Source organism: Melanotaenia boesemani, chromosome 3 (assembly GCF_017639745.1).
Source record: "Melanotaenia boesemani isolate fMelBoe1 chromosome 3, fMelBoe1.pri, whole genome shotgun sequence".
Classification (NCBI taxonomy): domain Eukaryota; kingdom Metazoa; phylum Chordata; class Actinopteri; order Atheriniformes; family Melanotaeniidae; genus Melanotaenia; species Melanotaenia boesemani.
This window is the reverse complement of record NC_055684.1, coordinates 22729696-22873874: the sequence shown is the minus strand read 5'-3', so window position 1 is coordinate 22873874 and position 144179 is coordinate 22729696. Positions and strand designations below refer to the sequence as shown.

The following is a 144179-nucleotide window of genomic DNA, read 5'->3' as shown; positions in this document are numbered from 1 at the left end:
AATTCTTGACTAAGATTTATAAACATGACTTTTCTCCGCCAGCGAACAAGTGTGTTCGGTGTTTGGAGAGGTTGTGATAGAATAAATCACCTGACCTTTTGCCCTGGAGACCTTTGAAATGACCTCTGTTTTTATTTTTACTTAGCAAGCTGCCTGGCTTGGTTGAGGCAACAAAACGAAATGTTTTGAGTTGGAAAAAGATAATAGAATCATACATGTAATTATAATTTTCTTATTAAAACTCACTGTTTAATGGTGTGGGAGCATTACTGGGCTCATTTGATTTCAAAACCTTCACATAGCCACTGTTGCAAATGCTTTTCATGGTTGTGGTGGATTTAATCTTTATGGAATGAAAATCTCATGAATATGTGATGTAAAGAAAATAGCCTATTAATTGCAGCTGTACTTGGGCAATAAATAATTACACGACTATTGAATGTTTTCAGAAAACAAAAAATGGGCCCTACAATGATCTGCATTGGAGTGCTGATTTATTGACAGCATTTTATACTTTGGCTCCATCATGTTAAGCTGAATCTGATGCTGTTCATGGAGGAAAATGGATGTAGGTCTTTGGTTATGCTCATCAATTCATCATGAATTTTTTTTTAGCTCTTGAGCAGAGATGGGAAAGTCGGGTTGTAAATACTTCCTTTGGAGTCTTTTGTTTTTGACCTTGCTGATTTTTGTTTCTTTTCAGGGGGAAAATTTGCCAAGTGACTTCTCAGGTCATATGAGTTGCTACGTAGGTCGCCACGGTTTGCCAGTGTCTGCATGTAGTTTTTTGTTTCTTACATACTTTCCTCTCTCATTTGGATTCACAGGGAAACTGAAATGCTTCTACATTTTAGATTTGTAAAACATTTTGAGCATTTGCTGTTTTAAATTTCTTTCTCTTACCTACATCGGTGCCATGTCCATTGTTACTAGCATCCACCATATTTACTGTGCCACTTGTTAAAGGAATCAGTTAAATATTCGACAATCTCTGAGTTTGAGCAAAACCCAGAAATACAATTAGTTACCTAAAACAAAGTAAAAGAGAACACTAGAAGTTATTTATCAAACAAGTAGTTTCACCAGTTGACCCACATTTTATGTAAACAAGCTCCTCCTGTGATTTTATGGTTTGTAAAAACTGAAATTTTATATATATAAAAAATGAACTGTATGGGACTTTGCAGGTATTTCTACAAATCCTAATCCTAAAAATATTGTTTTTAAATAAGACTTTTTAATTGCTGTAATCTAAACAATATGTCATAGCTTTGTCTCCATACTGAATGTAATTTGCTGACAACACACACACACACACACACACACACACACACATATATATAAATAATGTTAGCCTTAAAAATCTGCAATCAATAGTTATCTTTTTTTTTTTTAAGTAACATCATTTTTTTGTGACAGCAACTTTAAAATGCATGTCTGGAATACAGTTAATCTCAGCTGTACATTCGGCAGCAAGCTGTCAGTGTTTCTGATTACACCCCCCATCTAGACAACATGTGCAGGACACAGCAGGAGTCAGAGAGCTGAGAGGCCTGACACAACAGCCCGACAGCACTTCTGCCAGTCTGTGGTAGAGATGGAGTAGCATCAGACTGCATTTGTACGAGTGCACTTGAATTCTTTGCATTCACAGCAGACTGGCACTTTGTAAGGAGATCAAAGCTTGAAAGCATTCCTCTCTGCTGGGTTCACCTGCCAGAGCACCTAAAGAGATCAATCATGCCTTCAGAGGAGGGTGGTCTGCGGGGAGCTTCATGTCGCACTCTTACCTCCTCAAAAATGGTGCTTTAGTGTGTCAGTTTAAAATATTTAACACGATCAGTCGACCAAGTTCAGGACCTTTTACTACTTGTGGAGCTAATTAGAGGACAGTGTATGTACAGAAAACGGTATTTGAAGTTCAACATGTACATTTTCCTTACAAACTGCAACCCAGCAAGGAAGTCTGTATGTAAACCCAATACCCATTTACTTTAAATATAACAAAGAAAAGCATCAAAGTGTCACACTGGAGATCCTGGAACCAGTAAATGTTTGATATTCTGGTTGACTAAAGATATTTAATTGCCATCAAGATGTTGAAGGAACAGATCTTGACTTTCCTCATCTAAACTACACCTCATATCCTGCTTTCTCATAAATATTCTACAGAGATACATGAACTGTCTGTGTGGAGAAAATAAATATATATATAAAATATGCTCAGAAGCACATGATGAATATAGAGAATGCTAGACTTTATGTCTGTAATGCAGCTCCCTTGTCACCTTTGTTGCGAGCCCTGCTTAATCGTGTTTAATGCAGCATCATTTCGTGTCTGTGAAGTTCCACTTTTCATGCATTAGCAATTGAGTGTGAGCCTTTTGCTGAACTGTGTTGCGCTGCAAAGCAGCCAGATGTTAAATCCAAAATAATTCGCCCTGGATTTAACTTTTGCATTTATCTCTGACAAATCTGGCTTCGCTTTGTGGCTTTAAGATGTAGTCTTTAATTTCCAAAGGTGGGGGTGTTTATGTACTACTACAAATGACCTAAGGTTTTGCTAGCTTTAGCATGTGTGAGAGTGCATATGAAGTAGTCTCATGTTTCTTGTGAGAACCTGCAGAAAACTGCACTGAGTGACGATTTTGGACTTTTAGTTGCTGACGATTATAAGAAGTGAAATGTGAGCGCATTCCTGAGGGCCAAGGTAGAGCTGTGTGGCTGCTCAGCTGAGGGTTTATTGAAAGACGAGCGCTGAGAAGGAAATTAGCCTACAGTAGGATCCAGAGGAGTCAAAGAAACATGCGTGCACGCACACACTAATGCATGCTCATGTTGTGTACACCATAGTCAGCTCCACTTATTATAATAGGATCCTTCATCATTAGTCAGTCTTTAGGTCACAGCTGACAGCTGAACTTGTAACATGTCTTTGTCTTTGACTCTTTCCTTGTGTTTTTCTAAGCTCTGCAGACTTTTTAACTTGTAAAAGTGTGCAACTCTGCATTCAGGCATTACATGCCCCAGATTTGTGCTTGGAGTAGTCTTGTGAGGCTATGGGAGCGTGACAGCTGACTATCTGGAACCAGAGGGAGGGGGGAGGAAGGGAGCAGGAGGAGGATGTGGTCAGACAGTCAGCGTCCATTGCTGGGATCCCTGGGGAAACTGAACCACAAGAGAAGGGACTACTTTTGCAGCTGTTGTTACATGCACGCACACATGTGCACAGAAGCACACACAGATTATTCTTATCCTATTTCACATGAACCCAACATTATTTTTTCTTTTTTTAGTCACACATGCTCACGGACCTGTTTGTATAAAGTTGCTAAATGTTCCTGGAAACTGTGACAGTTGAGCCATTGTTTATTATAACATAATAACATAACTGGCAGCAGATGAACTTTATTTCTTAAAAGGTTGGGAAAATGTTAGCTTTCATTCTTAAAAATGTAAAAATGTATGTTCAACATTAATGTATTTGTGTTTATGTGTGGTATACATATATACCCAATATTATGAGTTGCTTTTTTCCACTGATTTTCTTTTTAAAAATATAGTTTTACATTAAGATAAACAAAAAGCATTTTAGAGTTTAGACTTCTGACTGTAATATACCGTAGTTATCACATTTCTGTACCTCTTTAATGTAGATACAGAACTTAAATAACTTTATATATGGCGTAAATATGTCAGCATGCATTCAAAAAGGGTTTCTTTTTTACAACCATATCAACTATTATTTTAACAGCCAAAACAAAACACAAATAGTATGGAGTTAGCATTATCAGCTAACTCCATTTTGTTAACTAATTGATTTTATTCTCACATTAAAAAGAAGCACAAAATCTCATAAGCATAAAATTTTAGCTGCTAACAAACCAAAAATTTTAGTTTGTAGGGATTAACTTATAACTGGGTTCAAGAACCAGTTTTTCTTTTCTTCCTTTTTGCAAAAAACAACAAAAACAAAATGATTATTAAAACTTGGTGATGATTTACGTTCAAATGATTGTCTCAGCCACTGATGTTTTATAAAAGAAGCCCTGGACCTTTGCAGCAGGTCTGTCTTGTCCTGGACAAAGTGCTCTGGGACAAAAAGATGAACTGATTGATGTGGTGTGATGCATATCTCATAAAAAGCATCTTCAGGATTGAATGTCATAAACTGTCTGTGATGAACTGGAGGGCTGCAGAGTTCATGTTGGTTTTGTTATTTATGAAAGACAGCGATGGAGTTGTGTTACAGATCCAGAACCAGTCTGGTGCACAGTTGATGCTCAGGCTGTGATATGCTGACTTTAACCCTCCGTGAACCTGATAGTCACACATTATGTTACATTTATTATTATGAACCAAGACCAAAAGAGTAAAAAACTACAAGCAGTTTCTGTTAAAAACATTGCTACCAGCGGTTAAACTGATGGTTATTAGATGTGAGGTTTTTGTGATGTCATTTACTTTGAAGATGATCATTTCACTAACAGAAAGGAGGGTATTAAGAGGACATGTGGGAGTGCATTCTTCACAAAGGTAAGCAGCTTATTTTGCCATTTTAATTTAAATTGTAATAAAAATAAAACTTTAATTGGTTCTCTCTTCAACCACGCTCTCTCTCTATACCCAAACTATTTTCTCTCCCAACTCGTCATATAATTATGCTGAAATATTTCCCATGTGATGACCTTCAGTAACTGTTGCAGGACAAGTCACCATGGCAACATTGAAAGTGTAAAGACACTTCCAGTAATGAAATGTTTTTTATTGCCTAAAAATATATTTTCTGAACTCAAAGCCTGCAGTTTTGTTGCTTAACCTTTTGATGCCCACAGCTAATAAAGCAAAGATTCCAAGTGAAACTAATGAGGGGATAAATGAAGACAAAAATAATCGAAGAAAGAAAGAAAGAAGGAAAGAAAGAAAGAAAGAAAGAAAGAAAGAAAGGGGTTAACTTTCCATATGTTGTATGCATTTTTACTAAATGTGTTGTCAGTGCAACCTTTGCAGTGCACACTGATGCATAAAACGGAAGACAAATCACAGGGTCATATTTCTTACTGTAAACAGATTTAATTTACAAAGAGTCAGTGACAGTTGTACAGTGCACGTGAGACAAAATCACTACTGAAGGTTTGCAGAACCCTGATGAAAAAGTATCAACAACAGTGCAGAAAAATTACACTTAAGACAGCTTTAATAAGAAGAAATAAATTTTTCATTTACAAACATGTATTGTGTGACATCTCAGGCTGTGCCTAACTGTGTCAGCAAAATCAGTGTGTTTGTGTGTGTGTTGGACTCTCTGAATGTGCAGAATGTATTGACCTGAATACTGAGACACCATATGGATCAACTGGCCAAGAAACTCACAAGGCCTCTGAGGCCTAATCCCTGCTGGCTGAGTTGGGTCGCCTGGAAATACGTTTAGTAAAGTGAAATCTTTTTTTTTCCCAAGAGTATCAGATTGTCTTTGCATAACTGGTCCTCCATTAAAAGCAAATGTTTTTAGTGAAAGTGGGTGGTGTCATACATAATCCTGAGGGATCTTGTGAAAGAATCTGTGGCTTGATTTCAACTGTTACTGTGCTGCATGTAATAAAAAAGAAAACACTGAACCAGCTGTTTATGATATAGGGGAGAAAAAAAAACACCTGTACAAGTGTAGCATAATTGTTTACATGTATTATTAAAAAATGTTGTTCTGACATATTTATCTGCACAGAATAATGAAAATCATGCAATGGGACATTACAGTAAATGCTTCTTATTGCTGCAGTTTGGTTGATGACAAATATGTACAAAACTCTGTTTTATTGAATGAATTAAATTCATGCAGTTTGACATATTGCTGGTCATCTCAGCGACTTTCAATTAGTTAAACTTTTAAACCTGTAATGTATTAACCTGTGTATATACAGTATGTAACACCATTAACATCATCCAGTTCAGTTACACAACCTTGGGAATAAACAAGCTCTTTCTGTATCTTCCTCAAGAATCAAACATACTTTACATAATGACAGGGTACCAGATGGCTGTCAGTTAGTCAGTACTCAGTCGGTTATGCCATGTTTACCCCCTCCCCTATTTGTGTAGCAACCCAAGGGGACTTTCAACATTAGCCATATCTAAAAGAAGTTTTTCAACCAGCAAGCACAAGATCACTGATTATAAAGGAGACATATTGACATATTGCTGTTATGTCTTTCTGAGCACGATAAGATCAGGCATGACTCTATGAAACTATGTTTTGAATCTTAAATGTGGCAGTGGCTAATTGCTTTATCTGGTGTACATTTCCTGAGCAAAGTCAATGAGTTGAGTCAAGTTATACCTGAATTTCCAAGCCTTTTGAAAACAAAAGGGAGCTTAGGACTGTTTAGCGGCAGTGCCTTCAGTAACAGCTGTTGGTAGCCTCAGTTATAAAAAGTGTAACCATGCAACTTATCGCTTGGTGTTGCTATTCTTAGATGCAAAGAAGTGAGATATACGAGAGTCATGTTCTTTAGCAAAGGAGTGAAAAAGTCTGTAGATGTTTTCCTAAAGATCTGCATTGTTGATGACATTCTGAGAAAGATGTACCGCCTTTTAAGTCAACCAGACAATCCAGTCATACAAGCACATATAGGACGTAATTTGAATAATACAAAACTTGCAGTATAAACCCTGAAAAAACTCTGTCTCAAACATGCTGCAGCACACTCTCATAGACTTATAGCAAACAAGGTTTAGGTTTTCAGATTGTCAGACAGAAAAAGTTGCACTGATAATCTCTCAGTTGCAGGAAGAACATGGTAAGTGTGAAGCTTTAAGTTATTTTTTGGAAGATAATTGTACCCAAACCTCTCATTCATTCATCCATCCATTTGCTCACTTCCATCACAGCCAAAACCCTCCAGCACCTGTCACACACTCCATCTGGCATCACTAGTAGTTTTTTTTGGCTCGAATCTCACTGTTAGACCCACACAGCTGTGTTGTAATCAAACAGGGGCTGCATTTTCTGCAGGCCTGTCACTGGCTGCCTCCTGTCTAAATAAATCCCTGCGAATGGTTGCTGGTGGAACTGGGGGAAGGGCTGATGGTGGTGGCTCCTTTCTGCCTCAGCTAGTTGCAGACATGGCCTGCCTTTTCCCTGCTGTCCATTTGCCCAGAAGGGTAGGTAAAAACTGCCTTTTGAGCATTTAGGAACCGCTTTCTTCGGCCTTTTAAAGAGGTCGTCCTCTGGCAGCTCGGGAGCCATCCAGCCAGGCCTCTCCTTGAGCAATTTGTCCCTGTCTGGACGGACACTGCGCAAGAACTTCTTGAAGATGTTTGTGGTAAGTGAGAACTTCCTGCAGATCTCCTGTGAGCGGCTGAGACGCAGAGGGTGTGCTGGGGTTTCTGGTCTATCCACACCACCCTCAACTGTCCTCTCCTCTCTCCTCTTCCTCATTTGCTCTTCTCCTCCTTCCTCCTTCTCTACATCAGGCAGGTCCAGCCAATTGCCCACAAGGTCTGCAAATACATTGTCGCCCAGAACTAATGGCTGACGGTTGCGGCAATGGCTCATAAGTGAAGATGTCCAATCGCTGGTATCATCTGTGCTGTCTTGGGAGTACTCACTGTCCAAGGAAGGACCTTCTCTGGAGAGGCTATACAGTATCCCAGGCAGGTCTAAAACCTGTGCACAAAGAGGAGCCTGTGACTTAGGGTAAGGCTCTGGTGGAGGGTTTCCCACCATTGGTCCATAGAAGTCTACCTGAGGAGCAGTATATCCTGACCACCGCTTAGGTATTGATTCCAGGTCGTTCTCACTTCTTGCATTTCGTCCACCTCTTCCACTTCTTTCACTTGTTCCACTTGTTTCACTCTCACTCTCACTTTCAGTCTCTAGACTGGATGATGCTGAGGATGATGAAGTTCCAATGCTGCTTCTGTTTCTGGAAGAAGTATGATCACCTCTACTGGAAGAATTTCTGCTGTCCATGGACGACCTCAGACTTGGCAATGGACTTGGACTAAGCTCCTCTGGCATGGCTTGTCTTAAGCAGGAGTCTTGATCCTTTCTCGATGCTGACGCTGGTACAGCTAGTGATTGAGGGGGAGCTGTTGGAACAGGATGTGGGATTCCTCTGTTTATGGGTCTTCCTGAAATATCAAGGTTTTCTAGTGCTGTCTGGACCTGAAGGAGCTTGAGTTCTTGGAGGGCTCCCATCATTGAATTCATCTGAGCGTGGAGGCCATCTCCAGCTTCTTTCATAGACTGCTGCAGGGAGACAGAGAAAAATATGATAAAGATGAGAGAAAAAAACAAAACAACAACAACACCTTGTACATCAATCATTTAACTCTTTAACCCCCTACAGGGTCAATCTCATTCAATAAACACAGATTTTCCTCTCTACCCCCTTTTATGTCCACCATTTATCACCGGTAAAAATCTAACAGCAAACCAGCAATAGACAATATCAGACAAATTATCATAGTTATAGGCCTCCGTCTCTGTTGGCTAGTCACATCGCTCATGCGTTTCAGGCTGTGCACTTTGTATAATTGTGTGGTCATGTGACCTAGTTTTGGATGTGAGGCCAATGTCCCATATGGCCAGCGTATGAGAAGATTCAACCAGTGACAGCTGTAAAACAGATCATTTTTTTTGTTCCTCTCTCTTCCAGCAATTCTACCTCCATTTTTCTTTTTCCCTCCTGCCATTTCTGTTGTCTTATCTTTGCTTTCTTCCATGTGCTCTTGCATAGCAGTAATCATACGCTCTGCATATATCCTCCCCTCATTTTCTGTTCCCATCTCAAGAGCCAAGGTCATGTGACTTAAACTAACTGTCTTCTCCTAAAGGCACACAGAAAACCCAAAGGCAGCACCTGTGTTTTGACTTGAAGGCGTGAGTCACTGAGTCACTGAATCGTTCTTTAACTGTGTCTACTACAGGTTTATCTTCTATTTATGAACACGCGCACACACTGGCAAAGGTAGAAACTCAATGCTGGAGTAGACTGTTGGATGCTCTCCACTTTTTTTTTAAAATGATAAAACATCTGTGGGAAGATGGAAGAAAGCATGCAAGGAATGATGAAGCAGTGCCAAGGTTAGTAGAAAAGCTGCAGAGCACGCCTACATTTTCTTTCCCATATAAACTAAACTGTTGGTCGGTGCAAATGAGTTTATTCACACCAAATAACTGGAAACTTTCAACTAAACAGAGTATTTCTTTTACTAAAATAAAACAAGTTGCTAGTTGATATTCATTCTTTAGCATTAAATAAGAAAACCCACACCTTACCTAACAAAGCAGCAGGTATAGTTATTCCTGTCTGTGCCTCTGTTGTTGTCACTTTACACCTCTACAAGTCTAGCATTGTCACTCACCTTTCAAACAGATCAGCCTGATTGCCCTTATATGTATGGAGGGCCAACGCTAGGCATCACAACCAATCAGCACCGCTCGTCTAGACTATAATCCCTATTCAGAGGATTGGGGGTAGCGGTGGTGTGGGGGCTTCTCAGGCAGAAACAGACTGTCAGTGTGAGGGGGCAGAAGAGAAACAAAGGGGCAGAAGAGAAACGGTGAGTGAGAGTCAGCCGGATGAGCAGGGACACAGAGAGAGGGATAGGGAGGGGTACCTCACCATATGTTTGGATGCCGAAGAGAAAACTGTTGATGGATTCAATTATAGATGACACCATAAGAACACAGGAGGAGGGGTGGGGGGTACAACAACACCAGGCTGGGATGCTTAGTCTTAGGGGAACAGTGATTGTGTAACTTTGACCATGGATGGGAAAAGTTGTTGCGTAGGATAACTGACAGTCTGACATAAACAGCGCTACAGCGTTAGAGTGAATGTGGATTTATTGGGACAACAGATAAAACTAAAGTGGCAACAAATATTCTTGGACCACATTGAATTCGAAATAAAAAACTAGCCATGAAAAGAAACAAAAGGTAATCCTAAATAAATAATCAATCACTATCACAGGCACCAAAATATATGTAACTACTAATAACATGCTAAGTTAGAGGTCGATTTTCTTAAAGTCACTACTTTAGGAATGGCAACATGCCAGCTGCTTCTCCACTTTTCACTTACTATTAGATGTGGTGAAATGTTGTATGAACATCCAGAGTGACCATTTACTAAAGATGTTTTCATACTTGAGAGTCAGAATGAGGGATTTGTTACACTCTATGCATTAGATCTGTTAGGTTTAATGACAAAGCAAGATGCAGAAAAAAACTTTGATTTAACAAGTACACAAACCAGTAAAATATCACTTAGTTTTTACCTAAAATGTTTTAATGGCTGAGATATATACTCATAGGCCATTGTGGATAAACCTCATCTTGACACTTATACAGTGTAAAGAGGTTTTAAACACTTTCCCTGCCACAGACATATGGCTGAGTGGGTGCTAGAACAACCTCTAAGATCAGATAATAAGCCTATCAATGCACATGCTGGGAACAAAAGCATCAGAGCTTCCCGCTGGCTCTCTAAATTAGCCAGTGAAGGTACATGTAATTAGTGCAATCAGGTTGTCTCTTGTCTTCTTGCTTTCCACATATGGCTGCCTTCACTAGCTCTAATTGTCCGTGTCCTGGGAGAGGCTGCAAAAGAGCATATAATCATGGTTTACTTTCCTCCACATCAAAGGTCAAAAAGACATGATGAGATGACACAAAGAGTTCTGTATCGCTGGAACAGACATGAGGCTTCAATAAACTTTATGCAGGGATCATCTGAGTCATTACTGCACTTGGAGATGCTGGTGAAATCTGGACCACTTAAAAGTATTATATTTGTTTTGGAAATAATATCACCTAAGCAGATTACTCTGATGCACTGAACCTGTTTGCATAAGGAAACCAAAAACACTATTGTATAAAACTCACACGCAACTTTGGTGTTATCCCCAAAACACATGCATTCCCCACAGTTATTTAAAAACAAATTATTGTTTACTGGCATTTCTATTCTCAGGCAATATTAATAATTCATATTGCACTCTGGGGAACAAACACAGGAAGAGTAAACTTAACTCTATTATTCCATTTTCACTGCCAGCTAAGTCCAGGCACTCCTCTGCTGCCATTTCAAGTTTGAACTTTGTGGCCCAAATATGTCAGACTTTTCATCATGCATTCTGACATTAGAATAAAAAATAAATAAAATTAAAAAGAGGCTTTAAAATAATGTCTGGCCGCAGTTTCTAATTTAGACACGTTGTGGAAATTCTAAGAAATCTCAGGTTTACAATTTGGAAATCCACCACGGGCCTCATTAAGATAAAGATACATAAGATGCAGGCCTGGCAGGACCTACACAAACTCTTTAAGGTCCTTAAGCAGAAAATGGACATGAGGAATAATGTCTGTCTAATCTAATTAAATAGGAGAACTGTGGAGGAAGTCAGGGCTGCGGGGAATTGCTCAGAAACACTAGCATCATTAAGACTGTCTTGTGAAGTTAAGTTAAATCTTCTTTTTGAACTTAAGCCTCCAAGTATTTCAGCTGTCAAATCCATCAAGCGTGTATTTCTATTAAAAGACATTTTAAAAAGAACTGAGCCAAGTAAAAATTTTCTGAGCGCATGACAAACAAATAGGGACTGTCCAGTCTCCCCACCCCCTCCTTCACCCTTACTTTTTCTTCTGGTGGGCAGCGAAGCCAGCCAACCACATATAATTGCCAATCAGGGGTTGAATGCTTCAGAGTTTAAGAACAAAGGCTGGCAGATTCAAATTAACCCTGAATGGAAGCCTATTAAGAACTAGTGTTTATTTTTTTATTTAAAAAAACAGGCCATTGGCGGCTCTTTATTTGACACTCTTGCATGAAGACGCATCTTCTGCGTACAAGCATCCAAAGGCGATTTAATTAGACTATAAGTGAATTTATCAAAAGCCACAGTACCAAATATAAATAAGTCAATGCTCCTTCTGTGCAGGCTGTTCTCAGCTGTCATCCTGGCCTTGATATTACCTCAGTCAGCGATGGAGGAAAAAATTAAATTCACTGTGCAAAACCACTGAACTCACACACATGTCCAGTCTTGACTTGCTTGAATTAAGTCTGTTTTTATTGTGATGTATGTTGTATGTACTGAAATGCACTGACTGGATCAATAATTGAAAAAGTGAAAGAAAAACAAACACATAAACAAGCAATCAAAATATTAAGGAAAGGGTTTTAAAATACAGGCTATTCACTGTCACATTTATTTGTTGTTGGCTGGGGGGGATAAACTATGCCAAGGTTAAGGTTATCAGACCCAAAAAGTCTTGTTTGGAAGGAGGTGGCCAGCAGCAGCAGATATAGTGTGCTCCACCCATCCTCCACCTCCATCCCTAATTAAAAATGAATGGTGGGGCTGTGTGGGTCAAGGACAGGAATGGAGTCTCTGTCCAGGAGACACAGAGAAGGTCTCTGTGGCTGAACGGCTGTGGGCAGCCCCGAGGTCATGATCAAGAGAGCAGCAGAGCTGCACAACATTCACAGAAGGAAATAAATAACTGTACACCCGGCAATGAATGCCTCTTTGGTGAGGAAAGGTTATATGGTTACTCTGTTTGCTTCATTTGCCCTCAGGGTCATTCTCAGGAGTGAAACAAGTGTGAATCATGTTAACCAAAAGAATGACTGATGAACGTTTCAGCTGGCTGACTTGTGTAGACACTGCAGGTATTTTTAAAGAGATTTTTCTACTTTCAATAAAATAAATGAACGTTTATATTGACTTTTTTAATGTCATTTACAGTATGAAAGGTTATTTAATTTTCAACCATTTTTACATAGTTTTACAGCTAAGTAATTAAGTTTTTTCTCAGATTTGTGTTGTTGTAGATAAGTTACATGATCAAGGTTCCAACAACATAGGTATACTATGTCTTTAAATCTACAGTTTGTTAAACATTTTAGCAAAGGATTGCAAATGACTTATTTATCATTTTTATGTGATTTTGCACAAATGAACACACTGTTAAAGATCTGATATTATAGTGTGTTCTATCCAGAGTATCTGTGGCATTTGCAAAAGGTATAGACTTATATTTAGAGTGTAGCATTTCTCGTGTTGGTAGCACCTTTCAGAATATTTCACGCACCCTCTTGGGTAGAAGCAGAAATATTTTAAAGGATGGGTACACTAAAACTATCTCTAAGATCAAAAGGTAAATAAAACATAGGATGGAATATCCCAATAAAAGGAATCAATTTAGACCCAATCTATCATGGCATCTGGAATGTTCAGTCCAGCAGACTCCCTGATGACCTTTTCAGAGTCAGGGAGGTGGTTTAATGACTTGTTTCCTGCTAGAGCTCAATTACGCCATCACAAATGTGCTGCTGCTGTGGGAGGAAAAGGATGATTAAGTTCCATATCGTCTTTGGCAGATGATATGTGGAGACAGCCATTGACTCTGCTGTTTTCCTCACTACAAATCTCCACTAGAAAGCAACAGTCATTGCATAGATGCTGGAGAGGCTGACGTCAACTTCTTGTGTGTGGGTTGAGAAAGTGCTTGTCCAACTCTCCGGCCCCCTCTTAGATCAAAATCAGTGAAAAATCACAGTAACACTTCCTGAAGAAAACGGCTGTGACTGCTGAGGGATGTTGTGATGAACAGTTTGACTGTTCTGCAGCTTTAGTAGCAGCAGACAACTGTTTCCGAGCTTCAAAAACCGAAGCATCAAACAGTAGACAAAGCTACTGATGAACACAGACAAGAATCTTTCACCAATATTCCTTTAGGAGATGGTAAACAGAGAGTCATTTCTGGAAATAAGGCCTACTTTTACACGCATGTCAGACACACAGCTCTTCATAAGTTCTAAAATTACTCCAAATCTGTTTGGATGATTATGTTTTAAAGGTTTGTCCTGTTGCCCTAAAATTATAGTTGCTTCACTGCATTCACCGTTTACATTTTAGTAGGATAATGGTTCTATAAATTGAATTTCTCCTGACTATAGATGAAGCAGTAATGGAGGACAAAACGTAATCTGAAAGCCCCAAAGACATAACGCAAGAGAGCACAGTGAATGGCAACCATAACCTCGGTAAGAGCAAAACCCAAAGAAATAACCCCAAATATTTCCTTTCTAGTGAAAGCAAACAGAGGAGAGAAAAGATGGGATTTGATCTTACACCATGTGTGGTCAAAGCTGTAGCATAATTAACCACTCAACTACCTAAATAAATCTGACGTCTTGGATATAGTGAGTCCATTCTGTGAACTATGAAAAAAGCAGGTTATGTGTCCAGGCCCATAATGATAAACAGGCTTTGTTACAGGTTTGTGACTCCATCTGAAACACAATAATAGTCCACGCAAACCCCACAGCTGCCACTAAGAGTCAGGACAATTTTAGCTGAGGGGAAGGAAGGGCAGTTTGGAGAACAGGAGGCGCAAAACAAACGAGGTTAAAGCTAAACCACAACCCTGCTTTGTGTACAGTTTTCTGATCCAACAGCTGAAAGGTAACAAAGAAAGTGGAACTTTCCAGAAGGCTCCACAGGTTTGGCACTTGTATGCATTTCTCTTAGATTTCATGACTTCATGGTTTGTTGGCTTTGGTGTTAAATTCCAAGGTGACAGTTGGTAATGAAATTCCCCTCAGGCATGAAAGGAATAAAGGTGCACTGTGGATATGAAGTCAGCCTTAGCAGTACTGATATCAAAAGCTCTGATCTGTTTTAGTGCCTGAAATGACTTTATTGAACAGACATGAACCTCACACCTAGACAACATGAGTCAAAAGGCTTGTCAGTGTTTGTATTTTCAACTGAAAGTAGACAGGAAGGGCTTATGCTTTCTTTATCATGAGACTTTGTCTGGCACACGAACCATGACTCATGGATGAGTTTAGAAATATTTCATTGTTGCCATCACATCCTCTAAATTTCTATGAAGCCTTGTTGAAAGAGCAAACTGATGATGACAGACTGTTCTTCAGTAACTGACACAAGTAAAAATATGAAAAATATTTCCACATTGCTGTCTAACCATTCTGGAGGCTTAAAGTTTTGGGTGTATTGAATGTCATCAAATTGTCTGGTTAAAGGTCAAATGTTCAAGCATGACCTCCCTCCGGCCTCACACAGATTTAAAGCCCCGACCCTTGACAGTGTTAACACATTAATGTGACACTTGTCTTCTTTTAGAGCTAAAAGGACATCAAAACATCCAACGTTTCAGTGCATGCAGACTTCATCGCTGTAATTTACGTGACTTTAACACGGACTTTGAATGCAACACTTGCACTTTTAAACTGATACAAACTGCAAACTGAACTATGCAGACTTCTGGAGTGGTAGTAGTACCAGGTTACATAATGATAAAGTTGCAAAGAACTATATTACTGTTTTTGCAACTTTCAACTTCTGTATACATTAGCATAGTTTACAATTTTGCTAACATTTTCTGGTCTGCCTGTGGTTCTCATATGTATTGTTATGTCTGCTTTTAGCCTTTTCTATTGATTTAATCTGGTTCCTGACTAAATCAGGTGGCTTTTGGCTCATGGGTGTCCCATCTGTCAGGGAGACCTGAGAATGAGGAACATATCTTCGTCTAAAGAGAAGGAAATTATTTTTTAAAAGGCACAAACGGGGTGGACACAGCTGTGCAGAAAAATTATACTCTGCCTTAGCATCACTACAGCAGTTTCGACCAAATGTGATGTTGGTGAAATGGATACTGTGCATTACTTCCTGCTGATTACTATAATAACCCCCCTCAGCAGAAAATGACCAAGAGAGTACATAATGAGTAGAAATGCTAAATGGCTGTTTGGCCTGATTAACAGGCCACATGCTTAAATTGTGCAGTCTGCATTTATATCTCTCAAAGTCAACGTTTATGGTGCTATATGTGCATGCAAATGAAGCTGCAGGATGACAATATTACTTCGACAGTAATGTTCAAAAACTTGATGATGCGTAAGATGTAGCTACTACATAGCTGAAACAATGTGATTTCCATGCAGCACAGAATTGAATAAAAAAGAAAAACTGACATGATTCTTTAAAACTACATCACAGTGACACTGAAAAGTGGGTTGTTAGATGTTTTGTAATGTCTATACCGAAGGAGAAACAGTTTGTCACTATCCCATGAGCGCTGGCTGGAAGTCAGTCACATTGGAAAGAAAATTGACAACCTTGGCAGACACACCTCTTATTTTCTCAACAACAGATTGCATCCCACATGGTCCTGTACAGGGGGACACTGCCTTGGCTTTCTAACCGGCATCTGCTCTCTGTTCTCCTGTTTGATCCTCGGCATGGCGTGACACTTTATCTATAATGTTACCAAACTGCGACGTGGCAGCTATAACACAACATGTCCTTCTGCCATTAGTGTCAACTCCCCTGAAGTCTCAAGTGCCACTTCACAGTCGTGTGGCTAATTTGGAGCATCTGATCAAGAAGTCACTGAATAGATTTCTGCAGCAAAACAAGTAGCCATGCAAGTCTTTTCTGCAGGCCAGTGGATGGCGAGGGAGAGAGAGAGAGAGAGAGAAAAAAAGCCCTCACAAAACCAAAAACCTGTATCTGCTTTGAAGATGGTTCCAAATAAAATCTGTGCTGGTTAAGGCTCCTCTAAATCTGACTCCACAGTGTACCACTGCCAGATGATTGCGCACAGCAGGGACCAGCTTACAGATTTTGTTTTCATATTTAAAAAAAAAAAAAAAAAAAAAAAAAAAAAGTTGGCACTAAATGATATAAACACACATGCTAATCAGGGGACAGATGTTAACATATTAAGCAATGGAGTCTAACAAATTTATTTGGGGCATGAGAATTTGATAAAACTTAAGACTGCAAATTTAAGCTCGCATTAGTCTGTTGCAAGACCTGGTCACATTTACACCAACACACGAGAATAGTGTGAAGCTCATACTTGATTCTATCACGAACTTAATAATCTTTGCAGAGTAAGACGACTTCTGCAGACATGAGAAGAAGAAAAACCGCGTCGAGCTCATTACGCTTAAAACATCTGTCCCAGATGAGTGGACAGAGGAGGGATTGTGCACATGCGTCTGATGTGCTCACAGCGTCAAACCCACAGAGATTAACGCGATTTAAAAAGATATATGCACCCCCCACTCTAAAAACCTAAACCTAAAAGCAATAATGTGAGTTTGTAACGTGGCACTGTGTCAGGACAGATAGTCTTCGGTCAAGCCAGATGGTGTTGTAAATGGTGTTTGTATGACAATGATTAAAAAAAAAATCTTATATCATTAATGAGCATTGTTTTTACAATTATGTAAAAACAAACTAAATCAGCATCCTTCATTATTGCCTCCTATAACAGAATTAGCAAACTACAACCTACCAATTCTTGCTTCAGTCGTCTGAGACATGCGTCCATGTTTCTGGATTCAGGTTTGGAGAGCTGCTGGTCCATTCTTTTTCTTTCTTTTTTCTCTCTTTTTTTAATAGAAGACTTTCAAATGAAACGCTTCGCTGGTCGCGGCTCGAGCATGACCGTTGACGCTGTCTCTTGCACAAAAAAACAGAAAACACCAAGAGCAGCAAACAGTTTGCAATTAAAGATGCGCAAATCCTGCTGAGGAATGCGCGCGCGGCTCGTAATGACGCCAATCCTCCTGATGACGAAAATGTGTTTACTCCAATAAATGTTAATGAGGTCCTTCTTGTGGCTGCATTAGTCCGTGTCTCCTCAGTGGCTGCTGTCAGACTGAATGTGTGTGTGTTGCTCCTGCCTCTCCTCCGCCTCCTTTTCTGCTATTTTACAATTCAAGACAAGCGCTTACGTTACCCATCCAATTTCCTCCAATGAGCGAGCCTCTCAGGGCAGACTGAATCTCATTCAAACCAGGATAAAAAAGCAGATCCATCATTTATCACAGGAGAGCAGATTTGTCCACAGCGGCTTATAATAATTTTAGAGAGCTATCAAGAGGAAGGCTGAAACATCTGGAAATATTTAAAGCAAAGCCCAAGGATGGGTTATTTTGGACAGATAAAATGGAGTGGAAATGAAAGATTTCCATCCTATAACACATCCAGAATGATTGCAATTCTGCAGCAACTGTTGCTGAAGGAAGTTAAGGGAGGATGTGTTGAAAAGAACTGCATGTGTCATGTAAGGAGCTATAGGAACAGCTTCCTGGCCACCTTCTCTGCAGGCAGAGAGGAAACACCTGAGCCAGGGGCTTTTGTTGCATCAAATCGGATGTGACATTGTACTGGCACAGGGGAAGGAAGGACTGCCAATCTGTAAATTGTTTACCCTCCCTACATCACAAAAAGCTGCGAATGCAGCATATAAATACTCTGCATTTCAACGAATGCTAAAGAATATCTCCCTTTAAATGACTGCAGTGCTTAAAATGAAACAAAGGAAACTACTCACCTAATAAAAGCAACTACAATGTTTACAAAATGAATATTGTGTGATTTCTGTGGGTACTTAGGATTTAATAAAAATAAGGAACATAAAGACCAAGCAGGTCGCAAATTGATGCAAAGTCTCAACCCATTAAAGTTCTTGTTTAGTTTAGTTTTGGTTCTATGATTAATAGCTCCTTATTGTTTCCAGCATGTTTTTAGTTTTTTAAACCTCTTTTGCTCAACTTTGGTTGAATAACATTAGCATATATAGCACCTTTAGCTGACTCTCAGGAAACTTAGTGCTCTTCTGACCTTTTTTATCATCTGGAAGTTTTTAAATCTAGCCTGATGCTGGTGATGCTTCCCAGATGGACAGACAAGAATCATGCAATGAAACAGAGAAAATGAATAAACCATCTGAGCCCAGCTCAACTTCTAAAAGAGAAGAAAAGATTTAACTGACTTTATAAACAGTCTGGAAATGAGAATATTATTCAGTGCTCTCTGTTTCTTCTGTCCTTTTGAGAGTAATGCAAGATTGTTGTTGCTGTGCTTGGTATCATACAGATTGTTTCTGAGATCACAACCTTCTCTCCACCTTTCCTTGAGAACCTGATTGTTTTTCTTTTCTATAACCAAAAAAATTGAAATAGATTTTATTTGCAACATAACAAATCCATATATTTTTTTGTAGATGAAAGTAATATGAACAAATGTTGTGGTTACATCAAGTTACTGGACTGTATAAGCCAATCAAGGACACATGTGATAAGCTAACAGTAAGAATAAACAAACAACAGCCTACTTAAGGTTTGAGGCAAACTACTGGTTGATGGCTACAGAGATTTATTACGAAGCTTTAGTAAAGTGCAAATTTTCACAGATACAGTAAGTGATCACTTAACACTTAATTTTTACTTTGAACTTTTATCCACAGTGTGCACAATGTGAAAGGTTGACATCTTTTTGATGCAGTTTTTTTTATTTTATTCTGCTGAACAACTTGTCTTCTGGTTTTCCAGAGGACAAGTTTGACTCTCCAAAAGACAAAAACATGAAATATGTTCAGAATAACATCTTGATTAGTTTTTAGGTGCAAACTCTGAGCAAACAGGCTTGTTTAATGTCAGAAATTCAGCATAAAATGCTCGAAGACCTCAACCCCAGCCTACCAGGAGGTGAGTATGCTGCTCTTTATGTCTCTATAAGTCAAGAGTGAAGTAAAGACATGTGGCTCTGTTTTACTTTTAGCAGACTTCTCCATGATTCACATGATAATTTCATCCCAAATGTGACCCTGACCTGCAGCTGCTTCTTGTCCATACACTTCCTCCCAGCTGTCTGCATGAGCACAACACTGGATAAGGAAGCGTCTTTGATCACTCAGCACTCAAACACAGGCAGCACAAAAAAACAAGACTGTCTAACTACATTTCACTTTATAATCCTTACTGTGACTCATTGAGAGTTATGGCTTGTCAGCTTTTTGTGTCTTGGCTTTTCTAGACACCATTCTGCACTCATACACTTTAGCCTGTGTTTTGATTGTGAATAGAAACTGCTACAAATCCCTGTTGTTTAGAAATTCAATGGAGGAGATTAAAAGCTAACATGCAGCTGAAATGTGTCACAGGTCAGATTTTTCTCAACAAATAACAAATAACTTGTATTGACTGTATTTAACTTAGTCAGTATTGTTGCATAATAGACTTGGGACGGTCATACCATCTACTAGTTTTGCATTTGGTTCAAGTTTAAAGAAACAGGACGCGTTTATCATTTGTATAATTTGTAAACTATTAGGTTAACTGTGTACATTAAGTTAACAGAGATATTACATTATTGAACTTTTAGAAGTACCTGCCAAACACAGTAAAATTCTTATGATGTTGCAAATATTTTTACTGTTATGCATGAACAAACCAGTGTGATGGGTTACAATCATATATTAAGAAGACTGATTGGTTTATTGAACAGCAGAAATATTCTACTAAAAGTAATTTCTGAAGCCTAAATGCATAAATCTATTGAATCACGATTCACACGTTTTTGTTTTATTTTATTTTTATCAGCTCAGAAGTGAAATATGTATATATATTTTTCAATTTTCTGATGTTTTATAGAAGAGCTTATCAAAAAGTGAACTGGCATTGGCAGGTTTATCAATAAAATGGGTGACAGAAAATCTCAGTTTACTTTGCCCAGCAATGATTCAAAAGGAGGAAAAAGAAAATTATTCATTTTTCTACTTTCCATATTTAATTTCGTTGTTTGTCTCTCTGTGTTGGCCTGGGAATCTGTCCAGGGTGTACCCCACCTCCCACCTGATAGCAGGTGGGATGGGCTCCCATTGACCCTGCATTGGAATAAACAGGTATAGACAAATGTGCTCGAACACATAAAGAAATATTTACTTCTGTTTTCAATCTGTCCTGAACACATACTATAAGTCCACAGTTTAGGACACAAAGGAAATAATGAACACAGACTTACATCTTTTTCCTGTTTGCCCTAACTGTTCAAATATTTTTAATATTCTTATAATTTATATAATACTGTATTTGTAAAACTATTTGATTTCTACAATCGTTTCATATTTATATCTTTCCATGCACTTTCTTAATTAACTTTTAGTACAATTTACTAAAGGTAAGTAGTACTAAAGGCATGAGTGGTCGCTTCATCAGATATAGCTCTACCGAAAGATGTGAGCACACTGCCATCTACAGGTTTGGATGCCTCAAAATGATCAATGTTAAAAGAAGCTTCTCTCTGTCTGAAGTTTAATTTCTATTTAAATGCTGTCATAGAACAATAAATGTTGATTTTATCCTTTCCTTACTCAGGTGCAAATAAAATAATAAGTGTACACACAGAAAATCATTAACAGAAAAAAGGTTTACATTTTACTAATAAATGGAAAAATACTGCAAAGATTTTTAACTAGCAAAACTTTATCTGTTCTTATCTAATATGGTGCATGAGCCATCTCCCCTCAACATTAAAGCTGATTTGATTGAAGCAGTTGGACATGTGGGTGTTTATCCCAAAGCATATTACTCACATTGTGTTTGAATCATCTGGTCCTGCTGTGTGATGATGTCAGTCAGACAACCACTAATTACTGCTTTAAGCTGCAAAAGATCTCCAGCATCAGACGTGTGGAGGTGAACTGACAGCCAAACACCTGGTTTAACACATGAAAGAGGTTTCTCAGAAACATGTTTGACTCAGTCTTTGTGCATTACATATTTCCCTAATATTTGCAAGTTTTTCATCTCTGCACTTTAAAGTGCTGAGTGCGCTTCAGATAATTATTTTAATGATATGGTGTTGCAGCATATCAATATATGACTGCTCAGGTTTGGGCTTAGCATAATAGTAATCAGAGTATTAGACAGCCAGGGTTGTGCTCAAGGCCCTGAGTCATTGGGTGTTATTTGGCAGTCAAGTGTTCATCCAGTCAGCCCATGGAAATATCTAATTTATAATAGTTCTGATCTCAATTATTGCCTTGAGATAAATTGTTTGGAGCATAAAACTTTCTCTTCAAAATCTAAACAAAGTTAAGAAATTATTGATTTATATGCTATTCATTTTTCCATTGGGAAAAAAGAGGAAATGAAAGTATAAAACATGGTTTACACATAATTTAATACAAAAGAGTAACTTGTTATGTTAGAAACATAATACAGAAGTTTAGACACTTAAAATTTTGATTAAGTTTAAGAAAGACTTCTCTAGAAATTAAATTAAAAGGTGAATGAATGAGTTCAAAATCAGAGGTTTTTATAAATATAAACATCTCATTATTTCCTATCTGATCAGTCATTGATTGGTTATTAACTGAGTGGATAGGGTGGATATCTTTAAACTTTAATCCCATCTTCTCAAGGCTACATATCAAAGCATCCTTGAACAAGATACTGAACCCACACTGGCTCATGGGAAATCTTCTGTTAAATGTGGCTGAAAGCAGATGTACTATAAAATATAATGCATTTTTTTCTCTTAATATGCTCTTGGTTGAGTTTTTCCAGGTAATCTGAAAGCGAAGGTCAGTCATTATTAACATCACAATCATATGTTTTGTGTAAATTCATGTGGCTTCAGCTTCTTTTAAGTTGCACATGTTTTCAAGTATCAGTTTAAACAGGCAACCTGTAGTTGTTAAGGTCAAACTGTGAGGATGAGGAGCTAACAGATTTTTTTTTCCCTTTGTAAACACTTGAATTTTATTCTTTGTGTTTATCTTCTTGGAGAACTATGCAGTTTGATCGTTTAATCTACTAAAAGCAAAAAACATCAGTCAGTATCATGAGGCAGGTTTAGTTCAAACACTGAAAATCAGATTAAATAAGAAGAAAGATGAAACTTGATTGTTGTGGCAGATTTTAATCTTTATCTGTCACTTCATAGTTATAACAAACAAATGGACAGAAACTTGTATACACAGCAAACAGACAGAAAAGCTCAGTTCAACAGCATAAAAAGATAAGAAACAACACAAACAGCATTGCCAAGGCTTTTATAAAATGACCCGAACAATACCTTTGAAGTCAAGTCTATCATATAAGACAGGTATCATTGCACATTAGTCACACTAGTGTGAGAGGTGATGAAGGTATAAGATACAGCAAGAAATCCTACTGTTTAGATACAGTTTAAGTGGTTACCGAGATTCAGGTTTGAACACTGAAATGACAATATTTTAAGCGAAAACAGTGAGAAGAAAATATATCTAAAGAATTTGTAATGTTTTGTAAAGCAACATATTAAATTTCTTCTTACAGAGGATGGAAAAACTGGCATTTTGACACAATACTTTTATCTCAGTTTTCAAACATGACAAAGTACAGAAATGCAATAGAAAAATATAAACACAAAATATACCAATACAGCAAGAACGCACTGATGAGAATGCATGGAATTCAGTCATCAGGTTCCACTTGAGGGAAAGAAACAAACCAACACATAAAACAAAAAAACATACAGCGTGTTTGGTACAGATAACTATAGCTCACTTAGCCACAAACTAGACAAAGCAGCAATTCAAATGTGCAACAATGTGCAGCAGGTAGTTGTATAAATCAGGAGTTGGGCCAGAGACTGGGGTTATTGGACTTTTAGCTGCATTGTTTCAGGATGAGAACATGTATTTGCTGCCATCATATGAGCATCTTCGAAGTTCTTTAGATGGCCTTTCAGTAAAAATAGCCTAAATCTTAAGCACTGGTTTTCTTAGACTCTTACAGATTCAACAATACGTTCATACAGTATCTCAAGAGTCAGTTACTATCCTTTGCTGTGTTTTCAGCTCAGCAGCTGCTATAATTTAATCTCTAGCACTCTGGGAACTCCATGTTAAAATGTTAACCCCCTCCACAAAAAATAAATAAATAAATAAATAAAAAATAAAAAAACCAAAATGACCAAACTTAGTGTTTAATATATTTTAAAAAGGCAGTAAGAGGACTGTAGCCTGAGGATGGTGCATCATATAACCCCTGGCAAAAAATGTACTGAATCACTAATGTTGGAGAATGTTCATTCAGCATTTTTGAAATTAAACAAAACTATTTTGTTTAAAAGGTGAACATCATGGCATCATATAGTAAAGAAAAAAAAAAGATTATACTTCTAATTTTTTTAAGATTAAGTAGATGAAAAAAGATCAAGCAAATGTCTCCCTGTAATTTGTATTTCTCAAACAAATCCCAGCATTAGTAATATAACCTGCACAGTCCTGGCAGGACGCATGGCTTCAACCATAGACCTGTCAGTGGAAATAATTATATAACACCTTTAAGGAGGAGTGTGACAAAAGCTTGTGCTTGCTCTCAGTTAGTTTCTAAAATATAAATCAAGTGGAAGTAAATTGGGAGGTTTGTAAATGGGAAACATATAGGTCAACCAAGAAAGACTTAAAAGTGCTGGGACAGAAAACTCTAAATAATATTCTTTAAAATAGAACATGTAATACAAAAGAAATAAAAAAGTAGCCAGACACAAGAAATGAGGATTTACATACAGAGGAGACAAATGTAAACCATTACTAACAACTAACCAGAAGAAAGAGCTACAGTGGAACAAAGATCAAGAATCATGGACTATTGATGACTGGATGGATGTAATACTACTAATAAAATACCCCTATGAACTGGGCAAGAAAATGATACCAGTACTTTTTTGGTTGTATGTTTTTATGAAACATTTAAAGATGACTGCCTGAAGAAAACAAACAAATTTCCATAATCAGTGATAATTGTCGCCAAGTTTAGGGGAAATGTCAGTCATTATGTCAGCAATAAATTTATAGACATGCAATGGAAAAAAAAGGCCCATGACAAGACTCGACCCTGCAAAGCTGCTAAGCTGCTTATAAGTTTGGACTTGATTGATGAAGATAATTGTTTCTCTATATGAAAGCCCAACAGAGAATTCGAGCTATCATGAAATTGAAAGCTATTACACAAGAAGATTTTGTTTATATCTTTTTTTTGTTAGTTTTGGTTTACATCATGAAAAAGCTAAATGAACATCCTCAAAGCGTGGTGACAGCATAATTTTATGTCAGGGGTTGTACTAGTTTGCAGTTTTACAGTAATCTTTTTATTTGTTTTAATTAATGTATCTGCTCAGCTGTTAAGTTTCCAATGAAAAGCTCATATTTGCCCATCAGTGACTCTCAATTTAACTTGAGACACAGTTTCACTGTTTGTCTACCTACAGGTGCTCCTGATGATTGTCTGCTGTGTTTTCTTAAAGCGGCCTTAGGATGTTTTCTGTTAAGTATCTTTGTCTCCTTTTCTCTTCTCCTCACTCTCTCCCTTTCTGTGCCACCTGTCAGGTCCAGCATCAATATGTATTTCAACAACCAGAAAAAAAGAATAACACTTAAGTATCAAGGGGAGCCATATATCCTCAAAGCTTTATTTAATTTATAGCCATAAACCCCCTCTTGATAAAGCAAATTTGTTCAGTGTGACAGCCAAACCATCCTGCTTGCCTTAGTGCAGGACAGGACATAATAAAGATATAAATAAAGGATAAAATAAAGAAAACAACTTGAGACAGAAAGGAAGAGATCTGATGAGTTGTGCTATATCAATTTCTTTAACTTAATTCAATAACAAAAGAATGATAATATTAGAGCTTAAATTCTTTCTGCAGCTTTTCTCGTCAGCTTCCTGCATGGATGTGCCAAGCGAATTTTCATTATCAGCTGCTGTATTTTTGTTTCATTCACAATATCTTTAAATGATCAGATTTTTCCAATAGTTTCACTTAGAAGTCCAGTTTCTAGAACATACTGCTCTCTAGTGGCAGAATTTCAGTATACTGTGGTTGTGGAAAAAAGCTCCCTGACCAGTTGTGGTTTGTCTGTTTTAAGTTAAGGTAGAAAACCAAGAGACAAGTCAAGAGGGAGAAGACCTGTGCTTTCTGTATTTAAAGGTGGCTCATACTAATGTATTAAAAACAGCAACTCTTGCTCTCAATGGGAACAAAGTTAGGAATATTATATTAAATTTGTGTCAGTAGATTACATATTGTATTAGTCCATGTGACCATCTCATATCACAGTGACACTCTGTTACTCAAAAATGTTTATGATCAATACACATCATCAATCTTTATGCTTTTTCACTTCAAAACTTTTAAAATGATTGCACATGACAAAAGTTTAGTAGTGGTATTTGTGAATGTATCATATGACATGTTTGCAGTGCACTACATGGTGAATTAAAAGGTTTCAGCTGTAATTTTTAAAATCACTACAAATTAGCAGATTTGCTACACAGTGCACTGGATAGTGAAGGAGGACTGAACAATTTAATCACAGACCTGGCCTCCAGTCATGTGGTCAGGTGGAGGAGAAAATAGGAGGTGTGGAGGTAGCTGTAGAAACAAGAGGCGCTAAGTCTAAAAATAAACCTGCAACCTTCCAGGTTGTCAACCTGCCCTTTAACATGATTGATAAAGGATTGTGTTAAAGAAAAAAAAAAAAAAACTAACAAAAAAAAAAAAACAAACAAAATAATCTTCTTGTGCTGGACTGAGGGTAGACTGGATACTACAGTGACCCTCTATCCCAGGGGTGTCCATAGTTGCGCCTCAAAAGCAGCTGTACTGCAGGTTTTTAATGTTTCCTAGCATACAAATTAAGTGGAGCCAACAGCCTGTGAAGTTCTACACAATGACACATTAATTTAAGTCAGGTGTGTTGGAACAGGAACACACTGAAAACCTGCAGGATTGTGGCCCTCTCGGACCGGAGCTGGACACCTCTGCTCTATCCCATAGATGTCCAAAGTCCTTGAAGGCCACATTCCTGCAGACTATAGTGGTTCTCTGTTCAAACACATCTAAATAAAATTAATTGTATCTTCTCAATAGCCTAAGTTCTGCTCAAACCTCTTAATAACTCAGTCATTTGAGTCAGGTATGTTAAAGCTGGAAACATCTACAACAGGGATCCCCAACCCTGGTCCTCAAGGACCAATGTCTTGCAGGTTGTGCATTAATAGTCTCATGCAAGGATGATTTTACAACTCAGGATAGAAGAGTCAAGCCAAGATGTCTAGTTCAGGTCCACAAGGGCCACAATCCCGCAGGTTTTAGATGTTTGCCTGCTCCCACAAACCTGATTAAAATGAAATGGATCTGCAACAGCTTAATGTCAAACTCTGCATAGGCCTATAATGACCCGTCGTGAGGCCGTACAGTGAGTTGTACAGTGTTGAACAAGGGTACAGGCCAAAGCTAGTTGGTTAGCCCACCAACATCAGTGATAATATCTACAATGCTATATATAAGAGACTTTAACAACATTGCAGTTGGTATTTCTTTTCATAATGTTGATAATTTAAGATAATTTTGAATGCTATAAGCTTCTTTTAACTAACAATTGTCGAGAAGCCGCAGACGTGAGGACCCAAAAGCAGGTTTAAGAGACGAGAGGCAGACCAGAGCAGGTAAAAGGTTTTAATAGACTACTAACTTACAAAACAAAAGACTATGAACTAAACGTGACATGAACACATCTAACAGCAACAGAGGTAACAAACAATGGACTGGCAAGGGTGATGCTGAAACCTATGGTCTAAATACACTGAAGGATTAACGAGGCACAGGTGAGGTGAATGAACAAATCATACCAGGTGAACTAATGAGCAGGAAACAAAGCTAAAACACAGACTAACATAACCCCAAACACAAGAAACTAAGAACATAAACCATGAATATAACAAAAACCAAACACATGAAACAAAAGCATAAACCGTGAATCATGACTAACAATATTACATTTCCCCTTTAAATATGTATTACTTTGTCAAAACTGCTCCACAAAATAACACAACAAAAATGTGAGGGATGTTTGATAAAAACAGCTCCACATAAACATAAATGGGATAGAGTCAAAGCACCACAGGAAGGCAAGTGAAAAGCATGATTAGCACTGATCTTCTTAGCTGTTGTACATGATGCACAATAAAAAGCATACAAAATAAATTCAACTTCATGCTTTTATCAAAATATTACACCCCCTCCTCCATGTAATGTTGTGGTCACCGCAGGTTTTTTTTCTACTTTTTCATAATCTGGTTGGGAACCACAATGAGGCAACTAAAACACATTTTGGTTTGACAGGATCACTCTTTTCTGGCTCCAACTCATTAAACACACATTTCAGCAATGATATCAGCAACTTTGGATAATGTAACTTTTCAAATGATGCCATAAAGAAAATTATTTTTTATTTTTAACTTCATATTTGTTCCTCAAAATACTTAAGACAACACATAACACAAACAAGACCAAACAAATTCCAGTAAACACAATTAATGTCTTTATCTTTCTTCGATATTTAAATTTCACAAATATCTTTTTTACTGTGAATTCACATTGAATTTACTGTCAACTTCCGATGTGTTGTCAGACTGTGGCAATTTTTATCTTACTGCACAATTTCTTTTGTTGTTCTTCCACAGTGTGTGCTGTAAAACATCTGCACTGCTGTTAGAAACTATTAGAAATGCAACAAATCTCTCCTTATCTACAGTACAAACACAGCATGACAAGTGTTGATTCTCAGTTTAATAAATCTAAGAGTCCTCTGGTTATACCTCCATAATTCTGGAGTACAGCTGTCTTGGCATTGACCCTGTGAAAGGGGACACAGTGCGTCTATTAATGTTTTGGTACCTGCTCCCTCCTCCCCATCTTCCTCTTTCTTCCTTTCCTTCTGCTGAGCTGACTTAGATCCACCTGCATGAGTGTCACAGAGCTGAAACTTTGACGATGTTGGTGCCAGCGGAGCTCTTTGTGGTCTGGATGCTTGGGGCTGCTGGATGACCTGGAGGTGGTGGGGGCCTACGCTGCAGCTGCCCGTGGAGACCTTCACCGTCGGGGGTTAAAGCAGGAGGTGTTGGGAGACTGATGATCGCTGTGGTGATGCGGCCACTTTTGCTGTTGATCCTGCTGCTGTCTTCAGTTCTCAGGTTGAGGTTCGAACGGCTTTTAAAGGAGAGACAGAGACACCAAATATGACATATGCCTGTCTGCTGTGGACACATTAAAGCTGCAGCAACTATGGGTAAGAAGGTCCACAGAAATGTTCATCAAAGAGACTTTATCAGTCAATCACTTAAGAGATTTATAGGAAGATGCAAGATGGAATTATTTTTATTAATCACCAGGAAACTGGAAAAAAGTGAGTGTATCTGACACAACTACTTTTTAAAATCTCACTACTCCTTTAATCGTTTATGTAAAGCGCCCTCTAGTGCCTGTTTTTTTTTTTTTTTTTTTTTTTTTAACTTTTGGATACTTTGCCAGCCTTGATCTGTCCTTGCACTGAAAGACATTTTTCAGCATCACTTAAGTGATGCATTCATTACATAAGTGAATTTCCTTTCTGTTTCTTATGGCACAGAAAATCCACAGCTTTAAATCTTAATAAAAGACGCCGAAGCAGCATGTACTGAACAAAGACTGGCTTAAAAGTCTAGTATATTGTGTTATGTGGATTAGATTAATACAGATTATCTTAGCTACATTTGTTCCAGGCAGCAGTCTTGTTCAAGTTTTAAAAATGATGATGTATGCCCAGTATGCCACATTTTACCACTTTAACATGCTTTAATAAAGCTGTATGAACCTAAAATGACAAAAACATTTATTCATGTATGTATACAGTAGTATTAATGTATATAAAGCTCTGTGAGATCTGCAGATCTCATGCTGAAATGCCACCAACGACATTCAAGAAAACATCTTTTCTGTGAAGATTTATCAGATTTCTATCAGATGGCCAGCCCCTGTTGATGCTGAATTTCACCTGGTGGTGTGTGACAGTGGGTCACCACACTGTATGTGGATGGCACTGAGTTCCTGCAGCGGGCCCTGGTGTGCTGGGATGGGATGCGCAGGTGGCAGGCTGGCGTTGGGCAGAGGAGTGTTCCTCTTTCCCCTCCGGCCACAGCAGGTAACTTCAAGGCTGTCATGGCTGGCTGTAGAGGGGCTGCGTGATGGATAGGTCTGCAGTGCTGTTTCTAAGCAATTCTGCTCAAACATCTGCTCATCCACAAACTCATGAGCCTACAGAGAAGAGAATGGTTACAGAAAAGCACAGGGAGAGACACAGAGAGTAATATGTGATAACAGTCAAGGGACCTGAATACACACTTCTACTTCAGTAAACTGGCAGCCTTCATGACAGAAACTTTAAAACTTCCAAAGTTATTTTTTATTGTATGACTGGCGATGCCCCTCCTTGTACACTACATGTTTATTAAGTGAGTTACTCTGGCAAAGTGGTCAAGTTTCATTAGGACTACAGTTACAAAGGAACACTCACAAAATACCCTGTTAAAGACTCTTAGTTGGAACATAATGGTGTATCACATTCTTTTTTTCAAGTTATTTATTTATTCTCTAAACTCCCTTTATTTTCTGTTTAGAGCAAGGAAAGGGTGTGAGCCTGCCCTGGTCATCAATTGATCACAGGGACAGAAGCAAGTTAAAATGTAAAACTTTGGCTATGTGTAGCAAATGACTACCTCTTTATCTAGATAAGCAACTCACTTTATGTTTAAAGTTGAGACTAGAATTTTATACATAGAGCAGCACTTTTATCTCCTTTATTTTCCTAAAACAGACCCACAATGTCATATCAAAACTCTTAAAGTGACATGCTAACAATGTGTAGCATTTTTTTTCCCCAGTAATTTCTCTCTCTTTTGCTTTAAACTGATTTCCCATCATAAATTCAGCATAAGGGGAAATTGTGCTGTCACAGTGATAGACAGCACTGACAACATCTGACAGCAGAAAAACTTCCTCCAGTCTGTTTTTAGATCTATGCTTAAACTGAAAGTTAATGTCACGCCCAAGCTTCCAACCAGCTTATATTAAAGGAACCAAAAAATGGATTACTTGCCTTTGGGTAGAGTTATGAAATGCTACTATCATATATCACTTGGATTTATAACAGTAAATACATGCATCAAACTTAAACAGTGATGGTTTATTAAAAAATAAAAATCTGGTGAGTGTAAGAAAATAGATATTTGCAACGGGCATTTAAAGTAGAAAGACAGAAATATCTATGTACTCACAGTGGTTTTCTCCAGGCAGTGCAGTAGGTGGTGGTGTTGGCTCTCTAACAGAGAGGCAGACTTTGTCAGCTTCTGTTCATCCTCCTCTGTACCCTGAGTAACAACATACATGTATACAAAAGCACATAAATGCACACACACAAACAGGTGGTAGAAATAATTTCAGACCTTACTGGTACAGCCCTGGACACAGATCAGTCTGCACTAAGAGCCTAAAATGGTGCTTTGACTTTACCAAAGACTTAGGAAATTAACTTTGGCATGAGTAATGAAAAGTCAGTGCTTGAGTTCTGCTTCATGTCGTCCATTTCCAGAGGAAATCTTGGTTCATGCTTGTTGATTTCACTCATATTTTCATGAGCACGTAGCCAACAACTTTTGCTGTTTGCTTACAGATCTTTGCTGCCCAATTAGTTGTGTAATTGACCACATTTTTGCTGGTTCTGAACAAATCCCTCAACGTTATATCTCCCTCAGTGAGGGGTTGGTTTATAAATGAGTTTCTGTGCGGTTTTGATTTTTGTAAGAAAGCAGCAAATTAACTTCCATTTTCAGTTTATCGAAGCAGTAAATTCTGAATCTGTGTTACTGCCAGTGTCTACCTTAATGATCTAAGAAGGTAAAACTGGGTGTCATTTGATGTTCCAGGCAGCTGAATAGCTATTGATATCTAAAAGAGGAAAACAACAAAGCATGAGAGAAAAAAAAAGAAAGAAACACAAACTTGTGGAACCGCTTATTGGGAATTCTCCAAAAAGGACTTGTTTTCAAAGCTAAGCCTCCAATAAAGCTTAGTCTCAAAGTAATCAGAACTGCCAACTAACATGAAAAGTGAAAATAAATTAATTTTCTCTCCACAGCATGCATTCTTACTCTGAGGATTTGGGTGGAGGTGGTCCAAACTCAAGGACTCATGTTTAGATTTCAGTAACATGAACAACACATTAATATTGGCTGGAGAACAAAATTATTGTTGACATAGTCTTTATGTATGCATCTGCCCCTCTTAAAAGACTCCAGAAGGAATCCACAGCATCAGGTTTTTTCCTGTAAAAAAAGACAAGCAAACTTTCCTCTGTCCATCTTTAATATTTCCCAATCATGTTAATCTTTCCATCTACCACAAAATGCAGCATGGTTACATGCACAGTTAAGTCGAGCTACAGTTAGATGTCAACCTGGCCCTTTAACAGAACCATTGTCCTTGTCCTGCTACACGTGCAGGAGGCCCAACAAGTTATTTACTAAAGTATTCTATGTCTGACTGTGTTGCTGTGAACTGTGTGGGAAAACGTTCAAGACCTTCTGCTCATTGTACTGTGGGACATAATTGCACACGTAAATATTGATTAATTAACTGCACTATGTCTTTAAGCCTCGAGTTTTTTCTCTGATGTAAAAGCAATGATGAACGGTTTCTTTGTATTTGGTTCTTTTTTATTTCCTTGGGACAAAAATAAAAGGAGTAAATGTTTTGTTAAGAAATGGTGATACACTTATGTTTTTACTTCTTTTTAGTTCTACAAGAGGAAGGAAAAATGGTGGAACTTCGACAGTCCTGTGTTGAGTCTTGGTCCATTTTAATCTACAAGTAGCTGAGTTTATATGCAAGATTTATTCAACCTCGTTATCTGGGCTAGTCTGGTTAGGATTTTGGTTGGACTAACATAGTAATTTTGTAAACATGCTGATGGAGAATACCTAAATATTTTGGGGCTAACAGAGTATATTGACAATTTTAGACAGGTTGGGGTGGGTGGGTAGGAAGGGGTCTGTTTTTACCCTTAAAAAGAGAGCCATACTTCAGCTAGCAGACAGGAACAGCTGCACTTGTGTTGACTGGTTGATCATTGGTCTTTTTTGTGTGTTTACTCTGCAGTAGTAATGTTTAAAACCTTTCTTTCCTCTGTAAAAATAAAGAACCAAAGTTCATATCTTGTATGTATGGTATGCTTTGCTAGCATTTTCATTATTGGTTGAAAAATACCCTAGATCCAAGGTCTCCAGTTTATTACAGCAACCATTTCTTAAAATGTGGAATGCAAAAACATGTGATGTGTAGGAAAAAATAATTGTGTAAAAAGTGACAAGTAAAACAATTTAGGGGACTTTATAATCTACAATAATATCTGATATCATTAAACAAGCCACAAAGTGGGAGAAATGTACTGTATATGCAGGGAACACAGCTGGCTGACCGCAAGCACCAACTACAAAAGATGTTTGGGCTTCAATGACCCCTGATGAACATGTACTGATGCAGAGTGCAAATCTGTCATTTTTTCTGATGGATCGCAAGTCTAAATTCTTTTACAAACATAGATGCTGTATTTTCAGGCTTTAGGAAATAAAGGCACTCTGGATTGTTGTAAGCATACAGCTCAGAAAACCGGCTTTATTGTGGTAACTTGCACATCGCTGAGGGTATAACTAATGCTAATGCAATGAATAAGATGTTGAGATTCCATTTATGTCTTTTATCAAGAAACAAAACAATACCAAACCACCAACGGTACACAAAACAACAGCATAGCTTAGTAATGAATGAGTCTGGATACAAGACTGACTTGTCTACAGTCCAGGTCTACCACCCACTGATATCATTTAGTACATTGCAACAAAAACTTTATGCACCAAAGAAATAAAGAAAAACTGTCTCAAAACTGTTTAGCATCTAAAGCTTCATAAAAATTAATAGTGGGAAAACATTTAACTTACATAACCTCAATGCAAACATACCTATAAACATGACCCCTGTTTCTGGCAGCAAATTAATAATCTGCATTTATTTCTAATAAATACATAAATAAATATTCTTCAGTTTCACAGTGTTTGCTGCAGCATCTTTGTTGTCCACTGTGTGTGTGTGTGTGTGTGTTTTTTGTGTGTTTGTAGAGGTGGGAAAGACATGACTTGGTGTCACATCTACTAATAGTTAAAAAAAAAAAAAAGAAAAACCTGTGGGGCAGTTTGGACAGCACTGTTATTTCTGTCAGGACACATTGTCAGATTTATGTAACCTGTCACAAATCTGTATTGTGTGACTCTTCACAGGTGATGCTCTGGATCTATTTAACTAAAAATGACAAACCGTCTCTGGTATCACACACCCTCCAGTATAATCTGAGATTTTTACTTTATGTCAGCTTAGAAATACATAGAAATGAAGGTTGGATCAGAATAAACACAGTAGAAAAAGAGAGATCTGTTGGTGGTCATGCCTCATTTAACAGTGCAGATCGACCATTATTCAGAACCTTCAGGCTCTATTTTCACAATGTGCTGACACATCCTTGAGCAACATCCTGAAACTATAACCCTCCACAAATAGTGACCATTTACTAGGTAAAACTGGCTAGTTGAAACAACACACTGTTAGAGTTGCTCTATGTGTGTAAAACCAACCCAAAATTTGTATGTAAACAAACAAAATGTGTTAGACAGCAACAGCTGCCAATGAACAGCACCAGGTCTCTCACTGACACACGACACCAACATGTTCGGCTGTCATCAGATCAATAAAAATGAGAGCTTGTCTTATGGAGGCTTTAGCCAGTCCCATTAACAACAGTTTAAACAAATAGATAAATCAGCTATCTGCAAATGGGCAAATAAAACATGGAGGAACAGAGGCTTCCTGTTTCTCTCTGTGAAAACCAATTTGTTATGACCATTCAAAGGGATGAGGCTGTTATGGCCTTTTATTGGCCTTGTCACCAAGCTTGATAGCATAATCAATAAATCCCCTTCTGTGACAATGAGTGTCTGATTTGTATGAGTAATAGTTATCACGGAATAAAAATCCTAAAAGCAAACAAGCCAGTGGTGAACTTCTAATCTGACTATAAGCTGTGACAGAACCAGTCATTATGTTATAGATGCCCACTCACTTTCACCCCGGACACCAGAAGCCCCACAGACTGACTGTCAGTGGTGACACCATTGTAATTTGATGGACCAGGACTCTGGCAGCATCATCACTGACACACAGAGGGACAGGGATCTCTCAGCACTCACAGATGGCATTTATATGATAATTTTAACCACTTCCAGACGCCCATGAGTTCTCACACTGGACTCGATTAGATCCAAATGGATTTTGTTAGCCATCTGCAAGGAGCGGAGTATGTCATTGAAAGCTAGAGTGATGGACTGGATGAGAAGGATACGGGCAATTTGCTCATGCATTACCTAACACATTCCATGGTGGGAACATTTATTTATTTTTTGTAAGGGACGTGTAAAAGGACAGAACCGTGGTGGATGCTTGGGAAAAAAAAAAATGGTTAATGTTTGCAGATGAACGTACATTAGCTTTGAAAAATGTAGAATTCTAATAAAGTTTGACATTTTGAAAACTACTAGTTTTCTTCAACCTGAAGAGAGACATGGTAAAAGATCGGCACAGTTCTGTCTGATTTACGTATGGATTTAGAGCCAGCAGATGATTAGCTTAGACCAACAAAACCTTTTTTTTTAATGCTCTTACCGTTTATCACCAAGCGCTCCTCAACAAGCAAGCAAAAACAACCTCTGTTGTTTTAGCTTTCCTGTTTCACACACATGGATTAAAACTCAGAAAGACAATGGAGAAAAGAACTTTATGTGATTACAGTGATTCACCCAAACAGAGGATTATATGCATAACTCCTCTGCTATCACAACTGCAATGTGAAACAACAGGAGTGTAATGAGTCCAACTTCTGCTGCTCTTCAAGAGCCTGTAAAGTACTTTTAAATGGTCCTTTGGTTAATTGTGGCAATAATTGCTGCCATTTTGCTTGAGTGTCCTTTTGTACCTCAGATGTAAAGTTGTAGCAGTGACTAAAATAATTAGGAGCTTGTGTTTAATAAGATACTATATTAAAGTTTAAAATGGAAATTCAATCTGCTCCAATTGCTACTTTTAATGAACACATCTGAAATGACTTCACACAAATTATTATGCCTACTTTGCTGATGGTTTGTCTTAGAGGTGTGTCAGGGGTTTTTCTCACCGTCAGCTCCAGCAGTTCGCTGAGTAGTCCGTTGCGTTTGCTCTGGAGGAAGGCGTTAGCGCTGCCAGACTTGGCTATTCTTATCCTGGCCAGCCTGGCTTTCTGGAAGTGGGAAGAAGAGGCCGTGGCATGAGACAGGGCGGGTGGGAAGTCACAGAGTATGACTAATGCCTAATTTTTTGGTGAAAGTCTGCCATCACCAAATCTCTGGAAATCTACACGGCTACTCTTGTTCTGCGTTTACCTCCACATTTAGAAATTTCTGTCTTTCAGTATGCATGATGAAAATGGTTCCATAGCTTGCCTGGATTATGACCAAGAAGCACTCACAATTATGTGGGAGCCCCACAATTTCATTTTGAATCCATGGATGCATGTACACATCTGTACACAACAGCAGTAGTTAAGAAGCTTGTGTGCATAGAATTTCTATATTTGGTTTCTATTTGTAGATATTGCTATATAGGAGACAAATATTCCTAAATTGTTGACACAAATTTGGAACCACACTATTCACAAAAATGTACTTGACACAAAAATAAAAAAAATTGCATTTGGTTGACTATTTCTACCCTTTAAAAATACCATTTGGTGTTTGTTGATGCGAACTATGGACAAAATATAAAGGAAAGTCCATATGCTGATCTAAACAGTGGCTGAAATACATCACAAATTGTTTGTTTACACCTTTATTTCCTTTATTTTCTGCCTGAGAAAAGCTGAGGATTTAGGAAACTGTACTTGCTTGCTGAATACAAAATAAGTTAAATGCTTTTCCAACATTTTCTTTTCTTCCTAGAAGAACGAAGGAAGGAATGAACTTGTATTTAAATACACACGAATACAACTTCAATCTTTGGGGCCAAAAAATAAGTCTCCTTTATACTATAGATGTGATAATAGAACAAAGTAAAGGAGACAGGCAGGAAATGAGTGAGAAATTGCATTGGGCATTTGTTAAAGTGAAGCGGATATTAGGACGACTGTATACCGTTGCTCCAACGATTTGTGGATATATAAGGTGAGCGATTTCTTTAACCTTGTCCTGTTGCTCTCTCCTTCCCCCGTAAATGCATTTCGGAAACAGGAGACAGACGGAGCAATATCTGCTTTCCCAGACATGAATCAAAAGTAATGGAATTACTTTGGATGCTTCAGAGATTGTCAGTAAGACTCTAGATACCCCTGAAGGTGTGAGGAATGCTGAAAGCTGAGATTTTGTAATAGCAGCTCTGAATGTACGTGTACATTATGTGAAACAGAGAACCATTTACTCCTTCTTTGTTGCTTCTTCAGTTAGTAAGTAAATGAATTTGGAGATGTAACTGCAGTTTTATTTTTTTTTAAATATTCTTTTTATTGAGCAAAAGCACTTGATAATGACTTGCATTGATGCTGAGCATCCCACCTTTTTCTGAAGGTTTGCTGAGCTCAAATAGTTACCCAGGAAAGTTTTATCCTAAACTAATGAAAAAAACACAGTGTCAGTCTGAAGCACTAGGTCAAATATTTTTTAAAGCCAAGTTCCTAAATGGTTCATTGTCATGAAAGGCTCAATATTATCCTTGGAGTAAACAGTCTCACACAATTGAAGATTGGAATCAGTTTTCAATCTCAATACTCCTCAAATTCATGCTAAAAAAAAAGAAAAAAAAAAAAAACATGAATGAAAAACTATGTGAGGGTCTTGTGTGAAAGCAGCTCGGTTTCAAAAAGAACATATTTTCTAGTACATTTGCTATGTATAGGCCTTAACACCTGCAAGTATTTATATGCCTCACTAAATTTAATTAGAATGAAATTATTATTTTGTAAAAGCTGGGTCCACCATTAATCTGTGAAAAATGTACAAAAAGATTAAGAAAATACTGTCTTTTACCTCTCTTTTCCCAAATTTATCAATAGAATTTTTTCATCTAGTTAAAAGGAGAGGGGCATGATGGAAATATGTTAAGCACTGCAAGCAGTTTTTAGATTTATTTGCACACTCAACATCACACAAGGATCATGATGCTGTCCACCCCGCACCCCTTCCAGGTGGAAACCGTGAACTGTGGATCAAACTGGATTTACTGATCAGGAATTGAGCACAGTCATAAGATTTCTAGGTCAATTCTTATCTCCTCCAAGGTCTCCAGGAGAAAAAAAAGGATCTGCCACAAAAGAGTTTAACTTTGCTGCTGTTATATTTCCACCCCTTGGAAACTCATTATATAAGCTTACCCCTACAGGCTTCAGGCATATGCAGACAGAATTTCCCTTGAAACAGTTGTTTCTGCCCATCCAGTAAAAGTAATATTTCATTGGATAACCTCTTCAATTACAGCACACACTCGCTGTGGCGTCGCTTAAATAAGCGTCTGCAATGTTACAACACTTATCTTTGTCCAGAGTTGCATTATTTTTCGTCAAGATCTTGTAGTGATGATGGGACAGTCTGACTGCTGCACAAAATCTTCTCCACAACATAAACCAAACCTGACTAATGGCAGCAACCCCTAGCAAAGTGAAGCCCTTTTTCCAATTAACCTCAACGAAAAATGGTTTTCTTAAAGCAACACAGCTGTTTAGTCCCAGTCCATTGGGTTCCCTTCACGTTGTGCATGTGGAAGTGTTCTTACTTTCATTAAACATAGCGTTTGAGTTCTGCTGTTGTTTTTTTACGCTTAGATTCCAAATGTTTAAGTGATTGCCGATCATGATCTAGATTTTTCTCTGACCACATTTCTTCCTCAATGATTATGTTTCCCAACTTTCCCTCTGGTTTTTAATAATGCATTGGATATTTTTGTAGTTTCTGAAATCTCATTAGACGTTTTCTTTGCTTGAAGCATGCCAATGATTTGACTCTTGAAACAGATTAACATCTTTTCCACAACCAAAGGATATGTTGTCTGACATGGTTGTTTAAGAAATGAGAGGCTACTCATTGCATCAGTTAGGGTTAAATAAGCTATTGCCAGCTGAAGGATAATCATCCATGTAGTGAGTATCCAATAGAAGTCTCTTACCTATTGGATTATTTAAATCCAGGTGGTGAGTTTTATTTTGGACTGGCAGTGTAGCATCCCAATCCAACCAGACAGAAAAAATATATGGATCATGGTTGTACAGTAAATCTTACCTGTTATTCATATATTCAAAAGCTTTGCCTTACCACTCTCATTCATTTTAATTACCAAAAAGATGTATTCTGACTGAGACATATCAGATCAGTTTGGTCTTACTGTGGTGTTAAAATGGGTCCATGTAAACTATTGATCTTGCAGAACAATAATTAAAAAAATACAAACTGTGTTATTAAAAGAGAAAATCAATCAGTTATACAATTATTAATGTTAATAGATGATTTCATAAACCTGCTGGGTAATAGCACTTTCATGCAAACATTTCAAGAATGTACTGACTTTATTTTAACTATGTTTTAGCCTGGGAATCACATGACTCAAAATAAACTGCAGTGACACTGGTCACCATGATGAAACCATGTGTTATTCAGATCAGTGTGGCTCACTGATGCTTTTCAGAAACAGTGGTGGTCTGTGGCGTGCAGGATCAGTCTACTGCATGCCACACTTTGAGCTCATATGGACGAAATTTTATGAGAACGAATAAATGGTTTGCTCTTTGATAAGGCAACGTTTTCATTTTCTAACTAGCATCTGTTGGAGCAACAGTAGTGGTTGCTACTAGCAACAGTACATTGCTGCAGCACAGTTGTGTAGAGCTGCTGATTAACTGACACATTTCCATCCATCATTGTGTCAGATCTTTGTTAAAGCAGAATTTGACTTTGTCTTCTAACAAAAAAATCATATTACAGAACTATCTTTAGATACATTTTACAGCTGTTTCTGGATCAGGTTGCTGCTGTCTGAGCTCAGCTCTACTCCTGTAATGTGTTACTAATGAAAACAACAAGTTATATGTTAAAAAAGTAAACTATTTTATTCTTCTTTTGCTTCTTTTTCTTCTTAATATTAATCCTTTAGAATCTGTTTAAGTTCAGTTAGGTTTGATTTGATGTGTTTTTGTCATGATTTGATTAAAAAAATCATCTAACAGGTCTTGAAGATGAGATAAGCCTGTTTAAATAAAGGATGTTAAAATAAATAAAAATACACTAGGTGTTTTAAAGTCTAAATAGTTGATTTCCTTTAAAAAATACTGGCTGATAGCTCATATACGCTTTTCTTCAACTGATCCTGGTAATATAAAACAAGGCAGTTTTAAGATTAAAACCATGAGATACATGTCATCCACTTCATCTCAAAACTCCTAAAAGGGCGAGGAGCACATATTTCATGGCTGAAGAAGTTCTTTTTGGTACATTACTCCACAGTCTGTACAGTCTAAGCCTTTTCAGCTCGCTATAATGATGGATTCTGGCTATTTGACTTCATCTGTGGTCTTGGTTGACTGAACAAAATCAAGCCAGTAAGCTCCCACAGTCCAACAGACAGACAACTGGACTAAAGCAGGAAAAGGATTCAAAATGTTCACCTCTGACAAATGAGCCCTGAAACTACTGCAATGACTGGACCTTTCCTCTTCTTTTTTCCCCTCTCTTACGATCATGCTTTCTTCCTGGACTTTCTCTACATTTGTTGTCCTCTTTTCCTTTGCTTCGATCTACTTCTCTCTTCCCTTTCTTAGCCTCGTATTCCTGTTTTACTCTAATGTCTCCTGTGTCTTTATTTTTTTTTCAAAAACGTTTTATGTCACGGTGTGGCTCCACTTGACTTTACTGTCCCATTAGCAGTGTCACCTTAGTCCATTTAGTACTTCATCACTCACGAGTACTCTGGCTGTTGCACTGCTGATTTGAGCATGCAAAAAAATTAAACTTATCCTCTTAAAGTTTGATTTTTAACTTTGTAATGAATTAGGAATATAAGTATTATAATTTGTTGCTATGAGTTACTGAACCTGAAAAAGAGAAAATTTAACTTACACTATGGCCCACTCTGTAGTAGTTAGTATTGTAGGCAGTGACTATCATTAAATCAGGTTTGGATTCTCTACTTTTTTTGTTCTGACTCAGAAGCAACAATGGGCACATAAATAGATCTTTTTTGTAAAGTCAAATCTCCATATTACTACATAATAGTAATGTCAGCCTGGAGCAGGCTGTAGTTAAAGAAGAATGAAGACAAATGGGATCTAGAGAGCACAGGGAGACGAAGGGAGATGCAATAATAGCGCGTAGTAAAACAGATAAATAGGGTTAATATAAGACAGATCAATTTACTCATTTTCCATCTTTTTGTTTTCTTTTGGAACTAATAGCATAGCACAGAAAACACAGACCAATTAGCTATAACACGTCTGACAGCCTAGTGATCGGTCCTCCTCATGCCAGTGAACTCTGACCTGGCAGGCTGTGGACAAAAACCGTGTGAAGGTGCCCTGAAGTGTTTGGTATCACAATGTTAGCAATAAATCATTTGGGCCCTGCAGGCTGTGGGGTGGGATTTTTATGGATTGGGCTGCTTCCCACAGACGCTATCAAATTGGTATCTGCAGAGCCCAGAAAGCAGGTGAACGTCTCTGACTCTGTGCTCTTTCAGCTGCTCCAAGGTGTTGTTGCAGGGCCCCCTGCTGTCCTGTTGAGAGAGGCTCCTCCAGCAGGGAAATGCTGTTGTTATATGAGTGTGTGTTACTGGTCTGCAAAATTATTTAGGAAGGTTGGGTCAAAGTGACTCCCATGTGAAAACCAGCATGCCAGTTTTCTCAGATGACAACAAGATCCATCAATTTTGCAACAAGATGAGATGTGTTACTCAACTCATCTGTCAGCGGCTTTAATACACCTGATTATCATGAAAGAGTCATTTCTGTGCATCTGTGATTAAAAAGATCTCTGAGAAGCACAGCTTTATTGTACTACTACTACTACTACTACTACTGTCAATAATAAAATAAAATAAAAATATAAATTATTTTATTCTTTCATTCTTTTCATTCTTTTAATTGTGTTTTACAAAAAACTAATTCTTAAAACTGTTAATTCAATGGCATGTTTTTCTTTTTCTAATTTATTGTCATCTAAAACAAGTTTTATAAACACTAATGGCGTGTGAGATGTTTTTTTAGTCATAAATGACTTAACAAAATGATTTCACTGAACAGTAAATGACTTTTTTTGTGTCTTGTGATGTTTTGTTTTAGATAATGAGTAGCTTCCTGAGACCTTGTTCACACTGAGTAACATACCCAGCTTTAAAATGCTTAATGTAATAATGCAGCCACAGTTTTACTCAAATTTGCAATTGCCAATCATCACTAACTATATAAGGAAAAAAGGTTTAACCTTAGAGTAATCACTCTATAGATTGCTTTACTGAATTATGCTATAGAATAGTTAAAGAACATTGTTATTTCTAATTGAGTCTTTACTCATTAACTTTTTATGTATTTGGCAGATGGTTTTATTAATATTTACTTTATTGAAAATTAATGGAAAACTCAACATTGTTTTATCACTTAAGTATACACAGATTATTTAAACGTTTACAATTGAAAAAAAGAAAGGTTACAAAATAGTGTAACTCAGCGAGCCTCACTTCCATACACACTGTTTCAGTGTATCTGGGAAAGGGTTGATGTAGAGTAAGTATGTGTGGGCCTCTCACGAAAGACATGAATAGATGTCAGGTAAGCACCTTGACAGTTAAAAAAAAAAATAATAAAAAAAAATAAATAAATAAAAAATTGAATAATTTAGTAAACAAATAGCTGCCCCAGCATATTTGGAGGGCAGTACGAGTTCATTCTTGGTCTCACTCTCAAGCCCCCCTTTTTCCTCCACATGTTCACTCCCATTTCTACTGGTAGTTAGAACTATTTTTTGCAGCAGTAAATGGGCATATATCATGACCTGGTGGCCCCACACATAGATTGTTGTCCCATTAGTTTGTGTTAAGTGACAGGCCATTTGCTCCAGCAACAAAAAAGTTTAATACAATAAATCTAAACTGCTCAGTAGACAAAATCAGTGCTTTACTTTATTACTACTCTTTTTTCCGCTTCATTTCTCTGTGGTCAAACATATTTCACTCTGATCTGAACCTACTGGGAGCCACACTGGACCACATGCAGCTCTATGGGAACTTCCATTATATTTCAATGGATTCAGATCAGGATATTCATTAGAAAACCACCCACCTCTGTGGATTCAAATCAGACTTCTCTCTCCTCAATTAGCTATCAGCGGCTGCTCTCTAAGTTAATAGCACTCTTATCTAGCCCTGTGAAAGGTCAAGCCTGCAGGGGGACTGTGGCGAGTGGCTGGCTAACATTTGGTACTTGGAACTGAAGTGTGTGTCTGTCTGTGAGTGTGAAAAAGAGAAAGATAAGGACTGTGTGTGGAAAAGGATGTTAAATTAATGTCTATACAAGCACCAACAAATTTCCTGTGTGTGTAGTAGAACAAAAAGAATCTTTGAAAAAAAATAAATAAATGAAGCAGGTTGAAGGACAATTTACAGAATTCCTAATTGAGGTCATCTCTTTTTACTGACACTTTTTTAAAGGCTTGTTTTAGTCATCCTCTGTACTTTCCATGAAGAAAACTCACCTATCATTAACATCTTTTAACCCAAAAGTCATTTTAATGATTTGAATATAAAAAAGACCTTCAGAGGATTTTTTAGGCATAACTGTCCACCCACCAAGCCTTTTTATGCAAAATGTCACCCCATTCATTCTCATTAACTTGATAATATTTCATTATTCTGTGCCATTATGGCCTTTTGAGAATGAAGAGCACACACTCCTGTTAAAGCTATACAGTATTATACTTGTGTATGAGCAGACACCTTGATTCTCTCTGTTGAATCAGGTGTGAAAGATATAGTTTCACCTTCTGAGCACGGCGTTTATCAGCTCTCTGGTTCTGGTGGTAGATGCGGCTGAAGTTGGAGACGATAACAGGGACGGGCAGAGCGATCACCAGCACACCACTCAAGGAGCATATGGAGCCAAAGATCTTTCCAGCAATCGTCTTTGGTACCATGTCTCCGTACCTAGAGATGAGACGGATGAGAAGACTTGAAGTATTGACATATACAGGGCTTTAGATGCACCAGCTATGCCTCCGTACCAAGTTTTTGCAATATTTTCTGCAAACTGATAACTTTCCATCAGCTAGTTGTTATGCTTTTCAGTGTATGAAAAAAAATATATATAGTGAAAAAGCCTGAAAACTCTTTGTGCTTCAGTTGCGGTAAAAAAAAAAAACAGTACATTAAAAGGCAGAGGAATAGACCTTGACCCTGTGGGCTCTGCTTCTGCTAATGTAGATAGCAGTAATTCATGCTGCTTCTGTTCATCAAAAAGGTAAAATGATGAACAATGAAAGCAGCGGCAGTAACAGAGAAGGCACCCCCTAATTTCAGGTCCAGACAGACAGCCTTGTTGCACGTGATATGCATAATAGCTGATAAAACCACCACAGTGGTCCACATGGACCAGGGGACAGGAATGAATCTCCATCATGATCACAGCATTAAAACTACTGGTGCTGGAATATACAAATAATCTTCTCACATCCTTTTATATGAACGAACTTGATTACCACATTTTTTTTTCTGTTTGCAGTCAGTAAAGATAAATATACAGATTTTATGTATCCAAGCTTTAAAACATTTGCATAAAACATGGCAGCTTTAATGGCAACATAATTACATGCTCCACATTTTCCAAACAACTGAGGTTGAGGTATCCCAGCAGGTCTTACAAGAACTTCCCCCCATCCTGCCATGGCTTTTGTCTGAAAGCAAGATTCTAATTTAAATCACAGTTGTGGGACACTACGCTCTTTAGGGTGCAGGCAAAATAATAAATTTCAGGAAAGGTTTCACTAAAACTAAAATGACTCAATAACTACAGGCTCACATCTTACACAACCTTTATGACAGTCACGTTAGCAGTTTTCAAACTCTGACATTAATAATTGGTTAAAGAACCTTTAGCACTAATGGCAGCTTTATGTTTTTTTCCCCCTTTTTCTATTTTATAGGAAATATCTCAAACTTGACACATTAAAAAGGTTCACCTATTCTTTTTCTTCATTACATGCAATTTCTCCCATTCTTTCATTCTTTCATTAAAATCCATCGCTGGACAATGTCTTGTCTTGGAGGTATAAGGACAATTCTTTTTAAAGGCTTTACCCACAACAACTTAACTCCCTTATTTTCAAAGAAGGATCTTAAAGAAGGCTCAGTTGATTCTGGCTGATCTAAACCAACCTCTGTCTGATGAGTTATGACCAAAGACACAGTTTGCCTATATTTAGGACCAATGGGCTCAGAGATATTTTTGCTGTTCGTTTCCTAAATAATACCTTCTAAGACTATATGGGTCTGCCCTTTTTTATTTATTGCATCTAACAGACTACTTATTTACTGTCTTTCTATTATCCCCACAGAGATAATGTAACTCTGACCTTGACCTCTCTTGCTTTATAGTCCAACATGCACTATCTTCTGAAAGATCTTAGATATGTCTTTGCTGTAAGTCTAATTAATTCACTTAGACAAAGATGGAGTCCAATCAAGCCACAGAAGCATTTCAAAGATGACAACGAAGAAGGGTGGATCACAGCTAAATCAAGAGTCATTACAAAAGATCTGCATACTTATTCAAATTGGACACGTAGGCAGTCTCTAGATTGTTCAGACTGTATCAGATTAATTTAGTATACTGCTTTTATGAATAAATAAATATGTGTGATTTTCCTAATATTGTCCCCTATTTTCATGTCTGTTGTTCTCTGTCTACCTCCAGGCCTCAGATTATTTGACCATAACTATCTGTATATGTCACTCAGACTGAGTATAAGTAAGGTTTGCCAGTGGGGGTCTAGAGCTGGGGAGGAGGCCAAGGTTGCCTCTCTGGAGGAGGCTGTGGGTCATGTTGCTGTGCAGTGGAACAAATTGATTTAAAAACAGACTGCTGCGATGAGTTTGTAAGCTGCTGAGAAAAGACACTGAAAATGTCTCCAGGAGAAGCTACTGACATCTGGGTTAAGTAGGTTGATTTGAAGCAATGGGCAAAGATGTTTGCCTGAAACACAACAGGAACAGTGAAGACAAAACAGAGGAGTCCATTCTGCATAGGTAACTCCGACTGTAACAGGTGCTTGGCCAAACGAAACCCAAATCGAGCCCACAATAGTACTGTTAATCCTTTAGCATTTAGTAAAAAACTTACACTTGTCAGACAAAAAGGAAACTTCATTTCTGTGCCTTTCTCTTTTTCTTTTGGATCCTCTGACTTTTTTTCTACTGTGTTCTCGACATAATGAGGCTCTTGTCTCAACAGAGAAAAACCAAGGTAATGTTGAGTGCTAAGCTTCTTAAGAACCACTCTCTGCCCATACATGGGAGGACATTGGTGCATTCTACCTTTATATTTTTCCTGACTTTTTAACAAATATTATATATATTTTTTGTTTAGGCCAAAAACTCTATAAGCCCTATACCTGCCAGACTTACACACCTCGTGTTTAGTACCCCCATGGACTGAAGAGTAGAAGGATTATAACAAACCCAGCCATCTGTCTGGATCAAAGTATGTACATGTGAGAGAGAAAAATATGAGGTTGCTCAAATCCTATTTCCAAATAGGATCCACCTTTTTACCCTTTGTTTTGTTTTTTATAGAGTTGACTCGTACACAGTTTAGAATTACAACTAAAAACCAGTTGTGCCTTAATTTGACAACACCAGGAGCATGATTGTAACATTATCATCAGTACAAATGTCCAAGTACAAACCACAAGTTTTAACAACAGTGTTAACACTTTATGAGCTGACATATGTTAAATCTGACTACTAATACACTTACAAGATGAGACATGCATGAAATCTAGCTCAGTATGAGACTACTGGAATTGAGTGGAACCCCTTATGTTGCATAAATTTGGAACTTGATTGCCCTTTTACTGGCCAGGATCAATATAATATAATATAATATAATATAATATAATATAATATAATATAATATAATATAATATAATATAATATAATATAATATATAGGAAGTGATTCCCTCCGAATACTGAACATATTCTTTCATTTTTGTAGATGATTGTACAGCCACCTCTCACCAATTCTGTTTTGAAGTGAGGTTTAATTTATATGGTGTTTGTTTTTAGCTCCTGTGGTGGAAATCTGAACTAGAGATACTGCTGAGTGTCAACAAGACAGCATGAAGAAGGTTTAGTTACAAGCTTTTTTAAAGGGTTAAAACAACTGAAGTACAATGGTCATCTGCACACAGTTCTTTGATACCCTGTCTCTGTGTATAGAGAACTTGAGAACATCCATACCTTGAACTCCATCTTTAAAGTCGTCTAACTAAGAAAAATAATCCCTTATTTGGGTATCAAAGCCCTACGGCTGTTAGGTGCTTGAACTAGGTCAATGAACTTTGGCTTACATACTAGTCTAGTAACAAATATTAACAACAAACAAGTATAACAGCAAACAACACTAATAGATGTATTACTTTCAAGCCTTCTAAGAATCAGATCACTAACAGCAGTGACACTGCTGCACAGGTTAGTCTTTGCAGATGACACTCTACTATATATACAGTACTTGATGTTTTTTTTAGACCATTTAGACCAACTTTTGACAGCAGTCAAAAGTTTGAAGCTAACTCAGTGAGATAATGATAATGTTATCTTGATAAAACAAATTGTTCACGCAGGACCAACTGTTTCAGTACAGAATATGGAATACACGTCATGCTTCAACTCCAAACGCTACAATTCTGCCCCCACCATCAAATAATGGGGTAAATAGCTTGCATTTATTATGATCATTTTTAGAGAAATTGTTCATGTTCACAGTAAAAGAATAGTGTGTTCTTCTTATGCCTAACTGAACCCCATACAAATATTTCCTTTGAGTAAAAAGATGAGATGGCAGGAAAACTGCTGTGTACTGCAAGAAGAGGTGAATTGGAAAAATGAAGGCTTATAATGAAGCAATAGAGATTTGACCATAGGGCTTGTTGTTATTTTCCTTCTCTTGGCTGCCACACAATTGAACAAATGATTTCACACTTTGTTCTGCTAGCTGTCTTTCAGTTGATGACAGATGACATTCTACTGGCTGTCTCTCCACTCTTCTGTATTAATAATGCTTGACACTTCATTCACACCGTGATGCGTCAAATATCTCCAGAACTGTAATGTCAGGAATATTCTAATCTTTGCTCTTTGCTGTAGCTTATTTCTTAACAAAGAGAACAATTACAAAGGAGAGGGCAGCAAAACACTCAATGAAAAGTGAAACGTTAGTTGTGATTACTCTTGTGTGACCTCTCCGTTCTGTAGCCATCCCCTCATTGCAGGCTTGATCACCAGCTGGGTGAAATACAAACGTACTGTTAATCAAAGGTCTTGTTCAGAACATTTTTTTTCACTTTGCTGTTTATCTTGTTTCCAGATAATTGCTGTTGGCTTGATTGGATCAGTCTGATGGAGAAAAATGATCTGCCACCGCCTGAGGCTCTGGAGAGTGTAGCATAACCTCGCAAACACTCCTGCTGGGCTATGTCTCCACCAGTGTATAAAAACCCAACCCTCTCATTACCCTGACTTCAGCTGCTCTCTTGATGGGTTGCCCTTCTAGATTAGATATTCAATTTGCCAGCCAAGGACATGGACAATGTTATAAAAGTAAAGTGAATGCAGCATCTGTACTGCTCAACTGCACCACCACAATAAAATTCTACATCATGCATTACAAACTTTGTTTGGCATCTAACAAGCAAACAAATGAGACTAGCTTAACTTCATTGTCTCACAGTCCCACAAATGTAGGTTTCTTATTTTTTAATGTCCATTTCTTCCTTCCTACTTCCTACAATAATTACCCATAATTCTAAGAACACTTTTCTTCCATTGCAGGTTTTTTGGTCTGGAACAGTGCACCAGCAGACCACTCTCTTGGTGCTGCATAGAGAAGCTGTAGGATAAAAGTTTGTTAAATGTGCTAAACGGAGTTCATTTGGATAAAGTGCATGTTTTTCAAAGTTCATTAGAGGTAAAATCCACCTTTCACTGTATGATACCAGTGTAATAATAATAGTTTGCCAATCCAGGCCACTTATAACTACAATATGAATTAAATTAATTTATACAACTCAATGGTATTCTCTAGGCATTTAACTAATCCAGTGGCTGTATTTTACAATAGGAAATGTCTAAATCTGCATCAGAGGCGCACACCTGTGGTAAAATAGAGCTGGACTTGGAGGTAAAATGACAGCCGAGGTGTGAAATGTCCTGCATTAAAACCCTCCAAACACAATAGATCGGACAATCAGCTTTATAAATAGGTCTATTGTGTGTAAAGTTAACATAACAAATTTGTCTTGATGTATCTTGTTAACCTTTTCAAATCAATGCACAGAAACATCATGATAAACAGGTCAAATAAAAAGACAAACAGTTGCTCAGAGAGAGTAGTTAATTGATGCAGTAAGGAATAAAGCACAACAATAAAATTGTAGCACAAATTAATTATGGCATATAGATGTCCATTCACCAGACACCTAACAGGGTGGAAAAACAGTCAGTCATTACATTCATCTTTTGCAATCCTTTTTCCTATTCCGTTTAGCTGTTAAAATAATCCCTTCAGTTCCTTTAAACATGAGGAAGGAATAGTATGCTCCTGATAGATTTGAGATGAGAGTCAAATAAACCAGAACTGGATTTGACTTGCAACATCTGAAAGACGCTATGAAACAAAAGCAATAAATCCAGCAGAATGACATCGTCTTTTTGGAAGTAAATTAAAAGCAGACTTAAGCCAAGTCAAAGTTTGCAGCAGTCATTATGAGGAATATTTAAAATCGTCATCACAGGTGTAACTACAAGACACAGCTAGTTTCCCATCATTTGGGTTTTGTTCTATTGGCTTGACAAGTGTTTGTGGGTTTACTCTGCCATTTGTCTTTTTATGTATTTTGCAGTGATTGATCACCTATATGAGACTACCTGAGCAATACCCCCTAAACCCATATAATGACCAATGTTACTGGTTCTGTAAATCATCAATCAACACACACAAACTTGTACTTGTTTTTGAGGACCCTTATGCTCAATCATCACAACTAAATGTATCACCCTTACCCTTAGCTAAACGTAATTTTAGTCACAACCCACAGAGTCATTGACAATGAGTCATAAAGTGAAGGACAGCCAAAAAGTTCCCAATTCCACAAACAACAAAGGCCAAAAAGTCAGAGGAATGAAGGGATGAAGTGTTTTTGGACAATTACAAGTGTTTTAAAAACAAACACTTGATGCTAACTGCAGATAAAAACAGATATGTCTGTCATAGCACTCGTAAAAAAAAACAAAAGATGGATTTATAATGTTGTAATATTTACACTATGTACCTTTATGTTATTTCCTAAAATCTAGATCTTTTTTTAATGTTTCATTACATGTGCCACCACTGTTATGGGGATCTGCCTAGCCCCCCCATATAAAGTTTCTAGACCTGCCCCTGCCTATAGCTCAATATATTTTAATATAATTAAACCACTGTTTATGTCTCATGTATCTGTTACCACGTGATCATGATGGTTTAGTCCATGTAAGTGCTGAATTTAATGAGATACTATGACCATGAATTTGATTTTCTATATCTAAATCTTTTGTAACCAAAAAAAGACTAACCATTTAAGTCTTACTCTACTGTTTGGGAGAGTTAATTTTTCAGTGACTCAGCCATACTTCTTATCTTATCTAAATATTAATTAAGATGTTGAGCATGCAGCTAAGGTGCAGGATTGATTACAAAACATACATACGTGACACATTGATGATGACAGCTGAAATTTGTAGAATTACATTATTTTCAAGGGCTTTGCAAAGAGAAAAAGTTTTCAAACATTCAAAATCCTATTATAAATCATTATTTGACCCTGTTTTAATTCGGGCAGCCAGTGGCTGCAGGAGGTTAGACTTGAAAGAAAAATGTGAACAGCAGCAACTTGCTGCTCATAATGCCCTTGCACCAGATTATTATTCAACAAAGCTTTCATCTCAAAAGCCTCTGTTGTCCATCTGGTGCAATTCATTCTGAACTAACAAGGCGCAGATGACTAACAATTTATGACAGTTTTTCAGGTGTTTGTGATCAAGGAAGACAGTCAGCTTTGGTCTTGCAACACTGGCAGAATGGCGATTCATTCATACTAGAATATATTTGCCGTAATGAAATTACATTCATACATGAGAGCTAAATTACTTTAATTTTTTAGCATTTACTCTTGTTTAAACAAACATCAAAGACAAGGTAATACTGATAGTGACATAGGAATAATTAGCCCATATCATGGTTGTTTGTAGCGTGACATGTTTTGACAGAAATAATTTGCTAAATGAGGAAGGATTGTCCTTTTCTATTTTTTAAGGATTATACTAAACAAAGTTATATAAATCTTCTGCATGTTTGCTAAGCCTCTGATTACTTATTGCTTTTGGTCCCAGGCACAGGTTTGCTATGTGACACTGCAGGTTAATAGAAGATCTCTTGGCATCCTGTTTACATAATCTGCCTTGAATCTTAATGGCTTTTATAGCATGCTGCCTGAACAACCATTGAGTAATCCCATTGTGGATACATTGGAGAATGTCGATCCACTTTGTAAGGTACTCGAATAAATGCTCAAACAAAGACACAACCAGCAGGCTCTGGTTTAAATGCATAAAAAATAGGTAAAAATGAAAATGCACATTCACTAAACATAACTATTGTATGATGCCAAAGCAATTCTACTTCTACACTATTTTCCATGCTCATTGTGTCTCTTTAAGAAAGAAGCTTTCGTTTACCATTCTCCTAAATATTCTGGTGAGTAAAGAAGCATCCTGTAAAAATCTACCTAACATCTTAGTTGAGACCTCAAATCTCACCAATACTGTTTATTTATTTTTTTCCTCCAAAGAAACTTTAACTTACTGTAATTACACTAAATGGGCTTTCTGTTAAAGTTGCTATTAGCAATGTCAGAATTTTCTACTCCAAACTACTATTAAAGAGTTAAGTAATTCATTGGAAAATATGCACTAATGCACACCAATTTTTCTGTTTGTAATTTTGTCTCAACTCTGTTTCACACTAAAAACAAGGCTTTGGGATATTTAGAAAGTGGATTCAGCATCAATATTTCAGCCAAACTTGCATTGCAGTAACTCGCAGCTAGTTTCTCTGCCAGCTCTGAACCTTTGTGCACATTCCAGCTGTGGGTACTGCTCACTAAAGGTCACGTTCTGTGTGGTCCTGAACAATTGCGAGGCAGACTGCATTGGCTAAACTCAACAAAAGCAAGCCCCATTTTTTTCTGCACTGTCAAAGTCTTTTTTATAAATTAACAATCGTCATTTCTCCAACGTTTTCATCGAAAATGTTGAATTCATGAAAAAAACAAACAGGAATACTGATTCCACCTCAGCTCACGTTGTTGCTGTGACTGTTTTGTCATCTGAGGAATTAAAGTCAAAGCACAGATTTTTGATATTTTTCCTTCGTGGCACAGGAAAAACACGGAACTGCTTATATGTGCTTAAATACAGTAATTATAACAGGCCAAAAATAAGAAAGTGTATGTGTCTGTGTTTGAACACACACATACACCCACATTTTTTTTTCTTTTTTCTTTTTGTATTTTCACCTTTACTAATTTTATACCAAACATAGAGAAAAAAATCTAGGTTTTTAAATGCATATACACAAGCTGATGTGTTTAGCTGAAGGCTTATCACCAGTGATCTATGGGCGAAAACTTACTGGTCCAGTTTACCTCCACTGCCTAGAGGACAGATGTGTCACTAAATAAGATGAAGAGATGGCGTTACACCGTATTCTGCAGGGCGTGACTCTAATAATCATGACTCTGAGATAATAGGCTAGTTTACGTCTTCTGACCTGACCGGGGACATCAGCCCCATATAGTGAGATAAAGATTTTGGTTGTCTTTACTACTACTACTACTACTACTACTACTACTACTACTACTACTAATAATAATAATAATAAATCCATCTAATCACTTTTTGTTTCAAAGGTGTTGTTATTAGTCACAAGGCATCTCATGGCAGCATTTTGAATAGCAGACTTGTGTTTCTGGAAAGAAAAAGTTATGTTACCCCACCTACAGCTTCTTTCGTATAAATTTAGCATGTATATCCAAGGTCTTGTGTATGTCAAGCCAAATTAGAGAAGATTAAAACCAGCTCCTAATGCAGTTCTGCCTCCCAGTCAAAGCCAATTAAAACACATTTATGGCTACAGGATCTGGATTATTCACTTTATACCATTTAACACTTGCACTTCTAGCGTTTAACATAGCAAATAGATGAGATAGAGAAACTTTGAATATGAGTAAAATGATCTATTACTTAATACACTCCTCTATTCCTTCAATAAAACCTGTCTTCGCAGGTCCAACATTTGCTGCACTAGTGATATTCCTTGTGCTTTCTCATATTTCCGGGGACATTTTCAAATTTTTCCTCTCTTCAGTGCAGAGCTAACCCTGAAACCAACCTGATCTACTAAAGCACAAAAAGCAAACATAATGACTAACTCACTTGATTGTCTATCCTGTGGGACTGCAGGGGTACACAACCAGCTATATTGATATTCACATACAATCTCACCTTTGCGATTTCCACAGAGGGGAAACAGGACACAGGGCGATAACAACAGAAACAAGAGGGGTGGACAAAAGAAGGGGTGAGATGGGATTAAAGAGGAGGAAAAGAAACAGTAAGAAACAATCTGATGTCTGTTATTACACACACAGGCATATGAGAGATGTGGGATATTAGTTTGTGTGACCTGCTGCCACCAAAAAGAACACACCATCCATCATAACCTGTAAGCTCCTGTTTAAATTATAGGCTGGTCTATCTCAATAGGGGACAGCTAACATCAAGGGCAAACTAACCTGACACACAGGCCTGATGAAAATGACCTAAACAACAGTGAGTTTATAGAAAATCATGAATAAAGTAGGTTCAACTGAGGTTCATTGTTGGTCACAGGATGATGTATGAGAGACCAATAGCTTCATAATAGCCAAAAATGAGAACCAATTCTTTCTTTTTTAAGCCTTTATTTACTCCATGATAACATATAAAGCCTGCAGTGTCCTTTTAGCTACCAGTTTTATTTTCATGACCCCAGTCCCAAGTGTGCAGTTGCTATCCAGTAATGCTCATCCCACTCTGGGTTACTCTTTTTTTTTTTTTTTTTTAACTCTCCTCCCTCCCTGTGCACAACTGGGAATATCTTCTGCTAAGCATAACAGGTGTCCAGATACGGTGAGTTTTACAATGATCACCCCAAAATGAAAGCTTATTCATTCATCTTTTTAAAATGCAGACACATTCTTCAAAACAAGGCTAATTTCACTAAAAGGAGAACCACGCATTTAGTTGAATGATATATATTCCAATTAATTTTTCCAGAGACAACCCTGCATATTACTGCAACAAAAGAAAGAGAAAATTTGGTTGAAGGTTGAATTTTAGCTTTCGTATGACACTTACACAAATGATCTCATGTAAACAGTACTAACACGTAAAAGTGCATTTAAATGTGATTTCAATCGACGAGATCCCAAAGACTGCCTGCAAAAAAATCTGGATGTTGCCAAAAATTTAAAGCAGTTAATTTTAGTTAATTTTAGACCATATTTTCATTCAATAATTTCTGACTTATGCAGCTTATGTAAATTTGTGTATGTTTGACAGTTGTGTTCACACAATGTTCTTCTACTGAAAAGTTTCCGTAAGAGATGTTACACTTTTATATTATAGGTATTGTCAGTCAGTTTGATGAATTTGACTCTGAAGAGATTAAGGATGAGAATAATATTTCTAAAAAAGCTTGTATAAGAGCTTGTTGGTCTGTTCTACAACTCTGAACTAACTTTAAATCAGTATTGTGCTACATGTATTCCCAGTTTCCCCTTCACCCAGACAAATCTTAACTTTAAATTATCATTCTCTGTTCTTTCACTCTTTTCTATCTGAGCTACACAGGCCTCTTTGTAGAGTCTCCCTATCCTGTTAGATGAGTTTCGTTGACAATTTCAGCGACACAATCATCAGAAGTAATGAAGCATAGGGTCCTGAAGATGTGACAGGAAATTCATATTTGGCTCTTGTATTAGGATCTGCTGCTGAGCTGCAGCAGGACTTTCAGGAATGATTGGGTGTCATTGGTGTTTTTTTTATTGTGATAAAAAGACTATAATGAATCAGCATTAAGCCTGATAATCCTAACCGAAAGTAATGTTTTTTGTTGTTGTTTTCCATTGTACATTAATAACACAGCTATGATATACAGAGCCATTTAGTAGGGTTTGTTCTAGGTTACATTCTGCCTCCCAGTGAATAGAGGTAACTATATGACTGCAGTGAATTGCAGATATGCTTATCAGAGCAGGCTAATTAAAATTTAAGCATGTTTGGAATGTTTTATGATGAAATACTGAGTAAAATCCAACCAAATGTTTGCAAAGTCTTTGTAAGAAATGATTGGTGCATCCGAATGCAAATACTTCAAATAATTTCTGCAGAAAACAACTTTCTTGATCACTCAGTCATTATTAGTGATCTGTCTGTGTCTTTCTATTCAAAGACACACTGCAGCATAACAATTGCCCTGTTTATTTGACTAAGTAGTCAGGGGTGTGATAGCCTACAAGGATCATGTAAAGTGTATTGTAGTCTGTGTGAAAGGCTTTATAATATCACTGTGAAAGAATCTGTGAATAATCCTTAAACACATGCATCATAACTTTATTAAAATTAATATGGAATTATATTTTCCATATAGAGTCGATTAACAGAGGTGACTTTATCACCTTCATGCAGCCCTTGAGTTGGGAAACATTAACAGACCAAAGTTATTTTGGATTCTACCGTCTAATTGACGTTCATGGTGAACTCCCCAACATGAGAGTATGTGACATCTGGTGAGCTTAATGTTGAACAAGAGAAGTCATAATTGCAGCCAAAGATTTAACCCACAACCAATTAGTTTCTCATGTCTGCTTCAGCTCTGCTTCTCTTCCCTCTGGCCTTAATCACCATCACCAGAGGTATATTCAGAGGAAGGAGTTACAGCTCTTCATCATTTGTACTAGAGTTTCCTCTACCATGATGTGACTGAATGCTACACAATTAGCAGAGGATCTGGGGAACTTGCCTCCTGTGTCATATCAGGGGCAAGGAAATGAAATTGTGGCAATTAATAAGCAGGAAGTTCTGTCCTGTCATTTTCACTCTAATGGGCCAATCTGGCAATTCTGTGACTGAGCTCCATCACTGCAGTTATAACATACTATGCACTGACTGTGCAGAAACCTGAGAAGATATCAAAGGATTGATGGATTTTTTTCACCTAAACCCACTTTGTAATAAGTTACTTTAATCTGTGAATAGTTATTATTATTTTTTTTAAGTTTATTTGAAAAGGAACCCAAGGCAAACTACTAACATTTATCTTAATCAAATTTGAAAAAATGCTGTTCAGTATTAGAAAGTAATGCGACTCGGGCTCTTTGCTCTGTCTGTGAGTTTGTATGGGGAAAGGGTCAAACTGAGGGCCATCTAAAACTAACATGTTTGGAGTGGAAAAGGACAATGAGCCCCTCAATGTCTCACAGCAGCACTGATTTGTTTTCTGCTGCCCCTTCTAAGCATAATGTAGTGTAATGTGTAATATTAGGGAAATAAAATACTAAAAAACTGTTACTCTCTACAGTGTGTGCAGAATTATTAGGCAAATGAGTATTTTGATCACATCATCCTCTTTATGCATGTTGTTCTACTCCAACCGGTACAGGCTTGAAAGCCTACTACCAATTAAGCATATCAGGTGATGTGCATCTCTGTAATGAGAAGGGGTGTAGTCTAATGACATCAACACCCTATATCAGGTGTGCATAATTATTAGGCAACTTCCATTCCTTTGGCAAAATGGGTCAGAAGAGAGATTTGACGGACTCTGAAAAGTCAAAAATAGTGAGATGTCTTTCAGAGGGATGCAGCACTCTTAAAATTGCCAAGCTTTTGAGGTGTGATCATCGAACAATCAAGCGTTTCATTCAAATTAGTCAACAGTCGCAAGAAGCATGTTGAAAAAACAAGGTGCAAAAAAACTGCCCATGAACTGAGGAAAATCAAGTGTGAAGCTGCCAAGATGCCATTGGCCACCAGTTTTGCCATATTTCAGAGCTGCAACATCACTGGAGTGTCAAGAAGCACAAGGTGTGCAATACTCAGGGACATGGCCAAGGTAAGGAAGGCTGAAAAACGACCACCACTGAACAAGACACACAAGATAAAACATCAAGACTGGGCCAAGAAATATCATAAGACTGATTTTTCTAAGGTTTTATGGACTGATGAAATGAGAGTGAGTCTTGATGGGCCAGATGGATGGGCCCGTGGCTGGATCAGTACAGGGCAGAGAGCTCCACTCCGACTCAGAAACCAGCAAGGTGGAGGTGGGGTACTGGTATGGGCTGGTATCATCAAAGATGAGCTTGTGGGACCTTTTCGGGTTGAGGATGGAGTCAAGCTCAACTCCCAGTCCTACTGCCAGTTTCTGGAAGACACGTTCTTCAAGCAGTGGTACAGGAAGAAGTCAGCATCGTTCAAGAAAAACATGATTTTCATGCAGGACAATGCTCCATCACACGCATCCAAGTACTCCACTGTGTGGCTGGCCAGAAAAGGTCTAAAAGAAGAAAAAATAATGACATGGCCTCCTTGTTCACCTGATCTTAACCCCATAGAGAACCTTTGGTCCCTCATCAAATGTGAGATCTACAGGGAGGGAAAACAGTACACCTCTCTGAACAGTGTCTGGGAGGCTGTGGTTGCTGCTGCACGCAATGTTGATCATGAACAGATCAAGACACTGACAGAATCTATGGATGGCAGGCTTTTGAGTGTCCTCGCAAAGAAAGGTGGTTATATTGGTCACTGATTTGTTTTTGTTTTGTTTTTGAATGCCAGAAATGTATATTTGTAAATTTTGAGTTGTTATATTGGTTTCCCTGGTGAAAATAAATAAGTGAAATGGGTATATATTTAGTTTTTGTTAAGTTGCCTAATAATTATGCACAGTAATAGTCACCTGCACACACAGATATCCTCCTAAGATACTAAAACTAAAAAAGCCCCACTCCAACTTCCAAAAATATTCAGATTTGATATTTATGAGTCTTTTGTGTTCATTGCGAACATAGTTGTTGTTCAATAATAAAATTAATCCTCAAAAATACAACTTGCCTAATAATTCTGCACACCCTGTATTCTTTAAAAACCACCATTTGTGCAGTTGAGAGAAAAAAAGAGTTTTATGACTTATACAGTTGTATGTTTAACTAAATACTCATATTAACAGTCCGGTATTTTGAGGTTGTACACCATTTTACCATGTGTTCAATCATTAGGTGGATATTATAGGTTTACATCATATGCTTGACTTGCAATACATAAAAAAAATTAAATAATCAGTTTTACAACTGAGTCAAAAAGGTTTATTCTGGGATATGAATGCATGCACCAAAAAGCAAAATGCAGGGAATGAATTTGGAGTTGACATATCACAGCGGAGGATGATGTAAGGTGGATATGTTTATTTCCGTACCATCCATATGGCTCTTATCGATGTTGATGTAGGATTAATTGTTCATATCTATAGTAAAAAGGGAGAAGCCTTTGTTTTCAATTGAGTGTGTTTGTATAAAAATCTGATTTGTTGTAGGGCAAAATCAGCATAATTTATAAAACTGAGTAATGATTTTTTTTTTATTTTAGTATAACTTAAACAAGTCTTTATAACATTTAATCTCAACATTTAAATGTACAGGATGGTAGAAATGCCATGAGAAATGAGTAAATCTGTAAAGTGATAGAAATTTAATGAGTTAATGTTTACAGATATACTGTACAGAACAAATAAATGTAAAAATATCTATATTTGCTATTCATTTATTATCAATGCCTATATCTTGCTTTGTTTATTTAATTTATATACTATTTTGCTTTATTCACTTTTCAAAATTTGTCATCATTTTTTCAGAAGCACTTGCCAAAAGTCATACAGGCAATTGCTTGGGCTGCCCAGTCAGAAGGGGACCACTGAGAGCAGACCAACTTTGAATCAGAGTACTGTATTGACGATGTGGAGAGTTTGCAATGACAGTGTTCGACCAGAGGGGACCTCTCTAAAAAGACCGTAGTAGTAAACAAACTGGTGAAGCGGGTTTATGAAAATGAACAAAAGTGATCTGTTTGTCAATGAGAAAAGAAAGAAGAAAAAAAGAAACAAATGACATCAAGACAGTGGTAAGTAGTGCAAATAATTCAGAAGCTAATTTAGCTCAGAGCAGTTCAGTCTGTCTTCCTGTTGAGTCATACGGACAGATAACTTGGAGGATATCAAATTACAGCTAAACCTTCAAACTAAAAATGCTGAATTATAGACTTTAAAGAAAAGGAATATGACAGTGTTGGGAAAGTTACTTCCCAAGTGTAATATATTTCACATTACCAGTTACTTTCAATTTTAAGTAATACATTTCTTTACAATATTACTCTCTGTATAAAGTAATAAGTAACATATTACTTTTCAGTTACTTTTCACCAAAATAAGCATTTAGGACAAGGCATTACGCAATGAAGGTGCGCAATATTTTGTCATGGTGAATAGTTCTCATTTAAATGTAGTTCCTCATTATTATAGTATGTGTGTGGCAACAAAGTCTAATGAGGTTGCATCAGAAAGTAGTTGTTAATATGAACTGCTGAATTACAATAATGTAATGATATGGAAGAATTAAACGACATGATGTGATACAAACTCTTGTTCTACACCTCATTGTTCTTTTCGATTTCTCTGATGTATTCAAAATAGTGAGAGTAAACCCACTTAGAAAATGTCGAGTCGGTTGCCATCATTCCTCGTCCTTTTCTTCTTCTTCTTCTGTTAATTTAAAGCCGCCGCCCTCGTCTTCTTCTTCTTCCTCTTCTTCTTCTTCTTCTACTTCATATTTATTTTCGGCTGTTGCGCGATGGTTGTTTTATTATTTATTTGTCTGATGTTTATACTGACAGTTGGGATTGTAACGCATTACCGGACTCATTTACTGTAATAATATTACCAAAATATAGTTAGTAACGCGTTGTATTACTTCGTTACTGCCAAACGTAGTATATTAGAGTAACGAGTTACCTTTGTAACGCGTTACCCCCAACACTGGAATATGATAATGTACTACTAAGGTGTATGCATGGAAGTTACTAGAAGTGTAGTTTGTAAGTATTTAGATTTTATTTTCCATTTGTGTCCAATAAACTTTATGCTTCTGAAAACTGTATTTATTTATGTGATTTATTATGCTTTGAATGTAATCCTAAAAAGTCATAATAGTCTCACCACATAGTTTACTTTTCTGTGTTGGAACCATATTAAGTCATATTGCTCTGTTTAGTGAAATAAATACAATATAACTAAGTAGAAGATCAGTAAATGCTGCCAAAGAACATTTAAATTTGCATTTGAGTAATTTAACACCATAAAACAAAAGCCTTTTATATGATATTAACGTATATGATATTATATGAAGGGAGATGTATGCTGGTTTATTCCTCCTATGAAATTTTGTCTGGGGCCCCAAGAGACTAGAATCACCTCTAATTACTTGGATCACCACATAATGGTAATGAAAAAATATGGACAGAAATGCAGGAGCAGCATGTCCTATTTTTCATCCACCATATGGGAGGACTTGATTCAAAAAATGGGGAACAAAGTGAAAGCTACAGCAGCTCAAAGAGAAGAAGAGATTACTAGAAAGGAAGTCAAGGAACAGACGGGAGAAAAACGTTAACAGCTGTATGATAAAGAAAGGACATTGTTAAATGAGAAGAGAATGATGAGGAGAACTTCAGACAGACACAGAGGAAGCCAATGAAGAGTGGAAGAAAAAAAAAAATTAAATCACTTGCAGAGAGGAAGACAGAGAGAAAGAAGCTTTTACAGACAGGAGATCATATGAGACACTGCTATATCTGTATATGTGAAGGCAACCAACATGAAACAATTTAATTGTCCTTTTCATAATGAAAAACAAATCTCTGGCAGCTGTGCATTATTTTAAATTTAATATCAAGTTTTCAAAGTTTTAGTTAAGCTAAATTGTGTTGTTTCCATCCGTTTTTAATCACAAGAAGAGGGGAGAAGTAGAGTAAAAAGATGGAGAGACAGAAAGGCAGTCCTGAAAAGCTGAGAAGCAAAAATACACCAGGAGGAAGGAGAGGAAGACTGAGACAGGCTAGGATAAAAGAGACAAGAGGCCTAAGAGACAGCGATAGGAGAGGGCTGAGCCGGTTTGTTTGTCAATTATGTCTGAATCTGAATTTCACACCTTCACAGGTAAAGGTCAAGAAGTAGGTATTTACATTAGCCAATACGTAACGCCACAGTGTCTAGTGTCTTGACATTGTTGCTGCCAGCTGAGAAATGTAGTTTTACAATAATGTGGCATAAATCCTGCACGATGGACAATATATACAGTGTCCTTTAGGTTGTGATTGGGGAGCCCAGGGACCTCTATATTTTTAATCCAGCCCTGTCTGTACCAACAATGCATTTTTAGTCTGTACAACATTATATGATGTCAGATAAACACTTCAGTTTGCCATATTATGACTTTGGTTACATTTCAATTAGTTGTATAGATCAAGTCACAACTCAGAGCTAAAGCTCACCCGTCTCAGCCTCTCAATTGCCCCTCCTCCTCACCATCTCTTAGCCTAGCAGCTTTGATTCTGTCACCTGACAAAAAACACATTAATTTATCCTAAGGAAACAAGTTTTTTGACTTAGTGAATATTATCACCATTATTGATGCGCATGTGTATGTAGTCTATTGCACCAATGATGTTCGTAAGACCCACAAAAGAATTAAACCCCATCTTGACCGCGACTTGTTAAACGAATTAATTTAACAAAGTTTTTCCCCTGATGAAAATGATAAGTTTAAGGACCTGATCTGCAAAATCTTATTTATTTAAAAAAAAAATGAATAAATGCTTTATTAACTTCCAAACGTTAGCCTAAAAAAAAAAAAAAATCATTCCTGTAATTTTATTGTATTTTAAAGGACAAAACAGCAGAAAACAACACAAATGCTGACTTTGTTCAAACATGTCACTCCAATGTTTCGTAAGCGTATTCCTGAGTGTTTCTAGGATTTGTTCTTAGTTTAGAATAAATCCAAGATAAAAAGATTTTCATGAAGGCAAAAATTGTTGTAAAGTTCATAAATAAGTACTTCAGAGCTAATTTGTTCACAAGAAAGGTTGGTGAATAAGGCCCATTGTTCTTAATGCCCATACAGTTTTGGCCATTTGAAATAACATGCATTGAACAGGCTCAATCAGTTAATCAATTTCCCCTAATTCACCAGTTGTAGGCACAAAGAATTATTAACCACACATGAGCTGTTTTGGCTGATGGCTCTTACTGTAAAAACTAACGCTGCAAAAAGAACTCAACACATGGAAACTTACCTGTAGAAAATACCTGTAAGCAGACATCTGCGCTGCAGATAGAGAAAACTAACAGTTTGGTGGCATCTTTTACATACAGAACATCACTGGAAGTAACAGTCAACAACAGAAACACAGAAACCAATGATACCCTTCATCCTGTAAGAACATCTCGTACTGACTGTAGCAGGATGACAAGATAAGACTTTTGATATATTGTAACATTTCTCCAATTTCACTTCTGCATAAACTTTCAACAAAATGAATGAATAAATGAATAATACACCACCTAACAGCCAGATTACACTCAAATAGCATGAAAAGGTATTAGCAGTAAAAAAAATAAAAAAAGGGTTAGGGTATATGAGTCAGAGAGTATGGGTACCTGTTCTCAAGCCGAAAGGTCAGATTATTGACAACAAAGTAACTCCAAACAACTGTTTAATACAGACCATCTCCAAAATACAGGATATGAAACATTAAGAGATAAATCATTCTTAAATTCTTAAAATAATTCTGAAACATCTAGAATATTTGTCTGAATGCCACAGAATTCAAAGAGGAACAGAGAGAAAAAATAGTTGATGTAACAAATGAAAAAATTTAAGGCTGATTAAAAATCCTCAATGATGCAAACTCTAACAGCCAAGATGTGTGCACAAGGCTGCAAGGAAGCTTTTCAAACAGGTGTAAATCAGTACTGCCACAAATGAATACTAAAATAACATCGCATGTACAATCTGTTGTTCCATAAAGCAAACTTTCACAAATTACCATTCCCTTTCACACCTCTTTTAACCTTCCTTTGGATGACAAACTTCTTGGTAACGAGCCACTCACATGCTTCTATTTACGAGCTTCCCATGTGTCTACCTTTACTCACGGTATATCCCTTCTCACGTTTAACCTCCAATCAGCTGTTGCTCCATCTTGCTCCATTAGCGAGCATGAAATGAGAAAAGAAATGAAAAAGCTTTCTTTGGGATCTTTTTAAAAAGCTTCCTAAGTAGGTTACATGAAAAGTAGGCTGCCTGAAGGCTCAAGAGACCCAAGGAGCTACTGTTGTATCACTCAAAAGGAGTGGCATTCCACTTCAGAAGTCCACATGAAGAGAAGGAGAACAGAAATAGCAGAGATGTGGTATTTGTGATGCAGCACTTTGATCAAAATTGGCCTTGAATGTATCCTGAAGCATACTGATCAGTCTGTGGGGTGAAGGCAAAAGTAAACCCTTATAAGTTTACATGTTTTCATTTGATAGTGGCTTTTTAAGACAAATTCATTTCCGCATTTTATAAAAACAACTAATCCCCAGTAATTAAGTCATAATTTAGCATGAACTATGTAATAAACATATAAATATTTGCAATTATGTGCCAAAACTGTGTTAAAAAGGCAATTTCACTCACAATCAGTTACTCGATGTCTACCTGAACAGCATTCAGAGGAGGTTTTTATCTATAACACACTGACAGCAGCGATACAGACTGATATGATAGAAAACTGAATAATGTGAAATACAACAAAGCTTTCCTTACTGACATTAAACTGGCAAAGAGATAGATTGCTGCTACTGCATGTGCTCTAATAAGTCTTGATGTACATGTTAGCAAACATTCTTGTACGCATGTACTGTATTTATTTATTCATATAGCAATAACCTTTAAAAACATCAATTTTCAAAGTACCCCATGATGTACTTACTTATCCCACTTACACACACTCAAACACAAATGCAAACACACAAAACATGACTAAACACATAAACATGTGCAACAAGACTGGTACTAACTACCAGATGCAGCACAGTAGGAAAGGTTACCCGTGTGGGAAAGGTTAACCATGTTTCATCTCTGTTCTGCCTTTTTATGACGTGTCACAAATCCAGGAAAGACAACATTGTTTAGGACCAATTTTATTCCATAAGCTACCCAAGCAAAAAATCTGCAAAACAGAGAAGATTGGCTTTAATTAGATATTATAATTAAAGTCTGGAGACAAAGATAAAATCTAATTAAATGATAACAGTACAAATCGTTTAGTTATTATTTTTAATAAAAAAACCTACAAACTGCACAAACAATGGTATCCTTACACACACGCACACACACACACACACACACACACACACGCACACACACACACAAATTGTTCTATTATATATACTATGTTATGTTGTATTAGATTATTTTCCATTTTCATTGTTACATTGGAATTTAATAAAACTGAAATGCAGAAGAATCGATAGATGTGTTATTAATAGCAGGCCTGTGGGTCCATTGATGCAGAAAGAAAGGCCAAGAAAGGGAATAATGAACACAGGTACAAATTCAAAGCAACATTAAAATACTTTTTCTCAAGAGGTCAAGATTAATAAGAAATCCTTTCTAAAAATGTCATTAAATAAAGATAATTTGAAAGATACTTTCTAGGAATTCATTAACAGGTTCTCTCTCTCTCTCTCTCTCTCTCTCTCTCTCTCTCTCTCTCTCTCTCTCTCTCTCTCTCTCTATATATATATATATATATATATATATATATATATATATATATACATACATATATATATACATACATATAGGGCTGAGGGTGTGAGGGCTAATGGACGGGAAGGGGCCTGTGGAAGCGGTGCTCATTGAAAAGAAGTAAACGTGCTTTCACGTCAGTTTTCAAAAGTCACCAAAAAGCACCAGAAATAGTCACTAGTTGCTTCTTTGAAACAGTCACTAGATGGTGCGGAAAACTCGCTAAATATAGCACCACAGCTGTTAAATTAGCAACACTAATTTAGCCGAGCTCTGATGGTGTACTGGAAATCCTGCCCTCCATTGTTTGGAATGCAAACTGCGATGAAACGTGTCTTTTTTTAAATAAATACATTTTCTTGGAATAAAAAAATGTAATTAATTAATACACATTGCATAGTTTCAATACTTAATAAGTGATTAACTGCTTGTCATGCATGTCAGAGTGCATTTCTCTTACGTATATATTATCATGTCATATTTGAAACAAGCAAGTCTGCAACTCTCTAGAATAACAACTGTCTTCTGTGATGTAAGGCAAATTCTCTCCTTTCCCTATTACTGCAGCTTAATAGAGACATATGATCCACCAACAGCTATCCTCTCAGCTCATTCACAACAGCGATGAGTGTTTTTCCTCTGATGTTTCTAATTAAGGAGTCAGAGCAACAGGAACTTGTTTTCTCTTGTTGGTTCAGTAAAGCATGCCTCCAAGCTGACTAAATTCAAACTAAGAAGAAAAACACGTCTCCCTTCATTGCATAATTTCTTTGAATGTGAAGGAAGAAAAAAGTGGCAGCAAATGCAACAACCGATGAAAAAAATTGTAAGTTTTCTGATGCACACCATATCCTAGTTTTAACTGCAGAAGTAATAACACATTTCTGTTTATTTCAAAATTATTTGTGTATTATGACATACACAACACTTGAAATCTGATTTAGAGACATTAAAGAGGCTGCAAATTTTGTTTTTAAAGCAACAGTGCATTAAATGGCTATGATGACATTACAAATGTTTTCAAAACATCACATTAGCATTTTAGCTTAACTGTGTCCCCATTATGTTTATGTCCAAACTAACTGTAAACAATCTACTTTTCCAGCAAGAGCAGCATCTATTTTTGTAGACAAAGTACACAGTTATAATTCTACTTTTGGTGATCACTGAGCAGCTGAAGAGTCAAATATTTCTCTCAATAGCCCATAATGATCCAAAACTACTTCAAAAGAAGCTATAAACTGACTTTCAGTCTAAATATGAAACAACATAGCTATAAAGTAAGAAAATACATTAAAAAAACAAAGTCATACTCATGCAGTGGAATGTGAGTAGGTCATTGATAAAAATAATAAACAATAAGGTAATTACCAATTAGTTGGCAAAATCCCAGGTCAGGTATGTTGACTGCCATATTTGAAATTAAATTAATTAAAAACTACTTTAGTAATCCAAGAGTGAACTTTTTGTTTTGTTAATACAAACAATAATAATTAATTAGAAGAAGATATCGCCTTGTTCTGGTGGTTCACGGCTGCTGACAGGAATGATCCCCAGTACCTTCCTGCATTGGACTTGATGAAGCCTCACAATGAAATTTGTAGTAAGTGATGATTTTAATGTCAACCATATTGCGTATAAGTCCACTCATTTATCATAAGTCTGCATTGAGACATGAGTGCTGCGGCTAAATGTCTGAAAATATAAGTGGTTGTGGTGAGAACATGACCTCTGTCTTCTACTACTTTGGAGATTTTTGCTGTGATTGAATAATGGAAAACACATTACTTATAAAAACTATACATATTCTGCAAGTACACACTCACACCATTACTAAACCATTCATTGCAGGCTTATTACCTTCTTGCTTCAAAAGTCCCAATTATATTAAATGAAGGAGAGACAGTTTTAACTCATTTTTATTTCCCCCCCTGAAATCTATAAACAAATAAATATAACAAATAATATGGCTATTTTTTCTTTTATAAAAACACGTGTTGAAGACATCAGTTCTTTCACAAAGAAAGTACTTTCACCAAACAACATATTATCCTTTAATAGCACAAATGAAAGAATCCAGCTGAACATGTGCTGTCAGATGTGATTGATCAGTTGTTAATAAGTAATAAAGGCATTAGCAGCTAAATTGTAAGGCACAATAACTGCACCCCACACAAGGACTTTGTTATGTTAGTTTAAGGTTTACATTTAGGTAATTCCAAGACTATTACCATCTGTTTGTACTTGTCACTACAAGTACTGGGCCTTTAAATAAACACTATTTACTCTGCAGGCCACAGGCAAACATCTGCTAAGATGTGATAGGTTTTAAATATTAGGCAGCAAAGCTTTGCCAAGCTACCTGGCAGCCACAGAATAAATTATACTTGACATTTTCCATGAGAGTGATAATACAGGGATTCTCTGTCACAGGAAAGCGCTGTTTATTGTTTTTCTTGTTTTATTTCCATGAATGTTCATTTCCTGTTTTTGCTATTGATAATTTGTGCTTTTTGCAACTCAGTTGTGAATGGATGGACACAATAAAACAATACACTGTTGTATGCCTGTGATTTCAACCATATGTCTCTCACTTTGTTTTATCTTAGTCTTTTCATCTTACAATCTCATCTCACAGTCCACCTCTCACTATGAGTCCCTCATACTGCTCCCGAAAATGTGAGCAGTATGTAATAACATGGAAATGTGAGCCATCCGACAGGGAAAGATGCAGATCTGATACATGTGTTAAATGGTGCCAAGATTCTCTGGATTAACTTGACTTGAATTTTTCTTGAACATTTGTTTCTTTGGGATTTTTGTGCTTGAGGTAAAAGATATTTCAATATACTGCAAAATACTGAAAAGAAAAATAATACAATGCTGTAGTAACTGCTGTAGACATTTAATACTTTTAAATGTCAATGTTGCAATCAGCTTTGTTTTCAGCTCTGCTTTAGGTGATTTTGTGAGTGCATCTGGATGTTTTCTTGAACTCAAATACTCCACAAATCATTTAAATGTACCAAATACTGGTACTTAGAGACTGTCATGATTGGTCCCTTAATAAAGAAGGAGGACATTTAGAAGTTAATGGTAGAACTGTTGCCCTCTATCTGCATCATGTCTAATCAGGGAGTGGGAGGCCTGCAGAGACTATGAGTAAAATGTTCATGGGAAGAATGGTGCATGGAGAGAGGACAGGTACTAGCCATGTCCTTCTTGCTCCAGGGAGGAAGACACAAGGGGAGTCTGGTATATAGGTTGCAAGGCAAGGACACCAACACAAGCAGTGAGGCGGCTCTTTCAGTTGTTCAGAAAAATATCTCACGGGATGTTCTGCTCCTGCTCATACTTAATTTACTGACCAGCCTCTGCAGCCTGTTGTTTCTCTTTGCAACCTGATGTTTCTTTTATGATTTTTTTCTCCTGTTCCTGGCTCATTTCACTGTGCACACACAGGGCCTGTTTAAAGTTTAACTGTGGTGAACACATCCATTGTAAGCTTTGTTCAGGACAGCAGCAAACTTTGGCCTAATTTGACAGATTTTTGATTTTGTGGAAAACACCATGCGATTAATCACTCTGCCAATGTTTCACAAATTACAGCCAATACTTAAGTCTTGAATCTGCTGTGTTGTAAAATTACAGAGCAAATAGTCCACATTGTCCACATGCTCATGTTCATTGGGAAAATGAAAGTCATTGTGAAGAAAAGGCTGATAAACAGCACAAGATGCATTAAAAACACAGTTTGACCAACACAATAGCTAAATTAGTGGAAGCTAATGTATTACAAGTGGAGATTTAAGACCAAAAACAAGACATAACGTTGTCCAGAAAGCAATACAAACAGATGTAGTCTAATCCTCTCTGGCATGTCTATGTTAATGTTAAATAAACAGGTTTATTATATCTGCAAACAAGTTGTTTACATTTATGCCTTTATTCACCAGGCACTGCCTTTTTTTGGTATACATGTGGTGTAATTGTGTGGCATTAACTTTACAAACGTGGAAATTTTACTTGTGATAACAGTGGAGGTCATCCTGGGCTTTTTCAAAGCTAAACTAGACCAAAAAGATCTTCCTTTCAAATACCTCTCTGATTCACAACAACAAAAACCTTCAGATTAAATGTAGTAAATGTGTTTACATCAGCACACATTGCTATCTGTGAGTCTTTTTGAAAACAAGGCAGACTCTCCTTAGTGAAAAAAACAGTACAGTTACTTACCAAAACAAATTTACTTAATATAAAAAAGGCAATAAGGAGCACATCTGAAGCTGACCATAGAGCATGTGAACAAGGCCTGCCTCAGTGCTGGCATGGGGTTGTAAGAAAAAGATAAATATGAATGAATCATTCAGCAAAACAAAACAGAAAAACAAATGAATGAGCTGGAGTGGAAAAATAATGACAACAATGAGGAAATGTCAGAGTTTCACAAGCAAAGAACCAAAGGTTCACTTAGGCTTTAAAATGGAGTCCAAAATCAAAAGATCAGGATGTTTATTTGAGTAAACAAAGATATTAAGTGTTCATTTTTTTTGTGGAGGGGATTATCATTGACCTGTCAGTCTAACAGCTAACTATAGTACAGTTAGTGCTTATAAATGCAACTGAAAAACAACATTTGAAGAAGTTGAGATCACACATTGCATGGGTGCCGAAAGGATCAGTACTTTAAATTATACACTCTTCACAGGATTCATGGGGTCACAGTTGAGGCTTTGAATGGACCATGATTCAGTAGGTGAATAAACATCACATGCATTTCTTCTGGAGACCTCTTATCCAACACAGTTCTATTGTATCGGGTTATTAAGCAATAACATGTGTTTCATACTTGATCAAAGTGTTCAAGTCCCGGTCATGTATGTTACCAAAGATTCTCTGTTCTAGTTGTCGCCACTTTCTATCATTGCTGCAAAGGTACTTGCATGCACATGCACAGTAGGATGAACAAAATGTCATAATAACAGTAATAGAGTGGCAGCCCTTTTGTCCTTTACTTTGGGTTTCAAACCCATTATGTTTAGTTGTTTATTTTTTGTTGTGTAAGCACTCAAACGGTGCTGGGATGAATAAACTATTCTGTTTATTGAGAATACATATGAGGAAGGGATAAATAAACAGCTCAAAAAGATGCTTATATAACCCTTTAAATTTAAGAGCAAACAGCAAAAAGTAGGTACTTCACTAGAGAAAGATCTTAACTTAAGAAAGATCAGAGTACAAAACCTACATGATTAACAGGATTTATAAAGAAGTAGATTTTTTTAAGCTAGCTCACTCTGTAGTTGTGAAGCATTTGAGGGGATAAATGTGCTTGTCTTTCTCTGTCTCTCTGTGTCTGTTAGCATCCTGGAGATCTCCTGATTTAAAGATTGACAGGTAACAAAGTGTTTGTTCTTGTCTTTTGAGGTCAGTCTAAACTCTTTGACAGGCAGCAACTGGAAAATTAAGGACTAAATAGAGCTTGTGGATTAGATCAAATTAAATACATAATAGCTGACAACATATGAAACTCAGATGACAGACATGACAAGTCGTGATAAAACTGAAAAAAAGATAACTGCAACATCTGCACATCCCACATCAGTTGAAAAATGAAAAGGTTATATATGTGCATGCAACGCCCTAACTGACTGGCAGAAATAACATGAAAGGCATGGCACATCAGAAATATAATATTATCGATTCTTCTGAAGCTCCATACTCCCCCACACACTATAGTACGTCGTTCAGCTTTCATCTCATGGAAGCTGTGGCTGGTGAGAGAGGGCAGAACGTGCTTTTTCTATTCAGAGCCCTCAACCCACCATGGTCCTCAGCAGGGGAAGCCCAACATACCCTCCCATCCCACTCCAGCTTTGAGGCCGTACCTCATGCCCTTTCAGGCTGACCTCAACCTTTAGCAGCCATCAGAAAGCAGATTAGTTCCTTGTATCTCAGTACTTTCTCCCACAAGCTTGATCTCCTGAACATTTGGAGTTTTGGCCATTCAGAGCATGGTTTCTGTTAGAGGCAGGCAGTTTTGTGTTTTGTATTCTGCCTGGAGCTGCAAAGAAATGTAACTGCTACTTGTTAACCATAGTTTGAATTAATGTGGATCATGGACTTATGACTATTTCTTTTTGTATTTCAGCCATGCTGCTCAACGCTGAGCCTGAACAAGTGAAGTATGTTCTTGTCAAATGAGGGTAAAAATAGTGGAAATTGTTTTTCGGCAAACACACAAAAGATAGCGAGCATTTCAGCAAGTTTGTGACATGATTAAATGCAGGTATGGACTTTCAATAGAAAGTTTTGAACTGTATGGTTTTTCTGTTTTGCTCTATTGAGAGGAAAATGGCCATGTGTGAAATCAAATAACTCAAGTCAACCTTTGCCTCTACTCATGGGTACTGAATGCAATTCATTTACAACCAGGACCTGTGATTTACAAATCACCTTTGTTTTGATGTCTGGGGGCGTCTCTAGTGTCCAGTTGTCAGTGGTTGAGAGCAAAAATTCTCACAATCAAACTGAGCAAACTGCCGATTCCAAAATTACACCTAACCACTCAGCTGCATCTCTCCTTCCATCAGACAAGTGAAAAACCTACCAACACATTGCCCCAAGATCAAAGCTGCAGCTGATGGAGAGAGCACGAAAGATTAGCTTGTTTTCTGTTGTATACATGGGGAGACGAAAATAAATCTCAGCACACATTATACAGAGCAGACAGAAGTCAAAGGGGAAATAATCTTTCTATTTTTTAATCTGCCTGCCTCCTTTTGGATTCAGGTAATTCTTTCTGTTAACACAGACATGCACTTGTGGAATTTTGTGGTCAAACGTACTGACATCCTATTAAAAATGACTCCAGTGTGTCTAGTTTAAAGTATGCGTACAGTGTTAAAGAAATAAACAAATTCTAGAGAACAAATTACAAAAAAAAACTTCACCATATAAAAAGTAACTGTGGCAATGAGATAAAACTAGTAAAAACTCTATTTTCTATAAACACGATAAAATATGATTAAAACAAATGGACTCCAAATACCTTCAACAAAAGTAAATGAATGAATGAAAAAAACAAAGGAAATAAAATAAAAAGCTTAAAGACTGTTAAAAGACAGAAAATTTGCTGTGCTGTCCGCTAGATTGGCTTTAAATGACTTCAAAGATGAGATAACTAAAACAGAAAAATATGTTCCTTACTTTCACAATGATTCTCTTGTTTTTCCTGTATATTCAACGTCTATACTCCTTATAAATAACTGTGTGAAGTTTCCAAAGTTAATAAGTAATTCTCTACAGGTTTTCTTTAAAAAGCTTTTTCAGATAAAGTCTGATGCGTTTTAACAAAATTTTCAAACAGAAGAGTTTTCCAGCTATGATCAAAGTCCTGATGCGCATGTTAAGGCCTTTCCAGCTATTTGGCTTTAACAGCTGGACCATTTAAAATCCATCCAAACAGCTGCATTTATATGAGGCAAATGGACTCAATTTAAATTTTGAAATTGGAGCCTGTCATATCTATTATTAAGCAAAACTTCTAGTAGCCTGCAGCGTACAGTATTTTCTGTATCAGATTATGCAGCATTTTGAGACTGTTATTGCTTCAACTTTCAGTCCTAAGCTTTATCAGGCTGAATGTGGGCACATATTTTGCAGCCTTGGTTACATTTAAAGTATGAGCAGCTGTGTGAAATCACAGGAAGCACAAGTATGAAAACACATGATTAGAAACCTAATTTCACGTCTGATGTGACAACTACAGCATCATATGGAGCTTGTAAATTGTGGCAGCTCTCAGTCTGAGCAGTGAAGGATGAATGCACATTAAAACTCAGACCACGTTGAACTCATGGAGGTCCCAGTAGGGCCACTGAGCAGTGTGATCAGGCACTCATCTGGCTCAGCTCTGCCTGCAGCCCAGGGGACCGAAGCCTTGTGTTGACAGAATGATTGCGTATATGCGGCACCAACACAGAGTTAAACTCACTTTAACAGATGGCCTATTTGGCAGCGACCCTTTAATTAATACCAACAAGGCTTTGGCTCCATCACGTTTTAGGTTACATGAGCTCTATTTTTGTGTGTTTTGTTGTCATACCAAAGTTTGTTTTGAAGTTGTTTATGACTGATTCTAAATATGGCCCCTTGAGACTGCATGTCTCTCTTTGATCTGACAGAATTTGAGATGAATGTAACAATTATGAATTATGCATTGTGAATTAAGATTTAATCAATTAATAAGTGTAAAGTTAACTTAAGTAAAGCCAACAGAGGAATTGTGACAAAGATTAGCACATTATACAAGTTTCGTAAAAAAAAAAAAAACAAAGTTATTAAAAAAACACTACACTACACTTTTTTTTTTTTTTTTTTTAAGTGATTTACAAATGCTATTTTGACATAATGAGGAATACATTTGAATCTGCAGATGTTCTTTCGAGCATTTTTAAGGCCCATTTATTCTCCCTTCACAAATGTAAATAAGTATGTCTGTTTCAAACGTCACTGCCCTCATACTTTAATGCCTCCCTTAAGTTGGCATGGTTGTTAACTATGCCTCCACCAGACCGCAGTGCAGAGTTCAGAGTTTACCTCCGAGTTTAGAGTAAACACTCTTTAACTCTGAAGGAAAACGTGGTGACAAGGGAGGCGATCACAATAATATACATTCTGCGACAGATACACAAAAGGAGGCAGCAAATAAGGTGGCAGTGTTCTGTGCGGCTATTAAATACATTATGACTTCTTCTTCTTCTTTTTGTCTTTTAGCTTTTAATTTTAGATTGATTGTGCTAGCTCCTGTAGGCTTGTCAGTTTATTGTAACCCTTATTATATAGGCAGATCAAGGTATTATGCCAAATTTGATGCCAAAATAGAGGAGAAACAAGAAGTTGAATTTTCAAGTTGGTAACTTGGGTAACGATTCTCAGATTGACTTTCACATTTTAAATCATTCCATCCTGAAAGACAGCTTCTGCACTTGATGCAAATAATTATGTTATTGATTAAATAAAGCATTAAAGCAACAGTACAGATTTTAACACTTGGGCACCCCCTAATAAAGACTAATTCGGCATTCCTCTTGCATCCTGTCTCTGAGCTCCTCTCTGAGCCCCAATAAAAGCCAGTCCAAAGTTGACTCTTGTCTTTTAATTTCTTTTACTTGTTTCCTCTGATAATGTTCTCCTGTATTTAATTTTTGATCAGCCATAGTTGCTGATGAAGAAAAAGTTATAAAGTGTGGTTTCTCAGTCTCAGGATGCTGCAGGGCATTGACAGCAATGTCAGTGTGCCATCAAAATGACTCAGAAGCACAGAGTTTTAAGAAAGTAACTTTCTTGCATTAAAAACGTGTGCATGGTGCCGTGGTGGTAGCAGCGCAGCCTCATAGCAAGAAGGTCACTGGTTCGAGCCTTGGCTGGAATAGTGGCCTTTCTGTGTATGCATGGGTTCTGCCACCCACATTGGCCCTGTGATGGACTGATGACCTATCCAGGGTGCACCCTCTTGTCTGCAAATTGCTGGAATAAGTTCCAGACTAAGTGATATAGAAAATGAACGAAAATGAAAGTGCAGTGTGGCTGATTCATCAATGAAACACTCAAGGACAATATCAGAGGAAGACAGGAAAAGAAAGAGAGAAAGTGACAGAGCAAAACGAGTCAATGTTGGACCGATTTTTACTTGGAGAGCACAGAGTACAATCAGAGTGGGATGCAAGATGGATTTGCTGTTGCTAGGGGGCACTTCTTGGAGAAAATTTGCCAAAGTTCTGTAGTGCTTCTTTAAGTTCTTCTTAATTGAGCCCATAATTTCCCCTGGTCAAGAAATGTCTGTAGTATTTTCTTCTTTTGATTTATAATATTTCTAGCAACAATCTGCTGTGTAAGATAAGATACTGTTAAACAACACATACTTCATCTCCAAAAGAACCAATAGAAGTAGATTTGGAGGAAACCCAAACTTAGAAGTCATGTTCAAATTAGAGAAGATTATTGTACAGAGCCATATCTAACACTAACCGTAGGGAGAGGCAGAGGTCATTGTGTACACAATTAAGATCTGGTATGCCCCTGGCGATTAAAGTAGGCTGGTATAAGGATATACCTAAAGAGCAGTGTATATGTGCTTTGTGTGATCTTGCAGTTGTAACGAACAGAGGAAATGCTTGTTTGAAAGAGTTCAGGGGAAGAATCCCGATTTATTTTGGATGTCTGAATATATGTTGAGATGCTTCTTTAATTTCCACTCTTTTTGGTTAGTCAGATACATTATTTAATGTTTTTTTGAAGTGCTTTTTGTTTTTTTTGTCATTTGTTCTGTCTATAGAAAGTAATAATCACTGTAAACTCTAAATTAAAAATCTATATTTGCCATTAATATAAATAGCACAACCTTATGTTTACTTTTTATTTTGTTCTGAAACCTGAACAAAATCTGCTGAAAAGGTTGCTGCACACTTTTTACTCCTGTTAGTTTCAAGCTCACCGTATTTCATTTTTGATTGTGTTTCATTATATTTTAAAATAGCATTTTTTAGTTTCCTCTCTGTGAAATAAAATAAAAAAGCCTACATGTAACACTATTTATGAGAAGAAAATCATGACCTGTGTATGAATGGTTAGAACCAATGATACACTTTGTACTCAAAATAACTCTGTGTTTAGACTCTTAGATAATCAAAGTGTATTCACTCTAAAATCAATAGAACAATGATTAGTTAAGCATGCACACTATGCACTGAATGATGTCAGCTCAACTCAGTCTGGATGCAAAAGAAGAAAAATGCCTAAAGTTGTTTTAACATCTGGTGTGCTGCTGATTTATGAGTTGTATGTAAATATACATAAACACATACGTTTTTTATCTTCTTTTGCATCCGAATTTAAAGGAATGTATTCAACAAGCAGCAGGATTTCTAAGAAAACATTAATTAGCAAACATGTTATTAATGAAGTGACTATTGCGCCTACAGGATGCCACCTGTTAGCATGTGGGTGGACATCCATCAGTGACATTGACATGCAGTCACTATCATTAATGCTCTCCACTCTCCTCTCTGCATGTCTCTTTTAATGTAAAAATATCAAGCTTTGTCATGTGTAACTTCTGTCTGAAGTAGAATGACGTCAAGTAAATCACGACACACTGAGCATTCACTGAGTGTTGGCTCTCTTCCTGATCCCTGACTGCACCACATACTAATTGGTGTGGTGAGGAAATGCATACTGCAGTGATCTTTCATCCACGACTGACTACCCAGGCCCTGCTGTTTGTTAGTCAGATTCATTTTCTTATTTCAAAATGGTGCCTCTGTGGTTTTATTAAAATGTCAGTACTAATGTGTCTCTGATCATCAGCTGCTTTATCTTATCACCTGTTTGTTATAAGAGTCGGCAGCACAACTGACTCATTACAGTATATCTTTTCTAAGAGAAGATGCATTAAGACTTGGTGCAGAATTAGGAGCAGAAGGAGTGGGAGGAAATGAGACAGAAAGACAGACTAACACAAGTGAAGAGTCTTTTTTTTTGTGGACTCAATAAGTTCATTTGAAAGCTTGTAACATTCATTGTGCTCCAATGGTCATTTTGCTGCTGAGTTATAAAAGGGCAGAGCCATCATTATCAACCACTCAACCATTAAAGCAACAATATCCTGCTGCTTGTCATCTGTGGGTGCTGATACTTTACCATGGGTAAATCAAAGAGTTCAGAAACATAAAGTAAAGACGATGTCTTGACATATCCTTCTGGCTTAATGGTGTCAAGGTGTGCAGAGAAAAGAAGCTTAATTTCTTAGCTCAGTCTCATCTTGACTTCTGTCAAAATGATGAATCTATTGCATAGGCTTGAATTAGAAGCCAGAACATGTGTTTTTTAAGGTGTCAGATCTGACCACTGTCATAAAGTGGGCGGCTGTAGCTCAGGAGGAAGAGCAGTCGTCTTTCAACCGGAAGGTAGGCGGATTGATTCCAGGCTTCCACTGACTACATGCCGAAGTGTCCTTGGGCAAGACACTTAACCCCACGTTGCCTCCCGATGTGCCTATCGGGGTGTGAATGTGTGTGTGAATGGGTGAGTGTGATAAGTAGTGTAAAGCGCTTTGAGTGGTCAAACTGACTGGAAAAGCGCTATATAAGTTCAAGTCCATTTACCATATAGTAAAACATACACAGAAAGCCTAGATAAATCACATGCTTTTAAAGTTGCCAGATATTTGTCAATTTCCTGTTAAAAATGAATGACTAGCACATAATTTTTTATGGCAGCAAGCAATGCTGTCTCTGAGCCAAAACCACCAGTTACAATGCTCTCCAGGAAGAGGACCAAACACGACAGCCCATCTATTGTGTGGGGAAGAGTGGAGGAACACATTCCAGACAGCTCAAGGGAATGAAGCATTGTGCTGCCACTACATCTGAAGAGACTAAGACAGAAGAGAAAAGGCCTCAGGAGACAATTTAAACAGAGGGCGTTAGTCTCCATGGTGATTCCTCACTTTAAAGCGCTACCCTGGTTCATCTGATTTACTGCTAGCAATGTTTTTTACCCAAGTCTAAACAAAGACAACAACAGAAAATTATAAAATATTATTGGGATCAACAAAATTTATTATAAGACTTTATTATTAATATCTAAAAATGCATCAACTACAAACAATAATAGAAGAAAAAATATCTGAAAATCTTTGTGTTCAAGTTTCTTATTTTCAGCTAACAACTGCTATATTATAACATCATCAAATAAATGTAAATTTTTAACAAGTTCTTCAGACATTTAGCCATAAATATACAACCTAAAATCAGGGAACCTTTGAGGTAGTGTGCTAATTATATGCTAAGTGTTGCCCTTGGAAGCCATGGTCGTAACTAGTGGTGGAGGAAGCTGTGCTCAAACACTGTACTTTAGTAAAAGTATAAATAAACAGACAAAAATGTACTTTATTAAAATAAAAGTATGACATCAACCTTTTAACTTTATTAAAGTTAAATGAATGAATGTATTGTTAACACAGTGGTCTACAATATTATTAAGTGTGATGACTGTATGTATATTTAAACACATCTTTAGTTTGGACTGTGCCACTTTATTTAACATTATAAGATAGAGAAGATACAGATTTTGCTACTGGTAAAACCGGCAAAATCTCAGATCAATTATTTAAAAGGTTATGGTTCTTATGTGTTTACCCTCTGTGACATGATTTAACTATGATTCTGGGCTTTAGAATTAAGTTTTTTTGGGGGGAGGTGACCTGCAATGTTAAATTCCATTAACAAAATAACATAAAAGACTGACTCCAGAATCCATTTGGGGAGTTTTACCAGCTGTTAGTGCTTCTGTTGATCAAAGAAGCTTCACTAAATATTTTATTTGAATGATTTTAGTGTCTTGTCATGGCTTTCGCTGAGAAAAATAGTCCTTTTAGCAAACAAACTTGGAGTTGCTGCATTCATGTTCGATACAACCATTAATTTCTGTTATAGTAAGTGAATGGATTACTAATGGTATCAAATGATGATGACATTAAAGGTGTGAATCACAAACACAAATCCCCTTGCTTAGAGAAGCAGTCATTATAAGAAATATCAGCTATCCCAATTAATCAAAACCAATTAAAGGAATTTTCTGCAACATTCTGAGGAACTGTATAATAATGTAGAATAAGACTAACAAAAAATAAAGCCTGCAATATGACTGTAAAATAAAGCCCAATACATTGTAGAAATGTAGTGGAGTGGGAAGTATAGACATATGCTGCACAGTGTAGTGAAGGAAAAGTCAAAGGTATTCAGATCTAAATTGACTTAAGTAAAGTACAGATACATGAAAAACCTACTAAAGTACAGTAACAAAGTGCTTGTACTTTATATTCCACCACTGCTCTATTGCAGCACAGCCTTTAGCCTGCTAGCTCGCCAGCTTTGTTATCCGAAGTATATATTCAATAATCCAATAATAATAATAATAATAATAATAATAATAATCATCATCATCATCATCATCATCATCATCATCATCACCAACTAATTTATTATAAACATTTTAGTTTCTCAGGAAAAATCAGGTTCATCTGTCAGACTCTGATGATTTGAGAAAAATGAATTCAAAATACAATTTTTAAAGTTAGATTCAATTTTCATTTCTATCGTTAAGAGTTTGAAAATAACAACAAGAAGCCAAAGCAGAAGTTAAGGTGAACTACATGATCAGTACATACTCACTCCATCGGGTGAGTGTCAGCTCTTACAGATGGTTTATAAACTGTTAAAATACTGCTGCTGTTGTTGTGATTTTCTCCTTTTATAACCACACAAAACAGTTTCCTGGAAGAGTGTGTGTGATTCTTAGACTGGCTCAGGGTTTTGAGGTCTATACACACATTTTCATTTATGTTTAGATTGGGAAACTTTGGACACCGAAGCAACCCTGAAATTAACACCTCTTAAAGTAGTAGTGGACAGTATGCTTTGGATAGTTATCCTGTTTTTAATCCCATTCTGTTTTGATTGTTGGATCAAGAATTAAATCTGGGTTTTCATTTGCTTTTCTGGTAATATGAGTAGTTTGCCTGATCTTGCAAACCTACCAACACTTCCAATTTAAACATTATAAAGTGAAAAAACAACTCTGAAAATGATTTGCTATCCTCTAATGACCTTCTCTTGGTCTGTGAACATCAACATCATACTTTTCAGAATGACAGGAAACTGTATGAAGAAGTGATATCACCTTTGATTTTTGAGACAAGGTGTAATAAATAAGAAGTTTTATGAAATTGGTATCATCTGCTGTATTGTTACATGGGCAGCCATAAATCAAACTAATTGAATTAAAACCCCTTGATAAGAAACCATCAGGCAACATCACTTTAGAAGTCCAAACTTTTGAATTCATTATTTTTTTACTCTAAATTGTAAAAACAAAAATAAGACATGATCCTTCTTACAACAGAGAAAATAACATGCCTTCTTTAATAAAATCCCTTTAGTGTGATTTTAGCTGTAAATTGTCTTCAACTCAGTTTTGCCCACATCAGGCCAAAATATATGTTATTTTAGGACACTATTATGTGTCTAATAATATACAAGTTTGAAAGGAAATGTCAAAGACACAATGAGAAAGAAGGCTGATGATCATTTTCTTTAAAAACATGTCTCTTATTCTGGCCTGACCTCTACTCAAGAGTAAAAAAAACATCTGAAGCATGACTGGAATTCAATGCTATTACTGCACTCTTTAAAGTTTGAAATGAACTTTTCCACCCCTGTGATTATGGCTGTTTTAAGAGGCCCATCGCCATCAGCTGCTATTTGTCAGAGAAAATGAAGATTACAAAGACATCAATATATTGCTGAACTTTCATTAGTCTACTGATGATTCACTGGGAAGACACGATGAGATGTGCCAGGATTTATTAGGCATTTATGAATGCTAAAGACTGGAAGAATAGATTATCCTAACATCACATATGAAGAATGCTGCTTCCTATACAAGTGACCTCTCCAGGGATGAAACTTTTCCCACAGGTACGACACCTTGAATGAAATGACCTTCTGAGGAAAAAACACATTTGGTTGCCTTGTTACTGTGCTTCTATGAGAACGATTGCCCGGTGAGATAAATGATGCAGTGACAAATAGAGCTATTCACTGCCTATGGAGACAGTTTGACTACAAGGAAAGGACTACCACCCATTTATACCTTGATCATGTGGCTTCAACTCTTGTTTGTTGTGACAGCAGGCACAGCAACTAGTTAGCTTCTGTTATGTTGCCTTTTGTCTTTCTTTTTCTTTTTTTTCCCCAACTTAAATCTAATCTTTGTCCAAATTGTGAGCATCTCTATCCATGCAGAGCTTTATCCTATGTTTACTCTTTTGATGAAATGTTAGATAATAGTGGGGTGTTAACATGTATAAAAAATTTCAGCAACTATTATTCTTTCTTTTTAGACTTTAATGTGACTTCCAGATTATTCTGTTACCCTGCCATGAGGGTGACATTTATTTATTTATTCTGATTTATTTTTTGTTAAATTTCTAAACTATAGTAAGGCTGCAGTTATATTAGCCATCATTTCATGATAATATACAGAAAGGTTAAGGAATAACTAAGTATTGACATGTTGATTTGTCTGGTGAACATAATATATCTGCTAAACTATAGCATCTTAGCATTGTCTCTGTGAGCAGAGTGCTACTGGGAGGGTCAGTGAAGCCAATAATCTTTCCGGGATCTAACAACATGGTATATATTGAATTAGTTACTGTAGAATAAAAAAAAAAAAATAGAAAACATTTTAATAGTGGAGTTCACATTTAGAAATTTAGGGGTGATAAATGGAGTTTTGGGTAGTGTTTGCTTTTTGTGTATGAACAAATGTGAGGTGATTGATTCTAAAGTTTCTGAAAGCACTATGGTGTCTGAGGACACTTCAAAAAGTGCACATCCTACCCAATCCTTTAGGCACATCATGAGTGTCGGTAAAGCAGACCTAGTCCACAGAGCTGGAGAAATCACTTGAATATTATTTAAATCTATAAACACAAATTAAGACCTGCCAGATTTAGAGATTTGTAATTAGATTATCAACTAAACATAAGTCTGGAGGAGAGTAAAGTTTTTATTTTAGTAATATATTTGACCTTTTTTTTAACTGCTGCAACAGGTGAGGCCTTCCCACCTGTAACAGAAAATCTGTGCCTTATTTAGAACAAGGACAGGCATCTGCGGTCCTTGTGGGCCACTGTCCTGCAGGTTTTAGATGTTTTCCTGTGCCAACACACTGAATTCAAATTTAATGGATGCAGCACTTTGTTGCCAAGTTCTACACAATGATCCATTAGTTTGAATCTGGTATACTGAAACAGGGAAACATCTAAAACCTGCGGGAGAGTGACTGTTGAGGACAGGAGTTGCCCATTCTTGCTTTAGACGCAGAACGCGAGTGTAGCTGTTGAGTAAGTAAATAAAGTTTATTTGTATAGCACCTTTCACAGACAGTGGTCACAAAGCGCTTCACAGAGAAAGTAGATGATAAAATTCACAACCAAATAAAATTCAGAAAATAAAATACATAGAAGTAAAAAACATAAAATCAGTCATAAAACCCAAGTCTGACTAAAAGCTTGTTGGAATAAAAATGTTTTCAACTGCTTTTTAAAAATATCCACAGAGTCCAGACTACGTAAAGATAGGGGCAGGTTATTCCACAGTCTGGGTGTCCCTGCTTGAAAAGATCAGTCCACTCGAGTCCAACTGCAAGTGGGGAGGGGCCATTAAAAGATTCTGGTTTTACAACCTCAGACTTCGACAGGACATGTATGTCTGAAGGTCAGCAATTTAAAAAGGAGCCTGACCATGGAGAGCTCTGAAGGTTAAAACCAAGATTTGTCTGAGCAAGTCAGAAGTCTGAACATGAACTAGCTCTTTCTTTTTAAGACAGGTGAACAGACTACTGTAGTATACTCGAGATGAGATCAAAGCACGGATTACCATCTCTGTTTCACTTCTTCACACCAGTGTTCTGAGTTCTGAGATTCTTCATCAAATACTACACCCAGGTTTCTGAGGCTCCTAAACACCCCAGTAATTAAAGCTTTAATTTTGTCTTAATTTAGCTGAAGATGATTGTTTCTACTTAATGCTCATGAGGCAGTTAAGTAAGGAGGACAGCAACGCTGCACCATAGCCAGAAGGTTCCTTGCTATGGACTTCGAATAGGGCTTTTCTGTGTGCATACATGGGTTCTCTCTGGGTACTCCAGTTTCTTCCCACAGTTCAAAAACCTGTGTGTCAGGTTAATTGGTGTTTCTAAATGGAGTGAGTGTGAGTGGTTGTTTGTCTTCCTGTGTAGACCCAGTTATGGACTTGAGACCTGTCCTCTACCTCTCCCCTCATAGCAGCTGGGTCAAGCCGAAGCCCTCCAGCCTTTAACCCTGCATTGCAATAAGCAGGTATAGCCAATCAATGCTGTAAAAAATAGAAATTACCACATTGTTGTCAGTTTCAGCTGCAATATTTCTCTATATGAGGGGATGCTATTCATTAATTAGCAAGTGCCTTATAAATATTTGAAAAGCTATCAATATGTTTATTTTCTCCATCTCTTCAAGTGCAGTTTTACCTTTTTCTCATGCTTATTTGCACTCTGAAGCCTGGACTGTGTAAGTCATGTGTGCTGCATTTTGATGGGTTCTTGCTCTTTTGTATGTTGTTTATCAAACAGACACACCAGCCTGAAGTACAGTTGGTGTGACATCTGCAAAACACTTTGTGTACTGCCAGTGAAGTGCATAGACCTCCTTTTTGCATAAGAATTGTAAAATATTAGAAGCAAACAGCAAACATATTCACTGAAATTATAGTCGTGCAAGTTCAATTCTGGAGAATAATTGAAAGAGGATGGCATTGATGGAAAAGCCACAATGCACATTGTGTGCTTCTCAAACATTACAATAAAAATAGGTGTTTCAACCCGTCATTTCAGACTCTCTGCCACTCCTTTCTGCGTGAAAAGGGTGGCCTTTTTTATGTGTGATTACGTCACATCTATCAGTCTAATACTCATCTGTTTTCCACTTTTTGATTTCTTCTGATGTCTTATCTGTCACAGTCCTCATCACTTCTTTTCTATCTTAATGTTCTTCTCTCCTTGTAACTGTACACATCTCAGCCAGAGAAACACGTTCCTTGAATTGTCTGTTTTTAGATGTACCAAAAACCCGAATAATGACAGCAGGTCCAAGGCTCTGGAATGTTCTGCCACATCTTATTATATGTGCACAGACAATAAAGCATTTTAAATCTCTTTTAAAGACGCACCTTTTTGTACTGGCTTTTAATGCAAATGTATGGCTTTCATTTGTTTTATCTCCTGGTTGTGTTTTTAGATGTTATTCGATTATTACTGTGTATCTGTTATTAGTTCTTTAGTATAACTCATATTTATTTTTATTTTACTAGTTTGTTTCTGCATTGAATCTGTAGGTCTGTGCAGACCTTTGGGCACTTTGCTCTGATTTAAATGGGCTATGTAAATAAAATTGACCCTTTACCTTTAACCCCTATTGTCCCCATTCCTACCAATACAGTAAAAAAAAGATTCAATCAACCACAAGCAATATCATATCTTTACACCATGGATATCTTCTTTGGATGAAAAGAGACTTGTCCCTTTTAACATTTTACTGTAAATATATAAACTCCTTTTTTTTAAGCCATTCTTTCCCCTCCAAAATAAGAAGAACAGACTAAGTGGGCCAAGGACCATGTACATGGGACTGACAATGATAATAAATTAGTCTTAAGGACAGACTGGTCAGGAAATGAGATCTTTTGTTCAAATGATCATTTTTGTTTTTCAAAAGCAGATAAAAGCAAGATTCTTTAGGGTGTAATCCTTACTGAGAAGCAAACAAGGATCAGTGAATAGATTTGAATATTGTTTGTGATTTTCCACATTTTATTGGTAAAATCCATTTTCAGATTTTGGGCTGGTTGAAGACCAGACGTGCTGCTGCGTTCTGGATCATCTGCAAAGGTTTACCTGAGCATGCAGGCAGGCCTGCCAGTAAGGAGTTGTCAATGCGTGAAATGGCCAGAGCCTCGACCAGGAGCTGTGCTGTGTGTTCAGTCAGGTAGGGTCTGATCCTCCTGATGTTGTAGAGAGCAAATCAGCAAGACCAGGCAACCGAGGCAACATGGTCCTTAAAAGTCAGCTGGTTGTCTACCATGACACCAAGATTCCTGGTAGAAAATGTAGGCACAAGCGTGATAAAGTCAAACTGTACGCTTACGTGTTGGGAGCATTGCGGATCTTGTTCTCATAAAAGGCTATCTTGGCAGTCTTTAGGCTGGATGTGAAAAATTCAAGTTTTTGCCAGTACTTGGACATGTCAGCATGCTCTTTTGATTTGTGTTTTATGCTCAGAAAGTTATGTAGTGTGTCTTTAAGATGTTGTAGTTTGGGCAAAGTTGGTGGTCTTGAACCAACATGGGTATCACTTCATAATGCAGTGTCATACCACACATAAAGAAAACCCCATGACAGGTCCCATGTTTTAATTGGAGCAGGAAAATTACCTAGAATGCATCCCCAGGCTTTGAAAACGTGGGGAGAAGAAGACAATGATGTGCTCTCAGTCTTGTTATGGCCACCTTTTTTTTTGAAGAGGACAAGAAGAAATGGACAGAGGGATAAAAATGAAATTAATAAAGTGTGTAACATCAGACAACAAGAACACACTTTCTTAATCTCCGTATTGATTTCCTTTCATATGCCTTAGTGACATCTGCCAAATATCACAATTATGATTACTTTGTAAGCCTTGGTTTCACCATCTAAATCCATTGTTAAATTATTAAAACAAAAGCAGCTCTGGTACAACAAGCAGAGATGAGCTCTCCCAAGGCTAGAAGTACAAATAAATAAATAAATAAAAATCAATAGTGGCAATCATAGCTAGATGTGAGCTGGTAGAAATGAGGAAAACAAATCTATGCAATCTCTTGTTTAGTTATAAAAAGAACAGACAAACAGGAATTCAGAACTGCAAAGTAAATAAAAGCAAAACAGGCTTTTCTGGTGCACAATAAAGAGGCATGCAAAGAGCCATTGTGTTACAAAAGCTTCATATTTGACCCGCCGCTACTACGAGGTGCCATGAATCTTAGCCAAAAATACAATTGACACTGTTGTCTCAATACTGTGCCTACTACTGAGAACACAGAGGTCTGGACTGCCGTATTTTTCTGCTGCATACATAGTAAAATTAATTAAATAAATGCTTTTGAGCTACAGTTAGAAGACTAACTATGATGTACAGTATGGATCAGTACTGACATATTGATTCCTAATATTTGAACGGATGTCATTCTCATATTATTATTTATCTTTAACATTAACACAACGGAAAGTAAGTAAACTATCAGAATAGGTAGGAACTATGTCCTCTTCCTCCTGCCATAATTATATGTTAAATAAAGCACAACATATAGTCTCAGCAGTGTCACGCTCACTCACTTACTTAGTGATGACTAATCTCAAGCACTGTCATGTGTGGAGTTATTTCAGCTCCACTAACAGCAAAGCAACGACACCCTGTTTGATGTGAGTGGGAACTACAGTCCACTTAGAAAAATTCCACAAGAAACATATGACTTTTGACTTACCGCTTTTATGTTTTAACCCCGCCGCCCCTTTCTTCCTCATAATATCCCTGCAGTACTTTGTTAAATTCTGAAGTTCAGACTGGTAAAAATGTCAGTGGTTAACAGTATGTAGGACTTTTTTGGGTTGTTTTACAGCCACCTATGGTCAGCTCATCAGTCCACAATCATGCACATTCACACTCATGCCATGATGCATTTAGAATTACCAGAAGACCTCATACACAACTAGAAGCACTCAAAGAGCACAGACCTCAGCCAAGCCATTGTAACTTTTGCTGTTTTTTTTTTAACCAATGACTGTGGGCATTATTTTTTAGTTAGAAGCTCTAATAGCAGAATTATTCCTATTTCCCCATAGTAAAGAATCTTTTAAAAAATTCCTGGATCCAGACAGTGATCCAGATCACCCCCAAAATCTATTTTTTCCTTATTCCATTTCTGAGATTTCCTGAAAGTTTAATCAAAATCCATCCTTAACTTTCTGTGTTATGTTGCTAACAGACAGTGAGACAGACAAACAAACGACCGCCACTAAATACTTGACACCCACCCAGGCTAAGGATATTATATCTGGACTGAGTGGACAATAGAAATTAAAGTGTGTCTGAAAATATGAACAAAAGAATGTCAGTGACTGAGCTGTACCTTTAAACAGTATTAATGGTGTTGTCATGTTTGTAATAGTCATTTAAAGCTGATAATGAATATATTTGAACTCTTTCTCCTTTTACCTTGTAGGTTTGGTAGTCTGATGATCAGGATAATGTTGTTTACAGGGTTTATTTTGACCAATATAATTGTACTATGCGAATTTGACAACTACATATCTTCATTTAGCTTCTCTATTTTTTGAGAATTACAAGAGACAAATCATATTTGTTCTTTTCTTTTGGGCTATACAATTAATAATGATATGTTAGAAACAGTTTTCCTTAACAGTTGAGACAAAACATATAATACAGATACCAATATTGGCTGTTTTTTTTGTTGCATTTCTTATTATTGTCATGCAACAATATAAAATAATAAATTATGTAACACATTCTGCTGCACACCCACCTCTGAAGCCAAACAGGGCAGTCCATAACTGTCACATAATGTGCAACAACCTGCTCTATTTTATTGTTGACTTCTGATATTCAAATTAATAAGCTGGCCAGTCACGGTAAGTGATTATTCTTCAGCTCAAAGGAGAACCAATCTGCCGGCCCAAGCTGCCATTTAGTATGCAGTGCGCAGAAATGGAAGCCGTTTTGTGAAATCCAAATTTGATATGCAATTCACTCAATTTCCTTCCCCAGTTGGTTATGTTATATTTCACTGGCTTCAAAATTGATGCCATTTTTCTGTGGCTCTTCTTTTATTGAACTATTTTTTATATAATGCTGATGAAAAACACAAGGACAAAAATATGAAAAGGTTCTCAAGCAAGACCGCAAGGCTGAGATTTGCTAAGGCAAAAAAAAAAATAAATAAATAAAAAAGAAATTAATAAAAAAAGAAATACCCTTTGCTGTGGTTATAAGGCAACAGAACAAAACTCTTAAACATGAACAGCTGCCATGATATATTTGTAGAAAAATACAGAATTTGAAGTTTATTGGAGGTTTAGACAGTCTGAATGTTCTCTGAAAAACTGTTTCTCACATATGAAGCAATAGATTAAAGACATCCCTAGCTGTGCACTCCATTTCACCTCTCTGAGATGATACCCTTTTTCCAGCTATGTTTTTAGATTTATGAACAAGTTTAACCCAGTGTGGGAATTCAGCACAGACAAGGGATAAAGCTGCGCTCAGTGCAGAAAAAAAAGATGCTTTGGTGATGTGCTGTGGTAAATTGAGCTGCTTGGTCACATCTGTGGGCCATGCTGGAGCTGGCCTCTGACTGTGGGAGATTTTATATCCATCAGGTTACTTCAAAGAAGAAGAAGAAGAAGAAGAAGAAAAAACTTTCAGTTTGAAGTTGTATACTGTCTATATGGAATTAACCCTTTGATGCATAGTGTCCACTACAGTGGACACATATTTAAAGGCTGTTTTTAAATGTATGCATGGGTGTGGATTGTACATTAGCAACTTCATTGGACATTAGTGAGTCACCAACACTCTGCTACGTATAAATAATAACTATATTTGATATAGTATATATACATACATTGTAATTACCAAGTTTGCCTCAGTGATAAACAGGACAAGAAAATGATCCAGGTGTTTTTTATAGAAAATTTATATTATATTAATATGGCAAGATATTATTTTATAAATATTTTCATAGATCAAATAGAAAAATCAATACCCTGAGTAAAAGTTAAAATAATATTAAAAAACAGAAAAACATCAACATGCATGTCTGTAGAAGTAAAATATTTTATTTAAAAAATGTGGTACTGTTTTGTAATAATTCATGCAGCAGAGGGTTAAGCTGGAATCTTTAAACTGTATCATGTTTTAAATTTGTCTTTCCCCACACTGTAACTTTATTTCTTGCATTTTATCTTTTTTTATTTTAGCCTTTCTTTCTGTTTTTATTTAATTAATTTTATTTATTTTAATTTTCTTTTCATTTTGTTTTTTTTTTTGCACTTGTATTTCTTTCTGCACCCTGCTGTAATGTTTTATGTAAAGCACTTTGAACTGTCTTGTACATGAAATGTGCTATACAAATAAATTTGCCTTGCCTTACTGAACTCCAAAAATAGCATTACCATGTCTTATTTCTCACATTTAGAATAAACCGAATTTAAATTCAGTTTTAATTAAACTTGATCCATTCAATTTATTGGATATTTGTAAAGATATTCTATAGGTTTACAAGTGTATCTTGCATTGTTCAGAACGATGAACATGCATATCTGTGAGCAATTGTTCATCAAAAGCAAAAGAGGCCACCAAGGTTTTCTGTATCTTTGCCTTGTTGCAAATTTCTCTGTCATTCCTACAAATTGGACCTTTCGCAAAATTCAGATCTTGTGACTGCATCTCCTCATTAAAAGACAAAAATGTTGCTCAATAATACATTTTTTCTTTTACCATGCATTTTATCTTTTATTTTTATGTTAAACAGCACGATGAAAAAAGCTGAAGGAAGAGAATAAACAAAATATCTAAAAGAGATAAACAGAACAGTCTATGGTATCAGTTAGAAACAAGATTTATCTTTCATTCTAGTTTAAAAATAATTTCAGAGTGGTGCCTAAATGTTAATCTCACTCCATCTTTTAGGCCACAGTACCTTAAATTGTTATTCTTAAAGTGGATTTAAATACAATAAATAAGAATGATTGTTGTTATGATAAATATATACAATTTATGTACAAACAAAGGAAAATCCAGTCCAATGCAGTGACTTTTTGCTCATATGATAATTTAAAGCATTTTAGAATTATATCCACAACAGATAGACTAAAACAAAAAAAAAATGCCAAAAATTAATAATAAACATCAGAGAACATAAGCCTGCTGCTTTGAGAGGATGTCTGAGTAATTGCAAATGCAAAATATTGACTACTGTGACTGGCAGATGATTAAAGACCAGAACAAAACTGCTACTTTCTGTTTCATGTTAATCATGCATTAGTTTGGCAAACTATCCTTTTTTGATTCAACATCTTTACAGCAAGAACATGTACAGAGGGATCTATTTTCATCGTTCAATAAAAATTAAACAAAAACTAAAGAGAGAATTCATCTCTCAAAGTTCCTCTGCTCAGTAACGATGCTTTTCCATCAGCACCTGAACTCAAAGCTTTTTGAATAAAACAACCTTCTTTTTCCTCAGGGGTATAACAAGCCCCCAAAAGCTTCTTATACCGCAAGGAAACAGTACAGAGAGGAGTCCTTAGACCCAAAATGTCAGCGTAATTGGCATCCACAGCAGATGATTCACTTCAAGCGAAATGTGTCATGTTGACGTGGCCACTGTTTGGCAGAGGATAACAAGTCAGAATGGGTATGTTAGAATAGTGTGATGAAAATGGTTGCGCTTCCTCTGTTTAGTCCCAAAGCCAGACTAAAGGCAAAGAGGTGTTTTCTGTGTCATTTGACTGTTTCTTTTTCTATCAATAAGACAAAATCAAAATATGCTCAGGCAAATTTGTTAAACTTGCCAACCAGGTGGAGCATTGGCAAAGGGAGGACAGCGTTCTGGAAAGGCTGATTTCGTGTCCGCTGTGTTCCGTGTGTGCCACAGCCTCTGGAACTATTCATGGTCATTTTAGTCAATGGGTTAAATCACACATGGCACACCGTGGTGCATGTCAGAAGCGTCCCAGAAAAAGTGTTCTCATAGTTTCACTCTGAACTCAAATGGAGCTGTGGAGACTTTGTTCTCTAAAGTCCATCTTATGTTCAAAAATCAGCTTACACTTGCTAACATCTACATTTGAATACAACTAGAAAATACTTAATTAGTATGAAGTCCTCCTAAATTCAGCAATAGTTGTGGGCATTTATGGACTTCTGCATCAGTAGAAATGGAAATTAATGCAAATGCTAATTTCCACCAAGGGTGCTCTCACTCAGGGTCACAAGAGTGGGCACAATTTTTATATCCAGCAATGCACATTTACTGTAATGTTTCACATGGAGGTCCTGAAACCAATAGCAACAACTCTTAGACCAAAGGGCACAACCAAGCGGGAACCTCCAGCGGTAAAATGTGAAGCCTTTGCGGAAGTTGCTGTTTTTAGCCGGCTAACAGTGTGCCTTAGCTTTAGCCCACCTATCTTTGTTAGCCGGTTAGCTCACGTTAGATCTGAGTTTGCTTAGTTACCTCTTAGCTACAGGCAGCTCAGAGTTTGGTGGGTGTCAATCATCCACCCCCACCTTCACAGTCCCCCTCTCAGCTCCACTTCTTTGCCCATTTTTGGATTTTCTGGGAATGACGACACACATGACACTGCAAGATATAAATGTGAACAGCTAAGAGCAAAAAAAAAAAAAAAAAAAAAAAAAAGGGTTAACCTGTATGAGTGAAGTGTCCCTGTGGGGTCCATGTGAGGTTATAAGGAAGAATGTCTTTCAGATAGGTCACAGCATGGCCTTTCAGTGTTTTTTATGTATTGAAAATGATTGTAAAGTTTACATGGACCCATCGTAGAAAGGCCAAAACTAAAGAAATGTGACCTCTCTTGTCAGCACCAGTCATCGTTCTGGATTCAGGGAATTATTTGGTCGCCCAGCTTAAGTGGCATGAAAGCAGTTCAGGTCATATGTGACAAGTGCTTGGACTAGTTTTTCAGTCTCACTTCTTGACAAGATGAACTTGATTTTAATGATACTCTGTGAATGGAAGAAGGCTGCTCCAGAGGCCTGTTAAGTATGTGAATTAACAAGATAAGTCAGGAGTCATGACCCCACGGTAATTAAACTAACATGCAGGTTTTTGGACTTTTAGATGAAGCTTGAGTATTCAAAATAAAGCCACACAAGCTCAGAACATGGACTCCACAGGAAGACCTCAACACATAATTAAAGCTGAAACCTTCATGGGAGGCAGCGTTGTTCAACAGTGCGCAAAAACAGTGGGAAGTTTTCCAGTTCAAACAGAATAAAATCAAACCAGCTGAATATGTTTGTTCTTGTGTTTTCTACTTTTCACAATTTTTAATATAAAAAAAAAATCTGCTTGTTGCTACACAACGACACTGCTGTCAAGCTTCAAATGAAAATGGCTATGTCTATGTGGATTGACCTCTAAATTTCATCAAACCTGCAATTGCTGTCATTCACCACCCCACCAGTACATTGTGTCCAGTCGTCACACTGAGCATATAAGAGAGGCATCTGTGCTGTTCTTATGTACCTTTCCTACTCCTCAAGAGTTCCACATTAGAAAGCAGTGTCACTGTTTGCTCCACTTCTGGCTCACAGGCAGTTGCTCCTTTTTGTTAAACACAGTTGGAGACATTACACAGCAAATTCAGGTCAGGCAGTCGTGCAGGCTGTCATCTTCTATTACTTATATGGCAACTTTTAATGAGTGCAACTTATGACGTTAATTGTTGAGTAAACACTATGTCATGAAGAGCTTAAATTTTAGTTTTTAGGAGCTGTGATGATTCCAGAAAGTCACAGCTCATCAGGTACAGTTGTATGCTGCTGGGTGATAGCTGTCAGTTTTCAGCACCAATTATAATACCTCTGCACTACCATGACAGTATTATTATGTTGTTTTGCCTCACACAATATAAGGTTAAGTTTGCAAAGACAACAAGAGAATAAAGGAGGAATACAAGTAAATATCTACTAAAATAATTGTTCTATTATGTTTTATGACATGTTTTTTTATGAACTATGTACCTGTGCTGTTAGCTTTCTAACGATACATTAACTTGTGTACATTTCTAAAGCAAAAATCTAAAGCAGAAATCTGAATAATGCATAAATAATGCATAAAGCCTGGGCTGGACTGGCAACCTTTCCATGGTGTATCCTACCTCATGCCTTGTAGCCGCTGGAAAAGGCAAAAAGAGGTTTGAGCATAATTTATAAAAAATATTTTTCACACATGTCTCATTTATGTTTCTTGTTTGTTGATTGGAATGTACTACTATGAACTCAATAAAGGTGAAAGTCATACTTTTTATATCTTTTACATCAACTTAATTCATATATATATACACACACACACACACACACACACACATATATATATATATATATATATATATATATATATATATAGACAGACAGACAGACAGACAGACAGATAGATAGATAGATAGATAGATAGATAGATAGATAGATAGATAGATAGATAGATAGATAGATAGATAGATAGATAGATAGATAGATAGGATCAATAGTACCACTGGGGGACTGGTAGGACTGTATATATATATATATATATATATATATATATATATATATATATATATATATGATTATGCACCCTAATGAAGAAATGGCTATTCCAGTGCAATCATTGCAAGAGGTAATTCTGTTACCGAAGTTTTTATTTTTTGATTTTACTTAATCCATTTGATCTCCATTTTTTTTGTGTAGACCCCAGCAATTAGCAGGTGAGAGGTAGGGTACACCCCGGACAAGTCTCCAATCTACTGCAGAGTCAACACAGAGAAACAAACAAGTACTCACGCTCACTCTTAGGGAGAATTTAGAGTGTCCAGTTAACATGCATGTCTTTGGACTGTGGGAGGAAGCTCAGCTCCAACCTCTCCACCAGTCGAGCTTTAAACCGTGACCTTTTCATGCTGTGAGACAGCACTGCTAACCACCACACCACCGTGCAGCCCATTTTATGTGAATTTATTGTATGAATTTCTAAACCTTGTCCATTTTAGATGCAAGTTGTAATGCAACAAACCAGAAAAAACAGCAAGGGTGAAAAATTTCAGTAGGCCCTCTAAGTGCTTTGTGAAATAACTTGAATGATACAAGGGCAGAATGATGAGACCAACCACTTAAATGTCAAGCACATGTAAAAATGATCAGACAAATGTTATAACATCATTGTGTTAATTAGGGTAGTCCAGTGAATAATTACAATAATAACTACTATTATTGCCATTTAAGAAAAAAAAAAGAAAAAAAAGTCACAGTAACCTTCCTGTTGCATTCCCTAAAAAAACAAAACAAAAAAAAAAAAAAGAAAAAAAAAAACAAAAAAAAAACAAAACACACAATATAAGCACTACATTCACCTTCAGCATGAATATACTGTGTTCTCAATATAGAAGAATGTCATGTTAATTAAATGATTACTATTTTTTTCTAATCACAATCATACTGAGGAAATGCTTAAAAGACCTCATACAGATAGATTCAAGAACACCTAACCTTTTGAACACCTGCTGAACCTGGGCTGCATATAAATTGATATTTGAATGTGAGGTGAAATGGAAAGAATGAAACTGTCTCTAAGCATTTGAGGAAATAATGAAAAACGTAAACACACATGCTAGTATTATTTTAATGTGAGGTTGGCACATGCAACCCAGCATTAGATAGGCAGCACACACAGACTGTGAAACATTCATTTACATGTCATTTGAAAGAATTTAGATTGAAAGACACCATCAACAGTTTCTTTCTTTCTGTTTCACACTTTCTTTTTTTCTGTGGTACACTCAATTAATCTTAGCTTTTCTCTCAGACACTGGAACTGTTCCACTCCTGTTTTCGTTTGCCTGTATTCTCCTTCACAGCACATTGAAGGTTATTACTACATTTCTTTACCTTTTCTCCCAGCCAAACCCTTGCCAGCTGTGTAGTGAGATAAGGGCTAAGCATCTAAAAATAAACCTCTCTTTCTGGGTACAGAGCATGCCATGTCATTCAAAGTTCGTCTTTGTGGCCTGATACAAACATCTTGAGATACCATGTTGGAAACTAGAATAGATAACATCACATCCTCACTGCTTGACTTTCGCCCTATTCTTTTTAATTTGACATTTATTTTCTCATCTATGTTGCCTTCTTGTCTGTCTTTAACACCCTTTACTGTCAAATTTTCCCATTTTACTTCTTGTGCTATTATTAATTTTATAAAATGGACACTTTTCATTCTCATCCTATTTTTTTAATTTCTCGACTTTTCCTTAAACTAATTTTATATCCTTTACCTACAGCTCTTCTGGCTTATTTTCTAAAAGACTCTGTTCCAGTCATCTTCAGTACAATGAACCGCTGTAGTCCTTATTTTGAGGACATAAGAGTGGTTTCCTCTTAGCTGGGAGTCCACTACTAAAAACTATATTCAAAATGTTAATGCAGACACCAATTTTGGACATTTCATTACTTTGAGCTGTCAGTTAAAAAATAATTAAGTGTCTCTCACACAGATTAAACACAGACCAGTCGAACATTTTAAATGATTTCTGGATTCCTCAAAGCGTCTTGCAGACTGGTAGACCACAAGAACAGGATTTTCTGTTGACTCTGATCCTTTGATGTTTAATTGTTTTCTTGGTTAGAAATGTTAAATAATAAATGTATTACTGAGCTTCAAAAGACACTTTAAAGCCAAAAATTTAACACAGCTGTTTTTGAATTATCAAATAAGGTAATACCATTTAACATTGTGTTGTTTTGCTATGTTAAAAAGTGTTGTTTTAAAAGTGTTTTATGTCACTATAATTGTTTTATGCAAAAGCTGTACTGTAAAGCTTGGAAATCTTCAGATGTAATCATACTTTTGTGGAGTACACCTCCAAATTTGACAATCTAAACTTGACTAAAGGCACAAATAAATCATCCAGTTGCATCTTTCAAAAGAAAAAAAAAAAAAAAGTTGGCATCCCTTGCTCAATATAAACACAATAGCAATAATTTTCTATGTTTGATGTAGAGAAAGACCAGAGTCAGTTTAGACAGTAAACAGTTTCTAATTTAGATACATAAAATAATTTTCTCAAATTCCCATCAATAACACTGGTTCTTTTAAAACATAATCCCAATTAAAGTGAAGAAGTACCTTTTTACAGCTTTTTGTAAAAGAAAGGTCTCACTGAATATTGGCATGTTTTGCTGTTATACTCTGCCTATGTGAAGGTAATATTTGCAAATATGCTACTGAATGAAAAGCTGCTCATGATGATTATTTCTGTAGTGTTTAGTGCTTTGTTATTGCAAAAACAATCATTATACCTTTCTGCCATCAGGAAGGCTCCAAACAATTAGTGCTACAAAGAGAAAAACAGATAAAAAAGAAGCAACTAGATGAAAGAAAGAACATTGGAATCTATTCGCAGTAGAAAACAAGCAAGAATAGTTTGGCCTTTTCAGGCTGAATTTTTCTGAGGATGGATAAAAAAAAAGTTGCAATGGTGCTAAAACTTCTCTTTTTCAAATGTAATTTACATGTAATTAAAGAATCAGTTAAACAAAACAGACCAGTGGTGAAAAATATCATCTGCAGTTGTGAAACTGTTAATCTCAATATCAATCTAGCGCATTTGTCACATGTATAAGATACCACTTTAATAGGCCTGTCACGATAACAGATTTTGCTGTGTGATATATTTTCTCAGAAATTATTGCGATAAGCAATAATATTGCGCAAATCAGTAATGTAATTTTGAAACCATTTTCAACTAATTTAATGACATTGCCATAATAATGCAAGTACACCCTTTCAAAGATCAATAAACTTTCATTTCTAAAGAACATTTTACACTGGAACTGGAAGAAATTTTAAATAAAACAAAACAATAAATAGAACGGTCTCTCAGTCTCATTAACAATGAATGAAAATCAAACACAACCAAAAACAATAAGCATGATAGATAATAAAGTCTCTGTACTGTAAACAAAGCTGCCCTTCAAAAAATATATAAAAAAAAATATTAAACATGGGGCTCAGAAAGGGAAACCAGGTAAAACTGCCAGGTACCATTTTATTAAAAAAAACTAGGAAATAAAAATATATACTGTGCATCGCTGCTGTTTGTGAAGCTGAAATATCTCTCCCCATCTCGTCACACTGATCTATGAGCAGTGAGCGAACCACGCTGCTGCTGCGACGCAACGCTGTCTTTTCCACATACTCCGGGACAATGGCCCAAAAGTAATGCGGCCCACTCAGAATCCTCCCGAACCTCTCGATTAGCAGATTGAAGCGTGAGAAATCAGAGGTGCATGACAGCGTAAGAAGCCACTCAAATGCGCGAGTCTCACGGCCGATGCGTAAGAGTTGGCAGCCCTGTAAACAAATGTGTGTACCAGCTCACACATGTTAAGTGCTTTACCACGGTCTCGTGCTGCAACATGCTGCTGTCAAGTATGACACGAGAGAGATCACGCCACAAGAAATGAGAGCGTTCAGTTGGGATACTCCATAGTGAAACCTGTTGTCATACACAGTCTATGGTAAAGTAAGAGAAAAAAAAATGATCGCAGCAGGCAAAACCTGCAATTAACTAACTTATTGCTTATCACGACAGGCCTACACTTGAACAAACATTTTCAGACTATTGTTGCACAGCATGGGGTAACCAGGTGCCTCATGCATAAAGTCGTGCTTAGCAAAGCAAACTACTGGTGACGTCTGCAGGGAACAAAAGAGTCTGCCAAATGACAGTAATGATGCCGGTAATGTTGTCTTTTGTTTTAATGTATAAAATAAATATGTACAGATACATCTGAGGTTGGTGCCAAATTATTTAGTGTTAAATAATGTTTCTTTATAGTTCCTGGGTGTTCCAACTGGGTCGGCGGTGCTGCAGGTGTGATTGGAAAGGGTGAGGCCAGAGACTCCACACAGCACTGCAGCAGCTGGTGCTCAGAGGACGTCCTGCTGATGCAGACGGACACGATAAACACTATTAATAATGTGGCCAAAGAGTTGCAAGAAATAGAGACCGTCTTGACGGAGATTGGGACAATTAAAAAGGATTTTGTAAGAGTATATAAATAAAAGGAAATCCACCTCTTGTGTGTTTCATAAGCGTTTCATCACTTTGGGAACTGGGTTCTATTTATTTAACTTTTTTAAAAAGAAAACTCGTGCTGGCTTTATTATTTTGTTATTCTGTGTCATACACTTTTCAAACCAAAGTGTTCAATTGTGTATTACTGTATTGTTCGTTTTGAAACAAGTGACCACAACAAACTCATTCATTGTTGTCTGTCATTACTGAGGTCAAACCAGCGGCTCTTAAAGGCTTAGCATCTTCTGTTACTGGTCCAGTCACTAACAAAGACCACTGATTGCCTGTTAGTTGGTTGTTACACTGTAATAGAGGCTTACAATGGTTATGTGTAATGTTAAAAAAGCCCCTCTTAGACCCCTGATTGCTTTTAATTCTGCCTTACAATGAACATTAGCTGAGTCAACATCAAGTGTCGGCTTGTCACTCTGATGAATCAGATTTACAGGTCGACACCACCTCAATGAACATCAGCTGATTTGTACAAGTCACACAGTGACACCTCTGGTGAAGACGAAGGACCACCGTCAAAACATGTCAGGTAGGCTTATGATAAAACTAAGTACTAAATAATAACATAAGAACTAAATCAGCTATAGAAAATTATAGACACTATGAACTTTATTGGATTATCGATTGCCTTACTAGTTCTTTGTTTTTTGGGTTCTCATTTGCTCAATCCTTTAAATTTTTTTTTGTCTCCTATTTTATCCTTAAGATTTTATTGACAAGAAGTACTTTCAGAGGTGCTAGTATCAAACCTGTAATGCAAATTAATATCCTTCTTGTCCTTCTTGTTCTTATTTTTTTTTTTTTTTTTGTTTTGTTTTTCTACATTTTTCTTCAAAATGGCCACACTGAGTGCTAAAACAAAATAGACATACTTTTTTTGATAAAGCTTTACAATGACTGAAAGACATCATCTGACAAATAGTTCTGACATAATGTGTTGCCCCGCTAAAGCTTGATTTTTGCTTGTAGATTAGATCAACACATAAATTGTTGACTGATGCACACATTTACCTCGAGAGAATTGGAACAACATGCACCGGACAAACAAACCACTAACCAAATGAATGGTCTGCTTGATACACCATGTTTACACAACATATTGCTTTGCTCTAATATAATGCTGCTCTAGAGGAACAAATGTGAAATGTAAGAGGATATAATCTAACTGACTTGCCCAAAATATTAACACAGCAACCAGGATTTTGACTTTAGAGCTTTGAAGTAATTTTCTGCCTGTCAATGTATCAATCAATCATATTTTAAGTTTGATGGTCTTAAACACCAAAACCTTTTATGGAGACCTGCAAGGACAGATTACAGTAGTCCAGTCTACTAAAGATAATGGACAATGGTGGTGCTGTAGGGTGGTGTGGTGGTTAGCACCTTGGTCTTACAGCAAGAAGGTCACTGATTCAAGCATTGCCTGGGGGGAGGTTTGCACAGTGGCCTTTCTGTGTGGAGTTTGCATATTCTCCCTTTGTATGTGTGGGTTCTCTCAGGGTACTTCAGCCTCCTCCCACTGTCCAAAGGCATGCATGTTAAGTTAACTGGTCAGTCTAAATTTTTCCTAGGACGGAGTATGAGCGTGGGTGGTTGTTTGTCTTTAGTCTCCTGATGAGATAGTTATGTAGATCTATGTGTCATCAGCATAATTATGGTAACTTTTTTTTTTGTTGCTTTTCATAGCTGGAGCAAGTGGGAGGATGTAGATGTTGAATGGCAGTGGGCCAAGGATGGAGCTTTGGGGAACTCCATGTGTTATTTTTGTTCACTCAAATTTATATATACCTATAGACACAAAGTAGTCCCTGTCTGTTAAATGGGACTCAAACCAATTAAGTGTGTGTCAAATGCAGCACTGAGATCCAGTAGTACCAGGACTATAATGTTTCCGCTATCTGTGCTCAAGTGGATGTCATTTAACTCATACCCCGCCATTGACAAGATATACCGTCAATTGCGTCACAACGTGTTAATGTGTTTTCATGGTTATAATGTGGAGGGCACTGTTGCGGATCTTGTGAATGACAACAGCACTTCAGGGTCCAAAAGCAAAGAAATCGCCCCTTCAAAAAATGGAGGGAGAGGCTATAATTTTTTTTTTAACACAAATAAGTGGTATCCTTTAGCAATGCAGTACACAACACTGCATTTCTTATTGAAAATGATGGCGCTACTGAAAACTTACTCTGTTACCAAAGCCTTAAAGATGATTATGGACACAGACTCCGACAACTCAATCTCTGATTTATCATCAGAAGAGTTTACTAGTGACAGTGACAGAGGAATACACCAGGAAGAAGGCGGAGGCAGTTGTGCTTTTCAAAGGCACATCATAACGCCTGAATAAGTCAATCAATCCCAACCACAACAAATCATAATCCAAAATGGAAGTGTTTATAAAAAAAAAGCTAAACTGATATGTGGATGAATCAGTTTTGTAAAGTTCATAATAATCTGCAGCTTTAAGGGATGTTTCACTTGTGTAAAGGTTTTGGTGCCCCCTAACATTCTGGGGAATTGGGATAAATTCAAATGTATATTATTATCATTATTATTATTATTATTATTATTATTATTATTATTATTATTATTATTATTATTATTATTATTATTATTCTGTACCACATAATCCAATTAAGGGTTGCGGGGAAACTATTTATATTTCTTTCTGTCCACATGCTGTGTTGCCACTCCACGCTGAAGTGATGCAAGTGTTCCTGTAGCTTAAATTCAGTGCAAATACAAACAAATAGCTGCAACACTATCAAGAGCTAAACTTAAACTGTGTTAAGGGAAGCAGTGTGTGTCAGCCACATAGTAAATTGCAACAAGGGTTTGGTTATTTTATCACAACACCAACTGAAAAAAACTAGAAAAACAGCCACAAAAAGCAGAGGATATTAATCTTGCCTGACACCTTCGCAAGTTTAATTCGTTTTAAATGAATCTAGGTGTTAAATGAACTTTTGTTCGAGCTAAATTAAATTTCACAGCTATCATTAGAAAGGTTTCTATTAAAGAGCCTTGTGTTGGGAAATTGGCTCCAAGAGCATCTTGGCCTGATAAAAGCAAGAATATTTCTAATTTCCTAACAGCTGCACTTGCTTTGACCCCAGAGGTTCAGCAAGGCAGCAAAATACCCCATTAATTCTGTCTGAAAGCAGGCTGCCATAGAAAACAACCACAATCTGTAACCTCTGATGATTTGTGTGAAAGAACATTCCCACTTACAAACTGTGCTGCACTGTATCCCAGTTCTGTTCCAGCTTGGCGCAGAGATCCTGAATTATTAACAAAACCATGTATGTCATTCCAAAATTAATTACTTGCCGAACGCTATCCAGTTCCCAACTACTGCTACCAGTTATCCATTATTAACTGTAAACACAGCGCGTTCAGCATGAAAATACCAGGAAAATGTTCATTTATTTACATAACCCCCAAATTAAAAGGCTAGAGACCATATGCCAACCCTATTTATTTGTACAATGAAAAACTTTTATGAATAAATAAAGTAAAGGATACTTAAATGGGATGTGTATATGTATGATTTAGCTCTAGCTTTAGATGCTTTGTTCCACCCATTTTTTCAACTAGAAACTGAACTACAAATGCAGTTAAGATTACCTTTGAATGTCTCTGCTTTACATTAGCTGACTGCAGTTTGTCACGGTACCACCTACAATATACTGTTTGGCTGTCATGCTAAAAGAGGGTGTGTCATGTGTGACTTTCTACTGAGAACATAAATACTAGCTTGCTGGGACATCAGGGGATCTTAGACTGGAAGAAATTGAGGAAAGGCCAGGGGTATGTATGGATTTTTCCTGTCCATAACCCCTTTGGGGATTATCATTCAAATTATGTATTTGTCAGCTAAATTAAGTGAAAAGAGTCGTGAGGTGCAACAGATTGTTTGACATTGTGAGGGCAACTCAAGTGCTCATAGATGGGAACAAGTGGTTCAGTTCAGAGTTTTGGACAGAAGTGATAGACACACGTGGGCTGGAACTCTGCAACTCTTCCATAGCTGATGGCTGAACAACTCTTATGTGTACAGTGCTCAGCTCAGCACTCCTAGACTGGAGATAGAGTCATTGTATAAAATGTTTTCATTGTTTATTCAGCGGGCAGTGTTCATGACAAGTTTCACAGCATCACAGGGATGAATGGAACCTGCACAATCAATCTCATGATTTGCATGTGCAAAATGCGAGTTGGTAGTTTCTTTTAAGATCAAACTAAACAAGAGCAGTGCTGATGATGAAGTTAAAAAAAAAATCTGGAAAAGTCTGCATGCAGGTTTGTCTACCATTTCTATCTGGATCTAAATCAGAAACCATGGTTACAACAGACACCCTCTCTTCTACCTCACATTACAGATCTTTTACCTTGGAATAAGATTGCTTACACCTCTTTCAGAGAGAATGAAGTTCCAACATTTTCTTCCCTCCATACCACACTTATTTTGAAAAAGCAAAACAAAGTAACAACAAATACAAAACATATAAGCCCAAACTGACAAATTTGATCAAGATATGGATGTCCTGTTTTGGTTTTTAGTATAGTATAGTATGGTATAGTATAGTATAGAATAGGTGTCATTAACTTAAGGGTGCTAGATTCAAGACCATTTTTTAAATTGAAAAATATTTTTAATTTAATTTTGTTTAATATGTTAAAAGGAACCTTTTTAGCCATTTGATACCATAATGTTGTACAAAGGTGCTAAATTTAGGCTAGTTACATTACTACATATCATACAAATTGGCACCTTTGAAAGAGCCTCTTTTTAATTTCAAGTTTTCAAACTACCTGACATTTGCTCATTCTTTGGTGGTGCCAGGCTACACTATGGCCAAAATGTGTGTTTTTCTTCTGAGACAGATGGTCCTCTCTGCTTCAATGCCAGCAAACAATTATGGTACACTGCCTCGCCAAAAAAAGTCACCACCTGAATTTAACTAAAAAAACAGGAAGGAGCCCCTATTGGAAAATTACTACTGTAATTAATATGTTTAAGCTGCCAACAAGTTATTCAACCCAAACTGATGTAGCTTCTCATTCCTTAAACAAAATAGGACACACTTGTAGTCGTGAAAAAATATGACAATTCAGATTATTAGTCTACATCACGTAAACAAAAAAGACTAAGGGGACTGCTGAAACTATTTAAATTAAAATAAGAATTGTCAAAAACATGAATACAACTTGGAAGGCTAGTGTTTAACTATTATGTGTGATTTGAAAGAAATATTGAATGATTGCGAGTGCACATTAATTAAGTATTTAGTGAAATTGCATAAAAGACTACTCCCACAATCTAAAGAGAACTGAAAAGTATTGAGACTAAACAGCCATGTAGCCTTAAGAAAACCAACAATCACAAAGGCTATCAAAATCAAACATCTCAGGAGGTAGTTGAAGTGATAGAATGTATAATGAATTGAATGAAGCAGTCAAACAACTAAAACCTCAGGACAGTGGCCCAAGAACCAGATATGAAGAACCCTGTTGTGGAACATTTTTAGCCTACTGTTTTTTTTTACAACGTTTGAGTTTGTTGTATGGACATTTGTTTATACACAGCTTTTTTAAGGTCCCATTAAAGCGTGGCAAGGTTAAGACCTAGACTTTGAATGAAATTCTAACAGTTGCAATTTTCTTCCATGTTTGGGATCAGTGTCTTAATGCATAAACCAGTTTCAGCGAAACTTTACAGTCAAAGAAAGGGCTTTGCATTTGACTTAGAATACTTGGCCTTATGGCTGCAAAGCAACCCCAAATCATCACCCCTCCACCACTGTGCTTGACAGGTCCTCTGGTACTGTTGTTCCAAGGGTGAGGACCAAGACATACGATGAGGCCTCTTTCCATTGTTACGGCCCTCGTCTGTGCATGGAACAGTCTGCCAGAGGGCCTCAGGGCTGCAGAGAACATTGATGTTTTTAAAAAGAGGCTTAAGACCTACCTTTTTAGCTTAGTTTTTAACTAAATTTTATTCGATCTTAATTTATTTCACATCATTTAATTTTATGTTATTTTATTTTCATTTTACTCAACTGTATTACTTCTTATTTATTTATTCATTTACTTATTTATTCATTTATTCTTAGCTGTTCTTATGTTTCTTAAGGCTGTTTAATTTTAATTGTAACTCCAGTGTTTTCCTCGTGGGGATCTTCCATGCCGGGGGTTTTGCCTGCTTGGTCTGGGGGCTGCCGCCGCGGTGATTGCACCTATTGGGGTGGCAGGGGCCCTGCACTGCAGCCTTTTGGCTGTTGGGTTGGGCCCAGGTCTGTCCTAAAGGGGGTGGTTGCTGCTGTTAGACATGGAGGGAATGGCCCCTGGTGAGGATTGATCCCCATGACACTGATATTGTTTCCTCACAGCAGCATCAGGCCGGATGCTTATCACTTTTAGTATTTTATAATAACATTCAGTCCGAAACAGAAATAAGAGAATCATATTTGTATAGAATGGGGAGGGGGGCTGCTTGGTGTGTGTGCGTGTGTGTGAGTGTGTGTGTGTGTGTGCGTGCGGCTGTTTGAAATATTTTGGTGAGTGTTTCTATTATTATGTATTTCCAATTTGTTTTGTTTTTGATATGCATAAATGTTTATAATCTTGTAAAGCACTTTGTGTTGCCTGTGGCATGAAAGGTGCTTTATAAATAAAGTTTGATTTGATTTGATTTGTGCTTTAACATTGTAATAGTTGCAATTCCCTTTTATAAAAGGTGGTTGCACCAGTTAATCATTTGCATATGATTAGAAGCACATGGCTGCTATTTACCTTCTTAATTCCTATGTGAACAATAAGGGTGTACACTACTTCTGCATTTTGCATAGTTTTTATTAAATAAATCATGAGAGTATAACATACCATTTGTTGTTGCCCATCTGAAGTTGAATTAAGTTAACGTTAAGACCTGGTAACAACCAGATAAGTTTTATACTAGTCTGATATACAAAGCTTAGAATTGGTAAAGGTGCACTTTCTTTCATTTTACTAACATTGGAATAACCATTAGATCACAAATATGAAGCATATCTTACAATAGTGTGTTCTGTTCGTCTTTCTCAACCAATTTCATCTCTATTCAGTCAACACTGCACCACAGAACTCTGAACCCAATGCACAGTTCGTCTGACTTCTCTCAACCTGAGTCTGGCCCCTGGGTCCAGTCCACTTTATCTAATAGAGATGTTGAGCTGAGAACACGGAGGGGAGCGAGCTACAAGTCTCTCTGAAGAAAGAAGCAGATTATATATAGCCACTGATTAAGGCAGAGATGAGAACATGACCTACATGCATAACAACATTTTTCTCACTTTCTGCTTCAGAACAAGCCTCCGTCCAGGACCAGGACTCTACAACTGGGAGAATCACTCTAATTATATCACCAGAGTCAGATTTCAATGCACACCTCATTAATATTTCTCTCATTATTGGGTTAATAATGTTTTTAGAGGTGTACCCCATGGTGTGCCAGTGAACCTTTTTTTTTCAGTGCAGGTAAAAATGACCACAGCCATCCATCGTGTCTGGATTAAAGCTGGGTTGAAAAGATCCATTCATCCATTTAAATGGATTCAAATTTAATTGATCCATTATCGAGTCATAAAACTTGGAAATTGATTTTTTTTATACATTTCCTTTTTGGTTACAACAGTGACCCTACTCTCATGTGACTTACCGATGCTTGGCGAGATCTTAGCATATATACATAATTGAAAAGTTGCCTGGGTCGCTTCCACCCAAAATCAGCTTCTCTCACTGAGATAATGCCAAGTTCAGATTTTTATTTTCATTCACCATGTGAACATATTCACCTGTAAACTACTTAGCAGTTTATTACCTCTTACATTAGCAACTAATGCTAAGATCGTGGGGTCCACCATGTTCAACAAACACAAATGTTTTGAAAATTACAGAAAGTGATGTCACCACGCATGTACATACTCCGAAATAAATCCGTAGTATTGTTTCCCCAACCATTATATTGGAGGGGCACCCCACCAGGTCATTCTCCCAGGAATGTGAAGATGGAAATACTTGCTGAGGAGCAGCAGGTGTATTTCTCCTGATGCTGTGTTACACAGAGAAATTTATGTTCTTTGTGGGCACAAACATAGCTGAACAGGCTGAATTTACCACTGTTGTAGTAATTACTGAGTCATATTATGGCTTAAAATATATAGAATATTCTTTTTAAGAATTATTAACATCAACACGTTATCTGAGATCTGAACTTTATGAGTATATAAAGTGTCTTTATTAAATTAAACGGTTTCCATCAGGACATTTAAAACATTTAAATGTCTTGATAGTCAATTTTTCTGTCCTGAGTGTTTTTTTTATTACAGGATATCTGGGTGTGTACCTGGGGGGAACACTGAACAGTTAATGTAGACAACGATCTTTCTAATATGGTATTCCAGAAGTGCTTGTAGATGCATCAGATTAGATTAGTACACTTATCTGATTATGTCTAGCTAATTGATTTTGATGGTCATGTAAACGGAAAAATGGTTTTCAAAGAATGTCTTTAATATTCAAGATTGGTGTTGTTAGATAAATATCTGTAAATGAATGAATGTAGAGCCCTGCAATGGACTGGTGACCTGTCCAGGGTGTACCCTGTTTCTCACCTGTTAATATGCTGGGTTAGGCTCAGGCTTCCCCATGACCCTTAATGGATGAAGCGGTATAGATAATGCATGGATGGATGGAACTAGATGGATGGATGCAGAATAGAATCGGATTTAATGGAAATCTAATCGAATCAGGTACTTGTGAATCAAATCAAATCGATTTGGGAAATTAGTGGTGATACCCAGCCCAAGTCTGGATCATGCATCAGATTATAGTATAAGCTGCTAACTCCCTTTCACACGTAATGCCAGTGTTCTCAAAATAGCTGTTCCCCTGGGAGACTCACGGGGGATGAGGAAAGGGGAGAATGAGACAGTAAGAGAGCGAAAACGAGAGGAGGTTTTCTCCTTCCTCATTATCGGATCTTGTCCCACTGATACCGGTGACTGTGTATCCGACCAGCTCCAACAGCGCCGGCGTCAAAAGGCAGCCGCGTAGAGCGGACCTTGCAGAGATTGAATCCAGATCTTTTTATCATCCACCTGAGGTTGATTTAACACCCCTGTTCCTGGATAGTGAAAGCGGCTGGTTATACAGCCAGTCAGCTCCCCCCACGGCTCCCTCAACACCAGCCCATTACCCAAAACTGCTGCACTGTGCTGTCTGGGCTTATGAAGACACAGAGAGGATGCAGAAAGGCAGGTCATAAAGCAAAGACACAATCAAATAAGTATGTGAGTGTGAGTGAAAATGAGTCAGCATCTAGAGGTGTATATGTGCTCTTCTGGGCTTTAACACTAAAATCATTGAAAGACTTGTTTTAGACAGCTGTTAAGATTAAAGGAACTATATCATGAGGCTGCCTACATGGTTGACTATTAAGGACTATAAACTGGATTTAGAGTGTACGATACAGCAACCAGATTATCATTTTGCTTGCTATGATGCTGGATAGGACAAGTTAAAAAGTGTGTATATTACAGTTTTGGGGGTTTCCCTTTTCTTTAATTTGTTGCATACTTTTATGTGCAGGTAAAAGATCCGCAAAATTAAAAACAAAAATCTGTTTAAAACTGCGTTCTGCTCTCAGACAGTGGATGCTGCTCCTGAACTAAGACTGGGGATTTATTAAGATGTTATTGATAACCATGCCATTATCAATTCTGCCTATTGATCTGGTTCTTCATCAATAACCTCATCAATCCTGACCCAATTTCCTATGAGGAAACAAGTATACAACACAGATTCACGGTGTCAAAAACAAACAAATAACAAAAAAAAAAGCTCTGTAGATGTTTACATTAACCAAGAATGCAATAAAATAAACACTCACCACTGGATTGTGACGCTCATTAATGCCGTACTGCCACTTTACCAGAAACAAATTCACCAGGTGAATAATGTAGTGATGCATAATTCCAGTATCTGGTTTCTGAGTGCATTTTTATAACAGTGTTTCCCCTACAATTATATTAGAGCAGCACCTTGTCTGCCCTTAGAATTTTCCATTAGCATGGGTTGATACTTTATACTTTAAACAACTAAACAATATGACACTATTTGTCTTATCTACATTTCTCCTCTGCTCTCCATATTGTACCTAGCCCAATGTGCACACAGAAAGCAGGACGCAAAATATGCCCCACATCACTGTTTTCAACACTTCAATCGCACAATTAATTTTATTAGCAATGTGCCTAACTATACCCTACTAATTCTCCATCAAGCACATATACACACCTGTGGCTACAGGTGAGCTAACAGCTAAATAAATGAGCGGCTAAAAGAGATACAGCAGGACACTTTTTAGCAGTAGAAAGAAAACTCACAGTTCGTCAGTGATGAACTCTTCGGCATCCAGAGAAAGCAGTTATTCCATGGAAGTTATTCCATTAATTTGACTACAGGATTGAATTAAAAGAAAAAGAATATATTGCAGCTGCCCACCAGAGAGACCTCCAATAAGTACTCTACTCACGTAAGGAGCAGGGAGCAGAGTAGTATTTAAGTTGTGGACTCCTCTGTGCAATGATATAGGTATACCCTATGATCTGTTACTATTATTAGTTTTTTCCAATACAAACATAAGAGCTTGTACCACTGTCATGTTTCTTGATGAAATGTAGACATGCTCTGGATTGTCTCTTCCGGCAACAGACACACAAGTCCAACATTGTTTATTTGTAGTCAGTGTGTTGGCCAGCACCTGCTGGCATGCACTGGATACAAGTATTGATAAGCCCAGTGGCACACAATTCTAATGCTTTGGAAAATTGGGAACCAGCTCCTGAGTGGAACCAGTTTTCAGCTCCCATCCCTATCCTGAACTGCCTGAAACACCTCATTAATAGTCCTGACTTTTCTTTCCTTGTTTGATTACATCACGAGTTGCATCGTGCCTGCCTGGTGGCTGTTTTTTTATTTTTTTAGACTTCAAACAATTATTGAGAAGAGAGAGAAGAGATTGACCAATCAGAAGAGACTTCCAGGGACTTCCATATAGAGGGTCTTAGATTAGAGCTGAAAAGGTAATATTTCAGGCAGAAGGTGATGAAGTGGAACAGCAATGACTGTATGAGAAAATAACAAATAACTGAACACCAAAGCATCTAGACCTTTGCTTAGACAACCCCAGTGATAAAATACACTTATAAATGACCATAAAAGGGGTTATTTGATCATGTCTATACATTTCTTGGCTTGATTTCCATGAAATTCAGTGGGTTAATGTCTATGATTTTTTGTTTCAATGAACTTCAAGGTAGTGCCAGATTTCCTGAACACTACAATAGGTATTACATTGGATTACAATGGCTCCTTACATACATCAAAATACCATCTGATAAAACCTTTATGTAATCCTTTGGTAAAAAAATTTAAGTTGCCATTGTGAACAATGTTTTTCAACTATAGTTTTTGTCCACAAGTTTTTCCTCTCACTTTCACTACCATTGTCTAAGATACATGCATGCATGCTTCTGCAAAAAAAAAAGTGATTTGCACCCATCCTTGTAGCCCCATCGAGGCATCCTCAGTGGAAAATTAACATGCACACTAGAGAGTTGTATTTATATCAGTGTTGTACTAAATGAGAGCTAACACTCAGCTTGTGTGGAGTCTTTTGAGAGAGCTCTGAATTTCAATTAAACACTTTCTCGTCGCATTCAAACACCAAATGGCAGATGTAATGAAGAGGTTTTATGACCAATGAAAAAAAGGCTTGAGAGATCATTTTACAAAATCAGTAGGAGGAGCTTGATTAGAGCTCAAGAGTATAAAGCCAAGAACAGAAAAAATGTAGATTTGTGTTATCATATTAAAGATTTTATACCTTTTTATATGCTCTGGCAGATGGGGTTTTAGTGACCTCATCACTTGAACATGTGTTTCAGCAGCAGGTGATCACATCGACAGACGGCAGTCACATGAGACCACAAACTTCATAAAAAGGCTGCTTGCTGTTGGCTTGCAGTTGCAATTATACATATACATCACAACCTCCTGCTGCATATCTAAGAGAAAGGAGAGGATCAGGGAACGCATACTTCTTAAGCAAAAGCATTTAATCATTTTATTTATTTGTGTGATTTGGTGTTATTAGTGTGGGTTATGTTAAAGTTCTACAAAACAAAAACAGTGACTTAACAGTGCTGTAGTGCAGCATGTAAATGATTTTCAGATTCATGGTGAGCACAATAGCAACGTATTAGATGAGAATGGGCAAAGATTTCTGACTTTTTGAATAGTTGGTACAATTAAATCAGAGTTTATGTGACTTTTGTCTTCATATAGAACTATTCAGATTAACCCTAAGCTGGTTGGAAGCGTTACTACCACCACAAAATGCTGAATCAGGTACTTTAAAAAAGAATTAAATAAAAATAAAATAAACTTAGTAAGTTGCCAATTGCCATGAAAACAACAAAAGAAGAACCATTGACCACTACCAGGTTTCAGTAAAACCAATTTGTTACTTTGAGATTAGATTATAACGGTGCTTCAAGGGAAACATGCATGTGATCACCAAACACTAGTATCCATTCAAGAAACACAAATGAAAATGACGTAAAGCAAATATGTTATAAGTTTATCATCACTATGCAAGAACAAAGCACCCTGCGCAAAACTGTTTATAGCAAGTATAATAGTGTGTGACACATTTTGCACAAAATGTTCCAGCATTTTAATCATATAACGAAATCCCTCTTTCTCCTCAACAGTCTGAGGTCTGATGTGTTTACAAGGGAAACAAAGTACTGACTGGGTTATTTTGGTTGCACAAGATGAGGTTGCTGGTAGCTTTGAAATGTTAACTTCTTTAATTTGTCTTTTGAGCAGCATCAACCCGTTTCACGTTAACTTTTAACGCTACGTTGTCATGGTATCTATCCACGTGTGCTTGCAAATTTGTTGAATTACCGGAGTATTTAATTCTGGCGTTGCAGATTTGACTGACTGCATAGCTCATCACAATCTTTACTGCCTTGCTTTGTTTATGTCCAAAATGTGGGAGAGCTGTAACATCTTGTTTCCAGGCATTGGTGCGCTGTGCAAAGTTAGCATGATTTACCACAAGCAAGTGCTAATGGAACGAGATATCGCAAAATTTTATTGTTCTACTGGACTGGAGAAAGAAATGACTGCTGCCCACTAGTGGTCAGAGTTTTAAATGCAGCACAAAAATGAACCACCACTATTAATGCCTGCATATACAGTAAACTGTTAATAAGAAAAAACAAAATCAGTACAGTGCTTTAGAATATCGATACAACATTGCATAATGAAATATCACAACATTTGAGAATATTTACTTACACCTTTACTAACCACTCATATGGTTATTTTGAACGATATTGAGATCAAGAATATTTTGAAACATTCTTAATACTTAAATAAAAGCAAGTGAGTTGTTTTAAATCTATAATTCTCACGAATATTGAATACAAAATGTAAAACTGAATAAACAAGTACAGGTTATGAGTATTTTAAATGAATGTTAAGAGAAAAAGAGGATCAGCTTGTTGGAAGCAAGAGCAGGACTGGAGAGGCCCAGGGGCTGAGACCAAGGGAGTAAGAGCTAAAAACCAACACCTCTGCAGTGCTATGCTATGCTGCCAAAACAGCACCGAGCCAGTGATCGCTGGTGATTAAAAGTCACAGGACAGCAGCAATCTGTTCACTCCTTCTATAGGCTCAACTGTTAAAACCTTTTCACAGTGCTTACTAAGTGTTTACTGAAACATTTGCTCAAGCTGAACTACACGTACCACAAACTGGAACAGAACCCAACAGAAAGGAGCATACTAAATGCCTGTGAGCAAGGAGAGCACGCCACAGTGATTTAAAACAAAAGATGAACTCATAGCAGCACTGCAACAGCAAACGTTTTGCTTGCTTGCATTGTTTTTTTGTCTTTTTTTTAAATGATCGCATTTGTTTGTGTGGTTTAAAGACAATGAAAAGACTTGTCCCTGAAAACCATTGATGTTTGCATCCTTTAAAGCTGATCAGAATTATTTCCAACAACATCCTTAACAATTTATAATGATTTCATATGAGGTATAGTGCATAAGATTTGAACACATATCAGTTTATTGTTTTCCTGAATGTAACGTCCTTGGTTAGCCATGAGGACATTGTCCGAGCTGTAGACCCTCAGTGCAGCTGCCCATTGTGTGTCACACAAAATGGATCAGCACTCACACATTGTTTAGGTTTACAATTTATGTAAGGCCTTCATCATGGCACTGCACTCCCTTTGTACTTCTGATACAAAAAATACCACTTACACTACACACAAAGAGTCATATATACACAGACACATTGGCACAGGTTTGTAGAGTCTTGGCTTTTCATTGGATTTTTTCTTTTTTTACAAAGGAAAAAAGGACATCACACTGAAGGTAAACTATAAAAGAAAAATCTGTTTTCAACAAGTCTCAATAAATGTTGTGCAGATCATTTCTATATTTTGAACACCAAGAAATAGCTATCTCCTTCAGATAGGTATCTCTTTAAAGAAGTCTCCTTAAAGCTGTATATGTCAAACCTTAATAAAGCATCAAATAAGTATTTGCTATGTGAAATTAAATTAGTTTATTAATAATTTTACCAGAGCATACAGCTATCCTCCCTTGTTGTGCCTCATTTTGCCCTCTCTGGCAAAGTCTCACCAGAAACTGTCAAATATGAACAAGTGAGCAATATGTTCATGTAATTTCACAAACCAGGCTTAGAAATTGTGAGATGACAAAGTTTTGACATGCATTTGTTTTTTCTCAAGTAAAATTACATAACATAATGGGAGCCATGATAATATACGATAGTATTAATCGCTTTAATTTATGAGTGTATTGTTTCCTAAACCCAATATTGCAGTAATATTGACATTTCATCACAAAAGTCTGCTTTGTCACATTGTGTCGAAACTTGTACTGTAGCATAACAGGAGTTTTACCATAACAGAGAACTAAGGAAGGAAAATGTTTTTGTGCCTTTATTTTCAAGCCTTGCTAACTGGCTAAACTTGCTAATATTTTTCTGTGGATCAGTGTACAGATTTTACACTCTGCATTCACATGAGTGTCAGTAGAAAGTTCTGATTTCATTCACTGAATAAAAAAATGTGTTAGGTTAAAAGCTTCCCACAGAGATTGGAGTTCTTCTGTCGTGAGCACTCCTCAGTTTAAGACTTTTACACGTATTTTTAAATTGCTATTGGTCAACTTAGTTGATTTTACTGACCCACAGAAAAATTAAGAGTCACAAACCTTAAATTCTCCCTCTGCTGAAAAAAAAAAAAAAACCCTTAATATCTTCCTAAGATTTTTTTTGTGTGTGTATGTGTGTGTGTGTGTTTGTGTAACAAGACATATCCTGAGCAAAACCAGCCATCATGCTATGCCTGGATATCATTACAATGAATCTGCAAAGCACCAACACCAGTCTCAGGAAGGAGAGGCCATGCGGATCATATATTCCACACTGAAGACTGGAGGAAATAATTCTGGAGAAACTAATTAAATGACAAGATAGTACAAGCTCGATGAGGAGGTTAGCACAAGCTATATGGAGATAGAAGAAGCAAGGTGAAGAAGCTATTGTGTTTTGCTTGTGCTGTGAAGATGGTCGACCTGACATATTTGGTTTATAGCTGCAATAGCACAAAATCAGATTCTGCAACTTTCATGTACTACCCAAAGGTGTTAAATAAAGTAGATTACGTTTATTTGGAAACAAAGTTGTGTTCCGTCAAAAAACATTAAAGAGAACAAAAGTCTGCAGTCTTCACTCTTCTGCAAGGTGCTTCATAATTTGACCCAAAACATCTAGACGTTGCCACTAAACCAATTTAAAAAAACCTGATGTTTCATTTTATGTTTATTTTTAAAATGCATTTTTGGTCTCTGATCTGTTCTCATTCAAAATTTCCTCAGAGTCCCTCAGTACGTACCTTGTGCATTTCTAATACTGTTGAGAAGAGATGAAGCAGCATAGCAGTGTTATTTGTTGCTGGGAAGCGATATGGGTGGGGCCAGGTTTATAGGTTCATACTGAGAATTAATTGGCAAAAACTAAGGTACAATTTTGAGGAGTAGAGTTGCAGTTACACGATATTAATAATAACTGCTGAACTTGGATCTATTTATTCATGTTCTGGGACATTTGTCTTTTTTTATCACTTTTGTAGCACAAAAATAGATTCAGAGAATAAAAAGGTTTAATCAAAACTCCTTGGTTGGTGTTAAGAAAACATAATGACTTGTTATCAAAACAGATACTTAATGTCCTACATAAATGTCTCCTTTAATCTGGTGACAAATCATGTCATCTTTGCAAAAACAGAATATTGTGCTGGATACTCACATTAAACTTCTCACTGAAATGCAGCAAGCGTCACCAAAACAACATTATGTCTGTTTGACCTTCAGTCTGTCTGGCAGCTGACATGATGATATATCAGCATTTTTCTTCTCTTAAGAAAATGCACTGAATTGTGGTAAATAAGGAGGACCAGTTTTATATTTATTAAGGATGCATGATATATCGGCATCAATATCGGTATCTGCTGATGTTATTCATTTTTAACACATCAGTATCGGTCTGATGAGCAAAACTGGATCGATATATTAACAACCGATTTCTATTTTTGTCTAATTGCTGTTTGTGTAGTGTGTTGGGAGGAGGAGGAGGGGTTTGGCCATGCGGCCATGTTTGGACATGTGACAGCGATGCAGCAAACCATTGTGGGATGTAACTGAAGCTAGAAGCAATGTTAGCTGAGTGGTAATTTTTCACGGTGTCAAAAGAAGATACTCAAAAAGCAGAATGCAATATTTGCAAAGTCAAAGTGATGCGAGGAGGATGCCGTGTCAAATCATTCAACAGCACAAATTTGATATGCCATATGAAAAACTACCATCCAGAAGCTCACAAACAATGGCGGGAAGCTAATGCCCCTAATTTTTACTTTGTACAGAATTTGATAATCTTAAACAAAATATATATATCGACATCAGTAAATATCGGTTATCGGGCAGAACAACAATATTAACATCGGTATCGGCCAAAATTTTCATAATGGTCCATCCCTAGTATTTACGTTAAGTTTATGTGAGAATGTAGCAAAAGTTGTGATATTTTTGTGCAATAAAAATATTTTTTTTTCTCTGTAAAATCTATGAATTACTGCGCCAAACAATCGAGATCTCAATCATGATCAGAATCACAATCATCATTTTTGCCACAACCACTCAGCCAAACTAAAACCTGATTACAGCCCTAGATTGTTACTTAAAGAAATTTCCATAAAGGTGATTTTTTACGCCCAATGACCAACAATTTCATCTTCACTAATTTATGTAGAAACCATGTAGAAAAGGAAACTTGAGAAGTCATGCACAAGATAAAGGACTCCACATAGAGTTAAAAAAAACTTAAATAATTATTAAACATGTCTTTTGTTTCATGACAGAAAGTAAAAGCAGTTCTTCTTGCTTATGCCATTGTTATAAAAAAAAATATTCTTCCACATTCACCAAAAATATAATTATAGGTCATGATGTCATGCCATTTCTTTTCCCATTTACAGTGGCAGTATTGTCAACAAAGACACCCTGAGCAGATACATATTTTAAGGAACTCATAATTATTCTTTAGTTCTGACTACTGCATTGAGCCAAAGTTTCAAGTTCACCTTGCCATTCACATCACCGGATCTCACCATGCTTGAGGGAAAGATTAAGAGCTGGGAGAAATCATTATAAAGGTGACAGAACATTTCCCAGGGGACATTTCACCTCTAGACATACAGAGGATAGATCTCACACTGTAGCTATTTCCTTGCAAAACTTTTCTTTTACACTGAATGCCTGAAGATATATGTTTTACTTTAAAACAGTCAAACGCAATCATCACTGCTTGTTTCCTAAATGAGTAGCTATATATGTCATAATTACTGAGCTCTTGCATATGTCATGGGTTCAGTGACATTTTAAAATGGAGAAAATAATGCTATAACTAAAACAAACACATAAGGGTAAAGATGGACAACAATAAAGAAGTCAACACTTTTTCTTTTTTTTTTTTTCTTTTTTTTCTTTCTTTTTCTGGAACAATATTAAAGAGCATCAGAGCGCCTATTCAGTATTCACATGTAGTGACTGCATCCAACTAGAGTCTCATTATTAGGTAGCACCGAGAGAAGCAAACAATTGCCACTGATAAATGCTGTACTGCCCACCATTAATCACCCTGGCAGTCTCAAATAAGCTGTGGTCTACTAAAGTATGGAGCAGGATGCCTTAATGCTCATTTGAAAGTCTTTTAAGCTCTGGACTCCTCTATTGTTTAAAGTTTTTTTTTTAATTATTCAATTTGCTGAAAAAAAGTCCTAACAAATGCATCTAGTGATTTTTTTTTAACTAAATCAATCCTATTGCATTTCTACATCAAATACAAACATTATTATAGAGTAAATGTGGCTAAAGTAAGAAAAATATTCACTCACCCTAATGTTGTCATGGTGACAATTGTGTACCAGAATGAGGCTGGGATGCTGGTGAACTTGCTGGAGCTGGAGCCCTTCTCTGCGTAGAACATGACCGTAGCAAAGATGATGATGGCCATGGTGAGTGAGAAGAGGAGGAAGCCCAGCTCTGAAGCACAACTCTTGAGCGTATAACCCAAGATCCGCAGGCCCTGCGAATGGCGCGAGAACTTGAAGATACGAAACACTCGGAAGACGCGCAGTGTCACAAACGCACCACTCACGTCCTCGTTGTTGGTCATGACTAGGCCGATGTAGTATGGCAAGATGGCCACCACATCGATGATGCTCATCACAGAGCGCATGAAACGGTATCGACTCGGTGCAGCAAACAAGCGCAACAGGTACTCCACTGTAAATATCATGACGCAGGCGGTGTCTATGCAGAAGAACGCCACAGTGTAGCGTTCACCGCAAGGCATGTCTTTCTGGTTGGCAGTAGAACCACAGGGGACTGTCTCCACCACATTAGTGATGACTGAGATGGCGATGAAAAAGCCAGTAACATAGTAGAAGACCAGGGCCATTGTGGAGGTGTGGGGGTTCTCAAAGGCACGCCACATGGTCTCTCTGAAGTTCATGTTTGGCTGCTTCAGGTCCTTGTTTTCCTCCTGGTCATCCTGCATTCGCTCCAAGTTCTCCCTCTTTCTATCCTTGTACTCTTCATAGCAGCAGTCACCAATAATCTCAGGTATGATGCCGAAGAAAGTTAGCTCCTCATCGTAGGCTGAGATACACTCCTGTCTGGGATAATGGAGTTTCCCAGTTCGGTAGAAGTTCAGGATGCTTCTGAAGGCATCAGGGTCCCGGTCAAAGAAGTACTCCTTGGTTTCTTCGTTGTAAAAGAAGTCCTTCTCAGAGCTTCCCAGCAGGGTATCTGGGTAGCGGTCTAGAGTTGTTCTCCATGTCTGAAAGCGGCGGCCACTAACATTAAGCATGATCAGCTCATCTTGTTTCTTGCGGTTGTCTCTCGGGGCAATGGGCATGGGGCAGTTGGCCACAGGCATCCAGCCAATGGCTGCCGCCCTGGCAAAAGGGAGCCAGGCTGCTACTCCTGTTGCCATTGTGAAACAGAATGTTGGAAGTAGCCTTCCTCACCTTCAGATTTGACTGTCTTCAAACTGAACTGGCATCTGAAAAATAAATACAAAACAGATAAACCACAAAGGTCAAATTCTCAACATAAGCTGATCAATCAGATCATCAGTGTTTGCTACTGAACCTGCTGCTGGAAATGAATCAGCATGAACCTCACTATGTTTTTAGTTACACATCAGTTGCTCACATCATTAAATTTCTAGTTATTCTGCTGCTTCTGTCCAATTTGAAAAACTGCATTAACTGAAACTCAAGTGTCCAACAACCAAGGTCTGTTTTGTATGTCTGCCACCCGCTCTCTTCTTTCTATGAATAATAAAAGTTAAATTATCAATAAACATAGTGCAGTTAATCAATTAATAATAAGCTACATTAATAAACCACTGCTGCCAGTCTGATAATTACAGTTCAACAGTTAAACAAACAAACAAAAAAGATTATAAAGGATTCACACAAACCTGTTGAATTAAATAAGAAGAGACTCTTCAACATTTACCCAGAGTAAGTGTGAAGATTATATATTTTAGTTTATAATTAAAGTATTATATAGCAATGTCTTTATTTCTAAGACGGTATCACCTGGGCACTACAATTTAAGGGCTCCTCTTCATGAAGGTTCATGCACGTGTGAGCTGTACGGACTGAACAATGATACTTTCTACCATCCAAGGTAGAATTTATAACTTCTTTAAGAATTTGAGCATTTCCTTATTTCAAATCAAAGTGCGGCGATGACAAACGCTGCCTACTCACCGAAAAGAAGATGGAGGGAACAAAATCCCAACTCTTCAAACCGAAACATGAGAGTTTGACTGAACACCGAGTAAAACGAAAGAAGCCCGGATCCATTCGGCGAGCAGAGACGGCGAGCAGCACCTCTCCTCCGCGATGGATCAATCAACAAATTCCCGCGGAACGCACAATTTAACTACTCAGTGGGACCACGAGAATAAAAAAAAACCGCTCTGATGGGCAATTTGCAAACCTGACGGATTCTACATCCTGGCGTCTTTGTTTGCCATTCAGTTGTGAAAAGTGAAATGTGATGGAGAGAAGCAGCGAGCCTCCTTTTCTGCAGCGCAAACTACAAAGTGTGTCTGGCTCACTGTGCCAGCTCCGAGTCATCACTCCTCCTCCCATCAGCATCAGTTCAACAGTTTCTGAGACATACTCACCTGTCACTTAAACTACATCCTAATATTATCTACAGTAGGTGCCGCGCTGAAAGTGTTGTTTTCATGGTTAATATAAGATGGAAATACTGTGAAACAACTATTTAAACTGAGCAATTACTAACATCTTAACCTCTTAAGCAAAAGGTTAGCACGTGCCTTGCAAATACTTTTTGATGATGATACCAGGTTTAACTTTAACTATAATTCCCTTAATAGTAACAGTGTAATAAAATAAAAAGAAAAGGGGCTTCTTATTTTACACTTTACTGAATGAAAATATTATGTATTGTATGCCAGTTTATTTTTCATTCCTTTACAACTATGGGGAAGGATAAATGATCTCTTTGACAGCAGTTAAAACACATAAAGCAAAAACAGAACAGAATAGAATAGAATAAAACAATCAGAACAGCATAGATTTAAAACAGAGGAGTCCAAGTGTTGGACTGAACTGCCAGCAGTCCAGAACTTTCATCTGCTGAAAATATTTGATGCATCATTAAACACAAAATGAAGACCCAGGACTGTTGCAAAACTAGAATCCTACATCAGTCAATAATAGGACAACATCCCTTTTATAAAGGTCCAGCAACTGGTCTCCCAGACTTAGTGTCGCACTTTATGTGAACGTTATATTGTACTGCATGTCAGTGACTACTTGTATGCATTTGTGGACACAAGTCTCTTTGAGCAGAGGTCCCCAACCCTGGTCCTCAAGGCCCACTATCCTGCAGGTCTTAGATGTCTCCCTGCTGCAACACACCTGATTCAAATGAATGGCTCAGTTGCAGACTTGTGCAGAGCCTGTCAGAGAGCCGTTTAATTTGAATCAGGTGTGTTGCAGCAGGGAGACACCTAAGACCTGCAGGATAGTGGGCCTTGAGGACCAGGGTTGGGGACCTCTGTCTTTGAGGATTGAGACCCTGTGTCTCAATGAGATTAACCTGCATTAATAAAGGTTTAATAAAAATAAAATGAGTAAACAGGCTTTTAAAAGCAGAGGGGATGATGCACAGACTTTAACATAACCCTGTCCCAGCTTTACAGAGAAGTGTTGCTGCTATCAAATATAAGATAAGTTAAGGCTAATACTTTCCTATAATGGTAAAATATTTTACTTTAAACATTTTATGTGTTTTCTAATGTAAATACAATATTAGTGTATTAGTTTTTCAAATTAACTCTTTTATTTTTCAATTTACATTTTACACAGCATCCTAGCATTTAGGGACTGGGGTTTCTACCCTGCATTAGAATCAAGGAAACCTTCTGTAAATGAGTTTTGTCAGGTTGTTGTTGTTTTTTATTTTGCTTGCTTGTTTGTTTGTTTTGCTTTATCCAGTATACAGTCAAGTTTTGCAGCACATGCATGCAAGAATACTCAATTCGCTCCTATACAAGGGCTGCAATCCAGCAGGTTTACAATGTATTTCTGCTTTAACACAACTGAATCAAATTAAATTGATTTAACAGCCTGTCACAATGACTCATTAACTTAAATCAGGTGTGTTGCAGCGGGGATACATGGAAAACCTGCTGGGCTGCGGCCCTTGTAGGACCGAATTGAGTTGCCCTGATAGAGCATGATCACATAAAATTAGAGGGTATTTGTAGATTTGTACAGACAGATGGTGTGCATATGGCTACTGTTAACTAAATTTACATCACAGACCCAGGTATAAAAATTCATAAAATTATAATACCCAAACCCCAGCAGCAACTCTACCTGCTTAGGAAACGCTGGACTTTTTATGTCATCAAGGGCATTTTAACTGTGATGTACAAATCACAACTGAATCCATACTCAACTTAAACATTTGCGCGTGGTTCAGCAATCATACTATCAAACAAAACAAAACTCACTTGTATAAATTCTCAGGCCAACAAAATACTCAACTCACCCCAAACACCTCTGTATGAATTGTACAACTGCTCGATGACCAGGAAAGCCACCCTGGTCATCAAGGACCCCTCCCACTGACTTCACACCTCCTTTTAGTTTTTATCTGGCCCCAATAAATATCTACATTTTTTTTAATTCCCTCTGCCATAACCACCCTGAACAATGTCAGGTGCACCATCATCTGTTGCTTCTTCTCTCTTTTTTCTTCCTTTTGTATATTTTTATTGTGTTTTTATACATATTTTAAATGTTTTAAACATTTTGTATGTTTTCTTTTTCTTCTAAAGGAAAATAAAAGAAAAGTTTTGTACGTTCTGAATGTTTTAAATGTTTTAAATGTGTACCCCTTCAGCCTGTCGAAGAATATCTGTCACCATTTGGACGGAAATAAATTTTTAAAGACAAAAAATTAGATTATTCTGTTTGGTAGCAAAGAGAAGAGGGTCAAAAGTGGTAAATACCTGGAAACTCTGGCTCTTAAAATCACAGACCAAGTTCGTAACCGTGGAGTGTTGATAGACTCAGACCTGACTTTCAGCAGCCACATCAAAGCTGCCACTAAGACAACTTTTTACCAGCTCAGAAACATCAACAGAATTAAAAATTGAGTATACCAGAAAGACCAAGAGAAACTCATCCATGCATTCATCTCCAGCAGACTAGATTACTGTAATGGTCTTTTAAAAGGACTTCTGCAGCTCATCCAGAACGCTGCTGCTAGAGTTTTAACAAGGACTAAGAGATCTGAACACATCCCACCAGGTTTAAAATCTTCACACTGGCTTCCATTCAGTCACAGAATAGATTTTAAAACACTTCTGATCGTTTACAAATCCCAGAATAGTTTAGGCCCAAAATACATTTGTGATATGTTCAGAGAATATAAACCTAGCAGAGCTCTTAGATCCAAAGACTCTTGTTAACTAGTCCAGACCAGACTCCAGACTAAACATGGAGAAGAGGCATTTAGCTACTATGCTGCAAACTGTGGAACAAACTGCCAGTGGAGATTACACTTTCACTTTCATCATTGTTAAATCCAGGTTAAAAACATTTCTTTTCTCATGCTCCTATGCGTGAAATCTGCACGGCAACTTTTTAAACTTGCTCTTAATCATTTTAGTTTAATTTGTGATTTTATTATGATTTTATTAGGATTTTTGCTATTTGTTGCTGCCTTTTACTACTTTTTAATACTTTCTTTGCACTGTGTGTAATGCTTTTAATGTTTTATGTAAAGCACTTTGAATTGTCTTGTATATGAAATGTGCTATGTAAATAAACTTGCCTTGTCCTACCTTGATCACGATCTACTGGTCGATTACTAAGGCAGCATGGGTAGATTGTAAGGGATAATAAACCAGAGGATAAATGATAGGCTATCATTCATCCACATGTTTGTAAGACTGACATACAGGGCAGCCAGTCTGACATCTGATCACCTTTTGACACCTGGGTCACCACCCTGCACATGCATGTTTAACTGTGTATACTTCTGCAAAACTCTAGCAAGTTACTGTGTTGCATCACCAGTCTCCAGTTTATTTAGACTAAGTTTAAGAAAGGGTATAAAAATGAGTATATGGTAGCTGGGCCCAGTGATAACTTTAAAACCTAAGTGGAACTTTTTTTTTTTTTTAACATGTCATATTCAAAGTGGGTTTGCCTCATCTGTTAGTCTGCCATTGCTATTCCAAAGAAGGCTTTGAAGTCATGGCCGAGGATTTGACCCAGCCACTTTGGATGGATATTGCCTACTGCAAGTGTTTCTGCAATTAGATGAGTCAACAGATGTGAGTGACACAGCTCAGCTGTGTATTTTTTTTCAGAAGGTGTTTACCGAGATGAATGCAAAAGAGGAGCTGTTGACAGTACAGCCTATGAAAGAACACGTGAGGAGACAATATGTTCCAGTAGCCGATGTGCAAATTGGTGTCCATCACTACGGACAAAGCACCAGCGATGATTGGCAGCTGGAATGGATTTATTGCCATGCAGGAGCCATGAAGCTTTCCCGGTCTTTCCCCATTAAACTGTGTAATACACCAGCAAGTATTATGCTGTAAAAGGCTTAACATGGCAAAGGTTGCCTGTCCTATTCATCCCAGATCTCTTCAAAGACAGCCATTCCATGCACATCTGGAGAAGGCTGACTGCGACCACTGAGTTGTTGTTACATACTGACATAAGGCTTAGTCGAGGGAAATTCCTGAAGATTGTGAGACCATTTATCAGAGATTAAGAAGCTTTTTCTTATAGCTAAACATGTAGAATATAATCAGATAAATGATGACCAGTGGCTGCTAGACTTGGAGTTTTTAACCGATCTGAATAACATGTTGAAGGACTTTAATATTAGAGTGGCAAGAAAACACAAAACTGTGATCAATATGATCAGCTCAGTTAATGATTTCAAACGAAAGATGATTTCTTTCCTCAAAGTTGCATGATTTGGTAAACTTCCAGAACGTTTAGTCAGAGCTGGAGGTGTAGGGAAAGATGTGTGAGCACCTTGTAGTGCAGGATAGATAGAGCAGAGGGAGAATGGAATTTGACACTTTCAAGATTTAGCTTTACTGGAGCCAGTTCCTACACCCATGTGCTACCCTTTTCAGGAAGATGCTGAGGTCAGTTCACTGAAAATTGCAGTGCTGTTTCATCTGAACTTGTTTGGAGAGGAGAATAAATTTTCGACTCTATAAGCTAAGCTGACTCTGACTCTGAGCAAAAGTCCAGGACTTTTGGACAGTTTCTCTGAAGAAAAGTACCCCAACATGAAGAAACGTGTTACCACCTTGACTGCATTATTTGGGTCCACTTATTTATGTAAGTCAGCCTTTTCCCTTAGCTTATTAAGTCCAAAAACTATTCTACCATGACTGATGATCGTCTGGAAGCATGCTTGAGGCTGTCTATCAGCAGCCTCTGTCCAGACTATGCATCCTTGGCTGATTTTATTCACTGCAAGTCATCAGAGTAAGGCAAGGACAAAAATGTAGAGCGTTGTATTGTGCAGTGTGGGTTCATGAAATTATGCAAAAATAGACCAATATGTATTGTAGATTAAATAAAAATGCTATATTTATTAATATAAATATCAATAATAATAATAATAACAATAATAATAATAATATTTCATTCATTTTCTGAATCGCTTAGTCCATTAAGGGTTGCGGGTAAGCAGCATTAACAGGTGAGAGGCAGGGTACACCCTGCACAGGTCACCAGTCCATCGCAGGGCCAACACATAAGGGACAAATAACCATTCACACACTCACTCCTAGGGAGAATTTAGAGTCATTAATTAACCTAACTTGCATGTCTTTGGATGGTGGGAGGAAGCCGGAGTATCTGGAGAGAACCCACGCATACACGGGGAGAACATGCAAACCTCCTCCCAGCCAAGATTTGAATCGGCGACCTTCTTGCTGTGAGGCTGCGGTGCTAACCACCACACCCCCTAATAATAATAATAATAATAATAATAATAATAATAATAATAATAATAATAATAATAATAATAATAATAATAAAAATAATAATAATAATAATAATGACTGAAATAATAACATTAAATTATCAATAATTATATCAAATAAATACATTTCTGTTTTGCATTTTTATTGTGAGAAGATCATTTTTGACTTAGTCATCTAATAAGCAGTTTACATGCTGAAGAAGTGTGGGCACCTCTGATCTATATGTAGAAATAAAACTTAAAACGCATGCTTTTTCCAGTGGCTATAACTTTTAAAAGGTAGTGACTCTCTGTGGGTCTGCAAAAGGTTTGATTTCCATAGCACCCAAACAAAACACCCTCACTTAATAGTCCTACAGATTCTGGAATTAAAAGCAATTCTTACATTACCCCATAAGATGCTGGACTGGTTTATTACTTTGATATGTAAAATTCAAACTGAATGGGTTTCATTTCACGCCATCAACATGGCAAAATATTTTCTTCACAACATTCACAATGGCTAATATTATAAGGATAGGCTACTGTAATAGATCATAATAGCTGTCATTACCATTCAGTGTGTAATAATATACCTATCTATTAGTGTTCTGAAACTGAAACAAAGACTGCATCCACTGTATTAAACTACCATCCAGTCTCCCCATGCAGTGGTTTGCCTCCTCCGCCGAGAAACTGCACTTAACAAATTTCGTTTGAAGGACAATGCGTCAGTTCTGCTTTATGCATCAGGTCACATGCTAGCAATTGGATATCAACACACTAGCCAACACACTGAACATATGCAGAGGAAGCAAGGAAAAGAAAAGAGAAAAATGGATAGTCCAAGCTATAAAACGAGCCTTCACTGGACTAACTTTAACTCTATAGAGCCCTATAGAGCTCAGAACATACTATAGGTAGGATGCAGGGTGGATGTCAAATTGGCCGCCGTTAGGGGGCATGTCACTGAGAAAATCTGTCAAAGTTCCATGGTGCCTCTTTAAACTTTAATAATTAGATATTTTCTAAATCCCACAGAGCTGTACATAATGACAAACTGAGAAGTATTTGGCAAGATTTCCTTTTGTGTAGAGATGGCGAAGTCAAAAGAGCACCAACTGGGATCTTACTGTTGATTTTGAGGATATTTTTTTTTTCAGCTAAACTGAAATTGAGACATTAGTGTGCAATAAAATTTTTTAAAACCATGATTAACTTTCACAAAACTTATTTAAAAGGCATGACTGCAGGCACATAAGACAGGGAACTGGACAATCTTCAATATTTTAACTCTTTGTTTTACTCTATCACAAATCAGATTTTTCCTATCATGACTTTATTCCTTTTCACGGGAGAATTAAAGGACCAAAAATGGCACATCACACAACCAAGGGCAGCTGACACCTCAGATTGTTTCACGTACTATAGATATATTTGCAGGACTGTACACATCTTCCCCTGGACCTCTGTCACAGCTCATATTTTGACTTGTACTTGCATAAAAAGCACAGCTGGGGCAAATTGTGTTAAACATTTGTTTGTATAATCAAATGAAATCCTTCGACTGGTTCACCCAAATAGTTTGCAAGTGAGAGAGGTGGGGATGAGAGCTTAGCCACTATCTTCTTTTCTCCCAACACCTCAACTGGTGGGTCTAAGGGGCATCCCGGTACAGAGCTGTTCTGTACTGGGATGCCTCAGTACAACAATGGACACTACTGACATCAGATAGAGCAACATCCATCACTGATCAATATGTTCAATTTTACTTCTATCAAATCTGACAAAGGCTGAAATTGCGACGTATTCCGAGAAAACAAACTTTGTTTTCTCAGGATAATAAGATAAATTATCCTGTTATCTCGAGAAAACAGTCCTCATTACTTGAGATGGCAAGAAAATGAACTTGTTATTTTAAGATAACGATTAAAAAAGAATAGTAGTCAATAACAAACGCTCTTGGCTTCCATTATAGCGTTTGATAGCCACAACCAAGATTGATCTCCTGAGGTGTTCAGTGATGTACTTTGGTGGAATGAGTCTGTGACTGACATCATGGAGTTAAAGAAGAATAAAACAATCCAAGCTCTGGTGGAAGAAAGCACACAGAGAGAGAGACACCTGGAATGCTGGAGTTTAGTGTCCTAAGCCAGGGGTGTCCAGCTCAGGTTCTCGAGGGCCACAATATTGCAGGTTTTCAATGTTTCCCTGCTTCAACACATCTGGGTCAAATTAAATTGATCCAAGGAGCTTATGAAGTTCTGCACAATGGCTTATTTGTTTGAGTCAGGTGCGTTGGAGCAGGAAAACATTGAAAACCTGCAGGGTTGTGGCCCTCGAGGACTGGAATTAGACATCCCTCTAAGCCAGGGGAGTCCAGCTCCGTTCGTCGAGGGCCGCAATCCTGCAGGTTTTTGATGTGTCCCTGCTCCAAAACCACCTGACTCAAATTAATGAGTCATTGTGCAAAACTTAATAGGCTGTTGGAACTATTTAATGTAAGTCAGGTGTGTTGAAACAAGAAACACTGAAAACCTGGAGGACAGCGGCCTTTGAGGACCGACTTTGGACACCCCTGCTCTAAGCTCTCGGGCTCCAGGCTCTCCTAATATGGATGGATGATCAAATCAAATCAAATCAAATCAATTCAATTCAATTCAATTCAATTCAATTCAATTCAATTCAATTCAATGCACATGGCATCCATGGGATCCACACCACAGCCACAGGGCTGCAGTGCAGGACCCCCAGCCACCCAGACAAGGGAAGTCACCATGGCAACAACCCTGCAGACAAAGCAGGCAGAGCCACCGGTGTGAAGGATCCCCAGGAGGAAAACACTGGAGTTAAACAGTAAAAACAAGAATAAATAAACTTAAAAACAATAAGAACTGATAAGAGTGACAAGATAAAAAAATGCAGATAAAGGAGTTCAGGAAAAATATCAAATAAAATAAAATGGAAAAAAAAAGATGGCAATTAGCTAATCAAAAAAGTCACAGCAATTCCTGCAACAGTTCACAAAAAGGTACAATTAACACAAAACACAAGTATGGTTGTCACAGGCTGCAGGTGGATCCTGTTGTCCATCCCAACTGTCATCATCTTATCAGCAGAAACATTTTAAAGAAGAGATGTTCTAAAAATTAGTCACACAGAGGATTAGATTATGTGTCATGCACAGCAGAGAAACAGATGGATAACTTCACTGTGTCTAACTTGAAATATTGCTTCAAAACATGCATATAAAATATGGTAATTAGTCATAAGAGTGGTAATGCTGATACGTTTTAAACCATGTGGAATATGAAGCATGCTAAGCCAGTAATGTTTAAAGATCCTTCACTTTGCTGGAAGTACAGTCAGTTTGGAGAATAAAATGCCTTTAGATTCAAAGGCACTGTTTCTGTGGTCATATCATATTTTTTTTTTAATTATAATTAACATAAAAGTGTTTTGTGAACCTTGTGTTTACATTTGTGTAAGTTGTATTGAATGATTGATTGATTGATTGATTGGGTTATTGCTTGATTAACTTGTTGATTAATTTAAACTGATATTGGTTACCAAGGTTCTTGTACTGATATTAACCCTAAATATAGATTGGATAAACAAACTAAGATTCAAAAATGTGTAATGAGGATACAACATATCAGGCTGATATCAGGTTGCCATAAATGGGAAGAAAAGACTGATAATGCAACACACATTTAATCAGACCGGAATGTTTGACCTGGTATTTTATCTTACAATTAGATTTTTAGAAATACTAAGATGGTTGTGATTTATCATCTCACAAATTTTGAGTCTTGTTTCTAACACTATGATGTTTTTGTCCTGAGGAAAATTTAGCTACACATTCTTAAGTGTGAACCGGGCGACTGAACATCAGTTCCATTGAGAAACTGAAGTAGAGACTCATGGTTTAAATCTCGCATTTATGTTGCACATGCTTCACTTTTGTAGTCACTCTGATGTTTTGTGCCTTTATGTTAAACAGGTCAAGGACCTTCCATATCTTTCTGCAACATGTTGTTGAAAAGAAAGCCTGTTTTTATTTTTCTTCTTTTAAGAAGCTTCAACCACATTATGTGACACAATAGTTGCAAGTGTTTTTAGCCTTCTTTCTCTGATAAGCAGAGGAGTTAAGCAGAACTAAAAAAATTCCATCCACCCTAATTTTTCAAACAAGCCGTCAATCTCAAAGCAAAGCGAGGAGCGAGTGTCAAAGGAAGCCTTGTGGAGCCTCGCCATCAGTGAGGAAGATGCAATGAGCCTCACTGGCTTCTTCAATCTCACACTTCAATCCTGGGCAGCGTGGTGTGTACAGAGGCACCTCAGGGGACTGCTGTGGCTGCATGAGGAGGGTCTTTGAATGGATGGCCTTGTGTGTGGCCGTTAGATGGGGGAGGCAGAGGGAAAGAAAGAAAGGGGGAGAGAAAGTGAAGCTATGTGGATTCAGTCTTCAGACAGATAAGCTGTTGATGGTGGATTCAGTTATTGTGATGAATTTCTGGTCCATTTTGTAAAATATTAATGAAATGAGTCTTTGAACATGTTTTTGTTTGAGATGATAGTTTTTGTTTTATCTGTGGTCTTACTCCACCATGGAGAGAAAAATGGAATTTTTTTACATGTTTTTCCCCCATCCCTTTAAATTCTGTGCCTTTTCTGTAGCATAACCACTTTTTTCTTTGACTGAAAAAGAAGTGGTTGCCCATTGATGCTCTTTCTGTCATCATTTCATTAGAGCAGAAGCCATGATTTACAAATTAAGACTTCCCCAACATTCATTGTTACATCACAGCCTGCCCTGCTTTACATAGATTTGAAAGGAAAAGGCAATTAGTGCATACAGTGGAAAAAACAAAACAAAACAAAACTTTTACCCCCCTTAATTGTCTGCAGCAGAATTATTCTTTTATTTAGCAATATTTTTAAACACATTACCTCAATCTGCCAAATGCCAACATAACTGTGCATGCTGTGGTTAAGTTTTCTAACTCTTTCTCCTTTTGATGACACATTCAAACCTCTGGGGTGACAGCTGAACTTTAGAGAAACACTTTGCATGAGATAGTGGTGGAAGAAGTTTTCGAATATCAAAAATGGAAGAATATTTCAGGAAAATAAAACAAAAATAAAAAGTAAAGGTGAAACAAAGCGCAAACTGGAAAACGACACACAAAGGGCTTAAACCAAACAAAATAAAATTGGATGTTAGCCATTATTCAAAGAAAGCATTGTTGAGCTTAAGCTTTTCTGTCTCATTGTAACATATTTTTCTTGTTCATTCAATACATTTTTTATTTTTTTTACTTGCCAACACTGAAGAAAAACAAGAACTTACTTGAAGCTCATTTATATTGAATTCTTCTGTGAATATTGTGCTTGCTTGAGACTTGTTCTGCTTAAATTTGAACTCATGAAAAGAAACTGAACGTATCATCTAAATATGAGTAGGGATGAGGCTAAATACAGGTTCAGATCTTATTCTGGTGTTTAAATCTTTCTCAGTAACATCTGAACATGTAAACATTTTTGTTTATTAAAAGCAACAGCTGTGATTTTTAAGATGTTTTCCGCCTTGCTGTCTTACACCTGAGGCCACTGTTGACTCTTATGAATGGTAGCACTCTTATCACTGGACAACTCCACAGTAGTACAGGACCTGAAACAGCCCTCTTGCTGATTTGTATCTTTGCTCTTTCTCGTTTTATTCGCTCCACTTGACTTGTGTGAATTTGACTTCCACAATGAGATTGTAAAATATGTTTTCTAAGTATGTCAGAAATGCTTAGGGGTTTTTCTTCTGTTCCTATCCCATGTGTTTTCATGGTGCATGAACTAACACTTTTTTCTTTACACTTCAGTTGTAGCAGAACGTCCCCATGGAAAATAAGATATCTTCTAGATGTCAAATCTCAAAAGCATACAAAGTTGTCAGTTTGCAGGAGTGGGAATAAATGAGAGTATCTTAGATAGAACAGTAGTTGTATTTGCTTGATTCTGAACCTATCACATCAAATTCACTCACACGGTCATAATAAACTTGGCATGAAAGCTTATAAACTCTTGTTTCTCTCCTCCCATGAGAGTCGTCGCCAGCTTAAAAATTTTAATTACCAGTTCTAAGCTTATTGCAGAATCAAGGCAGCAAACAAGCAAAAATAGTGTAAACATGTACCCTTTTCAGATCAATGGCCTAATCATTCTGTTAAACATTCTGTCGTTCACACATGAGTCACATTTACTGTAATTCTCCCTCACAACCTCATTCAGACATACCCATAATAGTGATGGAGAGAGCCACAAAACCTGCACAATATTTGTGTGAGACTAGCGAGTACTGTTATGAAAGAGGTCAGCGTTTTCTTGCTGCTACATTCCTGGTTGTCATGACAGTTTGTATTAGCCAGCCAGTGTGCTGTGTTTGTGTAAAACATAGAAGGGGTGGATGGTAGAAAGTGAGCATATTGCTTTTGAATATTTTCAAGCTTGTTAAATAGGCGGTGTGATAAGGGACAAGTGAAAGCTTTATTTCCTATAAAGCGACGTTGTGTAGGATGCAGTAATTTCTAGTGACACAAATTGCAAATTACAACCAACAGAATTGCCACCTAATCTCAATCTGCAGTAGCTGCTAAAAGCACAAAGAAAAATTAGTGTCACTGTTATTCCTTCTGGTGAAGCGGGCAGCATCTTCAGTTATAGACGGCTTCATCTTCAGTGATGAAAATAAAACATAAAACAATTCCTCCTGTGGTTAAGTAGCAGCATGAAGCTCAGACAGAAGGCTCAGACATCCTCAAAGTGATTTGTAACTGTTACTAAGTCTAATCATAAGAGACTGACAATCCAACTTTTTCATGATCTCAAAGAAAGACAAACTGTAAAATGTAACCTGTAGAGCACTACTTTATGATGTGTTTGAATAAAATGCCTCTATCAAAACAATGCATATTGCTGCCTTATCACAGTGGATGCATGGATTCCCTTATTTAAATAATTGATGTGAAAACCAGTACAAATCTGCTTTTGAAGGGATAGGATGAAAATAAAAAAGTGCCCTGGCAAGACTTGTCGAGTGGGACTGTTGTTCTGTTACCTCATGACTGACTGTCTGCAAGGCTATAACTTTTGTTTTCAAACTCTGGTTAGTTTCTGAGGTTTTTTTTTTGTTTTTTTTTTTTAAGAAACAACAGAAGGAAACAACCCTTCAATCCACACCATCACCAGACAACAAACTTACACCTGTACATGAACACACCAGAAAATTTCCTACAACTTTTACAAAAACAGAAACACACACACAGAAAAAAAAAAAAAAAAAAAAAAAAAAACAGGGCTGCCAGTCATTAAGAGTTTTTAAATAATAACCAAATCAAAAAGACATAACAGCGACCAGATACTAACTCACAGGAAAAATACAAAAAAAACAAAAATTTAATAATTATCGCTTAGTATTAAAAACACACTAGACAACTCAGTGACTGTGTCAGCATGCAGAGCATGAGAAACAAAGAGTGATCAGTGATGAAGAGTGGGGAGTGAGATCATGCAAATGCGACCTCGCCTCCACGGAGGCCAGAGGCAGACCAGGGCCTGGGCCGGGCCCTCAGCAGCAGACCCGGAGCACCAACCCAAGCCACCCCACAACAAAGACGACTCCAGCCCCACCCGAAGGGCGGCAGAGGAGAGCCCCTGCAAGAGCCCCCCACGGTCCCGGGGCACAGGCCCCAGTGGGCCAAGATCAGCAGCCGCCGGCCCCACCAGGGAGCGGCCACCCAGGGCAGCCCAAGCGAAGGGCCCAGGGCCCCAGGAGCCCAGAGGCGGCCCCCCCACCCCCCAAAGGCAGAGGGCCCCCAACATGCCTAGGAGGACCAGGCCCCCCCAGACAGCCACCCGGCGTAGGCCAGCACACACCCCGATGTTCCAGCCACACACCCCGGGAACCAGGGTGCTATCAGCCCCCTCCCCCCACTCCCCATCTACTTCAACCTGCACCCCATATAACCCCACACTCACACCCTCCCCCGTGCCGCACCCACAATCACTCACCACCACACAGTCACGAGGTTTTTCTTTTAGTCCAGTTTGGTTGGGTTGAACTTAACTACTAGGAGGTTTTAGGTCAGTGACGTGCAGTCAGGGGAGGCAGGTGAATAAAAACATACAATAAATATCAATATTTTCCACTGATCTGTGTTAAAAATGCATTTTCAGTATGACTAACACGTTTTTGACAGTTTATTAAGTACAAATTGCCAAATTTGAGTATTTCCCAATCAAATCCAGTGCAGAAACCCCGGTGGAGGCACGGGCGAGCTGTGCCTCAGCTTTGACTGTGCCATCCAATACAAACTGGGTTGCATGACACGTGCCGTTTTCTGTTCCTCAGCATATCGCCAATATCCACTTTTCAGAAATATTTGTTATACACCATGACTCTCTACAGTCTGTGTAATGTATTTAATGTATTTGTGAGCGAAATAGCCCCGTTTATTGTACAATAAAGTGCAGAGAAAAGCCAGCAGGTGAGGCAAACAGTACTCTGCCTCACCTCAAGGGGGCGCACTCACACCAACACGATGTGTGAGTGTTGCCAAATTAGCGACCTTTTTTTATTTTGTTTGTTTGTTTGTTATTTTAAAGCGACTAGTGACAAATCTAGTGACTTTTTCAGTATTGGAGACTTTTGTAGACTGACGTATATGAAAGTAGTTTATTCTCAATGAAGACTGGGTGCTGCTGTGCAGGCCCCTCTCATGTCCAAAAGCAATCAGAAGAGGCTTCTGGCAGCAGGAGTAGCTGCATTCAGAGCAGGAGATGATCACCTGTTTCATGACCAGGCTGAAAATGAAAACGTTCAAAGCTGCTGCTGGATGATCTCGAGCTGGCTTACCGTCAGATATTAATGTCTATTAATGAAGAGTGTGGAGGAAAACAAGTGTTGTGAAATGTTGCAGCCTCCCAGTTAGAAAACAACCTACACTTAATAAAATTAAACTAGAATAAAAGAAAATATTAGCCAAAGAATTTGTTTTTTTTTTAAATTTGTTTTGCCTTTTTAAACATTTTTAGCTTGTCTTTTCGTCTATTTTTGCCTTTCCTCTGACATTCCTCTCCACAGCAGCCTCCATGTACCAGGCTATTTTGCACATAGATAATGTCATTTAGCGATTTCTAGCGACTTTTAGGACAGCCAGCAGCTACTTTTCTCACTGAAGAGTTAGTAACAGTGGGTGTGTGAGTGTAATTGAAAGAGAAATACTGATAGGATATGAAGCATCACCAGTTGCATGCTGTTGAATGAATATTGAAATAAGATGCTCTTTTCAGTTCTTACAATTGTAAATCAGTGCCTCACCAACCATAAACATCACCGCACGTCACTGATTTTAGGTAGAATGACCTGCCCAGAACAACAATGTTTTTAATTTATGAACTGAGATCCAATGCAGCATGCAGATGTTTTTCATAATATCTGTATCAGAACAGGTGCTACTCACAGTTTCATAATATGAAAATAATTCTGTGTGTTTTTTAAGCATAAGTTGACCTGGCTCTCAGAGAGAGAGAGAAAAAATATTTAATAATACTCAAATTAAACTTTCTATGATAAATGCTTTTGATAAAAACAACATCATCATCAGTATCTGTCTTAAAAATAAGAAAAAGAATATTTCAATCAGTCTGCATTATGTGCAACATTATTTCTTTCATTTTATTAAAAATTATTTTAATTTATACTGTTAGATAGAGCAGCAAAACTTACATAAGCCATAAGGAACTATTTCAGACATCCACTATGCTGAGATAAAAAAGTCAAAACACTATATGTTTTATTAATTACGCTGCCTGCCTGAAACATTATGATCAATGATGATTGCAGGATTTCATGCGATTTGTATGTTAAGCAGCAATCTTAAGTATTCATTGAATAAGATAATACTAAATTTACATTATTCCATAAGAAGGGATAATTAGAGTCTTTGATGTCTTTTAAAATCTGGCTAAAGCCATTAGCACACATTCATTAATAAAAATGCTAATTCAGGACAGATACAGTGCAGATTCAATGCAGAATGAAAGGAGCGGTTATTACTTTTCTAGATCATACAACCACAGCCAGTTTCGACAATTATTTAGATAGAAAAATAAATAGATGAATAATAGCTTGGTAGAGAGAAAGGGAGAAAAAGGTGGTCAATAAAAGGAAATGGAAGTAATGAGGTGGACATGGACCACATGTGTCCTCTGAACAATTATGGAACATGAACTACTCGAAGGGCAGCATGCCTGAGAGGTATGAGAAAACAACAAAGGAAAGATCATAAAAGAAGATGGTGGAGTGCAAAGTGAATCTTAAAGAGAGAAAGCAAATCAGAATATCAGTCTGTCCAGCTGTACAACCAATGAGACAGTGTGGGTGTACATAAATGAGTCCACATGAAAGCCAGTAGTATTGATTGTGTCTGAGTAGTCATCTTATGACTCAAGTATTTAACATTTAAATTCAACCTTCATTATCCAAAACACAATCTGTGCAACAGAGGGTTATACATATGAACCCATCCTTCTGTGGAAACGCACAAAAAAAGTACAAAATCAGAGACAAAAGATAAATCAACTGCATTTTTGACCAGCATCATCAAACTTTCTGCTGTATAGCAGCTGCTCATGAAAGCGCACCACTTAGAAAGAAATGATTTTGACTCTGGGAACCTCTTACGCTTGGTGATGCAGAGCAAATAAACACCACGCAAAATACTAAGTGAACAACCAGCAGTGCACACACAACACATTTAAATCTGGAGAAATGACCACCTGTACAGACTTTTACATAGAACTCATTTGTCAACACTTAATGGATCCAGAAAGTGCAGGTGAATTAAAAATTATAGGGAATGTGGGCAATTGCACATCAAAATAGTGAAGCAAATTCTTTTTGTCATCAGTCTACAGAAAAATCCCAACATTGTTACAGTTCAGTGTTTTTATGAGCACAGTCAATGGCCCAAGGACTCAAAGTCTGATTCCTGACAAAGTAATAAATTACACAGACTAATGAATATGGTCAATGACAGAAGTCCAAGCTGACAAAATCATTAGCCTCAGTGAAACCAAATGAGACAAAGTTCACCCTGCAACAGTGCAGACTGGATCTCATAAAGGCAATGTATTTATTTCAATCACCATATTATTTACACCTGTATGCATATACTTTGCAATTGAATGACAACCCCACACACACATGCATGTAAAGTTCTGCCAATGGACAAAAATGAGCCAAGTTGGTCCCTTCTGTCTTGACCCAGTGACCACATGATCGTTTGCATCATTTTGTGGAGATGAATTTGAGAGACATCAAAGCACTGAGCAGAAGCAAGGCAGCCACTACACTGTCCTTATGAGGGAGGCAGCCAGAGCAACAAGTACTCAAATGACAGCTTAATTAACTCCATAATGTCCATTTTTGATAACAAAACCAAAACAAACAAAAAAATAAATTAATATAAAAAAGAGAGAAAAGAAAGATGTTAAATATAGTTGATTGGTAGCCTCTGATATTACAAAAAACTAATTTTCCTTTGTTTTATATTATGTAAAAATTCTTCTTTAATTTTTTTGTTCTTGAAAAGTCTACAAAGCTTAAAGGAAGTTACATTTAATACAAAAACAAAGGTCAAACAAATCTGTTTGAAAGCGCTGCCTGATGTGGCCCTACACAGTCTTTCTTTGGCCAATATGAATGACCAAAGGTGAGCAACAATGTCACAATCAAGAGTTCTCTTTGAATCTCGGTGTGACGTTTACATTTTGGAAAATTTCCATGAATACTGTCAGAATTACCTGCTGGTTGGAGCTTAGCATTTTGTTTAATAAAAGTCAATCAAGAACTAAATCAATGATTAAAAGAACTACTTTAAAAATTACAGTCAAACATTTAAACTTTGGCTGTTTTATAAAGTAGACCTTAGCATTATAGCTGACAGTCCTCATGTTAGAAAAACTTAGACGATGAAGGTTCACAGCATAGAGAGTGTGAGAGAGATAGAAAGATGCAAAAATGAAAGGAAGTAGAGTATAAACACTGTCACCAATCAGCCATGGGTCATAAGACTTCACTCACAAAGAGATTTAAGGTGTTATATGTTATGATGACATTTAGATGATATTTTCACAGACAAAGTTAATTACAGCTTGAAAGCTGTGTGTGTGCTCTGAACCTGAAGGACTGTAAAAGTCAAACACAAAATCAAAATCAGCTTAAATCTATGATTGGCAGGACTGGAGGAGGGCAGGATTGGTTTCAGATCTTATCCTCTTCAGCAACAGCATATGTAGTCATTTTGGAATAAGTTGCTCATCACACAATAAGATTTTATCTGCCTAGAAGTGATTGTGACTGTTTTGATAATTAACTGTTTTGGTGCCTTAAAAATAATTAGTCAAACGGTGCTGACGTGTGCTCGTTATGTTTCACTGGAGGTGGACTCATTCCATCCCCACACATATAAAGGACGCTATCTAAAAAGTCTTTAATGTGGGTAGAGGAAAAAATTATGATGAGGTTCAGTTTGAATTCTCTGGATTACTACTTAATATTCATGTAATAGATTATTTAAGGGGGGTCTGAGCAGTGTATAGAAAAAAAAACTATATATAATTTTGGTGGTTTTTTCTTCACATTTTGAAAATGACCAACCCTGATTCTATTTCTTTAACTAATGTGTTTTACACATAAAAGTCTGGCATAACATTGTGATGCAAGTCTTCTGAGTAGTTCACCTGCATGCTGCCAGAGAGCTATCAAAAGTCAGGGCCTGTATCAGTCCTTTGGGCTACAGGGTAGGTTATTTCTGGACTGGGGTGGGGGACTTTTACTGTAAAAAAGTGCTGTTTACATGTGTGTAGACATAGGTGGGACTTATCAATTCTACCTGTCAGAGTTTTAATGTTATGGCTGAAAAATGAACATAAGATTTCTTTTTAATTAAAGTACTTTTTGGATATTAAGACAACAGATACAAAACACAGTTTAATCTTCGTGAAGTTGGATTTTTTTTTTTTTTTTTTTTTTTTTGGGAAAGATTCTCAGGAAAACAATATGTGATCTCCACCACAGAACAGACTGTAATCCTTCCTTTGAATGCTGAATCTTTTCCTCAGCTCTGGGAAACCAATCACTGGTGGATGATGCACTGTCACTTGAGAAAAAGTGTGAAAATTAGAGTTAGGACTCAGATATTATGCAAGCGAGAGATCAGCATTGTAACCTTGTCAGAAAAGGGCATGATTGTAAAAAAAATTTACTGGTTGTGCAGCATAGCTTAAATTCCATGAATTCTTTTTCCAGTTGCAAGTATGTGCAGTTTGTATATGAATAAGTGGTTGTATTAATTTATATATAGGGTTATATAAAAAAAATCATAGTAGACCAGGATTCATACACAAAACCATTTGTTCAATTTACAAAACCTTGACCAGGAATATGACTTAGGAATCCTAAAACTGACTTGATGATATCATTAAACCCAATTTTCTTTGGCTATTATTATACCTCATTTATAAAAGCTCTGTCACTAACCTTATTCTGGAGTTTTAATTTCCAGCTCAATTAGATTAGAGTGAAGCATGACTGAATACTTAAAATTTTGGGGCAGCAGCATTCATTTTCAGCTGTGTTCAATTTCCTCCAAGGGATGACATATGTGTGAAATAGGGAAAATGTCTTATCTAAAGGTTACCTTATCTAAATACATTTTAGATAAGACACTGTGCTTATATATATATATATATATATATATATATATATATATATATATATATATATATATATATATATATATATATGGACTTTCTAATAATCACTGATGAAAAGGACAAAATGGTGTTTATTGTGAGGATCATTGTGGCCTGTGACAGGTCACTCCTCAAAGATACCCAATGCCAAGAAGACAAGTAAACAATGTGATTCAACCAGTCTGAATGAGAACCACTATGTCTGGTGCGTGATAATCACCAAGCTGGAGGAAAACACTCCACTATATGAGCAGTCACAGCCTGCCAGTTCACGTCACTGAAAGAATTACTTGACTCACCTGAAAAGTCAGATGGTGTTTACTTGAGTCAAGCAGCAGATTGTGTCTGGAACACAGACTTTGATGAGTTCAAAATATCTTGTCACAGAATTGAAAGAAATTGACTAACATATTCTGTTTGGACATGCACATGTTGGTCTGTTCTACAAAATCCTCCTGTTTTATTCAGACAGTGTTCATCTTTAAAACAGGAGCAAAAGCAAGAATAATCTCACATCATTGATTAATTTCTTGAAGTATTTACACAGATCTTATTTTCTTTGGAATATGAATACACCCCTAAAACCCCTAAAACAGATACTTCATACTCAGGGGAGGTAGAGAGATGCTTTGAGAGCCCTCGGTGTTTATGGCTTTGAATCAATAGTGTAACTATTTGAACATAAAAGTAAAAGGAGGCTAGTTTGGAGAGCCAGACCAGCTGAATATCATCTTGCCATGCTTTGTCCTGTGGGATACTTACTTAAAAAGCAATCTATCCTTTCACTATTGATTAGTTTGGGACAAAATGAGTAAAAGAGAAAGAAGAGTGGCCTTCTGTATGTATCCCCTGTTTACCTCAGCAGCATCAGGTGAAATTATTTTGAAAGGTAACCTTTTTACACACAATATGCTGCTAAAAATTAGCAAGTTATGTAAAAACATTTTTCATTACTATGAATGGATATTTATTATATATTTATTATCCTTATTATTATTCTATTGTATATTCTATTTCTGCAGTTATTTATGCAAATCACGCAAAAATTAAAGAGCATTTGAGACAGTTTTTGCCTTAGAACAAGCACCGGTTATCTGTCATGGCAGCAGAACCTTCACCAGTTTCCGATGTGCTCAGATGATACCTTAAACAAGACTGCCAACACTCCCCTGCTTGATTTTTAGAAAGCCTAAGCTGCACATCTCCAGGTAGAACTTATTGGGTTGCAGCATCTTACATAATAGTCCCTGATTTGTTGCATGCCTGCTTCAATCTAGAAGCATTCCTGCATTCAGTGTTGGTCATGATTAAATACTTCTGCTTAGATTCATTCAGTCATCCTTCTGAGTGGCATTGACTGTCTACAGTACATGACTCTGACCTCACTTGATTCTCATCCTGTCAACATGTGGTCCTTTCTTGGTCTCCAGCCCTAAAGTCTTGATGCATGGTCATTTTTCCAGGATTTTTCTTTTTTTCAGTTTGTGATAGCCTTTTTCTTAAAAAAGCACTTATACTCTACAGTGTTTCCCCAATGTCCAAAAGACATTTTTACATATCATATAGTCTCCAATAAATAAAATGACACAGTAATTCAGATAGTCTGGTTATAGTTAAATTGCACATGTGCTGTGCATGAACAGAAAGACTGACAGGCATTGCAACTGTGATTAAAGGGGCTGGGCTCAGCCAATTGTCAATTATTGTGTGCTGCAAAGTGGTTAAAAGTAAGGACATGAAGGTCAGGTTAGTGAATTTTCAAAGTTAATGGAGGAGAATAGCTTCCTTCCTACTCCAGTCATACAACAAAGATTTATATAATTAATCACAATCACCCATAACGACCAAAATATGTGCACACATTTTCAAATGCTTAAATCTGGCATATGAACAAGCTTTAATAAATGTCAAACACAGTTTTGCTGTAAGGTCTGTTATTCACCTTCTTGCATGTTAATAGGTTCATTTTCAGATGACAGTTCATAATTATGTGGATGTACTGAAGTCTTCCTCTATTTTAAAACAATAAGAAATACTACACAGGATACTGACGCTCATATTTAAAAGAAATCACTTAAAAGGAGATATTTCCATTCATTTTAAAAGTGTTTTAAAACTCATATTTAACATATGAAAATATCACTACATCTTAACAGTCTTTTCTAATACTGTTTAGGTCAGTGGATGTACTACAGTGTGAACTGTGATGTTGAAGAGGAAAGCATAAAGAGCTGATTTTGGGTTCTTACAGCTTTGATATTTCTTATGAAGTATAAAATCTAATTCTGTGTTCAAAATAGTTATTGATATACAGGATCGCTCTCTTTGAGTTATTATATTGAATCTGTTGAAGCTCATTTTCCATCAGTCATAAGGAGAGTTGTCTAAAATAGAATAAAACAACTCTGCTCACGTTCAGTTCATTAAAATTCACACAGCATACTTGTTACAGAGGAGAAGACACAAGGAATTAGGCTTTCAGAGAGTGTAGGAGCTATTATGTGATTAAATTACCTTTCACAATTTTGCTATCTGGTGCTTTAAGCCTGAATGGTTGCCTGAATAAACAGACCACATCTTCCAGTAGACATACACAGTCTATATTGTATCATTATTTGTTCAAATAACATTTTTTTACAGTAATTTTAGTATTGTTCTATAGTAGGAAAGCAGAATACAAACAGACGGGTATTCCATCTACAACTTAGAGTATTTTAGCAGTCGAATCATATTGATCAGGTTTTATTGTCAGCTAGTGTTTTCATAAGGGAAATCAAAGTTTGTCCACTTTACACCAGGTTTTAGAAGATTCCCTGCTGTAACATACCTGATTCAGACTCAGACTTGTGCAGAGTCTGCTAATTACCCATTGATTTAAGCCAGGCGTGTTGCACTCTTCTACTCTTCTACAACCTGCAGGACACTGACCCTTGTGGACCAGGACTGAGGATCCCTGATTTACACAATAGGTACGATTTTAAAGGGGCTTAGTTTGAATAACAGCTGGTCCTCATGAAATTATTCAGCAGACAAATTACTACCTTCATAGTTTACAGAAACAGGTCAAAGTCTGGCAAAATGTACTTACCCACAGTCCTGAAACAACCTCGTGCTGATTAACTTTGTTTTAGTTTATAACTCAAAAGCTTTAAAACAAAGACACCCAACTGACAAGGGTGGTTGTGTATTTGCAGAGAAAAGAAACAGCTTTTGTCAAATAGCTGGTCACACCAAAGCATTCCCGGCCCCTGTTGTCCTCTATTTTCCTGTAAGCCTGTGATTTGTGGTGGGCTCCAATTTTTGTCGGCTTATTCTCAAGTGGGCTGCGGTTTGTCCAAGCTCAGAGACCTGTTTCATCCATTAAATTGACTGGCTATGTCTTTTTTTGGTAAATCCTTTCAAAAATCATGTTTATATTTTAGCAGATGAAGTCAACATACTCTTGAATAATGTACTAGCAGGGGATAGATGTGCAGACTTGAAGGGTTCAGCCATCAAAACATTGTTAGCAAACCAACTTGTCTACAAACAGAGTTAATAAACAAAAATGACAGAATGGTTCTAAGATATTAAATTTCACATCCACCTGCTGCCAAATGATTTAAAAAGAAACAGATTGGTGACATGGGCAGGAGTCTGCTGCTTGAAGACACATAACCACTCTGGAGATATGCAAATGATTAATCAGGAATTCTTCAAGGTCAGACACTCAGGCAATTTGCATACACTATATTCAATGCAACTGCAAAACAAATCCATTTTTAAACTTTAATCTCTTCATGCAATCAGGTGCGTTTATCAAAAAAGACATGTATTACTGACTGACTGACTGACTGAGAGGCTACATCCATCCACAGTGAATACATCTTCTGTAAAGAGAATCAGATGAAAAATAAAAAAAAAGTGACAGATATGGAGCAATAGATGAATAACTAAAAGCCCCCACAGAACTGGGTGCCAGGCAACAGATGCTGATAACTGCCTAAGATTAGGTCCTAGATTGTCTCTGGCTCCCGCCAAGACTGATGCTATATTTACTGCTCCCTCTTTCCACCCCTCCTCTGATCGTGTCTGCGCCACTATGGTGTGTCATCTCCACGTTGTGTCTGGCATCTGTGATGGAGTGCCAGGTGTGAAATGAAGATAAAGTATTCATTTGGAATACCACTTAAGCAAGATATAATGTTGCACAAGTATGAGAAATTGAAGTTTTGTAGGGTATTCATTCATGATTTGGACTGGTTGCCACAGATGTAAGGGGTTAAGAAGGTCGCTGCAGTCCTGATGAAACTTTTGAAACATCTTCCAGCGATGGAAATGTGCTATTTTGCTATTTATTTTTCAACTTGTGAGCTTTTGTCCTCCAGCTTCCCTGCGACCCTGAACTGGAATAAGCGGTATAGAAAATTGATGGATGGGCTTTTGTCCTTATGTTCCTTCAGTGCCGAGCTTAATCTGAATGATCTGTTTAGATTTGGGTTCAGAATCTTAAAGAAAGTCAGAACACACACAAAAAGAAAGAAAGAAAAAAGCAGTGGACATCACAACAATATCTCAGCTGTTGATTATAGCAGAAGAAACAAAGATAAGGAGAAAGTTGCCTAAACATGATGAATTTACTAAATGTAAGTAGAAGTCTTAAACGTCAAAATGTCACGAGGAAAATGTTGTTACTGTGAAGCAGAATTATCAACTAGCTTAATATGGTGTCGTATTCTAACTGTATGTGTTATACGGTTAATATAAAATTTTCTTTTAAATAATTTAAATGTCTAGTTAGGAAATAAATACATAGGAGATGTATTATTACATTGTTCTGAATTTCATAAAACAAAACTGATCTCATCCCTAAACCAGAACCTGTAACAAGTCAGCCAATGTTGCGCTGGTCACACCGGCACCAACAGCATGCGCAAGCTGATCCCGCAAAGGTTCAATGGGGTTGAGTTCAGGATAGTAGGCAGACAACTGCATCCTTTCCACTCCCAAATTATGGAAGTAGTCTCTTATAAATCCTGCTCTGTGGCGATGAGCGTTTTTATTATAGAAGATAGAGTTCGGTCCCAGACTTGAGAGATATGTGATAGCCACTGGATGCAGAATCTTAACTCAGTATCTCTTTGCATTAAGATTAGCTCCGGTGATTACAAGCCTTGTTTTTCCAGTGAGGGTGATGTCATCTTACACCTGCCTCCACCAACGGCTGATGCATTATCAGTGTAGCAATCAGTGTCTTCTCCACACTTTGACCCTAAAATCCAACAAACTGCTGCAGTGGGGGCCACACTCTGGCCCTCCACCGGCTGCTAATCAGGTGTCTGATTGGTACCTGATTAGCTGCAGTTGAGGGACCAGAAGCTCAAAACAAGAGTCAATAGAAGAATAAGCTGTTTGGAAAGGGCATTTTTCCTGGACGCAACCCACACACTCAACTGTGCTCCACATCCCACAAATCCATTTCCTTACAAATGCAGCGGTTTTTTAAAGGGAAATAAAGTCTTCACAACTGTGGAAGATTTTTTGCTAAGAAATGTTACAACAAAGAAAACTTTTTGTGAAAAGTTTGCTATATAATTCTTGCCTTCCTCCACCTCCAGACCTACAGCACTGTGTAAAAGTCTTTAGCTATGCCTCATTTATTCCTTTATAGCCAGGAAAAAATTATTTCATAACTTGTCTTTTATGTGTCAACACAACACAGGTTCATTCTTTGAGCTGGATGCCTTTTAAATGCTTGGATGACTGGATGGTCAGTATTTAGGGGCTTAAAAATAGACTTTTTTCTCATAGTATAAAGATAGTGTAAGTTTGCTGTTGTGTCATACATGCAGACTAAGCTGCTGCCTGTCTTGGAAGACTATTGTAAAATGTTTTAATAATCTCAGAAGACTTATTTTGGTCATTCTGACTGAAATAAAGATTAAGCTTAAGTATTTCAAACTTGTGATAATTGTGTTATTTATTTTTTACCTACTGCACCCTCAAAAAAGTAAAAATGAGAGGATAGTTTTGTCATTTTTGTTCTCCACCAACCTCTACCAACTCTATTTTGCCAGACAAAACAAAGAAAATCTTTCCTGCAGTTCAGATTTAGGACGCTAAATGTGTTAACTATTTCTGAACTAAGCCAACTCAGGAAAATTGTGTGGTATCAATTGTTTGTAAAAGGGAAACAAGGACATGGGACAGTGAATCTGAGGACACAGATTCTCCACAGCAGCTAGTCAGCAGGCTGTACAGAGGAGCTTAATTGAGGAGCCTGAAATAGAGACTCTCTATTAGTGCTGGAGAGGCTCCATGCACCAGCAGCCTATCAGGAGAGGCAGTTCTCTGACTTTTCTCTGTATACCCTCAAGATA

The 144179-nt window shown here is 37.2% G+C and overlaps 2 protein-coding genes across 5 annotated transcripts; both read right to left on the bottom strand.

Moving 5' to 3' along the window:
* Positions 1–5288: 5288 nt before the first annotated feature.
* inka2 (inka box actin regulator 2) lies at positions 5289–17721 on the bottom strand. The gene is made up of 2 exons (XM_041981694.1): positions 17351–17721; positions 5289–8251 (listed from the first exon to the last, which is right to left on the bottom strand). Exons 1-2 carry the CDS (start codon positions 17420–17422, stop codon positions 6962–6964), a joined length of 1362 nt encoding a protein of 453 aa, XP_041837628.1. The 5' UTR covers positions 17423–17721; the 3' UTR covers positions 5289–6961.
* A 9667-nt stretch (positions 17722–27388) lies between these two features.
* Positions 27389–118538, bottom strand: LOC121635136 (potassium voltage-gated channel subfamily D member 3-like). Of its 4 annotated transcripts, XM_041978236.1 has the most exons (8): positions 118227–118538; positions 116600–117501; positions 116337–116527; positions 43854–44016; positions 35990–36091; positions 30993–31085; positions 29714–29973; positions 27389–28890 (listed from the first exon to the last, which is right to left on the bottom strand). In XM_041978236.1, exons 2-8 carry the CDS (start codon positions 117437–117439, stop codon positions 28653–28655), a joined length of 1887 nt encoding a protein of 628 aa, XP_041834170.1. In that variant the 5' UTR covers positions 117440–117501; positions 118227–118538; the 3' UTR covers positions 27389–28652. The 4 variants fall into 4 exon arrangements, with proteins under 4 accessions (XP_041834170.1, XP_041834148.1, XP_041834161.1 ...); XM_041978214.1 differs by having other exon boundaries at positions 116337–117501; XM_041978227.1 differs by having other exon boundaries at positions 116337–117496.
* Between the last annotated feature and the right edge of the window lie 25641 nt (positions 118539–144179).

What these genes read in the sequence shown, in the direction of transcription:
- inka2 (XM_041981694.1), bottom strand. Translation starts at nt 17,422, where the DNA reads ATGGACCAGCAGCTCTCCAAACCTGAATCCAGAAACATGGACGCATGT. An exon ending in GACGACTGAAGCAAGAATTG is followed by an intron (nt 8,252 to 17,350) that starts GTAGGTTGTAGT and finishes GTCTCCCTGCAG; the next exon opens with CAGTCTATGAAAGAAGCTGG.
- LOC121635136 (XM_041978214.1), bottom strand. Translation starts at nt 117,439, where the DNA reads ATGGCAACAGGAGTAGCAGCCTGGCTCCCTTTTGCCAGGGCGGCAGCC. An exon ending in ATAAACGCCGTGCTCAGAAG is followed by an intron (nt 36,092 to 43,853) that starts GTGAAACTATAT and finishes TCCCACTTCCAG; the next exon opens with AAAGCCAGGCTGGCCAGGAT. An exon ending in ACTGCCTGGAGAAAACCACT is followed by an intron (nt 29,974 to 30,992) that starts GTGAGTACATAG and finishes TCTTCTCTGTAG; the next exon opens with GCTCATGAGTTTGTGGATGA.